This window comes from Camelina sativa, chromosome 11, assembly GCF_030686135.1.
Source record: "Camelina sativa cultivar CO46 ecotype springtype chromosome 11, ASM3068613v1".
Taxonomy (NCBI): domain Eukaryota; kingdom Viridiplantae; phylum Streptophyta; class Magnoliopsida; order Brassicales; family Brassicaceae; genus Camelina; species Camelina sativa.
Genome location: NC_141890.1, coordinates 33472874 through 33587582, shown reverse-complemented (window position 1 = coordinate 33587582; position 114709 = coordinate 33472874). Strand labels below are relative to the sequence as shown.

The 114709-nt window shown below is 35.6% G+C and overlaps 8 protein-coding genes, 6 long non-coding RNA genes and 8 pseudogenes across 25 annotated transcripts; 9 read left to right on the top strand and 13 right to left on the bottom strand.

Moving 5' to 3' along the window:
- Positions 1-1219: 1219 nt before the first annotated feature.
- Positions 1220-3337, top strand: LOC104724817 (CBL-interacting serine/threonine-protein kinase 19 pseudogene; annotated as a pseudogene). The gene has a single exon (XR_015572284.1). The product of XR_015572284.1 is annotated as a CBL-interacting serine/threonine-protein kinase 19 pseudogene (transcript).
- Positions 3338-3784: 447 nt separating this feature from the next.
- LOC104724816 (CBL-interacting serine/threonine-protein kinase 20) lies at positions 3785-5367 on the bottom strand. The gene has a single exon (XM_010443363.2). The coding sequence runs from the start codon at positions 5195-5197 to the stop codon at positions 3884-3886; it is 1314 nt and encodes a 437-aa protein (XP_010441665.1). The 5' UTR covers positions 5198-5367; the 3' UTR covers positions 3785-3883.
- A 5806-nt stretch (positions 5368-11173) lies between these two features.
- On the bottom strand, positions 11174-12813 carry LOC104724815 (protein DELAY OF GERMINATION 1-like; annotated as a pseudogene). The gene is made up of 2 exons (XR_015571084.1): positions 12315-12813; positions 11174-11879 (listed from the first exon to the last, which is right to left on the bottom strand). The product of XR_015571084.1 is annotated as a protein DELAY OF GERMINATION 1-like (transcript).
- A 2194-nt stretch (positions 12814-15007) lies between these two features.
- Positions 15008-18743, bottom strand: LOC104724814 (protein MALE DISCOVERER 1-like; annotated as a pseudogene). Its single transcript, XR_015570957.1, has 13 exons — positions 18344-18743; positions 18130-18265; positions 17981-18052; positions 17760-17903; positions 17518-17667; positions 17357-17437; positions 17221-17270; positions 16715-17143; positions 16444-16646; positions 16233-16365; positions 15987-16141; positions 15661-15852; positions 15008-15568 (listed from the first exon to the last, which is right to left on the bottom strand). The product of XR_015570957.1 is annotated as a protein MALE DISCOVERER 1-like (transcript).
- Positions 18744-19750: 1007 nt separating this feature from the next.
- Positions 19751-20322, top strand: LOC147934749 (uncharacterized; annotated as a pseudogene).
- A 1563-nt stretch (positions 20323-21885) lies between these two features.
- Positions 21886-23686, bottom strand: LOC104724813 (uncharacterized). The gene is made up of 2 exons (XM_010443361.3): positions 22229-23686; positions 21886-22148 (listed from the first exon to the last, which is right to left on the bottom strand). The coding sequence occupies exons 1-2, from the start codon at positions 23489-23491 to the stop codon at positions 22119-22121; spliced, it is 1293 nt and encodes a 430-aa protein (XP_010441663.1). The 5' UTR covers positions 23492-23686; the 3' UTR covers positions 21886-22118.
- A 3893-nt stretch (positions 23687-27579) lies between these two features.
- On the bottom strand, positions 27580-28392 carry LOC104724812 (abscisic acid receptor PYL11). Its single transcript, XM_010443360.3, has one exon. It carries the CDS (start codon positions 28335-28337, stop codon positions 27849-27851), a length of 489 nt encoding a protein of 162 aa, XP_010441662.1. The 5' UTR covers positions 28338-28392; the 3' UTR covers positions 27580-27848.
- A 2262-nt stretch (positions 28393-30654) lies between these two features.
- On the bottom strand, positions 30655-31422 carry LOC104724811 (abscisic acid receptor PYL12 pseudogene; annotated as a pseudogene).
- Positions 31423-35780: 4358 nt separating this feature from the next.
- Positions 35781-37714, top strand: LOC109127507 (uncharacterized). Its single transcript, XM_087474083.1, has 2 exons — positions 35781-37207; positions 37444-37714. Exon 1 carries the CDS (start codon positions 36161-36163, stop codon positions 37100-37102), a length of 942 nt encoding a protein of 313 aa, XP_087330209.1. The 5' UTR covers positions 35781-36160; the 3' UTR covers positions 37103-37207; positions 37444-37714.
- A 4883-nt stretch (positions 37715-42597) lies between these two features.
- On the bottom strand, positions 42598-43874 carry LOC104724810 (pollen-specific protein-like At4g18596). The gene is made up of 2 exons (XM_010443358.2): positions 43489-43874; positions 42598-43175 (listed from the first exon to the last, which is right to left on the bottom strand). Exons 1-2 carry the CDS (start codon positions 43664-43666, stop codon positions 42829-42831), a joined length of 525 nt encoding a protein of 174 aa, XP_010441660.2. The 5' UTR covers positions 43667-43874; the 3' UTR covers positions 42598-42828.
- Positions 43875-48540: 4666 nt separating this feature from the next.
- LOC104724809 (uncharacterized) lies at positions 48541-49495 on the bottom strand. Its single transcript, XR_015571857.1, has 3 exons — positions 49237-49495; positions 48674-49088; positions 48541-48570 (listed from the first exon to the last, which is right to left on the bottom strand). It is a non-coding gene; the product is annotated as an uncharacterized LOC104724809 (long non-coding RNA).
- A 3061-nt stretch (positions 49496-52556) lies between these two features.
- LOC109127585 (pectinesterase inhibitor 12 pseudogene) lies at positions 52557-53205 on the bottom strand (annotated as a pseudogene).
- A 14241-nt stretch (positions 53206-67446) lies between these two features.
- Positions 67447-69067, top strand: LOC109127473 (uncharacterized). Its single transcript, XR_015570682.1, has 2 exons — positions 67447-67821; positions 68614-69067. It is a non-coding gene; the product is annotated as an uncharacterized LOC109127473 (long non-coding RNA).
- On the bottom strand, positions 68632-69748 carry LOC147934748 (uncharacterized). The gene is made up of 3 exons (XR_015570683.1): positions 69615-69748; positions 69261-69492; positions 68632-68921 (listed from the first exon to the last, which is right to left on the bottom strand). It is a non-coding gene; the product is annotated as an uncharacterized LOC147934748 (long non-coding RNA).
- Positions 69749-80323: 10575 nt separating this feature from the next.
- LOC147934747 (uncharacterized) lies at positions 80324-81154 on the top strand. The gene is made up of 2 exons (XR_015570586.1): positions 80324-80445; positions 81031-81154. It is a non-coding gene; the product is annotated as an uncharacterized LOC147934747 (long non-coding RNA).
- Positions 81155-84580: 3426 nt separating this feature from the next.
- LOC104724808 (senescence-specific cysteine protease SAG12) lies at positions 84581-86373 on the top strand. The gene is made up of 3 exons (XM_010443356.3): positions 84581-85174; positions 85345-85605; positions 85857-86373. Exons 1-3 carry the CDS (start codon positions 84721-84723, stop codon positions 86180-86182), a joined length of 1041 nt encoding a protein of 346 aa, XP_010441658.2. The 5' UTR covers positions 84581-84720; the 3' UTR covers positions 86183-86373.
- Positions 86374-86974: 601 nt separating this feature from the next.
- LOC104724806 (ubiquitin-like modifier-activating enzyme atg7) lies at positions 86975-90263 on the top strand. Its single transcript, XM_010443355.3, has 11 exons — positions 86975-87217; positions 87449-87660; positions 87747-87993; positions 88083-88177; positions 88259-88551; positions 88635-88779; positions 88867-89211; positions 89308-89469; positions 89573-89688; positions 89763-89925; positions 90022-90263. The coding sequence occupies exons 1-11, from the start codon at positions 87079-87081 to the stop codon at positions 90193-90195; spliced, it is 2091 nt and encodes a 696-aa protein (XP_010441657.1). The 5' UTR covers positions 86975-87078; the 3' UTR covers positions 90196-90263.
- A 125-nt stretch (positions 90264-90388) lies between these two features.
- LOC104724805 (protein RALF-like 18 pseudogene) lies at positions 90389-90715 on the bottom strand (annotated as a pseudogene).
- Positions 90716-101175: 10460 nt separating this feature from the next.
- Positions 101176-102661, bottom strand: LOC104724804 (adenosine kinase 2-like; annotated as a pseudogene). The gene is made up of 8 exons (XR_015571376.1): positions 102652-102661; positions 102438-102539; positions 102243-102275; positions 102111-102142; positions 101923-102021; positions 101756-101823; positions 101581-101657; positions 101176-101466 (listed from the first exon to the last, which is right to left on the bottom strand). The product of XR_015571376.1 is annotated as an adenosine kinase 2-like (transcript).
- A 3365-nt stretch (positions 102662-106026) lies between these two features.
- On the bottom strand, positions 106027-108194 carry LOC104728539 (GDSL esterase/lipase At5g45910-like). Its single transcript, XM_010447500.2, has 5 exons — positions 107561-108194; positions 107167-107397; positions 106873-107021; positions 106491-106767; positions 106027-106325 (listed from the first exon to the last, which is right to left on the bottom strand). Exons 1-5 carry the CDS (start codon positions 107805-107807, stop codon positions 106093-106095), a joined length of 1137 nt encoding a protein of 378 aa, XP_010445802.1. The 5' UTR covers positions 107808-108194; the 3' UTR covers positions 106027-106092.
- Positions 108195-108823: 629 nt separating this feature from the next.
- LOC104724803 (uncharacterized) lies at positions 108824-112216 on the top strand. 8 transcript variants are annotated; one of them, XR_015572589.1, is made up of 9 exons: positions 108824-109084; positions 109643-109719; positions 109826-109872; positions 110047-110077; positions 110372-110440; positions 110532-110599; positions 110749-110823; positions 111002-111209; positions 111291-112216. It is a non-coding gene; the product is annotated as an uncharacterized LOC104724803 (long non-coding RNA). The 8 variants fall into 8 exon arrangements; XR_015572592.1 differs by having other exon boundaries at positions 110011-110077; positions 110749-110784; positions 111296-112216; XR_015572588.1 differs by having other exon boundaries at positions 110011-110077; positions 111296-112216.
- Positions 112217-112287: 71 nt separating this feature from the next.
- LOC147934746 (uncharacterized) lies at positions 112288-112785 on the top strand. The gene is made up of 2 exons (XR_015572596.1): positions 112288-112411; positions 112496-112785. It is a non-coding gene; the product is annotated as an uncharacterized LOC147934746 (long non-coding RNA).
- The last annotated feature ends 1924 nt before the right edge of the window (positions 112786-114709 follow it).

The window sequence follows — 114709 nt, the reverse complement described above, 5'->3', positions numbered from 1 at the left end:
AAAAAGTTAACATGATAATTTGTCAAAAAAAGAAACGAATGGATTAGTTTGACAAAAAAAAAAAAAAAAATTGATCTATAAATCTCAACGAAACACACCTGTCGAATAAGGTTAATTCACCAACAAGTGTGGCCTGATACGTGCGCGTTATTATCAAAATGTACGGTCCAACAAACCTTTGATTTAATTCTTTATAGTACTCTTAATTATAACTTTTTTAGATGAGTTGGGTAATCTATCAAATCCAGCAATTAGTTCAATTTCACGACAAGTGTAAACTTTTCATTGTTGTCACTTTGCTTATATTTAAATCTTGACCGACCATTTATGTTATGTTGACTTACACATCCCCACCGAACTTGCCTTAATAATCTCATGCCTTTGACTTACATTTTGGTTTTCTAATAAAAAAATCAATTAATATAAATTCTAAATTGAGCTGACTAATTACATTATTTGTTATTTTTCAAATTTTATCATTCTATGCAAAATATATTGTGAATGTGTATGGTATGTAACCAGGGGAATCATATTTTTTTTGACAATCCAGGGAAATCATATTTTTTTAAAACATACATACCATCTATTATCAATGTTGAGTTTTCTAATTGGCTTTTTTTTTTTAGGTGATATTTAGTCATGTGTTAGAACTTAGAACTAAGCCATTAAGTACCTGTCTACTGATAATTACCAAAATAATTAGCCACTTCATTATTTGAGGTGCTTCATATTGCTAAAATATAATAGAATATTATCAACGAATCTTCGCCGTACAATTATCACATCTAATGGTTACATTTATTCACAGCTGTTGTTGATTCGTTTTGAGAAAATGAGTAGGCAAAACACACGTAGAAGGTAGAAACACAAGTAACCCGTTAAAATGATAATGACATCTACGATTTGTAATTGACTGAATATTCTATAACGCCAAGATGTGATCATTTTCGTTTTTTACTCTTTTATAAAATTCTTTTTGGAAAAATGCTCAGTGGTAGTTGCAATGCATCTAGGTGTTTTAAAGACCTTTCAAAGAGACTGCGTTTTTAAGTTCTTAGATTCGAGTCTTGATGCTTGGAAATGCTCTAGTCCTCGATTCAAAATGATTACGTTACGATTCGAGAACTCAAAACCTCTTTCGAATTTTTTTCTTTTCATTTTCATACAAACCAAGAAAATATAAATTCTTGTCATATTTACTAAATCCAAAGTTATGATTAAAAAAAGAAAAAAATCTTCTATCCAATCATCGGTCCTAGTGATTTTTCTAACATGGTAGAGTATTAGCAGCAATTAAAGCAAAAAACTAAGACAGTTGCCAGAAGCCAATAGGCTATATATAAGCGTCGGTGTACATCACCAAAAGTGAGATTTATTTTGTATACTAATTCTTTGATCAGAAATTTTTGTATACCATTTCTGAAACAAATTCCAAATTTACACAAAATACAAATCCTATTTCTGGAAAGCAAAAAAAAAAAACCCTAAAAACAGAACAGATACAGAGAGAGAGGAAGAAGAGAAGAGAGAAAGAGAAAGAGAGATAGAGATATCGTCTTCTCTTACAACCTCACAAGAATCAAACCAAACAAAAGGTGACTTACGATACTGATCTCAAAATCCGAATATTTTTCGCCATTTCACGAAGATCTATCCGTTTCAATGGCGGATTTGCTTAGAAAAGTGAAATCGATGAAGAAGAAGCAGGATCAGAGCAGTCAACAAGCTATGATCCTTGGCAAATACGAAATGGGTAGGCTTCTTGGCCATGGAACCTTCGCTAAAGTTTATCTCGCAAGAAACGCTCAAACTGGAGAAAGCGTAGCGATCAAGGTAATCAACAAAGAGAAAGTTCTCAAATCCGGTTTAATCGCTCACATCAAACGCGAGATCTCGATCTTGCGTCGTGTTCGTCATCCAAACATCGTTCAGCTATTCGAAGTCATGGCGACCAAATCCAAGATCTATTTCGTGATGGAGTATGTCAGAGGAGGTGAATTGTTCAACAAGGTAGCTAAAGGAAGGTTAAAAGAAGACATCGCACGTAGATATTTCCAGCAGTTGATCTCAGCCGTATCGTTTTGTCACTTCCGTGGTGTTTATCATCGAGATTTGAAGCCGGAGAATCTTCTTTTAGACGAAAACGGAAACCTAAAAGTCTCTGATTTTGGCCTTAGTGCTGTTTCTGACCAGATTCGTCAAGACGGGCTTTTCCATACGTTTTGTGGTACGCCTGCTTACGTGGCACCGGAGGTTCTTGCTCGGAAAGGCTACGACGGAGCTAAGGTTGATATTTGGTCTTGTGGAGTGATCTTGTTTGTGTTGATGGCAGGGTTTCTCCCTTTCCATGATCGGAATGTTATGGCTATGTATAAGAAGATTTATAGAGGAGACTTTAGGTGTCCGAGATGGTTTCCGGTTGAGATTAACCGGTTATTGATTCGAATGTTGGAGACTAAACCGGATAGACGGTTTACAATGCCGGAGATTATGGAGACTAGTTGGTTCAAGAAAGGGTTTAAGCATATTAAGTTTTATGTTGAAGATGATCATAAGCTCTGTAATGTTGATGATGATGATGATGATATTGAATCAATTGAATCGGTTTCGGGGAGGTCTTCTACGGTTTCTGAACCGGAAGACTTGGAGTCTTTTGATGGGAGGAGGAGAGGGGTTTCAATGCCTAGACCGGCTAGTTTGAATGCTTTTGATATCATTTCGTTTTCTCCCGGTTTTGATCTTTCCGGTTTGTTTGAAGATGATGGTGAAAGCTCTAGGTTTGTCTCTGGAGCTCCTGTGGCTACGATCATATCGAAGTTGGAGGAAATTGCAAAGATTGTGAGTTTTACGGTGAGAAAGAAGGATTGTAAAGTGAGTCTTGAAGGTTCAAGAGAAGGAAGTACGAAAGGTCCATTGTCAATTGCTGCTGAGATATTTGAACTGACTCCAGCTTTGGTTGTTGTTGAAGTTAAGAAGAAAGGAGGAGACAAAATGGAGTATGATGAGTTTTGTAATAAGGAACTCAAACCGAAATTGCAGAATTTATCTTCGGAAAATGGCGAATCGGTTTCTTGTTCGCGTTCTTTGCCAGATTTTTTACTTTCTGATACTGAGTAGGAAGGTGAAAAATGAAAATTTGTTTTTGATTTAGATTTGTGAATTATATGAGTTAAAGGAATTGTAATGTTCTTGTTCTTTGAATGGTGTGTGAGAGGGCATTAGAATTTAGACCTAAAGACAGTGGTGAGAGATCGATGAATCATCATTTATCATTTTATTGATATGTAGAAAGGGAGAGGAAATACATAGATTGAATAAACAAGTTTGTTATTTTGTGTTTGATCTTGTTACATTTTTTTGGTTGTTGTTGGCTGTAATCTGTTTCCGCGTTCCGCATAAGTTTGATCCCAGTCTGTACTATATATTGATATAAATTCAAAAAATGACAGATTATGAGCTCAAACTGAACATGTAGGAGTGAGTTTACAAAAAAAACAAAACCTTGAGACTCTAAACAACTGTGTCGCAAAAGCTGGCCATACAAAGAGGATGCTGTAAAATTCACCAACTCTAAACAGAAAGAGGTTAGTGGCTAATATCTGGCTCCTAGGATAGATGCCACACCACTAGCTAATTCAAAATTGTGTTGTTCTTTCAAATATATGTTAAATTATAGTGGAGCACCTTTAACAATACATTTTGTTGTTTTTCTGTCACTTTCCTCTAGTCTTCTTAAAAAATCTTTGTGTAAATATTGCCCCAAAAAAAAGAACCCAATCTAAGATGTGTGAAATGTGATGATGATGATTACAAATCTCACAGTTTGACATAAAAGAAATTAATAACAATAAAATCAAGAAAATAGTAAGATGAAAAAACACTTTCAAACAATCTGCTCATTGGTGATGGGGTTGTTGTTGTTTCCTTGCCATTTCCAAACAATATCTTTCAAAGAAGGTTTAAGCTCACGATCACAAAACTCATTATACTCCATCGTATCACCTCCACTTTTCTTAAACTCAACCATATGAAAACTCTTTGTCACTTCAAATATCTCAACATCAATCGCAAGTTGTCCTTTTCTGCCTTCTTTCTTATCTTCCATCTTCACTCCTACATTGTTCTTCGTCAAATTGAATCTCTCACTACTTGTTGCTATCTCCTCGAATTTTGACACTATTTCTTTTGCTTCTTTCTTTGTTGTAAACTTTGATTGTGATCTTTCCTCTTTCTCAAACAAACCCGAGAGATCAAATCCTTGAGACAACGAAGAGATTATGTCAAATGCGTTGTAACACATTGGTTGTACCGAGAACGCCGCATGGACATCGCTGATCAGCGAGTCGATCTGATGACTATCAGGAGATTTAGGCGTTTCGATCTTTTTGAAACCCTTTTGAAACCAAGAATTCTCCATGATTTTGTCGATCTTGATTCTTGAATTAGGGTTAGGATCAAGAATCCGAGACAACAACTTCTTTACTTCGGGAGGAAACCAATTCGGACATTTGAATTCACCTTTTGTGATTTTGCGGTACATTTCCACAAGATTTTTCTCGTGAAATGGAAGAAATCCAGCTAATAACACATACAACACAACACCACAAGACCAAACATCAGCTTTAGCTCCATCATAAGCTTTCTTGCCGATCACTTCAGGTGCCACGTAAGCAGGTGTTCCACATGTCGTGTGAAGCAAGCCATCTTGTTGCTTCGACTCTCTCAACGCGCTAAGCCCAAAATCAGATATTTTCAAATCGCCATGTTCGTCTAGAAGAAGATTCTCTGGTTTCAGATCACGGTGGTAAACTCCGCGGCTATGGCAATAATCGATTGCTCCTATCAATTGCTGGAAATATTTTCGAGCAATGTCTTCTTTAAGCTTTCCTTTAGAGACTTTATCGAAAAGCTCACCTCCTTTAACATACTCCATAGCGAAATATATCTTGGTTTTGCTCGCCATGACTTCGTGGAGGAAGACAACGTTTGGGTGACGAACGAGACGCATCACTGAGATTTCTCGTTTGATTTGATCGATTAATCCAACTTTCACAATTTCATGTTTGTCGATGACCTTGATCGCCACGCTTTCTCCTGTTTTCATGTTGCGTGCGTGGTACACTTTTGCGAATGTACCTTGACCTAGAAGACGACCTAATTCATATTTTCGCATCAAGACGATACCGTTTTTATCCATTGTCTGACCGCTTTTTGGTGAACAAAGGAACTTGATGAAAATTATAGCAGAGGATGAGCTATTGAATAACTTCGTCTTGGAATGTTTTTTCCATGGCTTAGAAGAGAAAGATCTCAAATTGTGGAAGTGTTCATGAGAGGAGAAGAATACTAAATTTTGAATTGTTTGTTTTCCGTTTTTCTTGGGTCTAAATCTTGCGTATATTAAAATAGTAATGCTAAAAACAAATACAGAAGGAAAAGATCTTAGATTCTTGTGGCAGTCGTGATGCTTCGAGTAGGCTTTCCTAAATATAGTGGATGCTATTTGTTGATATGGAATATCCCAGATTTTAATTTATTTTTGTATATTATAGATTTTTTTATTAATAATATATATGAACTTTAATGGTTGTCCATAAATCCAGGCCGGGCTCAAACTTTTGGTTGACCCGGTGCTATCATGTGGAAAGGACCCTTAAATATAATTTCAAAAAAGTTACATTTCTTAGTTCTGTTCAAAAAGCTTCTAACATCGACTATAAAGAAAAACAGAGCACAACAAAAAAAACAGGGGATTTTCATTCATCGTAATAGATGGTCATTGCATAACTTTTCAAGTAAACAAGGCCTTCCTTTGTACATGATCTGCACCAAAATCGTCAATCAACGTTTCAACATCTAGTTCTTCTAAGAAATTGTTCTCGATCGCCATTAAAGCTAGTCTATTCAATCTGTCTTGTGACATAGATGCTCTTAGATATGATTTCAAAAGCTTCAATTTTGAGAAACTCCGTTCTGCAGAAGCAACTGTAATTGGAATAGTTAGCAAAATTCTCAATGCAATTGTAGTGTAAGGAAAACAATCAAACTGAACAAGAAAATTCAATATTTCACATGCTCCCATCTTTCCATTTGGTAAAAGTTCCACAAGAAACTTTAACTCAAGAAAAAGTTCATCTCCAATTATATCTACCAAATCTCCATTTTTCAGACTATGTTCTAAACAACTACAATGAGACTTTAAACTCACATCATCACACATTTTCAATTTAGTAGAATCAAAAAGGAACCCAAATATATTTTCATATAAGCGGTATTGTTCAAACCTCTTATCAAGTGAACAAATAGCATGATGTACAATATACAAAAAGTATTATATCCTAAATGTTTCTTCTACCGATAATATAGTTTCATTACCACTAACTTCATCATACTGTTTTTTTCTACGAATCACTCGTCTTTGAATAAATGTAGGTTCAATACCAATTTCAATAGCAATTTCCTTTGCTTTTGTCATAGCATCAACAAAACCTGTTTCTCTATAACATTTTAAATAAGAAATCAACCCACTTACCTCAGTCATTGCAACATCAATTTGCATATCTTTTGAATATAATTTTTTGCTAACCATATTCACCACATGCAATATATCAAACCAAATAATAGTAGATAATAAAATTCAAAACTACTAAGCTCATTCATTGCTAGAGATTTAGCTTCACTTTGAATCATTGAATCATTATCAGTTTCAGCTACTTCAAATAAAGCTTCTCGTATATCAAAAATTTGAAATCTAATGGCTTTAATACTTTCAACACGACTTTCCCATCGTGTCGTTGACTATTGCTTAAGAGTTAAACTTTTCACATTTTGTTTCAAAATTTCCCACCTCTTTATAGAATTAGCAAACAAAGTATATAAACGTTGTACTACTCCAAAAAAATCCTTAACTTTCACTGAATTATTAAGACTATGGCAAGCACATGGAGTATAAAAAGTTCTAGGATTAACATCCAAAAATCTTTTTTGTACACCTTGTTTGTTTCCTTTCATATTCGATCCATTATCATATCCTTGGCCTCTAACATTATCTATATCAAGATCTAGAGATTTTAAAACATCTTTTAACACTTCAAAAAGACCATAGCCGGTTGTATCATCTACTTTCAAGGATCCAACAAAATACTCTTCTACTTTAAAAGAGTTTGAGGAAAAAGGAACGCACCTTAGAATTAAAGACATTTGTTCCTGATGGCTAGCATCAGGCGTGCAATCCAAAATTACAGAAAAATATTTTGCTTCTTTTACTCTTGCAATGATTTTTGATTTAATTTTTGAACCAATAAAAAGAATTAATTCATTTTGAATATTATGACCAAGATAATGATGATGAATGGTGCCACTAGTAATCCGATTAACATGCTCTTTCATCACCAAATCGAATTCTGCTAATGTCTCTACTAATCCTAAAAATTTACCATTACTACTTTGATATAATTTTTCATTTGTTCCACGAAATGCCAAATTATGTTTTGCAAGATATTTCACAATTGCAATAATTCGTATTAATACATTTTTCCAATACTCTTTTTCTTTCCTAAACTGTTCTTGAGCAACTTTATCAATAGTTTCATTTTTTTTTAATCTATGTCGTAATTCAATCCAAGCTTTCATATTAAGCATATGTTCCTTACTTTTTTCATGCTCAGCTAATCTAACAAGTATATGACTCCAATCCGAAATACCACTATTTGCTAATTGACTTTTCCTAATACCTTTCCTAAAAATTTTACAACAAAAACAAAAAACTTTATCTAATTCTTTAGAATAAACTAGTCATTTTCTGTCACTTGTTTCACCATTAGATAATACTTAAGTGTAGCAAGATGACATAAATCTTCTAGAAGATTTCTTTTTAGGACCTTTTACAATAGATAAATCTCTTTTTGGTCCATTTATTGCTAAAGTTTCTATCATTTTCAAATCAAGCGTATCCCAATTTTTTGGATCATAGATATCAAAAACAGTAGCACCAACATCATCAACCTCATCAAGAACTACATGAGCATCTAGGACTTCTATATTATTTATATCATTGACATCCTCATTAGCACTAGAAACACAATGATTCTCTTTCACAATAAATTTATCCAAAGCTCCTTTTTGTGATTGTATGAATTTTTCTATATGTTCTTTTTTTTTGTCGTTTAGTATGACCACATGGAGGCATATCTAATTGAACAATCAAAATTCAAACAATACAATACAAGAATTAAAAGTTCAAGAAGCGATAGAACCTGGATTGTAGCAAAGAAGATGGTACTTGTTTGAAAAATGAAACTGAATAATTGTAGTCTTGTTCTTGTAAAACTTTGTTGTAGATGTCCCAAACTTGCTGGAATTTTGAGATAGAAGGAACAATACAAACACACGACACTTAGAGAAAAATAAAATTCAGAACAGAAAATTACAGATTTATGAGGAAAAAGTAGAAATTTCTAACGGCTAGATCAAAATTAAACGTTCTATCTGATGGATTTATCGATTTACCTGCAATTTTCTGCAGCTCCTCTTGTGATTATCCATCGGATCGTCTCGTGATCTCCGACAAAAAAAGAGTAAACAACGATATAACAGATTAGGTTTCCTTTACTTTTTAATTAACAAATAAATAAATAATATACAATATGGGCTTACAGAAGGAATTTTTTTTTTGGGCCTTTGGACCCAGTGCTGCTGCACCGCTCGCACATGTCCAGATCCGGGGCTGCATAAATCTTAAAGATGATCAAGTTGAGAGTTGAGTTGTCACATAAAAATGTCATGATTTGAAATAAGTGGAGGAGGATTCTTGGAGTTGCAAATACATATTGAATCTTATTTTAAGGTTTAGAGCTTGGGTAGGTTTTAATGATTTAAGGTTTAGAGTTTGATATAAGTTTACAGTTGAATTTTCAAAACTAAAATTCTTTATTGGGTTTTTGTTAAAGAACTATCACACAGTCATGTAAGTTTTTGTGTTGCTAAAGAGGATGCATGCAGCAAAAAATCAATTTTTTTTTCATAATGGAAGGCAATTAAAAGTAGGATTTCAATTAAAAGTAAAAAAATTTCATAAAGTAGGATTTCCATTTTAATTTCTCTAAAATTTCCTTTTATATAAAACAAAAGTGCATACTAAACATAAAGAAAGTTCGCCCTAGCCGCCAGCTATTCCCGAGTCGTCAAGAGAGCTTCCGATCTCCGGCGTCGATGTAGCTATGGCTCGCCGGCGTCGGACCATGCCTCCGTGTTGTTACTCTGTCTTCCTCCCGTCAAATTCAAGCTCGTCTCGTTCCAAGCACTCTCTTAAACCGCAATTTTGGTTTCCGTTCAGGCGCTACTTCCGCTGTAGTCTGTCTTCTCTGTCCGCTCTCGACGTTTGTCTCACCGGGCCCTCCGGAGTCACTTTTTGTACCGGATTCTTCTCTGGTTTTTGCCCAGATTTTGCCGTGTCTCTTCCCGGATCTGGGTCGGGTTCTCTCTCAATGTTGTTTGGGCGACCCGTTCTTTCAGACTCTGCTGATAGTCTCCGTCAGGCGATGTCACAACCGGCTCCCCCTCCCCTCGTTTCCTCCATCTGTCTCGTTTTCGCCTTGGTTGCCAAACCGAAGTACCAGCTTCTGATGGTGTCCTTTGGTCCGTCCGTTGCTCTTCCCCTTTTGTTCTGACGCCGTGTTGGTTTCTCGGTTATGCTAGTTCTTGTGCGGAGACCCAGGCCCGACCCTTCACCCATTCTTATGACACATGGGTGTTGGACCTCCATATTTTTTGAGATTTTTAGTAACAAAAATAGGTCTCAAAAAATATTTTTACTGCAAAAATAGGCTTCAATTTTATGAAAGTTATAGATTTAGCCTTAAATTTTAAATTTATCTACTTTTTTATTGCAAAAATAGGCCTCATTTTCCGAAATTTTAAGATTTAGTTTCAGTTTTATTTTTTTATCTATAAAATTCATTAAAAAGTAATTGTTTTGTATTGGGCCACAAATTTGACTGAGCCGGCCCTGCGGAGACCCTAAGGTTGAATTCTTGGTTGGCTTGGTCCAATACTCCTTGGATATGGTCTGCTCCTTTCTCCTTCGTGGGTTTGTGTTTCTGGTCCCCTAAAAGAGTCTGAAACACAGATAGACTTTGTTTTCACAGATAGACTTTGTTTCTTTCGAAGAGTTTGGTTTCAGTCTGGAGAAGGAGCTATGATTGGTTTTGAATATGAAAAACTCAGAAAAATCTGCAACAACTGTAGTCGTATAAACCATCACGCCAAATATTGTCCCTATCTTGTTCTTCCAATTATTCTTGCAGATGACTATGATGCAGTGGTGGTTTCTGTGTGGGAGCAAAGACAAAGTTCCAATAACTTCAGTCGTAAAGCAGAGGAACAGCGTTTATAAACTTCTGATATTTCTTCTTACTTGCCTATCTCTTAACTACCTAGACCTCATACTCTTTTGCCCAACAGTGTAGAATTTGCTGCAGTGAATCATCTACACAACTTTTCTTCTGTAAATTCTGAGTGTCCATAGGATCCAATTCAGGAAAAAAATTTCAAATTAAATCCAGAATTGAATTTGAAGAGAGCTCTAAAAAAAAAAGGCAAACAGATCGATATAGAGCATGAGAAAAATATATACTCTCCTTTGTAGAAAAAATATTGGAGTTTAAGTTTTACTGGGTACCTCTCCCAATCATTTTTTTTTTTTTTGGTGAACGCAATGAAAATCCTACTATTTTCAATAAGTACTATATGAAATGTGTTTTGTTTCAACAAAAAAATGAATGTTCACATAATGAGGCAAATATTCACACCAAAAAAATTAAGAATAAAATATAAAGATCCAATGCAATCTTGGATAAAAATCTCCTAGCTGACTTGTCGAGACGAGAACATGTTGCTTCCACGTAAACACACAAATCTCAGTTCATCTGACTATTTGTCGTCGGTGCGGCCCATTTCATCACAAGTTGTACATGCATCGAATATATATTATTGTATCTTTTATCCTCACGTGAATTAATTCTAGAATTAAATTAATTACTCATATATTGTACTAAAATATATATACTATAAAACATCAAAATGATCTTATACATTTAACTTTTTTTCCTTAAAAGCTACAATCTTATAACAAAAATAATCGTTACTATATATATAAGATTATATTAAAAATATATTTCTGCATTTAAAAGACATCTATTTAAATCTTATACAAAACAAAACTTAAGTACATATACAATAAACCAACGTAACGCATTGCACATTGCTATACGTTAAGACTTCAGAAATAAAAACGAGCATATATATAAGGGTTATATATCCTTAAAATACGTAATGACATATACTTTATAGTATCAAGATTATATAACTCTTGTTATTATGCAATTCTTATATTTGACACGAACGTACCTATAATAGCATGCATCTCTAATATAATAAAGACTACTTCACTTCCTCTCCCCGCGCATCACCTTCGGAGTCAACCACACGATCATGACGGCGACGGTCTCTCATAGTTCCCCACTCATGCATTGAAAGATGAAGTTTTTTCCCGGCGAGTAAGAAATCCGCTGCTTGTACCGGCGATAGAATCTCGACGATCTTCGCTAAAGTATCTACCCTCAGCGTATCGGCTTCGGCTAATAAAGCGGCCATAGCTTCTTCTTGCTTATCGAGAGCTTGATCGACAACCATGTTAGGCTCTCCCACGTGCTCCATCTCGTAAGCCACGGTGGCGATGGGAATATCTGCCGCATCTTCTTGTAGACTTGAGATTTTCTTGGTCATCTTCTCTTCTTCATCTATAATTTTTACATGCAACACATTGATCTTTGCTAGCTGCTCCGCACTAAGATCGCTAAGTGATGCGCCGCCACCACCACCTGTCAATCCAAACCAAATTTCACCAAACTCGAACGAAACCAAACGTATATTAATATAAAACCTCAAAACAAAACAAAACCAAATATTTGGTATAATATAGATCCGAGACAAATTACTTTTAACTTCAAATCGAACCAATTTTATATAAAATCCCTAGTTACAATCTAGCATTCTTGTCTCAAACAATATGAACCTAATATTACTAAATTCTTCAACTCGGTCCAGAAATCAGATTGAACCAAACCAATCTAAACCGAACCAAAAACTTATTTTTCATTCTCGAAATTCTCAAACTCTTTATGTTGAAAAACGAAAAATCGGATCAAAACCAAACCAAACTTTGTTAAACCGGACTAAAAAAATAGTTTTTGATCTTTTGTTGTTGTTGTTGTATATTGTATAGTTCTCAAAAACGAAAACGTCCAAACCCTTACCTGAAGAATCGTAGCCGTCGATATTGCGGAGGAACTGAGTCACACGGATCTCAGTTTGGGAGCCACACAAAGCATAAACGAGCCTAAAGAAAGAAGATGGTAGGCAACCACCCATCCAAATTAGAGCGTTCTCTAAAGGAGTGTTCCACGACGGTGCATAGTAGTTCGAGCTACACCTGTGGCGGTGAGCAAGATTAGCTCTTTTTCCGGCGTAATCTTTGAAATCTCCGATGATCATTTCCGTTAATTCACGGAGCTTTTTATCATTATCTTTATCGCCGTGAGATTGTCGTTTCTTTATCGCCGTGAGATTGTCGTTTAGCTAAGAGTTGTTTGAGCTCAGGGATGCGTTGAGATTGCAAACCCATCCACTGGAGATAACAAATTTCTTGAACTTGTTCGATGTTCTTCGATGAAGATCCCATTTCTTTTTTTTTTTTTTTTTTTTTTTTTTTTTTTTTTTTTATATTTATTTGTTTTATATCTTTTGATGTTTGTGTTTCTTGGTTCCATTTCGTTGGGTTTATATACAGTCAAATGTTTCGTGGACCATCCTTTGTTCTCTGATTAATGATTATCTGTGTATATAATATTGATGGGTAAAAAATATGTCGAATCCGGTTTTAGTTATATAATTAACCGAAAATATGTCCAAATTACATATAACCAAAATAAACTAAAAATTACTGAAGATTAATATTTTCTACTTCTAATAATGTAGATATATTTAGCTAAAAGCTCAATTCAAATTGAAACACAAGTAAACTACTTGACCTTACGAACCTGAATAATTATTCTTTTACCCTGCATTGTAACATAAATATAAAAAACATTGACAACACAAAAGTCGAAAATGAACTTGGACAAGTAACGTTTAATTGGACACCTTTTATTAACGGGTATTAGTATTATTGAAAGTTAGAAGATTATACGTGCTTTGCGGGGAATCGAGAAGAAGTAATGCATGCATGCATTACGTGGAAGACTGGTAGAGAGTGCAACTTGTCGTTCCAAAATTAGTTAATTTACCATTAATTTTGTGCATATATATATATATATATATATATATATATATATATTCTTGTTCTTCATTATCGGGAAAAGAAAAGTGAAAAACCTTCCATCTAAGTAACGGAAGCCGACACCCCAGCTCACTCTATTTTTAGAAAAAGTCATACAAAGCATATATATGCACACCCCAGACAAAACAAAAAGAAAAACAATTTTTTTTTTCTTTTTTTTGAATGAACGTTAAATTATACTCAAACCAAAAAAAACCTTTGTACATTAGATGGGTCCTTATTTTGAAAGAAATTCTCAAGATTTTGCATGAATATATATATAGATATTATCAATTAGTTATATAATAGACAATAAGTTAGGTTCTTCTAATAAGCTGTAAATCTAATACTTACATGAGAAGATTATGATGCAAAATTCAGGAATCAGAATATCAAAATGATGTCTTAGTAAATATGATTTTTATTTTTGTATAAATAAATATTCATATTTTTCTTTGTGTCCTTTTTATTAACTGAAGGAAATGTATTCATATGTTTGGGGATTAGAGACTTGAAAAGAGGTCGAGTCCTCTCCAACTTTTGGATTTTCTTCTCATAGTATAACTTATGATTTAACTTTGTCTTTTACTACGGGGGGAAGTTATACTAAAAAAAACTCGTTATGATCATTGATCGATGCCCAGGTTCATATATAGTTGATAGTTCTATAAGTGAATATAATAAATTTCACATGCATCAAATGAAAGCTGCAGAAAAAGTTAAAATGTTGGAAAGGTAGATTTTATGTTCGAAATGAAATATGAAATGTATCTAGTAAAACTAGAAAAAAAAAACATTGTATACCTATTTACTAATACTAGGAAAGCTTTTTTTTTTTTTTTCAAAGAGAGAATGCACCTCAAAATCACGAGTCAAGTCTTGCATGCACAGTTGCTATAAAGAAAATTGAATAATCTACCTGTTAGAAAATAGGAAATTTTGGACAAGCGGTCCAACACAATTATCTTATCTAAAAAAAACAAGATCGTTACACACCACTTCCCAGCGATATAATTGGTTCTATTTATAGCAGTGAATTTAGACACGTATAAGGATAGTTTGACACATGGCAGGCGAGTCTCTTCGTGTAACGTGCTTAATAAAAAAGTTCGTCATAGTTGTCGTTTTCCAGATGTTTCTGTATGCTCAGGTTATTGAACTATATGACTCATATCTTTTATTATTCTATTATTGGGTATTTGCATTAACGTCAATGACAAAAATAAACATCAAATGAGTTTTTAAATCTTGTAAGGAGGTGTAAACAGTAAACCTTTGTCTAACCCGGACACATGTAATGAGGAGACAAACATAAACAGTTCATTCTAGAAAAACTTCTAGTGCATCTAGTATTGTTTCTTCTCTCGCCTAAAAGAGTTAGAAATCTCCCACTTAAATGTAATTATACGTTCGTTTTAAGATGAAGATTGAAGCATGTACACAAACAATTTTGTCTCAGACGATGTAAATGTAAAATCTGATTCAAGGTAATATTTTTGTTAATTTTTTGGTCTTCCGTTGTTATTGATCACAAATTAGTCTCTTAAGTTGTTACTAATAAAAGATCATTTGCTATATATAGAAGACAAAATTAAAAAAAAAATATAGTAAAAAAACTCATATACAACAACATTTCACCACAAAAGACGTAAAATTATATATACGTAATAGGTATATGTATGATAGTATACAACAATTATACAAGCACATCGTTATATTATCTGGATTTCAAATACACTATCAAAAACCAACCAGGAAAAAAAATTTAATAGAAAGAATTACAAAAAAACTTTTTTTTTTTTTTTTTGTAACATTAGACGACGACGTTTACAATAAACAGAGAGAGAGAGAGAAGAGCTTGTGAACCTCTGACATGTGTGACGACGACTCGAAGAGAGAGGAGGAGGAGAGAGATCGTTCTTCTTCATAGTGTATCTATGTAGCTTCAGAGGATAAGATCTCAAGCTCTGCCCACCAAAGAGGAGAGAGTCTTGGTGTTGCTTGTTCTTGAGAAATCTTTATTACTTCTTTCAATTGTTCAACCACATCTTTCATTTTTGGCCTTTGGCTTTCATCAATTCTTAGACAATGTCGTACCACGTCGCATATAGCTTCAAGTTCTTCTTCTTTAAATGTTGTCAATGTAGGATCAATCATATCTCTCAAGTTATCATTCTCCAGATACTTTGATGCCTGAAGAAGAAAAATAAAATAAAAGTGTTACATTCGTAATGTGAATTTGAGATATATTGAGATTTGGTTTTGGCTTTTGAGTCTGCTTTTACCCAATTTGTAATTGATCCTTCTTCTTCTGAATCTGAGAGCTTTCCAGAGATAATCTCAAGCATTAATACTCCAAAGCTATACACATTAGTCTCCGGTTCAGATAATAATGGCAACGACGATTGGTCTAAATCACCACTCATCGGTTTTCTCGGTTTACTCCCGGTTTGTCCACTGAAAGGAACCTCTCCGACCTGCAAAAATGAAGTACATTACTTTACCACTGGGTTTGATTAAGCATCAATAACACCATTGAAACAGTTTTCTTGTTTAGCAAGAATGAAAAATCACTTAAAACAGTTTTCTTGTTAAGCAAGAAAGCAAGAACCTTTGCTGCGTAATCATCGGTTAAGTAGATTGCTGATGAGACAATTTTAGTGTGTGCGATCGGGGGATTAAGCTCATGCATATATTGCAGACAATAAGCAGTTCCCATTATAATCCTCATCCTTGCGCCCCAATCAAGATGCTCCATTTCCTTATCTGAACAGGAAGATAAAGATTGGTTAGTGATAAATCATATTAAGCAAAACAAGATCGTGATGATATGGAGACAGATTTAGATGTGTATTACCGTGCAAACGTTCGTAAAGAGTTCCATTTGGAGCATATTCGAAAACCATCATCCTATTAAACGGTTCATCTTCTTCGCAATATCCAATTAGATTCACAAAGTTCTTATGGTTGACTCTTGACATTGTATCAATCTGCAAATTTAAGCTCTCAGTCATAATTCCCAGTAACAAAAAAAGCTGAGAAAAATACTCTGTTTATCTTAAAATTACCCTTCTGCGGTAAGTCATTTCCATAGCTCTTGTCCATTCTTTAGTTTCCAAAATCGCGGTTGAAGCAACCGCAATCTCAACACCACTTGACAAAGTTCCTTTATAGACAGTGTAACCATCAAATGCTTCAATGATATTACTGAAATCTTCACAAGCTGTTTCTAGTTCAGACCGGTTTAGCTTAGGTACACCCGAAAACATTTCTCACATTTAAGTTAAACCGAAAAAACAGAGCAAATATTGAGTTTGCTTTAACAACTTTTTTTTTTACCGGTAACAAAAGCTTTTTGCAACTGTCCACTCAAACCAGTCTTCCATGGACCTATACTCTTCACAACTCTTTTACGACAGAAGAATATAGCAGCTACTATTATCATCATCGCTACGAAAGCAGCAACACCAATGATAACATACAACCAAACGTCCTTAAACCCTTTCGATTTCTCTTCAAAGTTCCTCGGTAGATCAGTAGAGAAGGTGTTGTTGGTGGCAGGAGGAGAAGAAGGAGGAGGGACCAACGGAGGTATTCTCTTCTTTGCATTAGCTAATGCGGGAAAAGACCCACTGCTTTGAGGAAACACTATGGTTACAACCTCAGGAGAAGGACTAGGAGCATCAGGCGCTGGCATTGCCGCTAAATTACTTGTTACTTCGAGTAACTCGCGTCTTTTGAAGGTACTAGTTTCGTTCTCGGAATAACCTGCAACAAGATTAAAAAAATTTAGTTACATTGTGATGTTTCCATATGCAGAAGTTTCAGTCATCCTTTAGCCTTACTTGGGCGATTATTCGATACATAGTTGTTCCCATGAGATTCTCTACGCACCCTGAAGAGACATAAACATAGACAATTAGTAACATTTGAGGAACAGAACATACAAAGCAAACCAAAAGGATTGAAGGAAATGCTTACATATAATGCCTTGAAGTTGCTTTGATCCGCAATATGATAGCCTTTGCCTTGTTTGGTCTTATGAGACTTCTCCTTGAAACACTGTTAAAGTTTTAGTCAATTGAAAGTAAATATTTATATCTCCATATCAACAAGCAATATGACTATAAAAGTTTGGTTACCAGTATCCAAGTTTTCTATTTACACAGTCGAGGACATCAGGGGAAAGCGAAGACAGCTCTCGATTCTTGTTCAACTGGACTTTATATAGCGACTGAAGTCTCAGGAACTTTATGGTCATATAACCCGCAAATTTGTTACCAGAAAGCAACCTGAAGAATCCACCAAGAAACAGAACATTTTTGTTTACCAACACATTGATTTGGTTTTTAAATCAAAAACATTACAAGCCTTTTATACTTACAAGTTTTCCGGTGTCAACTATTTGTTTAGCTCGGATGGAACTACTCCGCTTAACTTGTTATCTCTCAAATCCAAGACCTCCAGTTTTGCAAAGGTTGCAAACTCCTTTGGAATATCACCAGAGAGATTGTTCTTGGATAGTATCCTACAATCTCTAGTAAGTTCTTGAATATTCAAGAAACAGAGCAAAAGATCAGAGGTTAGTAAAAAAATAATCCTTACAGAGATCTTAATTCACTCAATTGACTTAGCTCAGGAGCTAAAGTTCCTCCCAAAGAACAACCAGTAAGGTTCCTACATAACAAAAATAAAATCTCATCAGACATTTCAACAAGAATCACAAAGAAAATGAATATAAGAAAAATACTTACAGCATTTGCACTTTATTGTCGACACAAGTTACACCAAACCAAGAACAGAAATGATCAAGGTCAGAAACATTCCAATTCGCAAGAGTTCCATGAGGATCAGAATCAACTCTTGCCCGAAATTTCAACAATACAAACCCTACAATGAAACACAAAAATAACTCAAAAACATTTAATTCAAAAAGAACACAAATGATATATAAAACTTTGTATATACCTTCAGATTCGAGGGACAAGGAGGGACGAGATTGAAGGGTAATGATCAAGAACATGAAGCAAGAGAATTGGAACCCAATTGGATTCCATCGACAACCCATTTTAGGTGTATACACCAATGCTATACAAAATCGCCAGATTTTTTTTTTCCTAAAATGAAAGAATGAAAACAAAAAAAAAGAGACAAATTTTACAGAATCCTTGGTAGGAGAAGCACGACGAGGTTGATGATTGAATACTCACGGTCTCTCATTGTTTTTCCAGTTTTGCAAAATCACAAAACCCTAAAAAATGTTGATGACCTAAAGAGTCAACAACTCTCGTTTATTCTCTTCTTCTTATTAATCCTGGCAAAAAAAAACACCAACAAGAAACAAACAAAACTTTAACAACAAATATAAAACAATTTATTTTTCAAAGAAAGAAAAGAGAGAATACGAATAACCCTCTTGAAGAAGCAATGTGAAGAATACATAACATGGAACCCAACCCAAAATATAAAATTAAGAACATTTAGTTATAAAGAGAAAAAAAAAAATTACCTTAAAGGAAGAAACTTCTTCACCAAGAATTGGGTAGGGTTTGAGAAATGAAAATTAAAAAATAATTCTAAATTAAAGTTGACTTAGAGACTACAAGCCAACTCTGCTCATAGGACTGTTGGATAGTACTTAGTGTTGATAATCAACGGTCCAGTGTTTAGTGACGTGGCGAATATAATAAGTGAAGTTACATGGGATGACAAATTATCAACTCATGTGCTATATATATAATACATGTTACCCACTACTTTATATTTTAATTAATTTTTAATTTCGGTAGTCAAACCTTAATTATTTTTTCTCGATGTTATTCAATTTTCATTTGAAATTTACTATTCCCCTTTGCTCCGATAGTTTGATGTTTAGGATTTTGCAAATATAATAAAACAATGAATGTATATAACTAATTTATTATTTACTTTTTTCTTTGTGATTTATTATTATTATTTTTGGTCATCACATATGCATGAGATGATTTATTTTTCTGATATTTTTTTCTATTTTTCTACTTTTTTATTTATTTTAGTATTAAAAATATTTAGAACATCAATTTTTTAGACAATAAATTTTTTATAAAACATCAATTTATCATGAACATAAGATACATAGTATGAGTTATTATTAGTTGGAAATTGGAATCCCAAATGAGTTTGCTTCATTTAATATAATAATTAAATTTATTTCTCTGAAATTGTTGGTAGTAGGTGGGATTTTTTAATTAAGTATCATAACGTGAATCTGATATGATATACTCCTAGTTGGGCCTTAACCTCAACGAAATCATTCACTTTTTTTTTTTTTTTGACAAACTCCTACATCATTTACCTAAGTTCTAACCCAACCAATTAGCCATCATTGGCCCAAGAATGAAGTGGCATTTTCGGCAGTTATCTTTTTCCCCGGCCAATGGTACAGAGATGTCATTTGGATTTTTGATCCTGGTATCATATTGTCTTGGATTGACAACAAAAGCGAATGGAAGAGAAGCTTAATGCAAACATCGGTTCATAGCCCCGGTTCGAGACAATGCCTAATGATATGGTGGCGAGAGATCATATTATCTTTGGTTTTACAAATAGTCTTTGGCAAATTTTTGGCTTGGTTTTCATTATCGATCACAGAATTTGAACAGCCATTAGTTATTAATTTCAAGGGGGGGGGGGGGGGGGGGGGGGGGTTGAACGAGAGTTAGAAGATGGTACTTATCATTTCAGCATTTATGGGCATTAGCTATAACACGGAATGATATCATTTCCTATTGCTCGAGTTGTGTTGTTGGGAAGCGATGTAACAAATGGATCGCAACCATTGATAGTTTCAAAGTTTATTGGAAATGATAGCCAAACAAGACGATCATGTAAGGAAGAAGACAAATAAGAAAAATAATAAATTTAATAATCTATTAGCGTGTAAGACTTACGAGAAAAAGCAACATTGAATTCACTTGTTTGATTTTATTTTCTTTTTCTTAGCGTTTAATCATTTCCTGGTAGATGTGTATGTTATAAACTGACCGTGTGTTAGATGTGTATGTCATAAACTGATTGTGTAAACTCTGTTTCAATTTTAATAAAGTAAAGCAAGATGTTATTTTTTAAAAAAAAAGGTCCTAACCCAATACAATATGTACATACGACCCGACTTACCATACAATTTCACCTTTTTGGTTAGAGATATCAAATACACTCCTTGTTCTCAAAATCTCCCCTTAGCTTCCATTACTTCCCGACTAACCCGCTATGTTCACCCTATGTCCCTATCCATCTCCATTAATAACTAATCATTTGACAAAAAATCAATCATATGATTAATTTTCGTCTAATCTAATTACTCCTAGCCTAATCTTACATATTCCGATTATTTCAAGATTACAAGTATGAAAGACTTTTTTTAACTTCATACATTTATTTTGTTGAAAATGCATTATTTATAAAATGAAATAAACTTTTAAAATAATTTAGTTTGGAACATTTAATAATAGTTTAACTTGATACTTTTAAAGAATGTGATAAATATTTAACTGATAAAAAAATGTAAATACTCAAATTTGATTTTTAAACAAATAAATTAAAATATTTCTAGTAGGCGATGGTTTAAATAGTACAAGTCCTCATATAGTAGTAAATTAAAAATAGTTTTTCTTTATATATCTAATATTGTTTGAATTAATGTGTAATACATTATGTATTATACATAATACAGAATAATTATGTATTATACATAATACAGAATTACAATATGGTAAATTAATATTTAGATTTTTTTATTAGGTTTGGGTTCTCTATTTTACATTTAGGATATAATTTTGAATGATTAGGATTTAGTATTTGAAGTTTATGGCTTAAAATTTAGTTGTTTTATATATAGAAAAAGGGGTATTTTTGAAAATGGACAACACGAAATGGTATTTTTAATAAATATATAAAATAATAGGTCTGGGCATAAAAACCGTACCCAAATACCCAACCCAGAACCCGACCCGAAAAACTGGGTTCGGGTTAGTACGGGTTTGCCTATAAAACCCTATTGGGTTCTATTTTCTAATACCTGTGGATTTGGGTTAGGATCGGCTAATACTCGGTACCCATTTGGGTACCCATTAAACCCGAACATATAAACATATTTATAATATTTATCATTAATATTATAGAATTACCCCAAAATTATGATTATAATTTTGAATATTTTATTTAGTTTATACCTAAATATCAAAAATAATCAAAATATCTAAAATATTTTGTCACATAAGTCAAAATTTAACTAAATTTATTTAAATTTAATTAATTTTAATTATATTTTTTCGGGTACTCGGTAGTTCGGGTACTAATCGGGTTCTAAAATTTGTATTCCAAACCGACCCAAACTCACTAGTACCCAAATCGAACCGAACTCAAATATCTAAAAATTCTCAATGGGTTCTATATTTCTAAACCCGTTTACTCGAACCCGAATGAGTAATACCCGAACCCGAACGGGTTACCCGAATGCCCAGTCCTAAATATAATTTCAAAGAAATTCATTCCAAATGTTTGAACCAATACAATTTTTTCATACCAGATGTTTGCATGAATACAAGTTTCCATTCCAAATGTACAAATTCGACAATACCATAATCATAATAATAACAAAGGCAGAACAAAAACTATACATAGTATACAATAATACAATAAAAATTTATTGTACCCGGAAACGAATCTTAGCATACAAAAGAAGATTCCGGTTTTAGGATTTGTCTTAACGAGAGGGATGAACGATAATGAGGTCCTGCACATTTGCACATATTTCAAAACTAAAAACAAAGATTCTTAGGAAATTTCTTATAATTACGTCCGAGTAATACATACCTCTGAGTAACGAACATGATCATGGTGTTTATACGATCTTTTCACAATCGTTTCCCATTTTATAGACTGAGAATTAGTCTTTTCCTCCATCTTCTTCCTGAAACGGGCGGCTTGACCGGATACGACGTAGGAGGCGGCAGAGCTTCTTGGAACTGCCCGGCAAAGCCATGACTCCGAAGGAGTTTTAGGCAATGGAGGTTGAGGAATAGAGATATTTTGTGCCCTGCTTTTGTTTATGTTGCTCCTTCTCTTTACTTCTTCCACAAGAAACCTAATTTCTTGTCTCTGATTCTGATCGGTTGATCTTTGCAACCTCGAAAGATTCCCCTGAATCCGGAGTGTTTCGCCATCTTTCGGTAGAGAAATTTTGGAAATTTCTTTCGAAAATCTAGGTTTTGCATAGAGTTCTTGAGACTCACTCATAACCTTGTTTGATTTCAAGATTCTTGGTGAAGCTGATTTGGTTTTGTAAACAGGATCTAGTGGTTTCGGGTTTATGATATTCGCCGATTTTACCCGAATATCCTGACATGTCTTGATCCGAGAGAGAACCGGGTTAAGAACTTCCATTGAGTTCTTGGAACAGAGCCACGGCGAGAACCCTAACTGAGCTTTCTTGGGATCTTTTGAGTAAACTGTTGCATCAGCATCTTCATTATGATCATCATCATCGTTGTCGTTGTTCAAATCTTGATTAATTGCCATGGAGACTCTCTGGAGAGCAATGTTCTGTTTCTTCTTCCTCTCCTCTTTAACTCGAGCAGCTTCTTTCTTCTCTTTCATGGCGATTGCTTCCGCAGCTGGTAAAAATCTCGACATGATGAGATCACGGTACTCAAGAATGACGTCATCATCTCTTGATACATTACTCGATCTGTCTCCATCTCCATTATTCTCGAACTCACTGACTCCATTTGAACTGCAATTAGCAGAGAAACTTGCGGTTGAAGAAACCATCTCCAAGGATTTGATTAGGTCTAATTCTTCGGTTATTGTATGCTGATCTTTTGGCTTTCCAGGTGTTTGTTCCCATGTAAAAGGAACTGAAGATGGTTCCATTACATGATCGAAACTTCGGTCTTGTAATAACCGAATCAGAGTTTCATGCTCTGTTTCATGACACGAATCTTTGACTTTTATCCTTCTCGCCGTCGTCTTCGTCGTCTTCTCGGTGTTTTCTGATTCGCTTGGATCTTCTGGTTTAGTCGGAATCCGCCTCATGGATAGGAATGGAGCATCAAAATCTAGTTTTTTCTCCTCCATTGTTGATTCGGAATACCTCTTTAACGAAAAAACAGCCCTTTAAAGAACGTGTCAAGAATCAAGAATGTGTAAAAAAATAAAGAAAACAATCATGAGAGTTAGTGATGTGTCTGCTCTGCTAGATACTATTATTAGAGAAACAAAACTATTTAATAGTAGAAAGAAAAGGCAAATTTTTTTAAAATGTATTGTATCGGCCTATAGAGAGGACTGAAAAATAAATAAATGTGGGGGAACTAAAGATTAGTCAATAAATTAAAGTGTCTCTATGGTTATACAAATTCAATACTCCATCCGTATTACAAAAATTTGTAAATCTAGAGTTTTATATTTCTTTTGTAGAGAATATATAATTTCAATCTAATATTCTATTTAATTTTCTAATTTACCTTTAAAACAAAATTATTTTGATTGAATTTAAGTAATTAACCATTTATTAATATATATATATATATATATATATAATTTGTGCAAAATGTATCAAAATAATGTAGTTTACTAAAAACAGAAGAAGTAAAATTTATGAAAATAAGATATAATGATAAGAGTGTGATATATCGAATGTTTGGGGATGATGGTTTAATTCTAATTTTGATTGATAAAAAATGGTTCTATTAAAAATTAATAGTATAAAGATAATATATAGTATTTGAACTAAAAAGTAAAAAAGAAGATTATAAATAAGAAAACTATAAACTAATTTAGTTATATATTTGATAAACATCTTCGTTCTTGAAATAAGATAACTTTCGGTAAGATCAATCCAACGTTTGTTGTTGGACTATTATATATGGTCTTGTGATTCTCGTGAACAACTCCATTAACAAATACTATTAATTAAGAAATTGTTGGTTGAAATTTGAAACATATTGGAAATGACAATTCGTTTTATAGTAAACGACATTCTTGATCATATTCCAAAACAAATGTATGTTTTGCTAAGATGTTCTAAATAAAATAACAGAACAATGGTTCTGATTTGTAACACTCCGTATAATTACGGCATAACAAAGGGTATATTTAAATTCGTATGCGATAAAATATAAAAACATTTGTTCAGAATAAAATTATTTGTACTTCTTTATTTCATATTATCACCAATCATGTAACTTTCATTTGTGATTACTAAATTGAAGAACAAAACAAAAAACTTTGTGAAACTTTGCACAAATAACATATTTACTTTTATGTCTAAAATTCCAGTTCTAGATAATTTGTGCTACTATGCACAAAATTGCCCTAACGTTTTTTTCATTTTGAGTTTATGGATCGAACGACAAGTAATAATGAAAAAAAATAAACACAACAATTTAGTCGGTCACAGGGGACTGTATTAATTTTGTCGGATCCAGAAATAACATTGCGTAATGTTTGGGAACCGGCTGAAAATGCTAATAAATGATACTTCAGTTTCACCCCCCCCCCCCCCCCCCCCCCCCTTTTTTTTTTCCCCAGCCATAGTAATCAAATTTCTTTATCCAAAATTTCATAAAATATTATAGTCCAACTTTATTACTTTATAGAAGTTAATTACTGTACTTACATTTGATCATATTATGTATATCAGACCAATATAATAATAGCCTAAAATTTCAGAATATGAAAGTCATTTTCATTCTTGATTAGATAGATAGACCAACTCATAATAAGTAATGTAAACACATGTTTCGTCATTTTCTGGGCCACGCAACGTTTTTGATAGTTCTTTTAGCTCCCTTGATTAATGTCACGCCATGCTCTATCTTTATTCATCTCAAATCATGTCCAATCATTGTTGATTTCATTTACTTTCCGTTTTCATTTTCTTTTGCTGACATAATATTTCTTCCTGTTTATTAAAACAACATTATATGCATGCAGTTTTCATAGTTTAGATAAATCATTTTATTTTGTTATATGTTGTTTCGTTCTTGGGCATAGAAAATCAAAACAGTAACTTATAATCTATCTTAACATCATGAAAATATATTGGCAAAGAAAAAGATCATCAATACTTTTTGCTTTCTTAAAACAATTCGTATGTCAAGAAAAAAGAAAAATACCAAAAAAGATGCAATGCGTACCTTCGTGTAATGAATAATGTGGACCTTGGCTGCATCGAAACAAGGTGAAGAGGATAACCATTATTTTTACTTTTTTGCTACTAGATACCCATACTAACAAATTATTAGCATTGTCATTTATTCGAATTTATTAACTAGTACCAAACTCTTCAAAGTGTAAGTAAATGTTCATTAAATTCACCATCGGCAATTTTGTTTCTTATGAAGAAAAAGGACTAACGCTTTAATGGAGTATTTTAAATGAATATATATAAAGTATATACTAAAATGGAAAAGAAAGATATAACAAGCTTCTTTTTCGATTACATCATGTTTTAACATTATAAAATAATCAATAAACGATTTTTAATGGTTTCAACTTCTAAGGGATAAACAACTTGCTCACCGTTATAAAAAAATGTGATAAATAATAACTGATAATGTTTAGAAACAGTCGATATAATATGCATACAGTAAATTTTTTATAAATTAATATTTTTTAAATTAATATTAGTTATAATGTAATAATTTTTTTTGGTTTCGAGTTAAATCGGTGTAAAAAATAACACAATTCGATAAAATAATAAAATAATAATTTTTTTAGAAATTCTATGTAAAAATATAGTCCCATCAATATAATAAAATAATAATGATATAAACTATATATATCTAAGAAAATTTAGTGAACTATAAAAATATGAAGCTCATCTTAACTTTTTTCATTGTATCATTTTTAGTGTTGTCTTTTTAAATCGTATCAAAAAATTTGGAGAGTTCAAGATGCGATAATTGATTTTTTACATGTAACTGGTTCTAAAAACACCATAATATCTTCATCAACTTTATCATTACATGAAAGATAGTACCAGCAATTTTTTCTAAACTCTAAACTTCTAACATTTATTATTTTCACCTTGATAATTTAGTAAATTATTAGCATTAATCCTATTATGATAGGCAAAATTATAAATTAATTTTTTTTTATAAAAATGTAAATGATAACAAGTATCTTATTTTGTAATAGAAAATTTTCAAAATTATGAAAATGAAAAACATCTTCATAAGTTAATATATGATTATTAATAATTTTTAATCCTTCGATTAATTAAAACTTCTGTAAACTAATAAAATTTCATTGTCTATGCCTTATTAATTTATAGAAGTTTACTGTACATGAAATCATGAGATTTTTTTGTTTATATATATCTAACTATAAGGAAGCACATGATTTGCTAGAAATTAAACCTCTCCCAAATTGGAAGGGTATTGTTGTGATTCGTTTTTTTTTTTCCTGAAATTATTGCTGTGATTTTTTAATGTATTAAATTCTCAAGTTAATCTTTTTCACAAATTTGCGGCAAATGATTTCTTCACAAATTTTCTTCATAAAAGGTCAAAAAATTACGAGAAGATAACAATAAACCCATATCAATTATGCAATGAAAAGGGACTTTCGAATTGGTAAATACACGCGTTTAATATAAAAATATTTTTTAATCTATAATCTAACTTTTCACAGTACGTGGTAAAATTTATCACAAATATTTTTTTTCTACCAGTTCTCTCATTATAACAAATCTGCGATGAAAATAAATTTGTTAGAATAAATTTATAAGAAATCTACTAAGATTTTTTCACTAGTAAATCTTGTGTTTTCTTAACATTCAAAATTTCATTAAAAAGGAAAAAAAAACAATAATAATAATAATAATAATAATAATAATAATAATAATAATAATAATATGACTATATGGATCTAATCTTAAATGTAATCTCTTGCACAAGCAGAGGCATAATATATACAAAAGAGAACTCTTGTGGACCAAAAGAAGAAGAAAGAAAAAGCCAAATTGTTCTTGACTTTCAAAGTTTGGACAACCGGAAAACAAAAACCCTAAATCTGCGGAGGTGAAAAGGACAAGGTAAAAATAGAGATACTCTTCTCATAGATATCTATTGTGCAAGATCCGATCCATTGTCATTCATACGAAAGCTCTGAGCCCACCAAAGAATCTATTTCTACCATACCAAAATTGCATACTAACGTTATTATAGTATTTGTACCTTTTGTTTTCAAATCCCTTTAAATATTACAAAAGTTTGCGTGCAACAGAATAAAGAAGTTGAAATAAAAGAACAAACGTAACATACTAGGTAAACTAACATATATACTCGATACATAAATATAATAAACATATTAGACAATATACGTACTTATTTCCCATCGAACATGACTATTGCTTGCTAGTTGCTAAATTAACTTGCTATCTTAAACCTGATTTTAATACTTAAATACTAACACTATATTCTAAAAATTACAACTTTAGATGAGCCACCGTCTTTTCCGAGAGCTTAGCCAATGACTTAAGATTAAACCCAACGATGGTATCAGCAAAAGACGTCGTTTCCTCCTTACTATTTCCGTCCGGCACATCCACCACATAACTCTCCACCACCACCGTCTTCTCCTTTTCCTCTGCCGCCACAAAGGCCATCGTTTTGGACCGGTAATTAACCAACCGATGATCACCACCTATAATGCTAATCACCATCACATGAGACTCATCGTCAAGTTCGTCTAATCTTTCTTGGCTGAACCCAGCCGGAAGCCCGGAAACCAACGTCACTTCACGGACGGAGCCTTCTCCTCCATCGCCGGAGCTTAGATTGCACGTTTTTACGAATTGTTTGTAGGCTTGAGGGTTATCAAACCGACGTAGTATTGACCAAACTAAGGATAATGGAGCATCTATAGTTTGGACAAGTGTTGAACCGCACTTGTGATATTCTTGAGAAGGTCCCATTTGTGTTTTCTGGTTATGAAACGAAAGTGTACTTTTTTTTCGACCGTTGTCTTGTATGATAATATCTTCAAATCTTAATGAAGCTTCCATTGTTGTTTGAGTATTTATATGAGAAATATCTAGTACAATACCGACAATAATAATATGAGCTGTCCTTTTTTGGTGAACCGGGAAATCATGAAGTAATACCAAGTAATTTTTTATTTTATTGATATGTATAAAATAAAATGTGAAAAAAGAAAATTCTAGTTATCAAAAAAAAAAAAAAGAAAATTCAGTTTAAGGGTTTGGTCTAATTAAGTACATTGTAATATGCACATAAAAACAAAAAAATTATAGATAAAAAGACTAATTAACTATCAAACAGTGTAATATGTGACTATATCTAGATCTATATTTGTCCATAAATTATATTTATATAACAAGAAATTGTAGACATGATGACCCTTTGTTTTGTAACGTCATTGTAATGAAAAATGGATTGCGGTTAAATTTGGAGGGTTATGGCATGGACTGTGATAGAACTAGTGGCTTACGATGGATCCACGTAGTCGATTTCGTTCATACGAACCACACTTGTTTATCACACATTTAAATTGTTAATAAATAAATAGTTTGACAAAAAGGATAAACAAAAATAAATAAATATGAAATAGGCCAAATGAACCTACAATTTTAAGATCCTTACCCAAAATAGCATCACGCTTTTGTCTTTTCTTAGGACGGTAACGATAATTGAACCGGAAACAGATAAGCTAAACGAAATTGTATTTCAGGTTTCCTTTCCAACACCTAAAATTTTGATAAGGACCATTTTTTCTTTCTGATGTTGAACTTTTGATTTAGACTTGTTGAAAGAATCTCAGAATCGCAATCTCACATTTTCAAATCTCTCACGATTTTGAGTCAATAAATTAGAGTCTAAGGATTCAACTTGGAGCAGTTTGAAGAACCACATCTAATTTTCTATATGACTATATACACTGTGCTAGTGCTACGAACCCATATCTAAAACAAATATTGTTTATGATGGAAAAATAAAACAATAACCAGTTAGTTTTGACTTAAAAACCTTATATAATCTTCTGCATGCATTTTTCATCCAATAGATTTCAAATTATTATTTTTAATTATTAATGTGAGGTGCATCTAATAAATTATAGGTTAATAACAATTCAAACAACAAGATTTGACCAAGTTGTCGGATGAAGAAAAAAAAATAAAGTTAGATAAATATATCCAAGTAGATTGTTTGCATATAAAATATGAAAGATTTAGAATTGCCCAACACATAATATTAAGAATCAGTAATCGAATATGCTCTGTAGTATTTTACTTTCAGGTGCCTAGAAACCATAACAAGACCAGTAATGCCTTTTTGGAAACGGAAGATATATATGCAATCTTCTTGGCGTCGCACTTAGTCAAGCTGCTAAACTCAACTCAAGCATCCGACCACTTAGTCAAGCCGGGACATTGTCAAAAATCGTTTCTATTCATTTCAATATTTGAAAATTCAATATTTCTATTTTTTATTCAAAAATCCAATTATTTCACAAGACGTATAAACACATAGACTTGATACTTGAACATACAATCAAATACACGGTTATAGCCAGGGCCGGCCCGAAGGTCTACGACGCCTAAAGCAGAACCGGAAAATGATGCCCTTAATCCCAATTAATTTTTTCTTAATCCCAACTAATTTTTTTTTTAAACTTTAAAAATGAAATTTCAGTATAAAATAATACACCAAAAATACAAGCAATCCACGAAACAACATATCATCAAGTAGACAAATCGTTAGTGTAGTGAGCAATCTACGGAGATTATATAGAAAATTTAGTATAATGACTTTGATCTTTGAATTACATTTAAGTTTTAAATTATAGCAAATTAGAATATTTCAAGTAAGAATTGTTTGAGAATATGTGAATCCACCATATGCTAAGTTTAACTGACGTTTTGCTTACAAAGTTTTTTTCTTTTTGAAGAAGAAAGAAAAAAACTTAAGACAACAGAGAAAACGTAGGATTGTAGAAAAAAAAGAAAACATACATGGGGGAGAAAGCAGAGATTGACAATAATATTGGAAGAAGAAAAGGAACGGCCAAAAAGAAAGACGAGGATTTTTTATTCACTAGTTCAATTGCTATTTTAATTATTATTTAGTTTATTAGTATAATTAATATAAGGAAATGTAGATAAAAAGAATATTTTGGATTAGATAAAATAGGGAAAAAGATCGGTTGTATTTAACGCGGGGTTGGTTTGAATCCAGTACAAGTGACTGAAAATCAAACAAAAAAAACCACTATATTAAAAAAACATTTAAAATTTCATGCCTCTAAAATACTTAAAATATTTGGCGCTTAAAGCCTTTTGCTTCATACTTAAAATATTTGGCGCTTAAAGCCCTTTGCTTCATGAGCTTTAGGTGAGGGCCGGTACTGGTTATAGCAATACCTACATTATTCCCCGTCTAGTAAGGCTAATTTCTATGTAAAACTTCATGAAAATAAGAGTTTTGAAAATTCTTTAAAGTTCAAACTCTAAAAGTGAGCCATCATCTTCTCCGATAATTTAGCCAATGACCTAAGGTTACACCGAACGATAGTATCAGCAAACAACGTCGTTTTCTCCTCTGTTTCCTTCCGGCACATCCACCACATAACTCTCCACCACCACCGTCTTGTCTTCCTCCTCCTTCGCCACAAACGCCGTCGATTTCGACCGATAATTAACCAAACGATATGATCACCACCAATAATGCTTATCACCATCACATGAGACTCATCGTCAAGTTCATCTAGCCTTTCTAGGCTGAAACTTGCCGGTAGATCGGAAACCAGCGTGACTTCACGGACAGAGCCTTCTCCTCCATCGCCGGAACGTAGTGCGCACGTTTTCACAAATTGTTTATATGTTTTCGGGTTATCAAAACGACGTAGGACTGACCATACAAGAAGTAATGGAGCATTGATAGTTTGTACTAGTGTCGAACCGCATACATGCTGTTCTTGAGACGATGTTTTCATTATTTTTTGTTTGGTGTTTTACAATTTTCCTATTCTACGGACCGTTGTGGTTGTTGTCTTCATATATTTCTAAAGTGGCAAGTTTTTTTATATGAGAAATATCTATAGGTCGACAAAAAGAGAAATATCTTTAGAACAAGGCCGACTGAAAGAAATATTAAATTTATGACTTGACATCGATACCAAAAAAAAAAAAAGAAAACTATGAAAACCTTTAAATAAGAAAATTTATTTATTCAAACACTATGACATTTAACATTCGAGTAAAATACTTGGTTTACGTACATTGTGTAATACATGCACATAAAACAAAGTACTTTTTTTGTATCTTTAAACAAAAACAGCGTATGAAATTGACAGTCAGTGTATGTTTTTATATATATGACAAGCAATTGTAATAGTTGTATCCAAAAATTATAAGGAACAATTTGCTCTGTTATAACGTCATTGTAATGAAGAATATATTGCGGTTAAGTTTGGAAGGTTATGACATGGACTGTGGTAAAAGTAATGGCAAATAATTGTTCCACGTTGGTTCACACGAATCACACTTATTAATCACACATTTATATTCGCAGTATAAGAAACAAACATATAGATTGAAAGATGTTAAAAAGGAAGAAAAAAAAGTTGACAGATGTTTGTGTTGTGTCGTAATTTTGTTGTTTTCTTTTCTGCTTTCGGGTTTATTTTACTTATATTTTTAAAATTTGTTATTAAAAATATGCGAAAATAATAAATATTAATTGTTGATAACAGAAAAAAAAATGAAAAATTCTCGAAAATAACACTAATTTAAATTTCTCTTCCAAACTTAGCATACATTTTCTTGAATTCCAAAACTAGCACATATATTCTAATTAAATATTAAAATAATATTTTTTTTAATTTCTTTTATATATTATTATTCTTTTACGCGTTTTTCTGGACAAAATACAATCATGCATCTTTCTTCCACTAGTTATCATCATCTTATTGTTGATTGTTTACAGGAGATCAAAGTTTCGACAAAATCGCCAGTGATCTACAAGAGATCGATAACATCTGCAGAAGATCAGTGACACCCGCTAGAGATAAAAAATTGCCACCGCTTTCACCTCTTTCTCTCTCCTCCATCGCCATCTGGTTAATTGAAACGTTTTGTGTTTGAATCTGTCTTCTTATTCTAAAACCTAGCTTATAAAATTGGACGTTTTTAATTCAGTTGGGGGTTTTAGGTATTTTATTTGTTTGCTAATTTGATGAAGTTTAATGGAGTAAAGGTGATTTTTATTGTAAATTGAGCAAGGTTAAGATGTGATTGGTACAAATGATTCATGTAGCAAAGTGATTGTTGACGGTTGTGTGAATTTTTGCATTAGAGTTTGATTTGTACAGTGTGTAACAAAGTGTGTTATTTGTTGACTGGTACAAATGATTTGTGTAGCAAAGTGTGTTGTTTGTTGCTCGTGTAATTTTGTGTTTTTTTGTCACATTTGAAGATTAAGGAAGCATTGTTGATAATTTATGATGACGTTCCTGAAACTTATTCCCTGATTTCAATTATTATCGCAGGAAATGATGTTTTTCTCTAAGCTACATGATGTATCTGCAGATGACACAAGATGCAAGTATGCTTTGGATATCTGCAGATGAGACTGTGTTCCTTTATCCAATTTTACTCTATCTGATGTTTAGACATATGATGCTTGAGAAACTTTTTTAGTTTTTTTTGGTACTTGTCTAATGTATAACATTCTCACATGTTTATGTTAGCACTTTGCTTTAACTGTGACTGAACTTCATGAAAGATTATATGAAATTCAGAAAATATTGTATTAAATTCAGGAAATATTGTATGAAATTCAGAAAGGATCCATAGATATTTAGGAAGACTTTATCAAATTTCATGAAGACCTTCATAGAAAAATAAATTCATGAAAGATTTCATAAAAATTCATGTACTTTCATGAACATATTTACTGTTTACAGATTCTCTTTAATTTCAAGAAAATTCAAGAAGTGTGATGATCATAATACATTCAAGTAAAAAATTGTTAAATGATCATAAAACATTCATGAAGGATTCCCAGATATTTAGGAAGTTTTTATCGAATTTCAGGAAGACCTTCATAGAAAAATAAATTCATGAAGAATTCATAATAATTAATGAAGACTTTCATGACCATATTTATTGTTAGAGGCTCTCTTTTATTTCAATAAAATTAAGAAGTAGGATGATCATAGTACATTAAAGTACAAACTCTTGACGAATATAAGCATTATACAGATTTTACAAACGTTCCATCGCTACGACTCGCTTCACCGTTGTGTTCAAATTTGGCTATGTAATATGCTTCTTGTCCACCATTTCTCCATGAAGTTGTCATATTCAATGGCCTTGTCCGACAGTTAAAGAGGAAATAACCAGCGTCGTCCGTGTAATAGAAAAAACATTGACGATATTCCTGCCCCTAAGTATGAATCTTTTGAGTTTTGCATCTTAGGCAAATAATGAAATGAAGAGATTAGAGAAATCATGCAAATCACATCCTGAGTGTCTTGGCTTAAAGAAAGTAAGTATCATATAAAAGAACAAACCTTGGTATCTAGAGGATCTGCTCCTCCCAAATCAATGATACAATCCTTAATGTTTTCTACTAAATCTTGTCTACCAATGAAACTCTCGAGCAAGGCACCATATCTGTCAAAATTTAAAAAGCTCACCTACCTTAAAATTAATCATCTAGTTCAAATCAATACTTAAGTTCATAATCATCATTAGTAATAAGGAGATCAAAATCACAATCATAATTTACTAAATTCATGAAGGATTTGGCTTCCATCAACTTACACAAGCCAAAAGTATAGTAGAACTGCAAAATTCTACTATACTCTCACTCTAACTCTTTCACTCACCAAATCTTTCAGGACATGGATTTCACAGAAAAAGATGGGACATTACTACCTTCAAGCATGGCTATTCTCGGTTGCATTCGGTTTGACAGGAATGAACAAGTGCCCATGACAATTGCATTAAGCACTCTTGCTTAAGATCCTCAGTGAACCTCTCGAACCTTTCACATTGAGCACTCTTGCTTAAGATCCTCTCGAACCTCTCTTTCAAATCCCTACACATCAATCAAAACCATGGATTTTTAGCTGGTGAAGCCTGTAAAAAACTTCTAAAGCTCGATTTCAAAGTTCTCTCCAATCCAAAAATCAAAGGATGGGGCTAATCTTGGAGAAAGCAAATCTGATTTCAGAAATTGGCAAACAAAAACAGTTATAAATTTCCCCTAATAGTTCGTGATTCCATTTACCTACAAGAGATGGTTCTTCGTCTTTGGAAACGTAAGGTGGAAAGAAAAAGCAAACACATGAGAAGGATTAGAGAAAAACTTACAGCGATGACATCTCCATCGCACCAAGGAATCTTATCGCTGCCGGTGAAGAAGGAATCGACAGAGTCAAAGAATTGTCCGATCTTAGCATCCATTGAAGGCGATTCTGAGCTTTGATTAATGTGAGACTTCGTTCTCGTTTCTCTCTCACGAGAGATCGAAGATTGTAATATATATATTTTTTTTTAAATTAAAGTATTTAATTATATTAAATTTGTGTTAAATGTGGAATATTTAAGAGTGGATGTTAATTTTGGAAAAAAAAACAGAAATTAGTGATATCGAGGAGTGTTTCTCAAAAAAAATTGACGAGAAAAAAAAACAAAAAAAATATAGGCGTAATCTAAATCTGTAAGTTTAGAAACAGGCAAAATGAGCCTAAAATTTGATCCATTTATGCCAAACTATAAGCCCAAACTAAGCATTACTCTTTAACTCTTTACCTTGAGGATAGCAGATAATGAACCGAAACCGATATAAAACCTAAACCAGAATGTAATTCCGGTTATTGTAGTTTTTTTTCTACCACCTAAGGTTTGCCAACGACCAGTTATTTTTGTTGTCAACTTAAAATTTTATTTTGAAGTCATTGAGACTGAAACTTCGATATAGACTGACAAGAGAACCTAAGACTCAATCACAATCCCACATTCTCAAATATCTGACGATTTTGATTTTTGAATCGAAAAAATAAAACAAAATCATTATCCAAAAACTGAATAAGGATCCGTTTATGAGTTCACTTAATAGCGATTAGAACAAGAAATTAATTTGGTTTCGAGAAGACTTTTTCAAATTTAAATTTTATTACCGGTTTTGCTTATTTTATTAGCGATTGCGATTTACAGATTATATATGGGATAAAGAGTTCAACCCATATATATTTGGTCTTACATTAATAGTTCATTACATATATAATAAATATAGAACTAGACTCAAAATAAAATTATTTTGATCGAGTTGGAGGAGGTGTCCAAAATTTTGGAGGATGTGTCCCAGTTCTGATCGAGTTCATCTTCTCCTCTTAATACTCTCTTTATATATCTTCAAAAACAAAACACAAAATATTACAAAAACATTAGAAGTGATAACTAACGCATACTATCCGCAGAAACATGACCAAACTCTTCTACTAAAGTTTTCAAAATCCTATCTAGGATTGATTGATAGAATATAGGTTTATTCTGTCACAACTACTTAGATATTATTATCCTAGATTATAGGCACAGTTCTGTAACATCCTAGGTTTTATAAGACCATGTAAATCAATGAACAGGGCAAGAGAGATTTCACAACTTTCATGGTATCAGAGCTAGATCGCTCTTGATATTTTTTCTCCGCTTCCTCTTCTACTTCTTCCTCTCTTCTCTTCTCTCTCTTCCTTTTCTCTTTTTGTTTCAAAATGGCCACTCCTCCGACAAATTTTGAGCGAGCCTTTGATGTTACATACATCAAATCTCACATACCTCTCATCCTTGATCTCGATGATCATAATTATGAAGCCTGGCGTGAGTTGTTTCTCACTCACTGCCTCACATTTGATGTTCTTGGACATCTCGATGGCACTCTCCTACCAGCCAATGTCACCGATGCCGCGTGGTACAAACGAGATGGTTTAGTGAAGCTTTGGATCTATGGAACTCTTGCTCCAGACCTGTTTCGATCTTCTTTTCAAACTGGCGGCACTTCAAGAGATGTATGGAAACGGGTTGAGAATCAATTTTCCAACAACAAAGAGGCAAGAGTCATTCAGCTTGATAATGAGCTGCGTACTCAGGAAATCGGCGATCGTTCAAAAGCTGCGTACTGTCAGAAAATCAAATCTATCGCCGACTTGCTAGCTAATGTTGATGCTCTGGTGAATGAACGTAACCTGGTAATGTATTTGTTGAACGGTCTAAATGAGAAGTTTGATAACATTATCAATGTCATCAAACACAAAGAGCCATTCCCAACCTTTGAAATAGCAAAGTCGATGCTTGAACTTGAAGAAACACGCCTCAAAAAATCTCAAAGGCTCACCTCGACACATATGGATCACTCATCATCCACAACCGCTCTCACCGTCGCTGCATCACCAACAGAGCCACGTCAATCTCAACAGTTGGGTCACCATCCTCAATTCAGCAACAACTATAGTGGGAATCAGAGAAACAACAATCGATCACGAGGCGGCGGACGTCACAATTACCAATCGCGGCTTCAGTACCCTAATTGGGCCTCCCCTCCATTTTGGCAAGGCCCATTTACGTCTTGTCCCAATTACTATGGGCAGTGGCCACAAAACCACACCGGCCTTCCTTCCCTCCGCCTCAATCTACGACATATCCGCAAGCTCATCTAATGGAGATACCGACTGCAACTCCGATGACGGAAACTTTGACTGATCCTACAACATATCCTTGGATAATGGACTCGGGCTTGACCGCACACCTATCCACCACATCAGGTAACCTCCACTCTAATTTTAATCATCGCTTCACTCAATCGGTCGTGGTGGGTAATTGTTCCAAGATTCTGGTAGTTAGTGTAGGATCCACCTCCCTAAATAGCCTTTCTCGTCCCCTATCACTAAACAGTGTTCTTGTTACACCACAAATTGTCAAAAATCTTATATCGGTTCGCAAATTTACAATCGATAATTGGTGTACTGTTGAATTTGACTCATTTGGTTTTTCTGTGAAGGACCTTGCAACTCGGAAAATTCTTTTCCGATGTGATAGCAAGGGTGATATTTGCTCTCTTCCAGCTTCATTCAATAAAACACATCCTCAATCCACCGCTCTCCTTGATTCAACACCTTCACTATGGCACAAACGTCTAGCACACACTAATAATGCTAGCCTTGATTCAATTTTATCTAAATCTTTGGGTTTTTGTAATAACAATAAGCTCTCGCAGCCTTGTGAACCTTGCTATTTGAGAAAACAAATGAAGTTGCCTTTTGATGATTCCATTTCATCTGTTTCCAAAGCTTTCGAACTCATTCATTCTGATCTTTGGACATCACTGGTTCAAAACATTAGTGGAATCAAATACTATGTGTTATTCCTTGATGCATATACCCATTATCTTTGGGTTTATTCACTTTGCAAAAAGAGTGATGTGTTCACTAAATTTCTTCAGTTCACAACAATGATCAAAACACAATTCAATGATCATATTCAAGCCTTCTAATGTGACAATGGTGGAGAATATAACAACTCTCAATTTCATGATTACTTTGATAAACATGGAATAAAAGTTAGATTCTCCTGTCCGCATACCTCCCAACAGAATGGAAAATCTGAGCGGATGATCAGAACCATAAACAATGCTATTCGAGCCCTTCTCTTTCAAACATGTTTATCACCAAGTTATTGGGTTGAGGCATTGAACGTTGCTGTTCATACTTTGAACCTTCTTCCATCCTCTGCTATCCAAAACAAAATTTCTTTTACCTTGCTTTTCAACAAGCCCCTTACATACAACCATCTTAGAGTTTTCGGCTGCCTTTGCTTTCCAAACCTCAATCATTCCAATCTCTCAAAGTTATCACCACGAACTACACCCTATTTATTTCTTGGTTATCCTCTCCAACACAAGGGCTATCACTGTTTGGATTTGAAAACCAACAAAATCATTATATCTCGACATGTTAACTTTGTCGAAGATACTTGATAGGTGGATTTTCACCCAGGGTATCAATTCCCCAATTGTAGTACAAAGGGTTATCAATCCAAATGGTTGTTATGCTAGCAGATAAGATATGATCAGAACAAAAAAGTCAAGCTAAGCAATAGTTGGGGTTTGATCTAACAATCCTAAAATAATTAAAAGAAAATAAATAAACAAGAACCACACGACCTAGTACACGATGCAAGTATTCGAGTACAGGATCGGGTGGAGTGATCGGGTAAAGAAGAAAAGTAAGAACAGCTCGAAGGTGTACACGAAGCTGGTGATCGAGTACCAGTTCGGGTATAGGATCGAGTTATGAATAAAAATGTAAACAATCAAAATGCGAAAGCTCCTAAGGATGGGGTAACCGACTCCTAAGTGTTCCTCACCAGTACGGATGTCCTACATGCGTCAAGCAAATATTCCCTTGACAATGAATCTCTAAAATCTTGTTAAAACACTCTCGTGATAGAAACAATCAACCTTAATCACTCCCCTACCCAACTCTCATTGGATAAACATAACCAAGCAGGTAATACAAACAGATTCATTATTGTTAATAAACTCCTTATATCTAATCTCTTAGTCTAAGTGAGTAAATCTCTATCATTGATTGATTCAAGCATTTCAACTACATCTTTCGATGGCAAAACACCCTAGATCTAATATCAACCTCACGGTCTATTGACAGCATTAAGAACACCAATCTAGAAGGGAACTTATATAAAATAAACAACCAAGCTAAGACATCCTAACCGATCAAGAACACAAAGTTGTCTATCCCATCCCTAGAAATTTTGTTTCACTACTCAGATCTCATTGCAGAAAACATAAAAACAAAGATAAACGAAAATTGCATTGTATTGAAAAACAAGATAGAAGTAAGAGTACAGAGTAGAAATCTAAAAGGATAGCAAAGAAATGTAAAATAAATACTAACAAAGTGGAAAAAGAGTTTGAGTCGCTCAAGATCTCTCTCAGAAGCTCTCGCTCTCTGTGTTGAGTGTCTGCGGCGTACTATGGCGAAAGGAAGAAGAGGGGGGTATATATATGGAAACCCATTAAACCTAGCTGCCCAGTCCTGCCCGAGGGTCTGCTCGAGGCGGTGCTCGAGGATGTGGTCGGGTTACTCCTCGGATAGGTCTTCGGGTAGTTCTTCCTGCCCTTGGATCCTCTTCGATCGGGTTGGTATTCGGACTGTTCTTCCTGCTCCATAGCTCCTTCGGGTACATCCTCGGATTTGACCTTGTTTTTCCCCATTTTAGGCCCTAAAGCACCTGTTTTCATCCAAAATGTGCAAATGCAATAATGCAACACCCTAAATGGCCTAAATGTGGATTCCTACAGTTAATGACCTAAAAATGCTAAGGTTAGGGTATATATAATGCAAAATATGGACAAAAAAGGATGCCTAAAACATGTAAATTAGAGAGTTATCAGACCCCCAAACTTAAATCTTGCTAGTCCTCTAGCAAGGAAGTAGGAGGATGAGGGTTAAAAATGGCACTCATAACCTTTTGAGCTAAGCAAAGGATTCAAGCTATAGTCCTTAAAGATAATTTAATGGTGCTAAGATCAATCAACATACTTACAAATATTTTTCTATGCTTATTACCATGCATCAATCTAGTTCAACCTCCAACTATTAGTAAAGACTTGCAATTCCAAAGAACATCTCTTTCACATTCATTAAAGTGTTTGGCAAATTCTTGCAAATGGAAAGTGAATCAAGCTCAATCGGTTTCAAGGGTAAGGCTTTTTGGTGGGGTGGTTTCAAACAATATCTTTGGGTGGTTTTCTCTCAAAAGATGGAATGCTAGACAGCTGTGAAAACTATCTAAGATTGAGAAAAATTTGGGCATACAAAGCTTAACTGAATGATAATTCACCCTTTTCTCATTCACTTTTTTTTTTTTTTTTTTTATCAAACCCCCTAGAATAGAACTACCCACATCTTTGATTTTAACTTTTTTTTTATAATCCCTAAGGTCTAAACAATAAACATCTAGCTCTCTTTCTCTCTCTCTCTCTTCTTCTTTTTTTTTTTTTTTTTTTTTTTTTTTCCTTTTTTTATCTTTTTTTTTTTATTTCTTTGCTAAACTCCTAATAAAATTCCCATATTATTTTTTTCTTTTTCTAGGAGACGATAGCAAGATCTTTTTCTTTTTTTTACTTAGAGACTTAGAGCTAAATGAACAGAACTTTAGGGACCTTCTTCTTTAATTTCCTTTTTATTCCTCAACCCAACCCCAAATAATCATGCTAACCACCTATCTTTTAAAACTGATTCTAATAGCTAGTTTTAATGATTCTAACTTAGCTAAATCAAGAGCTAGTTCTTTGTCGTTCTCAATACTCTCAAGGTTTCACAACCTATAGCACAATGAAAAGGCCTCACTCAACAATTCAATACAAGGTTAGAAAGAAAGATTTGGGTTCAAGGGTAGGGAAAAACAAATCGGGTTAAACGAAAAGATTGGTAAAAATGGAGTGTTAACCCAAGATAGCATTGGTGGGTGGTTTCTTCTCCGGCAATAGAGGTGTGGTATTTTCTCCCATCCGATGTGACGGTGGCTTCGCTCTTTGGTTGGTGAGAAGCTTCTGGTCAAGTCGCGTTTGTTCGCGGTGGAGCTTTCTCGGTGCTCATCCACCAATCAAAAATGTGGTTTGCGGCGGAAGTCGGTGGGGGATAGGAGGTTAAGTTGCATAGTCACGGTGGTTAACCAAGGAGGTTGGCATCTTCTAGACTCTCGTGGATTCCGAGGTATAAAGGTTGGACTGAGCAACCATCCTCTGTGCACCGCCGCGATTCTTGCCTCCACTGGACCGGATTGAAGATTCCTTACTTGAAGGAAGCGGTGGTCGCCAGTGTTTGAAGAGGGGTGTTAGATCTGTGTGAACATGTTGCTAGGAACGGGACATGACTTCGCAGAGCCTGGGATCGGACGCTTTTGAACTTGCCGGAAAACTTGTAAAGACAATTAAATCGACGAAGTATATATAAGCTTCCTCGGATATAATCATAGGCACATCATACGTAAAGTATATATAAAGAAACATATTTTCTTCTTGTTTCTCAATATGATTGATTATTTAAGCATATAGTAGTCTAAACTCTCTAAAGTGGACGACGCACAATGTGACTTACGAATTTCTATTGGCCGCTCCAAAAAACAGGGAAAATAATAAAATAAAATATATGTGGTCCGGGATCTTGTAAGGGCATCGAACCATAGTCACGTATGCTTGACAAGTCTGATTGCGTGATCGGAAAATCAGAATCCGATGAATAGAACCCCTTGAACAAGATACGTAAACAAAGATCATAAGTGGGGGCAATATCTATTTTCTCTACATGCTTTTAGGCTGCAACATCAAATATCACCATCCAGTATATATACCAACAGTTCAAAAGATAGAAATAGTCCACTCATGTGGGACATGGGTCCATATGTTGCACCTGGGATCCCTTATTATGCACCCGTTTCTACTTTAAAACTTCAGTATATGATTAGGTGAATCGTATTCTTGTTTTTATACTATCCTCTCCATTATAAATTTGTGGAAACGACTTTAACTATTGACTGATAAAAAGAGGTTATAATTAGTTATATATACTTCTACTTCTGTTACAAAATTTGTTATATATACTTATACTTCTGTTACAATCTTCTAATAAAATGCTACTGTAATCGAAGATATAAAATACAAAACTTGGAATTCTTCAGTGTTGTAAGAGAGTGGCAAACCAAAAACCAGAAACGAGGGCCCGGGTCACCAATAATGAAAACCAAATTACGAATAACAGTAAACATACCATGAAAAACAGACAAAACGGTTTAATTATATACAAAAGTGAAAGAATTCTGTCGAAAAGCTTATACGAGGTGTCTAACAATAATTTTTTTTCTTCTGAACTTTAGTTAGAAACATTTGTGAAAAACAATATCGGTGAAAACAAGTATTCCATCGCAATCTTAATCCTAAAAAATGTATCACTCATATATAACATTAAACACAGTAAAAATCAAATTAGCAAAAAAAAAGGCAGTAAACTCATGGTGACATCAATTCATATTAGTGATAATAAACAACGTGATCGATTGATACCCAATCATTTATGTTTTAGATTTTCGTTCTTCTAAATTTGGTTTCTGATCTAAAAATCTAATAATATTCTTTTGTTATAAACTAATAATAGAAAATTTCCTATACCGCATGTAACCAAAGTACATTCTTTTTACTACAGAACAACAAAATATCACTGACATATCAAATTAAACAAAACCAAAACGCGGAAAAATGTAATTAATGATGATATTATATATTCATTGTAATATTGATAAAATTTAAGCAAATAGTAAATCTCTCATGTCATATTTTTTTTTTTCTTTCTTTCTCTCTTGTCGCTTAGAATGTGACGTCAGGGACAATACCGATCTCCTTGAAAGCAGCGGCACAGTCAGCTGAAGGAGTCTTGACCATGAAACCAAGAGGGTTAACGATACGTGTCTCGTGGGAGACGATTCCGTCATTGGCTGTCAAACTGATCTTAGCGGCGTTACGTAAGTAAGCCTCTTTGCTGACGTCGCTGCAACCACTGTCTGGTGATTCGACCAAGACGAGCTCGCAAACTTCTTCCTCGTGGTCACCGGTTACTTCCATCTTGTAGCTTCCTGATTTGTCGGTAACGGCTTCTTTGGTCAATGTTACGGTTCCGTTTGTTCTGCTCCTGCACTCCAACTTCACTTTCGCACCTTCACAAACACAAAAATGTAAAAATATAATAAAAATAATTTTAGATTTTATCCGAAGAATTACGTATAATATATATATATATATATATATAAATAACCCTTGAATGCATCCTCTAACATGCAAGATAGTGCGCGTGCGCATACATGCTAACATGCATATTCATCTCGAACAATATTAAAAGTGACATGATATATATTCTTTATTAAGCGTAAAATATTGTTCTTTTCAAATATTGCAACGGTTGCACGTGGTAGAAAAGCCATGCACACATGTATATAATAAACATGGTGTTCGTAATGTGTTTATGTATACCTTCGAGGAATTTGCTGAGACGGGTAACGAATTGGACACGGCAAGTGTCACAGTAAACTGATCCCTGGATCTGGAAACGATCGAAGTCATCAGCATCAGCGGCGGCGAAGCCGGCGAGAGAGGACAAGCAGACGGCGGAGACAATAAAGAAAGAGAAGAATATAGCTTTCGAAGCCATTTTTTTTGGTTTTGTTTTTGGTCTTCTCTTCTTTCTGATATCTCTTTTTATATTCAAACAATAAGTTGAGATATGTTTGAGAAGAGGACAACTATTCTCGTGGAGCACCGAGTTTGGTTTTTATATTAGAAACCCGATTGTTATTTTTAGACTGAAACCAGAAAAGTAAAATCGTTGATTGTTGAATTTTAAAATTAGTTTCTTCTATACGTTTAGAATAAAAGAATGATTACTTTATTATAGCTTAATTATAGCATTGATTTCTAAATTTGTTGTTTGACCACCCTTTTTTACCTCTCTTTAGTGTTTTTTTCTTAAAATTGGAAGAACTCATAACTACTAAATATACGGTCAAATCTCTGGACAGTAATAAAAAGTATAACATACACTATAATTTTAAGTTTTGATTAGAGAACGGGGGAGAAAGATTAGACCTTGCTTAAAGAGCGAGCAATATATCTTAATTTGGGGTTGGCATATGTTCTGAATTTTCTAACCTCGAGTTGCAAAATAAACAATAACTATATTAGGACCATGCTATAGCACGGGCTAAAATTCATTTTGTTTATATTATAATTTTAAAATAAAATATAATTTATATGATTATTTAAAAAAAAAATAGACAAAATATTATGCAATAAAATCATATGCTAAATATGGTGACTTGAAAAAAATAACTATTTTGTATATTTTATATTGTTAATTTTGTAATTTTATGTATGAAAAATGGTTATGTTTGTTGTTTGTTTTTATTTTAATTTTTGAACTTGTTTGGTGAAAGTTTTTTAATATGACTCGTGCTTAGGTAAGATTTTATTTTCAGTTGCACAATAAGATCTCGGAAATCACGATTAATTGTGAAAAATTGCCAAGATTTTCTTCTTTTTTGACGCCTAAGAATATATTATTATGCCAAACAATATCTATTTTGTAACAATACATGGAATACTAAAGATTTTATTTAGGAAATTGTATAAATCATTGGAATATTCTCTTTAACAAAATATTTTTGTGAATCCGTGTGTATTCATATAGTCCACGGATTGACCAATTAATCTATAATGTTTTTTTGTAACCAACCAATATTTAATGTATAACCTATTTTGTAATCAACTTATAAAAATTATATAATCTAAAAAAAAGTTGTGTACTTCCGTTTTATTATATAGGGGATTCAGACGAACGATAAATCTCCGTGAGTGAATAGACTCTCGACTTAGAAGAAGAAGAAGAAGAAGAAGAAGAAGAAGAGGGATTCAGACGAACGATAAATCTCCGTGAGTGAATAGACTCTCGACTTAGAAGAAGAAGAAGAAGAAGAAGAAGAACAATGCCATATTTCGTTCCTAGGACATTCATAAAATTTCCACAATGGTACCTGATTTACCTCATGGCTCGCTCTGTGGAACCCAAGAATAAGATTTGGAAACCGCGGATTCTACCAAAGATTAAACACTTTTTCTGGCGTATTGTCTCAAGAGCTCTACCGACAATAACTAGACTACACATAAGGGGTATGATCATTGATTATATTTGTCACAGATGTCACAAAGTCTCAAGAGCTCTACCGACAATAACTAGACTACACATAAGGGGTATGATCATTGATTATATTTGTCACAGATGTCACAAAACAGATGAAACAATACAACATACTCTCTTTACATGTCCTTTCGCTCATATGGTATGGAGGTTATCAAACACAACTCTATTAAATTTAAACCAACTATCCTCTGATGCTGAGGAAATCATAACCCTTTCCACACAACACACAAATACCTTTCATTCCCTCTTACCCTTTTGGTTGTTATGACGAGTTTGGAAGGCCAGAAACAACCTGATTTTTAATAATTTTCGTGAAAGTGCAACAAAGACTGTTTTAATGGCAAATTCTGAAACTAAATAATGGATCACTACTTTGACACCTAAATGACCAATTCTGAATCTCATCTCAAACATGAATGCAAACTCTTGGTCTGCCCAACCCCAATACATCCGACTCTGAAGTGCAACTTTGATGCAGGTTATGACAATCATACTCAACAAGCAACATGCGGATGGATCTTTAGAAACCATCAAGGTGATCCACTTGTGTAGGGAGCGTGTAGATTAAATTATGCAGGATCCCCACTAGAGACGGAAACTAAAGGACTCTTGGTAGCTATACAACAGGCTTGGATAAGAGGATATACTCTATTGTTTTTGAGGGTCATTGTGAGACTTTAATCAAAATGGCTAATGGCTTACACTTGAACGCCTCACTAACAAATCTTCTACAAGATAGATTTTGGGCATCAAAATTGCATCATGCAACCTTTACTTTTACAAAGAAATAATGTAACAGTGTTGCACATGCTTTAGCTAAATTTAGATGTAATGACAAATTGTATTATTCTGATTCTGTGTTAAAGCCAATTTGGCTCCTTGATACTCATTGTAATGATTTTCCTTAAAGCCAATATATTTTCAATTTGTGGAAAAAAAAATCTAATATCTTATTGAGTTGTTATACACGATTTGAGAAAGGTGTTACTTTAGGATCTTTTCTTTGAGAAAAATGTCAAAAAAAACCCGAAGTTATTTTTATTTGGACATTTAGTACCCAATGATTTTGGATTGGAATAAAAATACACCAATAATAAAAACATGTCATTTAAAACCCAAAAAAATTAATGTTGTTATTTTCATACCCACGATTTTTCAACAAAATCAAAATTCCAATTTTACCTCGGTTATCTAATTAATTATTAATTTTTAATATAAAAATTTTCGGTTTTCTGTTAACCATATCAAACCGAGAATTAACCCTGGTTTACTTCTTTCTCTCTTCTTCCTCCTCCTCTCTCTAATCGTCGTCGCTCCTCCACGATATTAGATGAGAGAGATTACTCAGATCAGAAGATTCCCTTTGTTCCTTCACTTCTCATGCTTCTGATTGAAAATCTCTGGATTTGGTTTTGTAGTTTTCTCGATCGGATTTAACTATCTTCTCTTTGTTTCTTTTACTCATTCAGTGAGAAGGAATCGTCTTTCATGTATTCTTCTGTGTAATGGCGAGGTATTCTGTTTATTTGTCAGGAATCAGGATTGACTCTTCATATTGACAGCATCTCTTGCATTGAGTATCTGAAGTTATCCTTCTGTGCCTTAACTTTGTACCTGCTGGTAATGCCCATGAGAGCATTCGCCATAAAAAATGTCTTAGTTTTGGAGCTATACCCATTTTCCAAATGGCTGTTTTGAAGCTTGGAAGGCCTGGAGGTGGACGTACTGCCTCATCTTCATGCATATGTGTAGCAAACCAGTAACTAGATTTTACTATATACAGGCCTGAATCATTGTAGTGCCAACCAAGAAGATCTGGAGAAGGTAAAGGGCTCAAATGAACTCTATGTATAAGTGCTACATCTTCATCAACGATAATGCTTCGTATTAGATCCATGTTCCAGGTTCTCCGCTCCAGCGTGATAAGGTCTTTAACCTGCAAATAACCAGGGATCTACCCAAACATTAGTAGTAGCACCATCTCCAATCAAAAAACGCATACCTTGTTGAATCATATTTCGACCCTCTAGCAAAGATTTCCAAATAAACGATGGGTGATTACCAGATCCAGCAATAAAAATATTACCATTCTGATAATATCTTGCTTTAAGGAATCAAGTAAGAAGACTTGTTGGAGCCTGTAGTATTCGCCATATTTGTTTTCCAAGAAGAGCTAGATTAAAATTTTCTAGATCTCGAAATCCTAATCCTCCTTCCTTCTTTGGTAATCCCAATCTCTCCCAAAAAACCTAATGCATCGATCGTTTGCCTGGAGTTTTACTCCACCAATAGTTTTCCAAAATACTATTTATCTCTTCACAAATGCCGTTAGGGAGTTTAAAGCAATTCATTGTATAGACCGGGAGAGTCATTGCCACTGTTTTTAGGAGAATTTCTTTACCTGCTTCTGATAGATAACGATGTGACCATCCTTGAGTTCTTTGTTTGACCTTGTCTACATATTGGAAGATTACTTTCTTTTCCTGCCTATATGTTCTGGCAAACCCAAATATTTACCACAACCCCCATCATTATGTATATTTAAAATTCTTTGTAATCTCGTTTTGATGTGAGGCTGAACTCGAGCTCCAAAAGTGATAGTTGATTTTGAGAGATTGACAGCTTGCCCCAAAGTTATTTTTTTTTGGACTTTTAATACTCAATTATTTTGGATTGAAAAAAAATACACCAAAATAATAAAAATGTGTCATTTTTTTTGTCAAACCATACTTGTATTCATTCAATCAACCCAAAGAGGGGAAGCAAAGGTTACACAAAGGTACATGATTTGGGAGCACAAGCTCACAACAAAGATAGCATAGATAAAATAAGCAACAAATTTAGAGAATAGGTCCATAAGAACTCGGAAAACAGAGGCTGGCTAGCAACATGCCACAAGCGAGATCATGGTGTGTACGAGACACTTCCGCGAACAGTTCGGGAATTTTAAAGATAGTCACTATCAATAGACTTCGTGACGTTGATAAAAGGTACTTAGTCCCATGTGTCTCTGGCGCGAACCACAAAGGAGCAGCTAAGTGTTTTGTAAGGTTTCTCTCCATAGAGGAGGAAGGCGGAGCCGATCTCTCCGTAACGGAAAAACTTGGACGCCAGAGACCCTCAAGGTCAGATAAGAGTGAAATTCTAGATCAGGATCTTGGAAAAATTTTCAGGGTTCGAGAGAGTTGAAGCAAAAAACACGGGAATCACAACTTCTGGTTGTGGCCGCTGGATTGAGTTGGTTTCAAGCTGCTTCAAGGGATAGTTGATGAAGATAATAACCGGCATGTATATGTATGAAAGGATAGACCGGGATAAATGGACATGGATAGAGGAACCAGATGCGCTAGTGAAAGAGCCTTCAAAAACAAATGTTCATCGATGGTTTCCCCACTTAAAGTTTCATAGACTTAAGTCAAAGGGCAGTTTAACAACAGGTTTTGAAAAGAATGCTCAAAGCACCTTGTATTGTTTGTCGCTTCAGGGCATGAACAAAGTCTTCGGTTGATCAAGCCGTGAAAACAGAACAAAGTAATAAATGGGCTTGGAGATGAAATGAAGTCATCAAACCTGGCCCTGTAGTGAAATGTAGGTGGGCTGCGATTTTTGGCAATGGACTGAGACAAAGGTAGTGGGCCGCAGCATAAAGAAAGGCCCAACAAGTGAAACCCTAGAGTTGCTTCAGTTGGGGAGGTGCTGAGAGTGCCGGTGCGGTTGTATGGAGAGGGGGCGGTGGGACGGAAACTTGGCAAGGTAAGGGATAATCCTTCCGCCGTAAAAATCATCACCGGCTCCGGTGTCAAGGCAGAGCTCCAAACCAAGGGAGATGACATATTTGACTTCGAGGGGATCCGGTAGAGATAAGAAGCGACGAGAACTGCGAAAGATTTAAAATCTTTAGATCTATAGAACTTTGAGAGACAAATCTTAGATATAACAGTTAAAGAGTGAGAAGACAGGAGACAATCCTCCTTCATCGATAACGCTGGCCAGAAAAAGTTCCAGACGAGGTATAAGAAGTTCACCGGAAGACTCTTTATCGTCTCGTCATGCAATGGAGCTTTGTGGAAGCAAGGTGCAGGGAAGGAGGAGTTCCAAGGTAACAGAAGAACTAGGAGGAAGAAAGCTCGTTGAGAATTGTAAAGGAGTCGAGAAAAGCTAAAGATATCCCGACGCCGGCGAGCCAAAGCTCCACCGGCGTTGGAAAGTATGGTGAAAAGAGCTATCTCGATTATCGTGCCTGGGAGTATTCCTAATATTTTATTTTTTAGATAGTTAAACAATACTTGAATATAAAAATATGTCATTTAAAATCCAAAACAATTAAACACTAATATTTTATTTTTTAGTATTGTTATTTTCATATTCATGATTTTTAACAAAATAAAAATTCTAATTTTATCCCGATTATCCAATTAATTATTAATTTTTAATATAAATTTTCGGTTTTCTATTAACTATATCAAATCGAGAATTAACCCTCGTTTACTTCTTTCTCTCTTCTTCCTCCTCCTCTCTCTAATCGTCGTCGCTCCTCCACGATATTAGATGAGAGAGATTACTCAGATCAGGATACTGCACCACAAGCAGGTTGGATAATTAGAGACTCGGAAGGATTCTATGCAACATCTGGACACAACAAAGGCAAGTTATGTGATAGTGCTTTGGAAACAGAAATTCAGGTCCTGATCATTGCAATGCAACAAGCTTGGATATGCGGATATAAAAGAGTAACATTCGAAGGAGATAATGCAATAATTACAAAATTAGTTACTGGAGGCCAGCACAATTTTCGTTTTCATAATTGGGTTCGTGAGGTCAAATATTGGGAACATAAATTTAAGGAAGTAACATTTGCCTAGACACGAAGACACAACAACAAAGCTGCAGATCGTTTAGCTAAAAAACCTTTACTGAATAATATAGCTTTTACCATCTACTTTTACATCCATGCTTTTCTTGTAAATGTCCTCAATGAGGAACTCTCTTTCAGACACTAAAAAGCTTATCTGATGTTATATATAAAAAAAATAATAACTTCGGATTTTTTTTGACATTTTTCCCTCATTTCTTTTTGTAATTGTGTTGTGCTGCAGCAGCAATCGGTGACAAAAAATTATACTGTAACTTATTTGCGTTGCGTGTCAAGTATATGAAAAGTAACTCAGCGTTTTCATAAAAATAGCCGTAGAAACTACTATAATTGTCACTGTTCTTTTTTTTCCAGCGACACTGGCAGCATCGACAATTTACTTCTTTAAAGTATCTTTTGTTGTTGTTAAGTTTTCAGTCACTAAATGTAGTTGTAGCAATGCAGCTCTCCTATGTTGAATTTCGTCTCTCACCTTATTGGTGCATTAGAAATTTGTTTTTATTTTTAATCATTATAGATATGTATATAAAACAATCCGATCTATTTTTTTATAATATATAATTAAGCATCTCATACTACTTATTAAACCAACAACATGAACATCACTAACCACCCATAATACCAATAACATTCACAGTGTAATAAATATAACCATACTCATCTCCAATATATATCATCAACACAATATCATTCCTAACCATTCTATCCAACAACCTAACATGCTTTTATGCGAGGTTCCAATATTAATAACATAATCAAGACTAACAACACATAACCAAGACCCTAGATCATCCTCCTCCTCATCGCCATGATTCCACGACACATACCTGTAAACCACAAACAACAGCTGAGATGCGTGAGTATTATCACATATACTTAGTGAGACGATCCTCCCATCTATAAGGATATACATACAAGCGAAAAGACAAACACAAGCAACACAAAAACAAGCACTCCTTCCATCGATCGATGCAACCTCTAAATCCCTAGCTGCGTCGACCGATGCAACGCCCCTGTGTCGACCGATGCACTCCTTGCATCCACTGATGCAACGTCCATCGTCTATGGAAAATTTCGATCGGACGTGACGGTGCCGGAAACTTTCGATCAAAGCCGATAGCTTCATCAAGAGAACCCTGAACTTCAGGAGATATGACTGTGCGGAAGGGAGGACCTTGCAAAAAGCGTGAGCAGGGAGATCTGCAACGACACATGCAAAACACATGCCGAGAAGGAAGACCGAGGTGACGAGCCTTCTAAACTGGGGCGCATCAAGAAAATCCCCGACGATGAACATCAGATCGATAAAAATACAATCTTTGGCGGGGTGAAATGGAGGAGGTGAAGAAATTCAAATTCACCGAGAGACTCCAAAATTCTGGATGGACTCACCGCGATCCCACACAGATCTATTAGAAACAATGACGAAACTTTTGAGGAAGAGATACCAGAAGTTGCTCGATAAATGATAGCCACAACAACGGAGGCTGAGAGCCAAATCCAAAATTGATAGAAGAAACTTCCAGGAAGTGCCGAAAGAGGCTCTGCAGCAAGGCCGATCAAGGAGACCCTAGAAATTAACCCGGTGAACCCTCTCTTGCAACGCTAAGCCAAAATGGAAACAAAAAGGAGGTTCGGTTCTTTAAACAAGCCGGAACTAACGAAAAAAAAAACAAATGAGCAAAACACAGGAGAGCATGTCTGACGCCGGCGATCCATGGCTACACCGGCGTCGGAGAAAGAATAGATTTTGGGAGTCATAGGAATAACCTGTGAGAGAGATTTCAAAATAGGCAAATATATATATATATATAATGTTTGTTCTTATTATACATAAAATCATTGTAAACCTTTAACTGTATTCTTTTGTTTAATTAGCTTTTTTTTGAACCATTTCTATCAAAAAAAAATTGGACTAAGATATTTGATGATTATTTCAAATCCACAATTGTATATAACCTCTTCAAATCCTAATACTTTGGTATTTATCTTTCCATTAAAAATAAGAATTAATATATAACTTTTAATAGTATAATTGATATAAAACAAAATTAAAGAATTAATTGAGAGATACTGATATGTCATCCTGGATATATTTATTTCGTCTTATATATATAATATTATTATTATTATTTTTGAAAATATTATAAGAAAAATATTAGTAAAGAATGTCTTTTTTAACTAAAACTGGTTTATAAATGAACAGATCAATAAAGCAGTTTCACTTGTTAATTGAAATTAATAATGCCTTAAAAATTAATGAATTGAATGACATATAAATTTGCAGCCTTCAATATATTAACTAAGATTATATAATATATTTGAAAATTTTCTTACATAATTAAAATCGCGTATTAAATTTAAATTTCAAGAAAATAGCTTTTTTTTACGTTTCCAAATCAGTATGTCAACGTGTTACCAAAAACAAAAATCAATATGTCAATGTTGCCGGCAAAAAAAAACCCAGACATATAAAGCGAAATTTTATTTCCATTAAGATAAAGTCTCTTTGCTCTCAACTTTACATGGTAATCATTAATCGATGTTTAATTGGTAAAGCACTTTGACAAATTCATATTAGCATATAATTAAAAACAAGAGGAATCAAAATCTTCTGCACCAAAATATAGTTCTCGTAACTAACGGGAGAATGCTGTTTATTTCTTTCCTTGATACCATCCTCGCAATTGCCTGGTACATCCAAAGCAATACTAAAATTTTCATTAGCGGTTTTATAATCGTGCGATCGAACGCTCGCCAAAGCAGTGTTTAACGAATCATTAGCATCGTCATAAAACTCAACGCAATCGCGTAGCTCTGCTTCAATACTTTCATATTTCTTGCCCTTGAGGATATGTTCAATGATTCCTTTAACGATCATAGCTTTTGCTTCAGCGTTCTTCGTCGACGGTAGGATCAAACCTTCGAGGGTGGTTGCGGTTTTGCTTTGTGGATCTTGTGTAAGAGAATCGACGGAGAAATTGTATATCAAGGACGGTTCTATCACGACTGCTTTCTTGCAAGAATCTTGAATGATTTTAAGCAAATGTGAAACCGTTCAAGAGAAGAGAGAACATAACCAATGAAACCAAGAACTTCATCTCTTTTTATTTTTTTTTCTTTGGAGGAAGTAGAGAAAATAAGAATTGATTGATGAAGAATATGTTCACTTTGTGTTACAATTTATAGTAAAAGTGAACATAGATGTTTATGGTAAGACTCTTTTGACCAAAAAAAAAAAAGATGTTTATGGCAAGACTCTTTAACTATGTACAATAGAGGTGTTGAATCATTAATTCAATTGCTAAACTCATAAATGAAGTGAAAAATGAAAAATGAAAAAAAGTTGGGACTAAACTGTTTTGAATAAACAAATGTTGGGACCACTAGAACACATCCCTTATATATTAATAGAGAAGCATTATCAAGATAATGCTGATGTGTCGTCGTTAGAGAGCTCAGAACACCAATGAATTTATTGCCCTCATTTTTGTGGATATTTACACATAATTACTTTTGAATGATTAAGGAATATTCCTTTACAATTAATTTAAAAAATTTAAACATTTCAATTTTAAAACGCTTTTGATTTGAAATGTTTTGAAACCATTTCTATCCAAGCTTTGTAAACTGTTTATTTTTTTTTAATATAATTTAGCATTAGATTCAAAAAAAATATTCCTCTTTTCAAAGTTTAAAGAAATGTAAATAAAAGATATGTATATATATATAATATAACTAAAAAATAGCTAATAAAAATAAAAATATGAAAATTTAACCAAAGACATTTTATCTTGAAAGATAAACAAATTATTTGGAAAATGAAATTTATAATAATTATTGGATAGGATTTACATTTGAGCTAAATGTAGAATTACAAATGACATTAAATGTGAGTTAATTAGAAATAAATTTTTTAATTTGTTTTGTTTTTTTATAAAAGGAATACCAAGTGGTCCAATGAAATTTTAAACTTACACATGATTTGTTTTTTTTTTGATATAAAGTCATACAAATTCAAATTCATATTATTTTGTAAGTGACAAACTAAATTAGTTTTCGTATAACATCATATGAACTTCAATCTAGATATTTTTAAAAATTTCCTAGGAAAACTTCTCTCTTTTTGGTTTCTTTTTTTAAATTTTCACTCATCAATTTAATTTCTAGTGCTAGATTTCATACTAATGGTCTCATCTTTAGAGGATTTAATTAGATGGTATATTTTAAAAATTATATTCCTTTTCTATATATTACTCCATTTAAATTTGAGTGCTAGAAGTGAATAGAGAATTAGACATGGACATTTTCAACCTCATGACCTTGTGGGGTGAATATAGTAGAAGAATATTAAAAAGAATTATTATTTATAAGATGATAATCTAAAATAGACAATGGAGATAAACCTTTAAAAACATCAAAAAAATGTAATATATATATATATACACCTTACAAACTCCAAAAATATAATTTAGAATTAAGCTTTTACAATAATATTTGAATTGATTTTTTAACCCATACAACAACAACAACAATAACAAAAAACACAAAACAAAACAAAAAGATTTGAGGTATAGTAAAAGAGGATTAGAGAATGAATGAATGAGAGAATAAGAGAATGAGTATTTATAGTAATAGAAGTGATGTAGAATTATATGTAGAAAAATAGGAGTTACAATTCTAAGTTATTATGTGTTTTAATTATATTCTTTTTCTATATTTTACTCCATTTAAATTTCAGTGTTAGAAGAGAATAAGAATTAGACATTGATCTTTTAAACCCCGTGACCTTGAGGGGTGAATATAGTAAAAGAGTATAAAAAATGATTACTTACAAGATGATAATCTAAAATAGATAATGAAGATAAACCTTTTAAAAAATATCAAAACTATGAAGATAAACCTTTTAAAACATCAAAAACTATGTATTAACAACAACAACAGCAAAATTTGATATATAGTTGAAGAGGATGAGAAAATAAGATAATGAGTATTTTTAGGAATAGAAGTGATGTAAAATTCTAATTTAATATGTGTTTTAAGAACAATACTGATTCTCTCATTCTCTAAAATAAGAACAATACAGATTCTCTCCTTCTCTAAAATAAGTTCTTTTATAAACTCAAACCGATATATAATTTCATTCTAATTATAAAATTGAGACCCTAAACATCTTATTTGTAAACCCAAATCGACATATAATTTCGTTCTAATTGTAAAATCTAAACCCTAACCATCTCATTTGTAAACTCAAACCGACATATAATTTCGTTCTAATTGTAAAATCTAAACCTAATATCTCATTTTTAAACCCAAACCGACATATAGTTTCGTTCTAATTGTAAAATCTAAACTCTAACCACCTCATTTGTAAACCCAAACCGACATATAATTTTGCTCTAATTGTAAAATCTAAACCCTAACCACCTCATTTGTAAATCCAAACCGACATATAGTTTTGTTTTAATTTTAAAATCTAGACCATAATTCTCATTTATAAACCCAAACCGATATATAACCTCGTTTAATTATAAAATTTAAACCAAACCAAGATTAAATTTTCCTTAAATAAAAGTATACATAATTTGTTTAGTTAATTTGTTTTGCTTTTAAAATTAATTTTGATTTGTTTTTTAAATGAAATATTAGGTAGAACATTCTAATTGGTTAAGAGGGAAGGGGGTGGATACAAAGGTTCTAATCGTGTTTTAATACAATTAAGTAGAGAAATATAGATAGGAGTTACAATTATAATTTATTATGTGTTTTAATACAATTGAGTGGAGAAATATAGTTAATGCATAATTTATATAATTTCAATTTTATATGAAAATGTGAGTTAAATGTCATGATTAAATATATTTTTATTTGTGGATTAAAATAAATATTTTTCTTAATTGCATTGCCAAGTGAACCAATAAGGAGAGAGTGAAACCTTACTTTTATTTATGTATATAATTTGACATCAATTATTTGATAGTAATCAAAGTTTTATTTTATTTTTGCTTTACATAAAAATTATTGTTTCATTTCATTTGAACATATAAATGTTTTTTCTTTTACTATTATTTTCTATTAACCTCCAATTTTATTTATTTAGTAATGAATATTATTAGTCTAAGACAGATTTGTTAATTTGATTTCAATTAATAATTCTTATTTATATGTAATTATAAAAACATAATAAAAATAAAAATATAGAATAAAAGTAATAGAGCAAGGTGTTGAATTTTATTAAACAAAACCATTATAGATGATAAAGATTGTATGAATGTTGAATTATTAGATAGAGGAAAATAATATGATGTGGAGTGGTAAAAAGTGAAAAAAGATGGTGTTGAAAAAAAAACTAATGTATATATATCCTCATTAGACAACCCTTAATGGGTATTTTAACTTTAGATTAATATTAGTTTAATTTAAAACTCCACTAACTATGTATATATTAATATTTCTCACTCCACGGGTGAACCTTAAAATGAGTGTCTTAAAAATTAAAAATTAATTATTTATAGAAAATGTGTTTTTTTAGTATAACTTATAATGTGACAAATGTTGATTAAGATTTATGTAACAAGAAAATAAAACTATAAATTATAATTTTAGTACATTTTATAAAAACATAATGTATTACATGATAAATGGGAGACTCAAAATCTGAAGGCTTGCCAAAGCTTTAATGGCAAAACTCACAATCTTGGATTGGATTTCTTTGCTCATGTGGCATGTACCATGATGCATCCAAAACCTGACCAAAAGAAACAAACAAGTTACATAAGAATCACGGCAGAAAAAGTCTTGACGAAGTCTACAGTCACAACAAGTGCTTGGTCACAGTTCAATAAAGTGAAATACACAAGTGAAGGAAAAACACTGGAATCATTTAATTGAGATAACCACACCTCGGCTAGGCAGCTGTGGAGTCTTGGATGCAGGATGGCTCCACTCTGACAGATGTGGCACACAGATATCATCGGATAATCTATACAATTAACTACAACTTCCTATGTGAATGTAGTTACATGTTCTCCGACAACAAACTTCAATGATCCAAGGCAAACCACAATAAACAGCAATGCCAATGAAACACAAAACATTGCTTTTAGCCAAAATTCACATCACATAAAACAATATATTTGCATCACAATCACTGAAGCTAAACCAATATACATGTTGATTTCGTTCTCTATTTGTCCTAGCTCCAAGTAAGCTTATTGTTACAACAATATCAAGTAAGTAATCCAGATAAGAATCTTGACTAGTGATATTGATCGCATCCATGCTTAATAGCCTGCCCAAGAAAAATTCCAAAATTTACCAGAGGTGATAGGCAAGTGTATTTCTAAGACAATGTATTGAAGAAGGCTCAAGAACACATCTGCAATTTTAAGTTTTTAACAGTAAGTGTAACAGGCATCTTCAACGCGAATGAAGTAATTACTAAAAAAAGCTCCTAGGCCCGACTCCCAATGAATCCTAGAAGAAGAAGTCAACTTTCAAAAAACCGGATCTCACCTACTAGTTTTTACTAAAAATAGCAATATCCACCGGTTTTTTACGCGCTTATGACTTTAACCACTGGATAAGAGCAGTGCACCGGCGAAAAATCCCCACCGGAGCTCTCAATTTCTCCCCTGCCTCGCCCTGGTACCTTCGCTTCTTTGAGGAAAGTACGACATCAAGGTATGATCCTCTCTCCCTCAAACTGTTAAACTTGTGTAACCTTACTTCAGAAATGGGAACTGGTCATCTCTGACACCTACCCTTCCATCCTTCCCTTCTGGATAGTAGCTCAAGGTCTCCCTAAACACTACTGGCAGGAGGAAATGCTCAAGACTATTGGAGACGAGTTAAGTAAACTTGAAGAAATGGAAATAACTAACGAAGCGGCAAAAATACGAGTCTCTGTTGATGGCTCAAACCACTCATCAAGGATACTATCGTGGAATTCCCATATGGCAGTGAAGCTCTGATAACCCTCGAATACAAGAACCTAAAGAACACTTGTTCGTTCTGCTTCCGCCTAACTCATGAGAGGAAGAGCTGTCTGGGTCTGCAGCCTACAAAAGAAGAACCTCTGGTTAATCCACCGTCACAGAATTCTCATTCCAATGTATATTTGCACCTTTCCACCATACAAGTAGGATATCCAAATCTTTAGTGCAAACGCCACATCCGCCATCTCCAAATCATGTGTTGGGTAGTTTGCTTCATGCTTCCTTAACTGTCGAAAAGCATAAGCAATCACTCTCCCACCTTGCATCAGTACACACCCTAATCCCTGTCCAGATGCGTCCCTGTTCACCACGTATGGTTTGTCCGGTTCTGGTACGGCATTCACCCCCACTAATGCCCCTATTTACAAGTGGTATCAGAGCCAAACCCAGACGAGTGTGGAGTCTAGTGGACTCACCTTATCGGGGGTGACAGTCTTGGTGGGGGTATAATTGTGACACCCCGATTTCAGAGACTTGCAGAGAGGTTTAAAAGAATTGATTTGGCTATCTATGTCACCAAAGTGCACTTATCTTTTCGGTCAAGGGTCCTGAGAGAACTCCAGAGTTAAGCGTGCTTGAGCTGGAGTAGTCTCAGGATGGGTGACCTTCCGGGAAGTGACTGTCGGAACTGTACGAGTGAGGACAAAACACAGGAAAAGATCATGTGGTGATTTGTAGGGACGGTAACAAGTCTTTAAAGCCTCCCGTATGTAGCAAACCGGCCGTCAAATATGGATGGGCTAACGGGCCTAGTGAGAGGACATGAGGCCCATTAAGGAAAGTGGGCCCATGGACTGGGATTGGACATGGGGCCACTGAGAGGTGGCGCTCGGGGCGTTACAAGTGGTATCAGAGCCGAACCCAGACGAGTGTGGAGTTGAGTGGGCTTACACCGTCGGGGGTGACGGTCTAGGTACGCAGCAAGGATGTTGCGATCTGTTAGTGGGGGTGAAATGTGACACCCCGGTTTCAGAGACTTGCGGAGAGGTTTAAAAGAATTGATTTGGCCACCTATGTCACCAAAATGCACTTATCTTTTCGGTCAAGGGTCCTGAGAGAACTCTAGAGTTAAGCATGTTTAAGCTGGAGTAGTCTCACGATGGGTGACCTTCCGGGAAGTGACTATCGGAACTATGCGAGTGAGGACAAAACACAGGAAAAGATCATGTGGTTATTTGTAGGAACGGTAACAAGTCTTTAAAGCCTCCCGGACGTAGTAAATCGGCCGTCAAATATGGATGGGCTCACGAGCCTAGTGAGAGGACATGAGGCCCATTAAGAAAAGTGGGACCATAGACTAGGATTGGACATAGGGCCCACTGAGAGGTGGCGGTCGGGGCGTTACAAGTTTATACCCCTTAGGACAACTTTAGATCCCCAAAAGAAAACGTTAGCTATTCAGAATCTAGAGGTGTTTCACCTACCATCTCTCAGCCGTATAGGAGTCAGGACTATGAAGTCAATAGAAGGATCCCTGAAAGAAACCACCCATATAAAGGTCGATCCTCAAGCCGAGAGCTCTACCCGCAAACTCACCAATCCCGAGAATCTACGGGACAACCTAAGAAGAACTTTCAATGGCGGGAGAAAAATCCCTCGCTCGTGGAACCTTACCATGAAAGATGAAACTCATCACGACCACAACGCCCTCCCCTGGAGAGGGATCAAAGGATTCAGGATCCCAATACTCCTCCCCCTCCTTCACCAACCATGGGCGGTATGTCTCGGGTTCCCGTAGAGGAGCATCTGCAACAGCCTGCACCATCAAAAGACCATGTGATGAGTGAACTAAGGGAAGTCATTGTTCAATACATAACATGTGCTGACGCTACCGAGAGTGCGGCTCGTAAACAAAGAGTTATCCAGGCTGAAGCAAGAAACCTGATGTCAGATACCGCAGATAAAATTATCCAAGCAGCCACCTCTTCATCTCCGGTCCAATCTCCACTCCCACTGGAGACTTCGACCTCGATCCATGTTAGGCTCTCTGTAGGTGACCTTAATCCTATTCCAGAGGATGGAGCTAGAACCAGTTCCAAGAGAGGTATAGGTAGACCTCCCCTTGCAAAGCCTCCTACAAAACAAGCAATGAAGTTAGTAGGGGGCAAAAGTCAGAAGAGGAACTTGGCCAATGGCTCCCCAAAGTAATTCTCTCACCAGCGAGGCTCCACCTCGAAAAGTGCTTCTCCAGGGAATCCAAACATCCATAGACCTACAAAACCAAAGGGATCCCAAAACAAGGATATGAATCAGGGTGGCAAGCCCAAAGGATCACTAATACCATCCTTGGTGAAGAAGAAGGTGGATTTTCACAATCCACCAATTCCTCTTCCTTAAAGCTTCTGAGCTAGAATTGTTGTGGGTTGGGGAATCCCATAACAAGCAAACTGATACATGAGATACATTCCACTATCTCACCAGATATTTTATTCCTCATGGAAACCAAAAATCCAGATGAGTTTGTGGAAAAAACCTTACACTGGATGAACTTTTCTTCACACCATATTGTTCCACCTCATAGTCCAGGAGAAGGCGGCCTTGCTTTATATTGGAAAGTGATGTTGAGATAACGATTCTAGCTACCTGCACTAACTTCATTGATACTCAGATAGCAACAGCCGGGAAGAAGTTTTCTGCCACTTTCTTTTATAGAGAACTAGAAAGATCAAAGAGGAAAGCTCTTTGGGATCAACTTACGCTCTTGGGATCCACGCGTGAGGACCCTTGGTTCCTTACGGGGATTTTAATGATATAATCGACGCATCTGAGAAGCAAGGAGGTCCTGTGCGACGAGAATTTACCTTTGTAGACATCCGCTCCTTCATATCCGAATGTGACCTTTATGACTTACGTCACTCTGGGAATTTTCTGTCATGGAGAGGTATGAGACATGATCATCTAGTTCATTGCAGACTAGATAGGGCGATGTCAAATAGCGCATGGGCAGAAATGTTTACTTTTAGTCATAGTACTTATCTGCGTTTTGAGTGATTCGATCATCGACCACTTCTCACCTGTCTCGATCTCACCAAAAAGAAGAAAAAGGCATTTTCAGATATGATTGGAGATTAAAATGGAATGATGAAATTTACTCTTTGATTCAAGCTGCATGGATTCATGATTGTTTTGAAACTGTTGAAGAAAAGATAAACCGATGCCGCAGAGAAATCATTACTTGGACAAAGCGGAAGCATCAAAACAGTCAACAGCTCATAGAGGAGTATAGACAAAATCTGGATGAATTGATGGCTGATCCGGCTTCAGAACCCTCCTCTATATCCAATATCAACCTCGCCCTCCTCAAGGCCTACAAAGCTGAGGAAGAATTCTAGAAACAGAGAAGTAGAAACCTCTGGTTAGCCCTTGGTGATCAAAACTCCAGTTATTTTCATGTGGTGACCAGAGGGAGAACAACAGTGAACAAATTCTCCCTGATAGAGGACGAGGAGGGTTTACCTCATTACGAAGAAGAGAAGATCCTCTCTGTTATCTTTAAGTATTTTAAAAAAACTATTCACATCTCAGGAAGGTGATCACTCCTCCCTAGCGCACGAGGCTATCCAACCCTGTATTTCATCAGAAACAAATGAAGGTTTACATATCCCATCACCCGAAGAAGTAAAAAAGCCTGTTTTGCAATACATGTTGATAAAGCACCTAGTCCGGATGGCTTCTCAGATAGCTTTTTCCAATCCCACTGGAATACAATCGGTCCACAAGTCGTGTATGAGGTCCAAGATTTCTTCCTCAATAATGCCTCCATCACAAGCATGAATCATACGTATATAAGACTGATTCTGAAATTTCAAAGCCCGAAAGTAATGGTGGATTACAGACCTATCGCTCTATGCTCTGTCTTCTATAAGATAATATCCAAGCTCTTATCCAGGCGACTCCAACCTGTTCTACATGCAATAATCTCATAAAATCAGTCAGCCTTTGTACCGCAGAAAGCCATTAATGATAATATACTAATCACACACGAAAGTCTACACTATCTCAAAACCTCATGAGCCAAATAGCGATGCTATATGGCTGTTAAAACGGTGTTGAGTAAAGCTTACGACAGGCTAGAATGGGAGTTTATCACATCAGTCATGGAAAGGATGGGATTCCACCAGAAATGGATCCAATGGATCAGGTAGTGTGTTGCTACAGTTTCCTATTCCTTCCTTCTCAACGGAGCAGCCCAGGGTCAACTCACCCCCTCAAAAGGACTTATACAAGGGGACCCTTTATCCCCTATCTTTTTATCCTTTGCAGTGAAGTTCTCTCTGGCTTGTATCACATGCCTCAACAAAAAGGAACCCATGAGTGAATCATCTTCTCTTTGTTTACGACATGATGTTCTTCTGCCGGTCAGATCAAAAAAGTTCCAGGATGTTAATGATTATCATTCAGAAATATGAACATGCCTCAGGACAACTTATAAACAAAAGTAAATCAGCAATTACCTTCTCTGCTAAAACACCAGAAGAGGTTAAAGAGAAAGCTCAGCACATCCTACGAATCCAAAGGGTAGGAGGGTTAGGCAAATATTTAGGACTCCCTGAGTTTTTTTAGAAAGAAAAAGAGAGATATGTTTAACCTGATCACAGACCGTATCCGCCAAAGATCTCGGAGCTAGGCCTCGAGACCATTATCTACTGCCGGAAAAACAACCATGTTAAAATCTGTGCTTTCTGTTATGCCAACGTACACAATGTCTTGCTTCAAAATCCCAGGATCTCTCTCTAAAAGAATTCAATCCATGCTTATGAGGTTTCGGTGGGATTCCTCTGAAGAAAACAAGAAGATTAGCTGGGTGGCATGGTCAAATCTAACAAACGTAAAAAAGGAGGGAGGGTTAGGTTTTAGAGACATACCAAAATTTAATGATGTCCTCCTTGCGAAGATCAGCTGGCGAATCTTTACTCGACCAAACAGTTTGTTAGCAAGAGTGCTTATGGGAAAATATTGCAGTTCTACCTCCTTCTTAGATTGCTGCGTTCCAAACTCAGCTTCACACGGTTGGAGAGGAATATGTATTGACCGGGACCTGCTGAAGCCCCATCTTGGAAAAGTAATGGGAACTGGACAAGAGACTCTGTTGTGGTACGAACCATGGATTTCTCTCTCACAGAGAATCATTCCCATGGGACCACCTACAAAGTCGTCTGCTGACCTTCGGGTAAGTAGCCTTATCTGTCCTAACACAAAAACATGGGATCATGAGAAATTCAAGGCACTGCTACCGGCTTATGAAAAATAGATACTTGTTCTACGACCAAGCAAAAAAGGAGCCAAAGATGGCCACCTCTGGCTACTTACCAACTCAAGAATTTATACTGCAAAGTCAGGATACTTGGCCGCATCCCAAAAGGAGAAAGATCTAACATCCAATCGACCTGCAACCACCCCTTTTAATTGGTACAAAGGAATCTGGAATATCAAATGTCTTCAAAATCTTAAGTTTTTCTTAAGGAAAGCTATGCACGAAGCATTACCAGTAGGGGAAAACCTGAAGATCCAGGGAGTGAACCCTTCTGTGACGTGTCCCCACTGCCTCCAAGCGGAATCAACCCTACACCTCTTTTTCCATTGCCCTTTTGCCCTCCAGGTTTGGGAGAAAACACCGTTCAAGGTTACAATTGATCCCAACCGAATCACCAACCTACAAATGGGACTTGAGTTAGTAAATTCAGGAATCAACTTGCCACCAGTGGGTATTGGTTTGGACACTTTGCCCCCTTGGATACTCTGGAATATTTGGACAACTCGAAACAAAAATATATTTGAACAAAAGCAAACCTCACTGTAGGAGATCGTATCTCAGGAAATCATCAGTGCCCGCAAGTGGATCGCTGCTCAATTACTGCAATCCCCGACTAATGAACCCCGACGAGAACCCCAACTGCCAGATCTCGGACTGGACACTATCTCTTGTTTCATAGATGCGGCATGGAGAACTGAGTCTCAGGATGCAGGTTTTGGATGGGTCTTTACTGATTATTTCCGATCTTTGGAGATTCCGAACCAAGCATCAGCGCCAAATGTAGCCTCTCCGATTTTAGCAGAAACGATTGCAATATCCCTGGCTCTACAGCAAGCCCTAGATCTTGGCTTCAAAAAACTTTCTCTGGCTTCAGATTCACATATGCTGATCAAAGCCATCACTTCAGAGTCTCCATCGAAGGAGCTCTATGAAATTCTCCACGATATCTTAGTTCTATCCTTTTCTTTTGTTGAAATTTATTTTTGTATGTTAATCGTAAACTCAACTGTCGGGCTGATGAACTTGCTAAGTTAGCTATTTATCCGGTTTGTAACTTAACAATTATGATTCCAGTTTAATTAAAATTCCCTCTAATGGGTTTGACAAAAAAAAAAGGCTCAAGAACAGAATCTGAATCTCCAAAGCTTTTTAACTTTACTTGACCAATGAGGTTATCAAACAGTGCTTCTGAATCATCAAAAAATCGATTAAATCAAGTTTACCCTTTTCAATAACCTGATGTTGAATTATTACATGCATTATGGTGATAGCACTTGAGAGATTACAGACTGGACTCCTGCAATCTCTACCCGCGCTTATCAATTTCACATCTTGCACCGTATTTGGCCTGTTCTCCTTATCAGCTCACAATCATACAACCGAGCAAAACTATCCTTTCACCAAAGCAAAGGATAATAACACAAGCTTAAAAATAAATCATATTAATGAAAAAAAACAAATTTAACTAGTGATCGATCTTTATGTTAGATGTTTAAGAGCATGTCCAGTGGCAATTATTAATGGGCTGCTCAATGAATTTCTAGACCAAAAATAAATCGAAAAACATAAAAGAAAAGGTCCAGATTGTTGTGAATCTTTGCTCAAGTAAGATCATCTTTATTCATAGTTGCTTTTCCAAATTTCTTTAATAAAAGAATATAAAAAGAAGAGAAAAAGGAAAAATCGATGCTGAAGTTACCCAGGATAGCAACGTTTCTCGTACATTTTAAACATCTGTCAGTTTTTAATTAGTTAAATATTAAAATATTATTATTATTATTTTTTTGAGCAATGGTTAATCCGTTCTCCTCTAAGAACATCTTTACTAGAAATTACTCTCATGGTTGCTCAACCATTTGAGACCCAAAAACTGAATAAAAATTATATTTACCGATCCATTTAGGCCATAATGGATTCTCTGGGAAGCATCTGAAGCAATCCTATGAGCAACGCTACGTGGCGTATTCTCATTCGTAGATACATAAATATAAAAAGAATTTTTTTTTTCCATTTTCTTTTTCTTTCTTCCCCGATTCTCTCTCGATACAAACGGCGATTGGAAGTTCTCACGACCAACGACCAACGATGACGGAGGGTTGTCGGGTTAACCCTAAGATTTGACGCTTCAGTTCTCACCACCAACGACGGCGTAGGTTTCTTATGCTGTGACAACGACGGCAGCTCGATCCCGGAGGTCTTCGTATCAAATCCCCGCCACAACGCAACCGCCTCCGTCGGTGGTGGCTGAGACGGAGAAGGTTACAGTCGAGCGTCACTGTCCTGCGAAAGGTAAAGGCTTGAATTGCTTGGTTCCGCCTCCTAAAGGTTACCGTCAGCCGGTTCCATGGCCTAAAAGCCATGACGAGGTAGCTCCTTTGTTTGCAATCTCTTGTTAGAGTTTATGGCTAACTAAAGCTCAATAGCAGTATTGCATTTTGGTTGGAAAATTCTGATCTTGGGATTAGCTTAAGTAGATTAAGTGATGTCGAATTTGGATTTGCAGATTTCTTAAAATAGTTACAATTACAAGTATCTTCAGTTAGAGGTGCCAAGGTTGTTACTGGGCGATCAAAAGGTTATGGATTTGTTAAATTGGCAGAGGAAAGTGAAAGGAACCGGGCCATGGCTGAAATGAATGGTTTGTATTGCTCAACAAGGTCATGTGAATGTAGTAACATTAGTGATAATCAAATATGACAAAAGTTGGTATCCTTTACGCTGGCTTTCATGTTGGAATCTCCGTATTTGTTTACGTCTTGTGCTATGATGGAGTTTATGGGTATGGTTGTGCCACTTGCATCAGCATTGGAGTTATAGGCTTCTATGCTGAGAGTTCAGTTCTTGGGGATGATTTCTTTGTTTGATCCGATGCTATTTTCTAAGGAGACTCAGATCTATCTTGTTTTCCGTTTGCTTGCGCTGCATTGGTTAATGGGTTTGTTGAATAAGCTTATGTTGAGTGGGGAGCTTGAGAAGAGGAAATCTGTTCTTGAGATGGGTCAGAAGTTTCATCCTGTGGTTTTTGATCCACTTGCTTTGAAAGCGTTGAAGCTTGATCTTCTGGTACAATGCTCTGTTAATTCCAACGCTTTGAGTGGAGGTGATAACAGCAAATCTGCTGGGATTTGTTGCAGGAATGCTTGGTATAGGTTTCGGATTTTAAATGGTTGCCTCCATGGAGCTCAGAAACTGAACTAGCATTCCGCACTTTACACAAGTTTCTGATATGCTCATCTACACATTCCGACACTGACCCTTCCACCACTAGAAGTCTTATGGAGTCTAGCCTCTTCCAAAACGTGCAGGTCTGTAACTATCTTTGCTTGCTTCTTGGTCTTACTTGAGGATAGTTCCTTTTGCTAGTTTTAAGAAGGAACGGAACTCTGTGGGCCTTTTTAGTTCTATATAACGTTTAGTTCAAGAACCAAATATGACAAAAGTTGGTATCCTTTACATTGTAGATGTTTGTTTTGTAGTTTAGGTTGAAATTTGTAGGGGTTTTTTTGTCCTTGTATTGATCCGAAACTCTTTTTTTGTCCTTGTAGTTTACGTGAATCTATGCTATATACTATGCAAGTTTTGATGGGAAACTCTTCTTTACTCTTTTGTTAGAATTATGACCATCAAGCTATCGCTGCAATCAACAAAATAAACTTTAGTTACAATTCGACTTCTCTATTATGAATGTTCTTGATTGTGTTCTGTTAATCCATCCATCATGCAATGCAATGTTTGTTTTAATTCACCATTCATCAAGAAACTTGGCAAAAAGGAAAGACCAATTATATATTATGAGTGTCCCTTCTTCATTTCACACTCTTATACATAGATAGAGTATATACTTTGATTGATTATCTTAAAAATTAAAGTTTGATAATTAATAAACAGAAATTAAAAAATTATTATTTAAATGATTGAGCAACCTTCTTTAGAGTTCTTTAGTGGAAAGATAATTTTGCTTAAATTCTCCTAGATATACTTTAATTAATTTAGTATTAATTATATAATTAATTAATATGTGAGTAATTTAGGAGGGTTGTTCATCTAAGCATCTGAAAAACTCTTAAAAAAACTCTTCAAGAACAGTAGATGGCAGCTTATAATTGGATGTATCTTAAAATAAAAATACAAAAAAAATAAAAAAAATTCTCATTTTCTTCTTTTCTTTTCCCGACTCTCTCTCCCATCTCGACGAACCGATGAATCTCTTTCTTTCTCTCTCTCTCAATTGGCGATGCGATTAACCAGTTCTTCTACTTTGATCCCTTCTTTGAAATTCGGAGAGAATAAACGATTAGTGACTAAGGGTTTGGAGAAAAATCACTCCTTTGTGCTTGTGTGCCGTCTTCAGCAGATACCCAACGTTGCTGTCTATTACACCTCCGGCGAACCGTCTTCCGTCGCTGCCAATTACATTCCCGGTGAACCAGCCTCTTCTCCTTCTTTACATTGTGAGAATCCTTGTTGTGCTTTTCAATAAATCCAGGTTCGTTTTTGATTTATCTGGATTTCGAACAATACCCATCTGTGTGTAAAACAATTTGATGAATTTGGGTTTTGAAATCGTCGATTCATATAGAAATATGTGTGTGTTTTTTTTTTTTAATTTTAGTAAAGTATGTTAGGTTGGTTTGATGAACGTTTTGTGATATGGTCTCAGTGTCTGGCTTTTGTAGTGTGTTAAGGAACCTATTTGTCCTGTTTGTTGTGGTCTTTGTCTAGGTTTACTCTTTTTTGTTTGTACCTCCTTGGTTTTGAGTTTGCTGCAAAACCCATTGGTTTGTTGCTGCATTGGTGAAACAGATATCTGCGATTGGTGAAACAGAACCCATTGGTTTTGAGTTTGCTGCAATTTCTTATACCTGGAAAAGATAATTTCTTTTTATGCCTCATTGTTAAACATTGTGTTTGAAAAATACTACCCTCGTGATTAGACTATGTTCCTGAGATCGGCAGCTTCAGCTGTCTTACTTTTGTTTTTCTTATGTTTGTTTTGGTGATGCAAAGGGATTTATAGCTGGAGTTGTAGTCGAAACAACTTTATACCCAATTGATACAATTAAGACAAGACTTCAGGCAGGTCAAGAAACTATTAAGCTTGTGTTATTATCCTTTGCTTTGGTGAAACTGTTTAGTTTTTTTTTTTTTTTAAGTTTCTTTGTTAGACTTGCTTTTATCTGTATGCTACGAGCTCATGTTGTCCTTATGGTCTAAACGGGGAAACCAAAAAAAAAAAAATTGAACTTTAGTTCCTAATTGTTTTGGTCTTTTGATGTAGGCAGCTAGCTCGTGGAGGTGGGAAAATTGTTTTGAAGGGTCTTTATTCAGGATTATCCAAGAAACATAACTATTGAGAGACCAACAAAAGCAACAAAGGAAGCAGACCAAACAGTTTCAGTTACATCCTCTAAGAAGAAGAAGAAGAAGAAGAGAGAAACTCACAAGCAAAGGAAATCGGTTCTTAAACTCACAGCCAAACAAAGAAACTGTCTCTCTTCTACACCAACAGAATACTCCATAAGCTCCACCGCTTACAGATCCTCTAATCACACATTCTCATCTATTGCTTCTGTCAAACCATAGAACCTGTTACTGTGATTAGACACCTCTGCAAATCTGATTCTCTTGTATACCTCCTGATTCTACAAGTGGCTATTCAAGAACTGTTATAGGTGTTCATCTCCTTGAGAATCTATCAAACTTGATTCATAATAAGATGATTAATGATCTAATTACTGACTCAACAAACAAAACTCACCAGTAGTGATAGTCCAGTTATCCAATTCTCAAGAAACATCTGATTCAGATACATACTCTAGTCTAACCAATTCGCAAAAAACTACTTACAAAACACACCAGTAGTGACAGTCCGATTAACCAATTCTCAAAAATCTCACGAGCAAATACCAAATCAACATCACCCACCTTCTTCTTCTTCTTAGATTTGTTCAGCCTCTCATCTAACTCATGAGGCCTCCCCTTACCAACACGATCAGCAAAGGACTTAGGATCAATCCTTCCCCTGAGAGACTCTCCGGTTCTCCAGAAGGTTCCTCCACGCCACCGCCTCCGAAACTCGCCATCACCAAATCGAAAACAGAAACTCCAAAATTCAAAAAAGTCCTCTTGTTTAAGCCAGAAAAATCAATCGATTCACCTTGAATCGATAGAAATCAACGAAAATTAGTGAGATTAATCGATTCACTCGTCAAGAGAGGAAAGAGAGAGATTCGGGGAAAGGAAAAGAAGAAAATGAGAAGAAAAATAACTGACACGTACCTCAGAGCAATGGTTGCTTCCGCTTCTCCTCAGAGCAACGGTCAATTTTTTTTGTTTTTCTTTTTTTTTTTCCTAGAAATTGTATGAGCAACTGTTAAAGAACACCACTGCTCTAAGTGATTGTAACCTCATCCCTAGTTACTTTTGTTATTTTCACTATCTCTCTCTGGTAAGATGAATTTTCACATTAGTGATGTGTTGGCCTTGGTCTCTATGTAAGATGAATTTTAATCTCTGTTTCTTATAAAGCAAAGAATCAAATTGTGTAATATGGCATTTTGGTTTTAATGATTAAGCAACTTGATAGGGTTTTTCTAGTAGAGAGTGATTTTGTTTAAAGTTTCTAGTGGAGGTGCTCCGCTGTTTTAGCTGAGTTGTGGGGGTGTATTATGGACTATATACGGCTTGGGAGAGAAGGATCATGAGATTGGAGTTAGAAGTTGATTCGGAGATGGTGGTTGGTTTCTTAACACAAGGAATAGTTGATTCTCATCCTTTGTCTTTCCTGGTACAGTTGTGCCATGGCTTCATTACAAGGGACTGGTTAGTCCGTATTACTCACGTGTATAGGGAAGCTAATCGCCTGGCGGATGGATTAGCAAACTATGCGTCTTCTTTACCTCTTGGTTTTCATGCTTTGAATGTGGCTCCACTTGTTCTTGAGCCTGTTTTGCGGGATGATGTTAATGGTGTTAAGAGCCATCGACAAACTCGAGTGTAATTTGCTATTTTCTTTCTTTTCTAATAAATCCTAGGGGTTAATCCCCTGGTCATTCACCAAAAAAAAATTATGAGCAACTTACATAGATTACACTACTGAACATGGTCTAAGGATCACTAAGAATCAAGGTTGTGTCGACACCTGATTGGCTGGAGAAAAATGTTTTTTTTTTGCCTCTTCGTGTCTGGTCTCTTTCTCACTTTCGCGATTCGACGGAAACATCTAAATTGCCGACGAAAAACCCTCATCTCCCCCTCAATTCATCTCATACAACACTTTTCCCTCATCCATCTCTCTCTTTCTTCTGTCTCTCCTCCTCTTCTGTTAGGAGTGGATTCCCATCCCTACACAAGGCCCAATCCAGAAGGAATCTCCCAAGGCCCAAATAATCACTTAAAAGGAAGGAGGGGTATTTCGGTCCTTTTAACTGACAAACCAAAACGACTTTCTATAAAAACGGACATACGACGTTCAAGAAAGAGGACACAAAAAATATAGAGCTAAGCACTACGGAAACTACGAGTGATTAGCTAACGTCTCGTCCAGAACACAAGTCGACGAGCTCCAAACTCGTCTTCCTTCTTTTCCTTTGCTTGTCTAAATTCATATCGTCTACCGTTGTAGTCCGAATTATTGTGCCTCGAAACCGAGTGACATCCTTTTTACCGAGCTATAAATCTTTAATTGTGACCGATATCAACATCAACAATTTGGCGCGCCAGGTAGGGGGAGCCAAGTCGAAATTTTCTGTAAGACTTAGAGACGCCCCGAGGAAAGCTACGATCACAGATAGCCCGGGTGAATTCGTCATAGCTACGAACCTAACAAGCTCAGCGACCACTGAAGTGACACAAACCCCCGAACAGCTTGCCCTCTTCGTCGATCGACCCATCGCCAGTATTGACAAGCTATTTCGCGGGATACTGACACGCCTTGACCAACAAGAGCAGCGGATAAACACTCGCCTGGACGCACTGACCACAACGCAAGCCAGATCACAAGAGGAAATCAACTATCTCCACACAGCTCGACACAATCCAGAAGGACCTAACACCATCGGAACGACCATGAGGCCATAGATACAGGTCGACAACCTAGGACTCCGCTCCACTGCAACGGTTGAAGAACCAAATAATGTCAAAGACGCCGAGCTAAAGGAAATTAAGGACAAAATGCAGGAAATGGCGACGACATTTCACAAAGCGATGAGCAAAGCACCAAAACTGGACCTCATGCTTGAAGCGATGCGACGAACCCCCTTTTCCCAAAGGCTCGCTACCACATCGGTGCGACGAACAATCAAGCCTCCAAACAACTTGATGATCAGAGTGGAGACGAGTTGGAAATGTCGGACGACATCATTCACGAGAAGCGATCACATACGGATCAGCAGCTCGAACAACACCCCCAACGCCGAGACGACAGATAAACATGATCATGGACGGACTAGCAGGGTGTAACGACTCGGTCAGGTCAATAAGGAACTATAAGAAGAAAGCCGAGATGAAGAAATCTTGGCCATCGAAAATCAACTCCCCGAACACGCCAATATCTTTTGACAACAGCGACCTAGAAGGGTTAGACCTTGCGCATAATGTCCCATTGGTCGTCGAACTCCTAATCTGCGAAAGCCAAGTCACAAGAATCTTGGTCGACACCGGAAACTCGGTAAACGTAATCTTCAAGAACGTTTTGGCACAAATGAAAGTCAGCGAGAGCGATATCAAGCCAGAGTGCCACTCTTTGACCTGCTTCGACGGAGATTTTATCATGTCGGTCGGCACCATCGACCTACCGATCTTTGTTGAGGGAACAGCACAGTACGCCCGATTCGCTGTCATAGACAAGCCTACCATCTATAACGTCATCTTAGGGACCCGTGGCTCCACAAGTTGAACGCGGTACCATCGAAGTACCACCAGTGCGTCAAGTTCCCAACCCCAAAAGGAGTGTACGCGTTGCGCGGTAACCAATAGAGCGCGAGGGCATGTTTTCTGTTTGAATATAAGATTCGCACGGCAAAAAAATTATAGAAACCAAAGCGCCAGATCGGCGTTGATAGCCCATCGCCGATCGATGGAAGGCCGACTCCTATCCAGCAAGTAAATATCGACGAGTCCGATGTTAAGAAGTGCGTGATTAAAGGTACGGAGATAACCCCAGCTATTCGTAACGAGCTAATCCTCTTTCTAAGAACTAACGCTGCAACCTTCGCGTGGTGGGTTACAACACATGAGCTCAACGCCGACCCGACGCATCAACCCGTCAAGCAAAAAAGGCGAAAGTTAGGGCCAGAACGCTCCAGGAAGTTAATGACGAAGTGGAAAAACTGCTCAGCGCTGGCTCAATTTTCGAAGTAAAGTACCCAGAATTGCTAGCTAACCCAGTGGTCATCAAAAAGAATAATGGCAAGTGACCTAAACAAAGCTTGTCCAAAGGACAGTTTCCCGCTGCCAAGAATTGACCAGCTCGTCGAAGCCACCGCCAGTAACGAACTTCTGACGTTTATGGATGCATTATCAGGGTACAATCAGATCTTAATGCATAAGGACGATCGGGAAAAGACCTCGTTCATTACTGATCGAGGGATCTATTGTTATACGGTCATGCCATTCGGCTTGAAGAATGCCGGAGCCACCTACCAACGATTGGTTAATAAGATGTTCGCAGAGCAGCTCGGCAGAACCATGTAGGTGTACATTGAAGACATGTTTGTCAAGTCAAGGAGAGCCAACGAACACATCACACATCTCCGACATTGTTTCGACACCTTGAACAAGTATGGCATGAAACTGAATCCGGCGAAGTGTACCTTCGCAGTCAAGTCCGGCGAATTCCGTGGCTACCTGGTGACTCAACGAGGCATTGAAGCAAATCCGAAGCAAATCAAAGCTATAATTGACTTACCCGCACCAAAAAAATGCCAAGGAAGTGCAACGACTAACTGGTCGAATAGCCGCCCTGAACGGCTTCATTTCAAGATTGACTGATAAATGTCTCCCGTTCTACCAACTTCTCAAAACTAAAGGAAAGTTCGAGTGGAATGAAGCCTGTCACAACGCATTTGCCAAGCTGAAAGAATATCTATCGATTCCGCCGGTCCTGGCTAAGCTAAAGCACGGTTAGACCTTATTCCTCTATATCGTCGTATCAACATCCGCTATCAGCAGGGAACTAGTCAAAGACGATCGAGGAGAACAACGACCTATTTTCTATATCAGTAAGTCGCTTGACGAGGCCGAGACACGCTACCCAACAGTCGAAAAGGTCGCCTTGGCGGTTGTCACCTCGGCAAGAAAGCTTTGCCCGTACTTTCAGTCACAGACCATTGACGTATTGACCAACCAGCCTCTGCGAACAATCTTGCACAGTCCGAACCAGTCCGGACGACTAACCAAATGGGTAATAGAGCTCAGCGAGTACGATATCGAGTGCCGCACCCGCCCGGCCGCCAAGTCTTAGGTTCTGGCAGACTTCTTGATCGAACTACCTTTAGGTCACACAGAGCTATCCCACACTGAAACTTCAAATGAGAGATGGACTTTGCACGTTAATGGAGCCTCTTCGCACCTCGGCTCTGAGATCAGGATCCATCTGACATCCCCGACTGGAGAGATTCTGGAGAAATCATTCCGACTCTGATTCCAGGCGATGAACAACGTCGCCGAATACGAAGCACTAATAACCGGTTTAAAGCTCGCTGATGGAATGGGAGTCAAGCGAATTTGAGCCTTCTGCGACTCTCAGCTTATCGCCAACCAGTTCAGCAACGAGTATGATACTAAAAGTGAACCAATGGCGGCTTACCTTGATGTCGTCAGAATCCTCTCCAAGCGTTTCGACGAGTTCGAACTGATCAAAATTCCAAGAGGCAATAATGTTCCAGCTGAGGCACTGGCAAAGCTTGCCTCGACTTCAGACCCGATCTCTGACGCATTATCCTAGTGAAAGCATCGATATGCCGGCGACCTGCCTCCCACTTCGTCAGCCGAACAAAATCCGAACAACATGGAAAACTTCAACGTCGAGATTCATGCTTACCTGGCAGACGGGCATGTAGCAACGGATAAATGGGCAAAGCGACGACTAAAAACGAAGGCTGCCCATTACACATTAATGAAAGAACATCTACTCTGGTGGACCACGTTAGGAGCATTACGCATATGTCTGCACGGCGACAATACAGAACGCGTCATGATGGAAACACACGAAGGAGCTGGAGGTAACCATTCGGGTGGTCGAGCTTTGGCACTGCGAATCAAGAAGCACGACCATTACAAGCCGACAATGATATCCGATTGCGAGAAGTTCGTCGCCAAGTGCGAGAAGTTCGTCGCCAAGTGCAAGAAGTGCCTGGGCCGACGAACTCGATGGGGTGCTCTGGTCCTACCGAACGACCCCACGGCAAGCCACACAACAAACCTTGTTCTCCCTGGCCTACGGGATAGAAGCAATGGCCCCCACCAAGGTCGTTAGCTCTAGTCTTCGACGAACAATGCTCATCAACGACACCAACCTCAATAACCATATGCTCATGGATCGACTCGACGAACTCGAAGAAAAGCGCAACAAAGCACTTCTACGAATTCAGAATTATCAGCTCGCCGCAGCAAAAAATTACAACAAGAAAGTCCACAACCGGCACTTCGATGAGGGAGATCTTGTCCTCCGGAAGGTCTTTGAGAACACTGCCGAACCCAATGCAGGAAAAATGGGAGTCCACTATGAAGTACCGTACCAAGTATCAAAGGTCGTCCACCTAGGCGTCTACGAGCTACCTACGATGAGTGGCGAGTCAGTCCCTCGATCTTGGAACTTGATGCACACAAAGCATTTCTATTAACTCGAAGGGTACGTAGGCAGTCCCGTTCACCGGACGCAACCGCCAATAATAAAATTCACCTTTTCAATTCATGTGTTCGTATTTAAGATTGCCACCCTAGCTCGGTGACAATCCGGCGTTCCAACATTATATCTTAGCCGATTCGTAACTCGCAGATTCAGGATAAGCCAATCATCACGAGTCGCACCTGAATAATAATAAAAAATTAGTCGAGTCGCAACTTGTAGCCCAGGATAAGACGATCATCACGAGTCGCACCTGGATAATCAAAGAAAATAGCTAAGTCGCAACTCGCAGTTAGAAGATAAGCCGACTATCATATGTCGCAGCCCAAATTAAAGGAAAAATAAAGAAAACCGAGTTAAAATTTAATGTGTGCCGACCCCTACTCCGACAATAATCTGTCACGGGAACCGACCCTAGTAGGGTACAAAAGAAAGAAGGGAAACTAATAAAAACAGGCGAGCACCACCAGAAGAACGAATTCAGCCCTCGATTCCCAGGTCGGCATTCGAGGGTTCGCCGAACTCAAGCTCGCCAAACTTTACCTGCCAAAATCGGCATTCTCCCCTCAACTCCTCTATCTTGTCTACTTGGACGTCCGAACCCCTGGCAACCATCTTCTCGGGATACGAGCAGATCCCTTCAGCTCGACTAATTGATGTAACAACGCAACACGTTGACCCAATCTCAGCAAGCATCGAGTTCCGCATGATCTTCGAAGGGCCTTCTGCCGATGGGCTCGAGATCGCCCTCTTCGAGGTCAGGAACCACCACTTCAGCTAGTAACGTTTCGCGGCGAGAACACTCCTCTAGCAATCAGTCCCATCTCTATTTCGAAATGAAGAATTCATCGTCGACCAAATGCTCGAGATACTCCACGGTCCCATCCACAAGGCAGAACTGGAAGTGACGCTCTAACATACGATTTGTAGCCTTGATATAAGCTCCCAGCCTCTGGATCCGAGCATGATAAAATTCGATCTCCGAACGAATTACGTCGTCTGATCTCACAGCAAGCTGCTCTCGCACCCTCCTCAGCCACCCCGACCTCGTTTTCATAGGCATAACGACGACCAAACATGTCTGAAAGAAGAACTAACAAAGAAAAACGAAAGGAAAAAGGAAGAGGAGAAACAAACGGTGGAGAATAAAGAAACTTGAAGGGTTAATTTATAGGAAGAAACACGTGAGCTCCCGAGGGAAAGCGACCAATCAATGGGCCTCGAAAGCCATACCCGTTGAATGATCGACACATGTTGTAAAGTCAAAGTATCTGATAGCTGGAAATTTAAAGAGATCCGGTAAATAATGCAAGGTCCAAGACAAAATCAAAATACAAAGGAAAGATACAGGGAGCCGACCCCAAAACACGGCGAACTAACACAACGAAAAAATCAAGATACAAGGCCAGTAACCAGGGAGTACCATCGTCCCGACAGCCGTTCTGCGGGACATCTATTCCCAGGTATCAATTTGGATGTCCTCGCTCTCCGATCCCTCAACTTCAACCTCGTCGTCTCGCCTTCCGGTATCCCCACTCTCTGGAGACCTTACCCATTTAGGGATCGCGGGAAGAGGCTCGGTAAAAACCAAGGAGATGCTGAAACGTCACAGCAACGACCTTCTCCTGGACTCCATCCGCGAGAAGAGAAATCTGACCATCAGCAAGAAGCGTCTCAAGCATTTGCACATTACCGACGGCTTGATTGTATTCCAGAAACTTCTCCCTGGACACCTTAACTGCCTCGGCGTATTCTTTGTACTTCGACAATAGCCTTTATGCGCGACCAGACAGTTGATGGTAGGCGTCGATCATTTCGAAGATGTCAAACTCCTCGTAACGGTCTCTAAGCCTTTTGGTCTCCGAGCTAAGGGTAAGTCGAAGCCCATTACAGGAAGAATCAGACGCCTTTAGCTTCGAGAGAAGATCGTCTCTTTGCACGATTACCCCACGACGGTGGTGTTCGAGCTTCGACACCTCGTCACTCAGCCTCTGGTTGGAACGAACGGCTTCCCCGAGCTGAGCTTCAAGACGCTCAATCCTCTTTGAAGGGTTCAGAGGATTCGAGCGGGAGTTCTCCAAGTCACGAATGCAACGTTCATAGCGCGAAGTCATACGATTCGTGTGCGCAATAAGCTGTGAGACACGCGATAGTTAGCTAAACAAAAGAAAAAGGAATAAACCACAGAGGGAATGGGCGAACCTCGTAGACAGTTTGGGCAACGTCGGTAACCGCATCCTCTTCTTTCATCCGTTCAACAGGCAGCAAGCGACCAGAGCCAAAGTGGATCTTACGAAACAGCTCGGCATATGATTGGGAATCATCTAGGAAGGACCGAGCAGCGGAGGAGTGGGCGAACTCCAAACGGTAATCCGTCGTCTTCTGCTTCTTTGAAGGATCAGGCCGCTCCTGACCCAAACCGTCCTTCCTCTTCTGAGGACTTTTGGTCACCTCGACTTGACGACTGGAAGTCTTGTTGACCTTCTTTCGAGAGGGGAGCATCTCGGTGGGCCCAACATGGCGATTCGAAGGAAGAGGATTGGTTTTGGCGAGCTCTTTTCCCTCGCGAATCTCCGCCGAACGACGACCTTGAGGAGCATGATCACTACGAGACAAGCCAACATCGACGGTACGGGTCTCTGGACGAGAGTCCAAACGGTTATCTGGACGAGGCGGTGGAGTCATCTTGGATGTTTGACGATAACGAGCAGACGCATCAGGAACGGTCATGTTCAGTTTTCCCATTGTCTCGGCTAAAAACTAATCGACAAGCAAGTTTTTACGGAAATGAAGATATGTCAAAAAGATACCAGCATTAGTCTAGACCAACAGGGTTACCTGTTTTCTTTTTCGACGGAGCTCGAGCTTTCCTTGGACGATCCTTTTTAAGTTCGGTACCCAACCAAACGTAAGGGCAGAAAAGCTTGATCACGTCTATCTCGGCTTGGAACGAGGCGAAACACGGCAGGAGACACCGAGGAATGACAACTGAAAAACAAAAGAAAAAACACATAGGAATTGAGTCAGCAAACGGGAACGAAGAAAACGACGCAAGAAGGATCGGTCGGCTACCGGGTGAAGGATTTTACCCAGAGACCAAGGGGATAGAAGGATCCTCAAGGACCCCCGGGACGATATCCAGGCAGAAGTAGTAGAGCCCCCAATTTTAGGTTTTGCCCTTCGCACCTTCAACGAGGGTTAGTTTCTTCGCGAAGGCTAAGTAGTGAATTTCGGGAGACATGGATCGATTCGCCGAATTAAGGGTCGTCAATTCCTCAAGATGGTCACATGTAAGCTTGACGCCTGCCGCCTCGGCCATAATAGAAAGGCCCACCGTGTTGCAGAAGGTCACGGGGGAAAATTGTGAAATGGCCGCCTTACACCTGGCGAAGTATGTCATCAAGAAGGCGGGGAGAGGAAAGGTAAGCCCGCACTCGGTGAAGAATTTCTCTGAGAGGCAAATGAAACCAGGGGGAACATCCCAAGGACGCTGATTTTTAGACGGGATTCGAATGTTTGGCCGAGCGTTCAACTTCCCAAGTTGAACAGCCTTGGTGGCCGCCTCTAGCTTTAACGTGGAGTAACGGACAAAAGAGAACATGTTCGAGCTCATGGGGGGAGCCCCGTCCAAACCTAGAGAAAATCCCTCGTCGAAAGAAGACTCGTCGACCAGAGAGGGTACTTTGCAAGGAAGATTGGACGAACTGGGAACCGCTGAACTGGGGAATAAGCGGCGCTGAAGGACGGCGAGCTTTGCCTCTTCGGAATCCGTAGAGTCAGAAGAAGATCGCTCGGGAGAAGGAGATCGAACCCTGCGGCAAGTGGATTTTCCCGAATCTTCGGAATTGGAAGGAATAACCTCCCGGAGGTGGCTCGCGGCAGAGGGATCGACCGATACGGAAGAAGGCATAAAGAATGGAAACAAAAACAAGGAAATAAAGAGAGGAGGGCAGTCGTACCTTACGGCGGAGGAGCAGCAGAAATGAGAAATCATGAAGGGAAAAGAAGTATTTATAGGCGAAGGAAGGGTTTTGGCAATCATGATTGCGGATGTGAAGTGATTAGCGACGTTTTGGGTTCCGAATTTCACGCGCTAGCAAATCTCACGCGCGCGATTGGACAGGTTGTCTCGGAAAATGGGAAAACCCACTCGCGACCTTCCAGTTTCCAGATCTTTGTCCCCAGAAAACTTTTCGGATTCCCAATTTTTGTCCAGATCAGCCTTTGGACGAAAGGATTGTAGGATAACTGAGCTCGTCGCAAAAGCAACGCACAAAGTTCTTTGCCTAAGCAACTACAAACTGAAGGTGGGGGGGAATACTGTTAGGGGTGGATTCCCCTCCCTACACAAGGCCCAATCCATAAGGAATCTCCCAAGACCCAAATAATCACTTAAAAGGAAGGAGAGGTATTTCGGTCCTTTTAAGTGACAAACCGATACGACTTTCTATAAATATGGACATACGACATTCAAGAAAGTGGACACAAAAAAAAAGAGCTAAACACTACGGAAAGTACGAGTGATTAGCTAACGTCTCGTCCAGAACACAAGTCGACGAGCTCCAAACTCGTCTTCTTTCTTTTCCTTTGCTTGTCTAAATTCATATCATCTACCGTTGTAGTCCGAATTATTGTACCTCGGCACCGAGTTATAAAGAGAGATTCGACATTCTTTTTACCGAACTATAAATCTTTAATTGTGACCGATATCAACATCAACATCTTCTACCTTCCAGAAGATTCTATTTCAAATCCACCAGAAATTGGAGATTAGGAAGACTATCGCTGCTTTTGATCAATTGAAAAACTTTCCCTCTTGAGAAGACGTTGAGCATGGTGATATCCCTTCTCTTCTGGATCTCGGCATTAGCCCCACTGCTTGAACGAGCCAGGTTTCAGTTTCCTTCATCTCTTCTTGGATTAGCTTGGTTTAGTTTTTATAGAAAAACGTGGATACTTGTTGGATTTGGCACAGGTTAGAAATTTAGCCAATTGGTTCCAATTCTATTAGAGAAGATATAGGCTGGTATGTAAAATTACCATCAAGTGTAAAATTACTATTAGGTGAGCTTTTGCTATCTTAACTTGCCCTTAAGTAGAATTTGTCATTTGTCTGAATCTCTCTTTGATGTGTTTCAAACTTGGAACAGGTTTTTTGCCAAAAAAAAAAAAAAAAAACTTGGAACAGGTTTATAACCAAGAAATACAGCTTACTGAAGACGCAGGTTGAGGCTGGTCCGATTGAGTATGGAGAATGAATTAGTAAGCCTTTTTTATGACTGAGTTGGTACTGCTTTGATTTTGTGGAAACGAGTGGAGAAATTGATTCTTTTACGGATTAGAGAAGTTGTCCTATTGTTTTTTTATTGTTTTTTAAAAGAATTGATTTTTTTTTTTGAAAATTTATGGGTTTTCTCAAGTTAAAGAGCTTAAATTTCATCAATGGTCTTTCCTCTATGTGTTGCTCTAGTTTATCACTGCTCTGATTTGGCCTTACAAGTTCTAGTGACATATTAAGCATCTCTTTTAATTAAGATCAAGAAATTTAATTAAAATTTCAAGTTTAGCAACTTCAATGGACCCATGAAATTTTACTGTTTCTTGAAAAGTTCTTAATTTAACTTTTTTAAAAAATTTATAACAAAATATTTTTTAAGCAACTTTGCTAATGACCATTGATGGAGATGCCCTAATTCTTTTATTTAGGAGGCGCCTCTTAAAAAGACAAAGACATATATCATATTCTTATTAGCTACAATCAATAAAGATAATAGAAATATATATATATATATATATATATATATATGATTAAGATAATAATTCTTTTCTTTTTTTTAAACCTTTCAGCGGTTATGCCGTTGGCGTTGGCCAAACAAGGTCTGGTTATTAGAAGGTTTGTTTGTCTCGCGAATGAGTTGGGGCCATATTATAGTTATAAGTTATAACTGGGCTTTTAAGTGTTTCTGCAAAGCGAGGAAGAAGAAAGATTACGGCAAGTCAACAAAACAGTGACACACTCGTGTTAGTCAAAACTCGGATGAGACATAACTTTGGTTCATGGAAAAATCGATTGTGATTTAATTTGAGGATTCGACAAGGGTGATTCTTTCACAATAACAAAGTGTTATTGAAAATGTCTGAGCATTTTATGCCATTGTGAAAAGTTAAGTATTCATTTGCATTTTTCCTTTACAGTTACTATTTATTATATTGCTGTTTACAGTTATTCTTTTTTAAGTACCGTGTGAAAAATCTGTAATACTTATTTGTATGCTAATAACGTTTTTTGGGGTTTGGTGTTAAAAAATTACAATAAAACATTTTTCTAATCATTATATTTGTAAAAATGCAGTTATTTGTCAATTTCAATTTAGTCTTTTTCATTTTTAAACAACAATTTCAATTTAGTCTTTTAGACGTTATCACTTCAGCCAAATATATGGTTTGGATTTAAGTCCAAAAATGCAATTTCGTACGTATCCCTCTTTTATTATTCAATACATATATACTAGATTAGGACCAACCCAATATGTGGGTTTAGAGTTTTTAAAATAAAATAAAATTTAATGATGAATATAAAGTAAATATTTTTAGTAAGTAAAAACTATCTATAAAAGTAAATAGATACACCAAGGTGTCCAATGTGATATTTGGTGTAAAAGGTGTGACTATGTGGTTGAGATTATTAATCATGTTTTTTTAATGCCCTCGCCATGTGAAATTTGGGATTTATCTTCGATTCCGGTCTTGTCAGAGGGTTTTCCATGAGTCAGTGTACTCGAATTTAGATTTTTTTTTGGAGGGGTGCCTCTAAGTCACAACAGGCTGATCCTGATCAACTTCTTCAATTACCATGGATTTTATAGGCAATCTGGAAGGTCATAAATAAAAAAAAAATCAAAGTTTAAAGATCGAGGCGAATGATATAATTGCTCAGGCTTTGGGCGATTAGTTAGCCTGGGAAGAGGCGCTCTCTTTTACGGCAGTCATGTCAGCTCCATGCCTGGTTGTCAGATTGATGGAGCCCCCCTCTACATTCGAAGTTAAAAGCGTTCTTGTGGGGCATTGAGTGGATACGCGCTGCAGAGATCGCTTGTAAATATTTCGAGACTGATTGTGTTGAGTTAATCACTATGGTGCAGTCCCCTGAAGATTAGTCGTCCTTCTCCAACCTGCTCGATGAGTTTAACTCGCTAGAGTCCTTCCCACTATTCTCTATCTCTTGGATCCCGCGTGCATTAAATACAAAGGCAGATTGTCTTGTCCGTGCTTCGCGTTCTCTTATCTCTGAAGATTTGTTTGTAAACCCATTCCCTCTGGCTTGGGAAACTAACCGAAGTATTTATGTTTAATTTATTGTTTGGTTGAAAAAGAAAAAAAAAGTAATTAGATACACTTTTAGTTAAAGAAAATAGTCGTAGACGAGGTCAAAATTATTAAAATTAAATTAAATTTAATAAAGAATATATATTTAATTCTTTTTGTAAGTAAAAACAATGTATAAAAGTAAAGAGATAAACTTTTAGTTATAGAAAATAGTTTTTTTTGCTATAATATATTATCTATATTACCACTAAAAGTGTATTTGTGCACATAAATATTTTTTACTGTTAAAATATATTCTTTAGTCTTTACTACTACCAACAAATTGTCTTTATGAAATAACCTATTATATGTTTCTTCACTTTAACATTTTTATTGTTACAAAAACGTATACGTTAATTTTACATACTTCCTTCTTATATATTACAATTGTAGTCTTTTTGAATAAATTATTTGATTGGTGGAAATAATATGAGACGATTTATTTTTATTTTTTATTTTTTATTTTTTTAGTTCAACAATTTTTTTCTTTATGTAAAGGTGAGTATTTACATTTTTTAGAAACAGTAATAGTTGTATAATTTTCACAATCCTTTTTTTTGTCATCATTGAATCATTTTTTATCTTATATAAAAAGTAATCTTTTTTTCTTGTAAAATTAGCAACTTAAAATTAAAATAAGTAAACAATATTAAAATTTCAAGTATTATGATAAATATATATATATATATATATAATTTCTTTATAATGATCTTTTCTAAATTTTAAAGCTGTTTAAATTTTATAATTTTTTTATAATTCCGTATTAATATTTTTAAAATTGTTAAGAACAAAACTTTTGTTTTACATTTGAAAGTTTACAAAGGTTTTTTTTATAAAGATTTTAATTAAAATTATGTTTTCTTTTCTCTATTTTACTTTTATATAAAATATGTTTATAGTAGATTTTGAATTTTTACATCTCAATAATGCAATTGACACGTGTCACAATTTTGTTAATATGTAACTTTGATATCAAACTTTATATAATAAAATATATACAATTATTATTTTTTTCTTTTTCTATTATCCCTAATAATATCTATATTTAGAGAGATTAAAATATATGAAATTAGTGGAAAACATCATTGAAAAGGAAACTTTTAGCAAATCATATCGTTTATCTACAAAAGAATACTTAACGTAATGAAGTTTACTTGTGTGACTATGAATGATTCGATGATTTGATGGAAATTAGTTGATTTTTGTCGACTCATTTTTCTTCTTCTTTTTTTACTTTGATTAATTAAGCTTTTAACTTGCACGAATGGTTCTCTTGTAAGAACGGAATCCTTGAATTCAAATTAGTTAATTATAAGAAGACAAAAAAAAAGATTCCATGTTTTTGATGAGATTAGTGATTTTGACCCTTGAAAGGTACCTACGTTTAAGAAATATGATTATTAAGTTCTGTTATAGGCCTGGATAAAAAAACCGGAACAAAAAATTAGAACTGAAACCGATTCAAGAAAATAGACCTAAATCCAAACACAAAATTTTAGATTTATCATATTGAGTTCTACACTCCTCTATCCGAAAATCCGTACCTGAATTCAAACCTGAAAATACCAAAAATAAAAATACATATTATTAATTTAGAATATGAATACGAGATATTTTTAATCGAGTATCCGAAGTTATACCCAAAATTTCAAAATTTTATATGAAATTCCGTAAATAAAACTTATATATTCGTTTTAAATATTAGTCACGATAAATAATACGGGGTTTTAAATATTAATTTAAAATTCTTTGTAAAATTAATTAAAATTAAATGCGTCAAATAAGTTTTTATATATGGGCCCGTTTGTTTCGTGTACTACGTCTAGATACACAAACTAACATAGTCTTTACGCAAAACTTCAACATATATCTCTGAACACGGCAATGAACATAGTGCAACTAAAAATATAAATCCAAGCATAGTGAAGTGAACAAATTAAAACTTGACTTCAGTTAGAAAAAATAAACTACGTAATAAACATCAACCATCAGTTAGTTATGTATAAATGTATGAGATCATTACTTGTAAACCAAAAATGCTTTGATTTGGATCGGTCACTTCATGTGAAGATTACCAATTACATCCAATCTTTTTTTCACTATAAAACCCATCTCAATACCCTTTTGGAATAATCAAACTAGTACCAAGAATCATTTAACTTTCCTAAAGCAATGGCTTTTAAACTGATGCAAATATGTTTCTTGGTCTCTCTAATTCTATCAATATGTTTTTCCATCGCTCTTTCTCGTCCACTCGACAATGAACTCATCATGCAAAAGAGGCACATCGAGTGGATGACTAAACACGGCCGCGTTTACGCGGATATGAAGGAGAAAAACAATCGCTACGCTGTGTTCAAAAGCAACGTTGAACGTATTGAACTCTTGAACAGCATGCCTGCCGGTAGAACGTTCAAACTTGCGGTAAATCAGTTTGCTGATTTAACCAATGACGAGTTCCGTTCAATGTACACTGGTTATAAAGGAGTCTCGACTTTGCCTAGCCTAGGCCAAACTAAAACGAGGGCGTTTAGGTACCAAAACGTTTCTTCTGGTAGTTTGCCCATCTCTGTTGATTGGAGGACGAAAGGAGCTGTGACCCCTATCAAGGATCAGCGCAGTTGCGGTATAAATTAGATCTTTATTCATAAATTTTTTACATCTTTATGATATTTTGCTATGTTTTCATTTTGTTTCATACCATTTTATTGAGATGGTATATGTTGTTACGGGTTATCCAATAGTATATATACATGAAAATATTTATGATGACTATTGAAGTCATATTTTGTGTAGGATGTTGTTGGGCGTTTTCAGCGGTTGCGGCTATTGAAGGAGCAGCTCAGATAAAGAAAGGCAAACTTATCTCTTTGTCTGAACAACAACTTGTGGACTGCGACACAAACGATTTTGGCTGCGACGGCGGTTTAATGGACACCGCGTTCGAGCATATAAAGGCGACCGGCGGTTTAACAACCGAATCAAATTATCCTTACAAAGGAGAAGATGGTACTTGCAATTCCAAAAAGACCAACCCGAAAGCAACTTCTATCACAGGTTTCACTTTTAGCCGAACAGAACCAAAATCTGCCTATAAACAAAATTGGTTTTTTCATTTTAACAGCCACAATCAGAAAAACCAAATTAAAAAGTAAAAAATACATTTATATTAATTAAGTCAATGTAAAATAATTTCTTAAAACATAAAAATAATTAAGTTATTTTAATCAAAAAACAAGCCCGGAATTCATTAGCCAAATATGTTGAACTTATTAATCTTGACATGGTTACACATCGTACATACATAGGTTATGAGGATGTTCCGGCTAACGACGAAAACGCACTGATGAAGGCAGTGGCACACCAACCAGTTAGCGTTGGAATCGAAGGAGGTGGTTTTGATTTCCAATTCTACTCGTCTGGTGTGTTCACTGGAGAGTGCACTACGTATCTTGATCACGCAGTGACTGCTATCGGATACGGTGAATCTACGAACGGATCAAAGTATTGGATCATCAAGAATTCTTGGGGAACAAAGTGGGGAGAGAGTGGATACATGAGGATTCAAAAAGATGTCAAGGATAAAGAAGGACTATGTGGTCTTGCCATGAAAGCTTCTTACCCTACCATATGATATCAAATCCGGTTCAGTACCCGGTTATGCTTTTAATTGTGTATTTGCGTGTGCGATATGATTTATGTCTATAAATAATGTGAATAGTTTGTGTAAGAAAAAATTATATTCAGAATTTCAGATGGTTGGTTGTATGCATTTTGTGAAATTGTAATTACGTTTATCATGTGATGCAGAAAGATTTGATAATATCGAAACATTTCTTTTACATATAAGTCGATAAATTTGGACGGTATTAGCTAGGGGTAATTTGAAGCATATACGTAATAAAATTCCACTGAGTGAAATTGAAAAATTGATAAGAAATGAAAGTTTAGATTTTTTCTAATAAACAAAAATTTCAGATATCCAATGGTAAAAATAATATCAGTTATCAGTTTATTTTGTTTTTTTTGGCAAGTATAAAATACATGCCAGAAAAATAAAATAATGTTTTTATGTTTTTGGGATCCAACAATATGAAATTTTGGTAAACATAATTAGGATCTGTATTTTTTACACCCTTTCCCATAAAAAAGGATTGTGAAGGGTTTACTTCAATCAAACAACTAACAAATAAAACTGAGAAGACAGTACAAAACGAAAAGAGAGAGGGATGCATAGATTTGGTTCGGTTTGGTTTAGTTGGTAAAATCGATGATTTTATTACATAAACACAAAAAAAAGACAGTACAAAACCGAATTTGGTTCGGTTTGGTTTAGTTGGTAAAATCTAAACCGTTCGATTTGTGTTTTTTTTAAATTAAACCGGTTTTGGTTTGCTTCAACTTAAAGGTGACCCGACCCAGATTGACCCTGTTCCTGGCACGACTCCTCTTTCTCTCTTCTCTCCGTCATCGTCTTCTTCTTTGCCTTACTCATTGACCCTTCTCATCAGCAAAATTGCAATCTCAGCCATGTCTGAGAAAGAAACTTCACCAACCATACTTCAATTCGCTCCATTGAACAGTTCCGTCGACGAAGGTTTCTGGCACAGCTTCTCCTCTTTGAAACTCGATAAACTCGGAATCGACGATTCTCCGATTCCAATCACCGGTAAACACACAAAACACAAATACCCAATTCATCGATTTTGTTACATAAATTTTGATGTATTAACTTCTGGGCAAGTTCTTAGGATCCGTTTAGGTTTAGAGAATCAGAAAAAAGTTGAAAACTTTAAAATCCTCTGTTTTATGATCCTTAATAAATTCAGATTTAGGTTTCCTCTGTTTTTGGTTCGTTATATCGTGTTAATGTGATGGGAATTAATGTGGAAAATTTCAGGTTTTTATGGACCATGTTCACATCCACAAGTCTCAAATCATCTGACTCTTTTATCAGAGTCATTGCCTTTAGATGAACAATCATCGGTTGCTAGTACTAGCCATGGAAATAGGAATAAGTGTCCTGTTCCTGGAATTTTGTATAACACCAATACCCTCGAAAGCTTCGATAAACTTGACAAACAAAGTCTTCTCAAAGCAGAAGCAAACAAGGTTAATACAAAAACTTGTCTCTGACTTGGTTCTCATCAGTTCTTGTGTTGTGTAAGTCTAATCTTATTTTGTTGGTGAGATTATAGATTTGGGATGATATTCAATCAGGAAAAGCACTTGAGGACCCTGCTGTGTTATCAAGATTCCTTGTTATCTCCTTTGCAGACCTTAAGAAATGGAGTTTCCGGTATTGGTTTGCGTTTCCTGCGCTTGTACTTGATCCTCCTGCAAGTTTGGTAGAATTAAAGCCAGCTTCAGAGTATTTTAGTTCTGAAGAGGCGGAGTCAGTATCCGCTGCTTGTAACGAGTGGCGCAACTCAGATTTAACTACTGGTACTCAACATTCTTGTTCTGGTATTATTCAGTTTCAACGAGTAGCAACTGAATATATGTTATGAATCGTTGTGTTTTTGCTGCTGTAGATGTTCCATTCTTTTTGGTTTCGGTTTCTTCTGATTCAAAAGCTAGTATCAGACATCTTAAAGACTGGGAAGCGTGCCAAGGTGATCATCATAAGGTAATGTGTAACAACTAACTCTTTAGTATACGTAAAAAACCAGAAAGAAAAATTCACCTTTATCTATCTTTCTTCCTGCAGTTGCTTTTCGGTTTCTATGATCCATGTCACCTTCCTAATAATCCTGGCTGGCCACTTCGAAATTACTTGGCACTTATACGTGCAAGATGGAGCCTCGAGACAGTTTGGTTCTTTTGCTACAGAGAGAGTCGTGGTTTCGCTGACTTGAACCTTTCCCTTGTTGGTCAAGCCTCAGTTACACTTGCATCAGGTGAATCAGCTGAGACTGTGCCTAACTCAGTGGGATGGGAGCTTAACAAAGGGAAACGAGTACCCCGATCCATTAGCCTTGCTAATTCTATGGATCCAACAAGGTGATTTTCTGTTCCATGTCAAAGATTATAACAAATAAATAGGTATAGTCTGATTAAAGAAACGGATTCTCGTCTTTTCGCAGGTTGGCTGTTTCTGCTGTTGATTTAAACTTAAAGTTAATGAGATGGCGTGCATTACCGTCTCTTGACTTAAACGTTTTGTCCTCTGTCAAATGCCTTCTTCTTGGAGCTGGTACATTGGGCTGCCAAGTTGCTCGTACCCTTATGGTATGTAACGAAGAGAGTTCAAGATCAACAATTTGACAAACTCATCCGATTAATTAAAAATCTTCTTTTATCTTTCTCTTTCTTTAGGGTTGGGGAATCCGCAATATCACCTTTGTTGACTATGGCAAAGTAGCTATGTCTAATCCAGTCAGGCAATCTCTCTACACATTTGAAGATTGTGTAGGAGGCGAGTTCAAAGCGGTTGCTGCTGTTAAAAGCCTCAAACAGATATTTCCAGCAATGGAATCTAGTGGAGTTGTTATGGCTATACCGATGCCTGGACATCCGATTTCTAGCCAAGAAGAGGATTCTGTTCTCGCAGATTGTAAACGTCTTAGCGAATTGATTGAATCTCATGATGCCGTGTTCTTGTTAACTGATACAAGAGAAAGCCGGTGGTTACCTTCTCTTCTTTGTGCTAATGCCAATAAGGTAACTCAACTCTGTTTCTTTCTTTCTATCTTGCTGGTTTAAGTATAAGTATAATAACAATCTGCTTGATATGTTGGTGTTTGAATTGAAATTCAGATCGCTATAAACGCGGCTTTAGGTTTCGACAGCTACATGGTAATGCGCCATGGCGCTGGCCCGACATCCCTGTCTGATGATATGCAGAATCTTGACATGAACAAGACAAACAAACAGAGACTTGGATGTTACTTTTGCAACGATGTGGTTGCACCTCAGGATGTAATTCCCTGGCTTCTTTGGTTTTGTTATTTTGTTGTTGTTTTGTGATACCTCTGTTCAGTTCTGATTCGTCCTAACCCCGCTCTTTTCTTGTATCTTGCAGTCAATGACTGATCGAACTCTAGACCAGCAATGCACTGTTACACGCCCAGGTCTAGCTCCTATTGCAGGAGCCCTTGCCGTTGAACTCTTAGTCGGAGTCCTACAACACCCACTTGGGTAAGTCTTTCGTAAAACCGAATACATTGAGAATTCAATCCTCAGGCTTATCGTCTTACATATGTTTAATACAGTATCAATGCAAAAGGCGACAATTCGAGCTCGAGTAATGGAGGAAACAATGATGATTCGCCTCTCGGGATATTACCTCATCAGATTCGAAGCTCAGTTTCTCAGTTCTCACAGATCACGCTGCTTGGGCAAGCCTCCAACAGCTGCACCGCTTGCTCTGAAACCGTAAGTTTTTCCACATGAAAACTTTTCTAACAGAACAGAACCGTAAGCTCTCGCGAAGCTTGATCATAACGTTTTTTAAACTTTTATTATATTCAGGTGATATCGGAGTATCGAGAGAGAGGTAACAGTTTCTTACTTGAAGCTATTAACCATCCTACATACCTGGAAGATCTCACCGGTTTAACCGAGCTTAAGAAAGCTGCTAATTCATTTAACCTCGACTGGGAAGATGATGATACTGATGATGAAGATGTAGCTGTACATATGTAAATGTCCATAGACTAATATTGACAAGATGGTTTTCATATGATTCACTTAATAATCATTTTTTTACTACAGTGCAAATTCTAATCATAATTATTAGGTCTCATTTTATCACAATGAGAATTGTGAAATGCGATTGGGAAAAAAAACTAACGAAAAATAAAATAAAACACAACAAACTATTCGAATTGTGAATTGTTTAATTCGTAAAGCGGTGGCATTCTGTAGCGGCAGTGCAACCTCGTCGGTAAGTGTTATCCGGTTGATCAGGTTTACCATCTGGTTTAGCTGGTTTATTTTGCTTCATTGCATCGTAGTTTATATATCTTGAAGCTTGAAGAATCCTACGGCTCAAATCCAAACTTGATCTCATCTTCTTCATCATGGTGATCTTTTCTTCTCCACTGTCAATGCAATTGTCACACTTCACCGGACGAGATCCGAACACCAACGCTGGAAACAAAGACGCCGAGATGATGACGGCGATGATCATCAAGAACTTCATATCATTCATCATCGAGACTTTCAAAGAGTGTGTAAAATAGAGAGTAGTGTGCTGATTCGTTTACGAGTTAGTGGTACTGGTTTGTGATTAAAACACTTGGTTAGTCTACATTTTTATTATAATTCTTTTTTGTAGGTTCATCGAATATTTAACAAGATTTTACTCATTATTATCGTAAAAGCAAGTCCAGTGTATCATTATTTAATCAAAATTACAACGTCAAATTCATGGAATAAGAAGTTAATACGTCGACATAAAAGATGAACCTATACAAACAAATAATGATACACTGGACAGCTTGCTTTTACTCAATAATAATAATGAGTATATGATAGCGTTTGATACTTTAGTTAAATAAACTACTTTGGGGAGTGTTTATAGCAAAACTGAGATTTGCGAAGATGCATTGAAACATGATTAAATTATTTGGAGGGACTTCGAATTTGGTGCAACTTTGAACCAAATTTTTTGGTGATCCAAGATTTTCTATTAATTCATAGGGTGTTTTTTTTTTTTTTTTTTAATTTGGTGACAGAAAAACTTACTGCTGTTGTAACGTTTCTTTAGTCTTAAGATATTAACGCAAGTTACTGAAACGAAAATTATATTGCTAATTCCAAATTGAGAATGGCGTATCCTTAATTTAATTGGAAGAAGAACTAGAAACTACTCTCTACGTTTTTTTTAGAATAATGGGGCGAGAGAGGGCTCGACCAATCGTACTCATGATCAGTCACTAGCTATGGATAGCCCTGGGCATTCAGGGTTTCGGGTTTTCAGGTTTAGATATATAGAACCCGTTCGGGTATTTTATACTATTGGATCGGGTTCGGGTAATTTGGGTATACCCGAACTCAAACAAACCATGAACAAAAAAATAAAATAAACAAAATTTAAAACACTTATATATATAGAAATATTTAACGTTTTACATTAGGACATAGAAACTAAGATTGTAAAATGGTTAAAGATGCACTCTTAAATACTTAAGGTTCTAGGTTCAAATTCCTTTAAATAGATATTTTTACATTTAGTTCGGGTGGACATTCGGGTTTTGGGTTCAAAGGTAATATGCCGGGGGCTAGCTATGGGACAAACGGAATATGTGGTGCGCAGCAAATGAAAGTTTTTCTTAAAAAATGAAAACCATGATCAACGTGGAGTGGACTAAATCACACCCGACGGCACCGGAGAGCATTTACCGGCAGTCAAAGAAGCCGCCTCTAACAACAATCCCCGAGCATGAAGTTGTATCCCTAATAGTTACACGAACCCATCTCCCACGGGTTAGAAAATCCACGTACAGCAAACCACCACCACTTTAACACTGTACAACCAAAAGTAAAGGAGAAGACTGCACCTCGAAGGTTTATAAAAAAATATATATATATAGTAAAAAATAATGAATTTAAATATTTTACATATTAGATTAACAAAAATTTCGAGTTTGCGTTGACCAGATCAATACAAATAAACGGAGTTTGCGTTAATCTAGAGCCCGTCAAATCACAATTTAAGGAGATACATAGCCAAAAATAGATTTGTTTAAAAGTGAAATAGACATAACTTCTTAGTTATAACACATTATGTTCTTTCTTTTTATCATTTGAAAAACAACATCAATCCATTTCTATCGTCTACGATGACTAAACACATTCAACTTTTGTTCACCGTTTTAGCCATCTTCAACATTTTCGTGCTTGGTATGTATCTATATATTTAATATTGACTAAATATATTACAAATAATCGATCTTTTTTTTTTTATGAATGCCATGTTATTGTTTTGTATCAAAACAAATTTCTTTTAATGAAAAACTATATTTTCTTATAAATTTTGGTGTAATAAACAGGAGTGGTCGGAAATGTGAATTCAGCACCATTTAGTTGTGAGGAAATTCTGTTTAAAAAGAGTAAGTGTGATTCCCAAGAGTGTGGGTTGATATATGTGTTGAAGAGGCAAGGGCTGGCGAGTTGTTCTCTGGCCAAAGACAGGATAAACTTCATATGTCGTTGCAATTATCAGTGCCCTAAGTAAAAAAAATATATATTTACTATGAATTCTTATAAAAGTACTAATTTCCTGAATATTTTGGCTTTAGTTCTATTTATATTATATATATATTAAAGTAATAATTTCTTAAATATTTGGGCTTTCAAAAATCCAAAATATGGAATTAACAAAAAAAAATATGATAAACTCATTTCATTGTAGATTTCAACTTTTTTGAATGGACTTTAATTGTTACATAAAGAGTGATTTTCTGTAACATGTTATCTTTCTATTGTGGACATTTAGTTTACCAAACAGACTTTTTTAGGATTTTCTTTTTCTTTTTCAAAGAGAATATATTTGTATTTTTTCTGTAAATTCAAAAATATTTTCTTATGTGGACATCCAGTTTATCAAATGTCTTGTACACATTTCCCTCCAAGTCGGCCTCTAGCTCGGGTATCAAATCAGTAATCCTCCCTTAACATCCTTCTCCGAGCTGAGAGTCTTGATGGGCCGGGCCTTGCTTTGTTCCTTAAATCCTGTATGTGATGGTTTACTCCGGGCTAACCGGGTAGTGCTAAATCACCCTCCTACAATGAGTCCCCCAAGTTCGTTGAGGGAGGGTGCAACTCGGAGCTCAACGAAGTGAACTAATCTATTAGCTCGGTGTAAACAATCACAAACTTAATTCTTGAAAGGCTTCCTGAGGAAGCTGCCGTATCTTCGCACATGTTGTTTCCTTGAAGTGACCAATTAGTCATTTGAAGAGAATTTTACTTTTCCGCGTCGCACAAACCGTCTTTCGCCGTTCTTCGATCTCGGGTACTTAAGCTGAAGGTAACCTCGTCCCCTTTTTTCTTTATTTTTAGTCTCAGATAGATTCCGAACTTGGAATAATCCGCCTGGAATTGCAACATGGTCCGTTCCTCTGGTAATCTTGTTTCCGATGAGACTACTACGCCAACAGAGAGCGACAATGTTCCGTTAATCTGCTACTCAGCGACGAATTAGACGTGCTAAGAGTGTTACGACTTCTGGAACTGCGCCTAGGTCCAAAAAGTACTGTCCTATTGTTCCGTGAACGCAATCCCCAAAACCAAACCCAGATGGCTATCAATCAAGATGATAGTTCAGATAGAAGCTTGACTTGAAACCCAAGTCTTAGTGTAATACCGGCTTCTTCACCAATTGAAAACCCCTGGTCCTCGGTAGTTCCGTGATGGTCGAAGATGTCTTTGCTGCTCCAGATTTTGAAAGCCCTGCAATTCCATCCACACTCTGACGAGAAATCTCTGTGCGGTCTGTTTAAAGACTACGAGTTTTATGATCTTGGAGTTTAGTATTTGGTTCCAAGTTAAGACCAGCGTCCCTGGAACCCGCCGAGAGTATATATCTGCCTCTATGAAGCGTACTTCCAAAATTTCCACCTTTGGTTTCCCTTTCCTCAATTATTATTGAGATACGGTAGTCGCTGAGGTATTGCGGTATGTCTACTTGCTCATGCTTTGGTTTGCAATATTGTTGGAATAGTCAAAATGGGGGTCAAACTTGGACTTGAAATTCTTCCTTTGTTCATTTAAGAGGTTACTCAGTTCAAAATTTTGAAGACCACTCCCGGGCGCTTCCAAATAACAATGCACCCCAAGTGGAATATCGTTCCAGGTCCCAAAGTGAGTAAATTTTATGCCTGGGAAAAACATTACTTCGACGTCCGAGTAGATAAAAACTCTTTCGGATCCTTTTTTGTTGGGAAGAGGAGAAAGGGCCAAGAAACTGTTGGTAGTGTTCCGGGACTTCTTCTTTGCTGCTTTAAACATAATCTGTTACTGATAACATTCCTTTATTTTCCTCAGATTTTCCTTCGTTCTCCAAAGTCCTGCCCAGTGACGTTGAAAGCATCCTTGGAAGACTTCAGGCTATTTCGAACACAAAGTGGTCTAACTTTAATCGTTCTCGAGTTAAGGCCGCCGTTAAGAAAATGGTTGGAGTTGAACCCCAAGCCTTTCAGCAGAGAAATCATTACTCCTGAGGTCTACAATCTGCCCGAGCTAGACTTGATTTTATCTAATGAAGCTCTGTCTCCTGCTTTAGGTCCTTCCGGCCAGGGAAGTAGCTGATCAAACCCCAAGCCTTTCAGCAGAGCCTAGCGTTGTTCTGTCTATGATTGTGGGTCGAGGATCTGAACTTGACTCTAAGCTGATTTCTGAGATGGATGCAAAGAAAGTAATCCTGACGCGGGAAAAATCTGCTCTAGGGAAGAAGAGATCGACATCTTCTTCATGCCCAAAATTAGAGTCCCCTTCTCTTAAATAAATCCTTGTCTACAAAGAAACGCTTCCCGAATCCTTCTCATTTTAGTACCCCAAGGATGACCCTTTTGTTTCCAACCGGATTGAATGCGCCAAGATTGCTTGTTGTGTGAAAATGACTCCAAACCGTTGTCGTAGGCGTACGAAAAGTATGCTCAATCATCGATGCAGGTAAACCGAAATATCAGGTCTTGCTTTTAACTTAGATGCAAATCCTCTATATGCGCATTGTCCATTGCAGACTTTGGCGTATCACAACCTTGGTAATGCAATACAAAATGGAGCTCAACCGAGGGGATTGAAGTCGTCATCATAAAGGACTCGCTCAGGTGGAAAATTTGGCCAAGCAGGCGATAGATTCCCTTAATGCCAAAGAGAAAGAGATTGACGAGTTGCACAAACAGAATGCCGATCTGGCTCAGAGAGCCTCTAATGCCAAACTGAAGCGTGAATCTCTGGCAACAAGTTTAGGAAAGGCACTCTAGTCGCTAGAGAGCAAAGACTTGCTCTTTTCTGAGAAGTCCGTCCTCTTAGAGCAGGCCATCAGGGATAAAAATGCTCTTGAGTCATGAGGTGTTGATCTTGAAAGGAAGCTGAAATCAGAGCAAGGTAGGCTTTGATCCTCTCGGGACAAGGTAGCAAAGGCGATTCGGAACAAAGCTCAAAATCGTCTGGACAATATTCGGTTCTACAGAGATGAGTTTAAATGGCTCGCTGAAAGAAAGGTCCTGAAGCACAACCAAACAAAAACAATAAGAAACAGCTACGATAGATTAGAAAAGGAAGATCAGGAAATATTTCTTTACATTGTGTGTAATTTAATGGCCATACACTAGGTTACATCAAAGACTTGCTTGGAGATACTGTTAACAATGGTATTAGAATACTAGCTGAAAAGTCTTTCATACTTATAACATCCTCGTATAAAATTGTGCAATGGACAGTTTGCTTCACACTACAGTTTTTGGGTTGTATATTTACGGATAATACTAGCTGAAAAGTTTTTGTAACAAAAATTGGTTTGCTACAAATTTGTTACAAAAATTTATTTGCGCCTATAAGATAGTAGTTAAATACCCGTTGTGAGAAATCGTAGCAAATTAGTTACAAATTTGCTACAGTTATTATTATGTCAATTTGCTTCAATTTAGTCTCAGATATATTGTAACGGGTTGTTACAACTTCTCACAAACTAAGTTCTCGCTGATAGTTACGAATACCACAATTTTGTTGTAACAAATTTGCTACAATTTGGGATTAATAAAACAGTGGTCATTTGCTACAATTTTGTTTCAATATTTTTGTGACTATTTGTTATTAAAACCCATACGCTAATAGTTACGAACAACTACGTTTGTCTTGTAACGTACGAGCTACAGAAAGATATTGTAACGAATCTCCACAATATCAAGAAACAAGCATTCATACAAAAAGTTTCAAAAGTAGAACACAAACATGTAGATCATACATCACGGCCTACAAAAAACAAGCATTCATAAACAGAGTTTCAAAAGTAGAAAAACAATAGGGAGAGCTAGCATATGAAAAACTTGATAAGCATAATGTCTTAATTAAGATGAGAAAAGAGATAGAGGTCTAACATCACCATTCACTTCACCAACTTGCGCAACCATTGTCCTCATCAGCATTGTCATCTTCTTGGTTTGCCTCATCGGGAACTTGGTTAGGATATGAAACTATGGGAGTAACTTCAGCATGTTCCTTTGTTGGATTACCAGGTTCAGCATCATGATTGTTGTTGAAGCGAGATGGGCCAGCGCCGGTGCTTTGTGTGGGCTGAGCAGAAGGGAAGTTGATGGTCGCTCATTCAGGCATGTACTTCTTCATGTACTCAACCACATCAGCCAGCTGCTGTTGCAAGGTGGAGACTTGACGTTCAAGTGAAATTCTGGCTATTGCACCAGCAGAGCTTTCCCCACGCTCAAGAGTAGAAAACTGTTCTCCACGACCAAATATCTTCCCATTATGAGATGGTACATACTGAAAAAAAAAGAAGTTAGATAACACTTTCATAAACTTCCAAAGATAGAAGAACAGAACCACAAACCAAAAATCAATAAAACAGTTGAAAACGTAACATCGCTTTTGGTCCCTGATGATGCTATATTTTTTTCAACCATGAGATTGAACAATTACAACCTATTTTAATCAATTAAATGAACGAAAGCAAATGGATTGTGTTTTCTACAATTTTTTTATAACTACTGTGTCTAACAATGTAATTATGTTTTATATGTTTTTAGTATAAGAATCTAGCTAGTTCATTCCAAAGTATAAAAGAAATAGAAGTAATTAAATGTTTAAAACATGAGGATTGGAGTAAGAATTGAATCTGTTACCTTCATGTACAATTCATCTTCATCAAGTTGTGTGATCTCTGAGCCGTCGTTGGTTGGGCCAACGGAAGCCTTGAGAGATGGCTTCCATTTGTCTTTGAAGTTCTTCGTCAATTGACTGTGCCCGTCCACATAAGTCCCGTCACATCTTCCATGAGTCTCTCTCAATACACGCAACATGGAAGACTCAATGCCTTCTCTTTGTCTCTACAAAATAAACAAAACAACATAGTTTTGAAACAATGATAACTTGAAAGACTTATACTGATGGTAAAGTGAATCACATGGGAAACAGAGTAAACTTCCAATAGTAAATTCTAGTTTTGGCTTCTTAATAATTAATTTTGTGTACAAGTGTTTTGAATTTAAACTTGACACACACTCTTGAAAGTGATTCAACAATGGAAAACTAGAATGTAGACAAGAAAAGCTGCAGTTTTTGAAAACCAAAACCAGAACCTGCATTTTAAACTAGAACCTGCAGTTTTTGAAAAACCAGAACCTGCATTTTAAACTAGAACCTACAATTTTTGAAAAACCAGAACCTGCAGTTTTTGAAAACCAAAACCAGAACCTGCAGTTTTTGAAAACCAAAACCAGAACCTACAGTTTTTAAAAACCAAAACCAGAACCTGCATTTTAAACTAGAACCAACAGCCATAATAGCACCCTAGAGATTTGAGAACAACAAGATAAGTAGATATAGCTTGTAACCACTGATCATATAGAGGAAAATTCAATTTTATTTTACATATCTGTCCTGGCGGAATAAGATATATCCTTAATCACAATCCTTAAACACACTTCATATGTGTATCATCTAAAAAGTAAAGAAGAGTGCCATAGTTTTGTATTCATGGGGTTGCAGTTGCTTGCTTCTAGCTTTCCCTACCATTTGGCATAGCAAGTATAAATCCAACTACAAAACAGCCTAAGATTGTATCTCTGTTCAGTCACAACCTAGCCATACATGCTAGATGGTTTAGAAAGCAACAAGATGAAAGCAAAATTAGAAACTTGTAAATTTATACTTTTAAAATATTACAATATGCTAAAAATCACATATCTATTTTTAGTGTTATTTTCACATTAAAAAAAAATGATGTTAAAAATTTTAACAAAAAAAAATGATGTTAAGATTTTGAGTCAAGTACTGAAGTTCACGTCATTATAAATGATCTACACCTTTAATTTATGAGAATTATTGGAACAATATACTACAAATTTTGTTATTATACAAAGTAGTGAGTATATTTGTTACACCTATATTGTTACTTCTTTGTAGCTATTTACCACAAAAATAATTAGTAACTAGTAACTACAAATTAAGTTACTAATTACAATAGTGGGTACATTTGTTACAACAATGTCGTTACTTAAGTGTAACTAATTATCTCAAAATTAATTACTAAAATATGTTTAGAATTTTCACAAAACTATGGTTGCTTATCCGTCGCTATTTCTCACAAACTATTTTTTGTATCTAGTGGTATCACTAATTATTACAAATTACTACAAATTTGCTACTAAACTTATAATTTAATTTTTTGTAACTAATTAGTACCTAATCGTCGCAATATTTTGCTACAAAAATATATCGTAACAAATGCCAAAGCTATATCGTCCGAAGCATGATCAGAAGTTTGGTATAGAAATTGTTCGCGTAGAGTTAAACCCTGGAAAACGCCGATTATTGGTGGATGCTAAAGAGATTTCTGATGTCGTAAGCGACAATACCGTAAGTTCATGTGTTCGTTTCATGGCAGAATTTATAAAATGTTTTTGATTATTAAGATAATGACTTACTTATGTTTGGTAATTTCTTACAGGGAACAGAAAATGTTCTAGCGATATGTTGTTACACATCAGAAATCAATGAATCATTGGTTATTGATAAAATGTCGTTTAAAAGAATGTATAATCTCGAATATCTAAAATTTGGCAAGGAATGGTCGCAGAAGGCTAGAGAAGGCAAATTGTATTTACCTCAAGGCCTCACTTATTTGCCACTTAAACTCAAATTGCTATATTGGAATGAATATCCTCTGAAGAGTGTGCCTTCTCGCTTTAGGGCAGAGTGTCTGGTTGAACTCAGAATGCAATATAGTAAGCTTGAGAATCTGTGGGAAGAACTTAGGTACTATATATTCTTGTAAGTTTTATCTTTAGCCCTTAATTAATGGTGTTACTTATGAGTCCGTTTTAATATTTTAGAACAGAAAGATTGTTGTCTTAATTATCTTGCATTATCTTGAAAATTTATGTTTCAATTCAAATTCGATTAATGAATTGTAGATATAATATTTTTTTGGGAGCGTGTATGTTATCTTATCTCATGTTTTGTTTTCAGCCACTTCAAAGTCTCAAGAAGATGATGTTGTGTGGGTCTACAAACTTGAAAGAGATTCCAGATCTTTATAAAGCCACAGATCTCAGGGAACTGTATCTGTGCGCGCGAGTGCACATCTTTTGGTGACACTTTGTTCTTCAATTTGAAATCTGCATAAACTATAGGTGTTAAGGTTGGACGAATGCACAAAACTCGAGGTTCTTCTATCCGATGTCAATTTGGAATCTCTAGGATTCCTCAATCTCCAAGGATTCTCGCGGTTGAAAAGTTTTCTACATATTTCAAAAATCATTTCAAAGCTTCGGCTAGATGAAGGAAATACACTAGAAGATGAAGAGTATTTTTTTCTGGATTAAGAATCTCACTTTGCTCCTTGCAGTCTCATGGAGTAATTGTCCCATGAGATGTATTCCTTTTAACTTTCAACCAGACCATCTCATTGAACTCCATATGCCATGTAGCAAGCTTGATAAGTTACGAGGAGTTAATGTAACAATATTACTCTATATCAATTTATTAACCTTTTTATAGGTTATAACTTATACTAGGTACTAACCCGTGCTACAGCACGGGACAAAATATTTTTATAAGCGTTATTTTCATGTAAATTAAAAAAAAAAAACCTAGTCGTGTTTACTTTAGAATGGAAAATACGTCCTATCCTGTCTTGTCCCCTCACGTCCCAATCCATCTCCTTTCGTTCTGTCTCATTTGTTTCATCTCGTCTCGTCTCGTTCCGTATCCATCAGAATTTTTTGTCTGATATTCTTTCTCTTTTAAATAATTACTCGTTAGACAATTTTACTAAACAATTTGGGTAAGAAATTTAGACGGGATAGCAGAGTTCTCCGTTGAATATTTTTTTATTTAGTTAGTTGAAATTATCCAAAATTATAATTTTCAAAAATATAATTGTTTTCAAAATTAGCAAAATTTTCAAAGTGCCCATTCCAAAGTGGTTAATTACCTGTCACATAGTCAATCCTTACCTAAATTAGTGAAAACTTGACAATTGAATTTATCTACCTATATTTTCTGATTTGTACTTTTATCTAAAATTTATGTCTCTCTTTTTCTAAAAAGATTGATCAAAATATTGTTTTTCATTATTCGATTACCCGTTTCAGTTTACTTATACTATTTCAGTGTTTACTTATAGAAAACATAATTGTAAAAAAGAAACCAAATTAATCGAATCAAAACTTGTTGCAGATTGTCAAATCCTTTTTCTTGGTTTGAAAACAAAAAATTTAGTTAATCCAAAAATGTGCATTGTCGATTTGTTCAACAGAGAACATTACAATATACCCAACAAAAACATGTCACACAAATTGATTTTTTACACAAAATTAAAAACAAAGAACGTAAGAAGAAACAACATGGATGTTATCTACCAAACTGACGATTCTATAAGATTCCATCTGGTTGCTAAAACTAAACAAACCTCAACTTATCCAATAACTAAGATTCTTAATAAAAAAATTCTTAATAGAAAAAATCATGTACTAACTGAGAGTAGATAGATATTTCAGATGTCAGTAAACCTTGATTCTTGCTACTGTTAGAAAGAAACAGTAGAGAAATGTGTTGAAATCTGATCAAAGAGAAGACATTATAAAATATGACATGTCTGGTTCTCATAAAGGATCATGTCTTCTTAGCTTGTTGTTAGCAGCTGCATGTTCACATACCAACTGAATGGATTATGGTGATATATTGTGACGAAGAATCCATCAATGTAGTAGAACTTAGCATTCCCAACTACCAAAAAAGAAACATGTTTCACAAAATCTCAGCAGATTCCAACATATGAAAGTATCAAATCTCATAAAGTAAACTCTATAAAAAAAGGCAGTAGATGAGATTTCTTTTGACCTAGAGCCCAGTACTCATGCTTATGCAAGTGTTCAACCTTGTAGCAGCTTGCAGCAGAAAGATTTGCAATGAGCGACCTACAAAAAAGGGAGACACGCCTCAATACAACTCAACATAAGAACATCTTATTAAGAAAATAATCAAAAGCAAATATAAAGATTGATTGTAACCTAACCTTTCTCCACCAAGAACACATACACGGCAAGTTCTGGTAGGTTTTGACTCATCTCCAAAAGAGTGGACCTGGATATAGAACAATAGGTAATAAACAGTTTATAGCACCCGTTGATATGGACTTAAATCAGAACCAAACACCAATAACTAAACCTAAAGAAGACTCACATTGACACCAGCTGTGGTAGCAACCTTCATTGCCTCTCCCTATTTGTCCTTTCCAATGGATCCCATGTAACTGGTTGCCTAAAGAGTTTGAAGCATCCACTGCAGTAATCAAATAAATTGTAAGGTTAAGCAACAAAGGTACTAACATGTAAAAATAGTTATGAGGATAAGGTTTAACAGTCTTTTACCTGGGCCAGTTTGATTGAGTTATGGGTAGCACCTGAAAAATGAAACCGAATCAAGAAGATATCACAAGTTCTTCTAATAATGCATATAAACACCAAATATAGAATAACAGCGCAAGACGATGATGAATTTACCTCCAGCAATGTATTCGATTGAACTTCTGCCTCATTTCATCGTACCTTAACAATACCAATTATGATGTGAATTAACAAAAGAGAATGTGAAAGGTAGCCATCTTAAAATCATGATGATGACCATCAAACTATTCCGATGGTTTAATATTCTTGTTTCTCATATAGTTACTCTGATCACGAAAGTCATATAATTACCAGCTCGATCAGGTGAAACCTTTCCTTCAATCATAAACGATTTTGCAGTATTATGAAGTTTTTTCTTCACCAAATGATCATACGTATATATAAACGTCAATCCTACCAAACCCAAAAACATGAAACTAAGAAGAAATAAAAATCTGGGAAATGAACAAAATATGGTCTCATTAAAATACAAAAACAACTTACATCTTGTAAGCTTCCCAATTACTTTGTGCCATAGCTTCAGCCGAAGATCAAACTATAAAAAAAGAGTATATCAATTGACTGAAATCTTCATGTTTAAATAAGCAAAAATGATATAAGCTCAGAGTTTTTTTATTCTTTCAATAAACAAACAAACCTTAATGGTAAAATATGGTTTTGGGTTTTTGTTTCTTTTTTCTTTTAACTAAGTTTAGACTGAGTTTTATCATCTTATAATCGTGCTGATAACCAGAGAAGAATCCAAAACCATTCTACATCAAGATTCAGAAACAAAATTCTAATTACACTTGGTTTTAATCATCAAACATAGATTTAAAATCTAAACTTAACTAAAAGATAAAAGAAACAAAATACCTTAGCATATACACGATGCTTGAACAAAATTCTTTGCCTTCTTCTCTTCCTCTTATCATCTCTTCGACTTTGTCGACAAAAAAGAAAAAAAATCTTTAACTCTCCATTTGGGAGAGACGGCGAGAGAGAGAGAGCATAGGCGTAAGAAAAATAAAATTTAGGTTTAGTACACTCAGTCAATTGAACGGTTCAGATTTATTCTCAAAAATATAATAAACGGCTGAGATTAAATGCTAAAATCGGGTCAGATTAATGGGTAAAAAGGATCCGCATATTTATCCGATTTCAGAACCAATCTAATTACGCTTTTATCCTTATCGCAAATAAATTATTTGGTCATAATTCCAATGACATTTGATTGTAATTTCTTACAAAACTAAAGTTACTTGGTTAAAATGTTTTACGATTAATAGTAGGGATATATATAACCATTTTATAGGTTATAACTTATATATATACTTATAACTTTTATATATATCTTATTATATAAATTTTGATAACAAAATTACTCATTAACAAGATCATGACATGTGTCAATTATATTATTCAGATGTTGATACATGTCAATTCATTATTAAAACTTTAAAAAATAAAAATGTAAAAATTCTAAACCTAATCTAAAAAGGTTTTATATAAAAGTAAATAGATAAAATAAAACCTAATTTTATTTAAAATCTAATTATAAGATAAATATATATATATATATATATATTCCATAAAATTCAAAGTATAACATTTTTTACTTAAAATTACTCATTAACAAGATCGTGACATGTGTCAATTATATTATTCAGATGTTGACACATGTCAATTCATTATTAAAATTTTAAAAAATAAAAATGTAAAAATTCTAAACGTAATCTAAAAAGGTTTTCTATAAAAGTAAATAGATAAAATAAAACCTAATTTTATTTAAATCTAATTATAAGATATATATATATATACCATAAAATTCAAAATTATAATATTTTTTTACTTACTTTAATTGTTAGTTGCTATATTACAAGAAAAAAAGATTCTTGAAGTAAAAAAAAAAAAAAGATCGTCTCATATTTTTTCACCAATCAAATAATTTATTCAAAAGACTGCTATTGTAATATATATGATAGGAGTATGTAAGATTAACGTATGCACTTTTATAACTATAAAAATGTTAAAGTGAAGAGACATATAACATGTTATTTAACGTCTTCATAAAGACAATTTGTTGGTAGTAGTTAAGACTAAAGAGTATATTTTAACAATAAAATATATGTGTGTGTACAAATAAACTTTTAGTGGTAATATAGATAGTAGATTTGTAAATGGATATACATTAGTGTCTTATAGCAAAAAAAAAAAACAACTATTTTCTATAACTAAAAGCTTATCTCTTTACTTTTATACATTGTTTTTACTTACAAAAAGAATTAAATATATATTCTTTGTTAAATTAAATTAAATTTTAATATTTTTGAACTCATCTACAACTATTTTCTTTAACTAAAAGTGTATCTATTTTTTTTTCAACCAAACAATAAATTAAAAGGAATTTCCTCGGTTAGTTTCCCAAGCCAAAGGAAAGGGGTTTACAAAAGAAACTTCAGAGATAAGAGAATGCGAAGCACGGACAAGACAATCCGCCTTCAAATTTGTCGCATGTGGGATCCAAGAGATGGAGAATAGTGAAAAAAAACTCCAATGAATTAAACTTATCGAGCAAGTTGAAGAAGGATAGCCAATATTCAGGGGAATGCACCATAGTGAGTAACTCAGCACGTATCTGCTCCATGGCTCACAACAACGTTTCTAACTCTGAATGCAGGGGGGAGGGGCTCCGTCTTAGACACTTGGTCCCCAACAACAAGGTTCTCTCCTCACCAACGCAACATCACCAGCCCAATCATGAATGTTCATTAGTTGCTTTCCAAGAACCATCAATTTGACAACAAGGTGAAGAAACCTGGACATTCGAGGACGAAGATGGAGCCGATATGACCGCCGTAAAAGATAGCGCCTCTTCCCAGGCAAATTTATCACCCAAAGCCTGAGCAATTATATCATTCATCTCGATCTCTAAACCTTAATTTTTTTTTTATGGCTTTGCAGATTGTCCATAAAAATCATGGTAATTGAAGAAGTTGATCAAGATCACCCTGTTGAAAGACATCCCTCCAGAAAACAAAATCCAAATTTGAGTACACCAACTCATATGGAAAACTTTATGATGAGACCAGAGTTAGAGATAAATCCTAAACCTCCCACGAGTGAGGCCATTCAAAGAAAAATGTGATTAATAGTCTCAACTGGAGAGTCGCACCTTTTAAACAAGATATTTACATTGGACACCTCGGTGTATCTATTTATTTTTATAGATAGTTTTTACTTACTAAAAATATTTACTTTATATTCTTTGTTAAATTTTATTTTATTTTAAAAACTCTAAATCCACACATCGGACGGGTCCTAATCTAGTATATATATTTTTTTTATAGGTTAGAACATCTGTAAGAGCCTTTGGCTATATTGTAGCAAATAGTCTAAAGTCTTCTAGAGTAAAGGTATCCTTCACCAATCAGTGTGGGTTTATGACAGAAAATATTCTCAAATCATACACATACACCTTTGTGTTTGTGTGTGTGTTTTTTTTGTCCCATTATAATGGAACGTCTAATACATGGGCACAGATAATATGTGATAGGTTGTGGAACATTAGATCTGCTTCCCTTAATTTGAAAGCATCCAAGATAAGTTAAGCGAGGTCTGTCACTGAGTGTTTTTTTATGGGTTCAAAATTTCAAATCCATGTGTCGCAACCTGTTTGCTTATTAGTTATTTATTACCTAACGAAACCTCCGCTAGTCTATAACTTTTTGTGTGAAGTACTAATGTTTTCGAATGTAATGTGTAATATAAAGTTATACATTTTGAATGTTTTTTGGTAATGAAATTTATTCTTAGTTTTTTTCTCTTCCCAAAATTGTCGTTAATAATGTTAAACCCGAAAATATGATTTGCTTATGCTCCAGATCGAGCCTCATGTGAATATAATCGAATTTATAGGTTTTCAATTATAAATTAAATGTAATATTTTTCTTTAAAAAATTACGACTTATAAATGTGAGTTAGAGTTATTATAAACAGATCTGGTAAAACGGCCGGAGATGAGACCAGTTGCAATGTGGCGGTAAGCTGCCTCAGTTAGGTGCATTCCATCCCAATTTGCGTACGTTGATGGATTTTTGCAAGTGATCGAACCCGTTTCTCCGCACCGCACGTTTGGTTTCGCGTTGTATTTTCCATCTCTTCCTCCACAACATGCCTTTAGGACACTTCCAGTGAAACCTATTATAAATAAAAAATACCATATCGAATAAAGTATCAAAATTGATTGTACCAATATTTAAATACTCTTTTTTCTTTTCTTTCAAAACTGTTAAAACACTTTTTTTTTGTTAACCCGCTAGACATGTCCTCTAACTAGGAAAACATATCGAATTCTCGGATTACCGTATTTAGCAGGTGAGTTGAAGAATTGCATGGCGGAACTGTAATAATCAGCATACATTATTTTGGCATGAGGGTATTTTAGCCTTAGAGCCTGAAGGCCTTTATTGAGCTTATCGTTGTGAAGCTTAGCCAAACTGTTCAATGGCTTGTGGCATTGGTTCCTCGAATCATAGAGCCATCCATTATTATCATTAAACCGCTCTAATAGACCCGCCATACAACCGATCGGAAAGTTTCCTGGAACCATCAGTGTCACCGCACCTTCGTCTATCAAGGCCTTAAAATTAAAATAAACCAAAATCGTTAGCTAATGAACAAATATTTGGACTAGTTAATGTTTTTAAAAGAATATGAAAATTTAATGTAAATATTTCCTACTTACACTTGTGACGTTGATGATTTTGTCAATGACGAATGGTACCAAATCCATTGCATTTTTAAAACTTCGAAATGCTAAAAGAGGGTAATTATAATCGTTTCCACCAATTTCTCCGACGAAAAACAGAGATTTTCTAAAATATTTTTCACATTCTGCAAAAACAAAATAATGAAGATTATCCAAAAATAACAGTAATTAATTTGTTCGTATTTGAAACTTTTGAAGTTTCAAAATAAATAAATAAATATAGTTATGGTATTTAAAAATAATTATGGTATTTAAAAAAAAAATTAATACCTGGTTTGGTTTTGCACAAAGAAGGTTTCAAGTTCTTGAACCAATCAAGTTGCACATCCAGTGTCTTGTTCGTCAACAACGTTACTGAAAGACCTCTTGTTTTAAAGAAGTTAAACTCGTTCGCCGTTGCTCCAACCACCGCAAAATTTGCTCCCCTCTTGAAATCTACCGAATTGTTTGTCCGTGCACTTTGGAGATACGGTGGAAGGTATGGTAGTCCACTTGCCTCAGCTGCATGAAAATCATATACTTTGTGCTCATAAGTTTCATTTTTCGCCAATATCCAAAAATTATCATATTACATCGAAGTAGATATATACAACAGATATTATACTTATAGTTTTACTTATAGAGGTCATAGTAAAAAAAATTTTGAGAGAGATGAGAAGTGAACCGATGAAATCGATGATGAGACGTCCATTGGAGCAACGACCGGTGGAACGGTTAAAAAAAGTTTGTCCGTACGGTGGTCTTCCAATGTTCGGAATGTAACCACCCAAGGATATCAAAAAGTTTCCGGTATCGCTTAAAGAATCACCGAAATTAAAGATTGACTCGTATTTTAGAGTTGGTTTCTTCGGTAATGACCGAACGGAGACTAAAAAAGACAATGCCACGATGAACAACATATTGATTCTCATTTTATGATATTTCGAATATAATTTCTGTTTTAGTTATTTTCATTCATGAACATTTCGAATAAGACTTTATATATACTGATTTTGCAAAAGAAAGGATCATTAATATAATTATAACGGTGACGAGTGTAGAGAGTAATGTTATAAAAACATATAGACATTTTTGTTTTGTAACATTTGCGACTGTTTAACTGTTTCTTTTTGTAATAAATAAGATTTAGTTTTTTTTTTTTTTTTTGTAACATCTGATATTATTAACTATTAAGTAAGCTTTAGTTATTAATCAGAAACAGTCAGCATATGGTTAATTGATACACGAAAACAAAAGTAAACAAATACTCCCTACTAAAACAAAGTGTCCATACAAATACAATACATGAACAATCACTCGCAATGTTACAAAACAAGTGTTCAAACAATATCAATTCATAATAATAAATGCATCATTTTCCCTACCGCAAACTATAATCTATCTTAACATAACATGTGAAGCTATTAAATGTTACACAATTTAAAATTTTATTTAAAGTTTTCTCTAGATCACTGACATTTATATTAAAATTTACTTTATGTAACCCATAAACGGTGCGGTTAGACGATTAATATAAATGTGGCGATAATTATAAAGTTTGATGATAAAAGACTGGTGGTACGACGTCATCAATCATTTGATAAATATTAAATATATAATGGCATTTTTTAATTTAGTTTATAAAATTACTACTGTAGATTATAGTGCAAGTGGTTAAATAACTTTATTTTTCACATTTTTGTATTTTTCTTTCAATCAGTGATGTACTGATGTTATACCAAATTCTTATCACACACATCTGTCATATGTGACTAATATCTCTAGTTATCTTAGACCATTATCTCCAACAGAGCGATTTTGGTCGGTTCTTATGTGAAAATAGGAGAAAAATAAATAAAAAATAGAGAAAAGAATAATAGGCAACTCTAGTTTCGAATCAATAAATGATGTCTCTTATTGAGACGTGTCATCGTCTCGTTGGAAAAACGTTTAATACATTAAAAAAAAATTCTTTTTTTTTTGTTTTTCTTCTTTTCTTTTTTTTTTCGCGAAAATGAAACTAAAGAACGAAAATCGTTGACAATTAGAACGACATTCAAATCGTTATCTGAGATTATCGGGCATATATCATCATTTTCACCATGGCCGAGTCTCAACAGCGATTGTGGTTCAGATAATCGCGAGTCTGTTCATTGAAAACGCTAAATCTCATTTACCAAATTGAAGATTTTCTTGGACCAATTCAGAGGTTTTATTCTACAATTGTCTTTCTCATTGCACGTTTCTATTTCTGATTGTATGAATTAGTTTTTAGTTAAGGTTTAGAGATTAGGGTTCTTTAATTTTGGAAATTAGGGTTCTTCGAAATCAGTGTATTTCTTTGTTCGTAGGCATGATTAAATTTAGGATTAAGAAAATTAACCGTGATTGAAGATGAGTTTAGGCATATATTGTTTGTTTTCATCGGTCTTGTCCATTGTTTGAGAGTGTGGCTATTAGATATCATGTTTTTTAGATATGAGTTTAACCTTGAACTGATCTTCTTGTATCTGGTTCAAAAGATGGATGACCCTATGTACGTCCTCTAAACTTGGATGTGAAGATCTTTTCGGTTCTTTTGTTATTTAAAGCCATCTTGACAGTTGTCTGGTATTTATACAGCTCTACTGTCATGGTTAAAGGAGCTCATTTATCTCCTCTTTCAAAACCAATCAGACGTCGCAAAATTTTATTTTTGCTCATTTGTGACTCTTCCCTTCTAAGTTATTTCTCCTATCTTCTCTCCTTATTGGCTACATGTTTTTAGGCTGCTTCATTAAGCATTACCTGTGTGCTTTATCTCAAGGACGAGATCACAATTGCCACAGCTGGAGCACCTGATAAGTACTTGCACAACATTTAGTGGGTTCATATAAAGCTAGTGATACTCTTTAAAGCATATAAGATTCTTGTTTACATCTTTTGTTTTTTTTTCTGCCATTCTTTTAAGTTCTTTTTGCTCAAGCGTTTCCACAGTCAGATCCAACAAATGCTAAGGTAAGCTAAACTCCTTTTTCCTAGACTGAGATAACATCACATGTTTGTTCGGAATGGGCTTAAACCCTCAATCTGACTGAAAGGATGAATTAGGCTACTCTTTATCTTGTTTTTTTTAATAAAAAAATATTTGTTCAGGAAAAAAGATTACATGGTATAATATCTTTGTCTCAGGACTCAAGTGGAACTCTTCTCACAGCGTCATGTAAGGACAATGGGTTTGATTTTTATGACTATAACCTCTCTTAGTGAGACAGTTTTTGTCAAACCTGATTCCAGATTTAATATAACAATTTCTCTCTATTTCAACAATCTGTTGCTGAATCTATTTATACAACACGCTGCAGCTTGACAAAGAATCTGAACAATCTTTCTCTGGCTGCCGAATAGATTTTTTTTTCATAAAATGCGTTATCCACAACTTTTACTTTAATCACATAACTGATTTGCTTATACAACATATTTCACCTGCTCACTCACTATCCAAATTCCTCTGCAGACAATGATTACTCCTGATGGTGAATATGTTTTGAGCGGTTCAAACGATGGAAACGCTTACAGATGACAGGTTTGAATCCTTTGTTACAGTGTATGACATTTTCTAACAAATGAATTGTTTCAAGACTTATCTATGCTTAAATAACCATTACTAATTTCAGGTCAATAAGCCTCACGTAGATCCTACACTCTTAAAAGGCCACGACTTTGAAGTTACTACAGTAGATTGGTAAATCCACTTTACCTACCTTCTTCTATTTTTCTTGAATCAATCATTTCAACAATAAGAAACAATAAAAACTTAATTCTTTATTCACTGCTTCCAACTAGCTAATAACTAAACTGGTGCGATATCTCTTGTGTTGGTCACCGTAACAGATTGGGAAAGTTGCAACAACTTCAGATGATTTTATGGTAACAAAAAATTTCATATATGTTGATACAAGCAAAAAGGTTAGGATCTTTAGCCTTCTTTACTGACTTCATGTCTGTTCATAATTAGGTACAACTGTGGAACATAGAGAAAAACCGTTGTTCGAATGCAAACTCAACAACATTATTTGCTCTCGAATTTTGGACTTTCTTTTTTACTCATAGGCCTAACCTTGAATTTTTCTTGGCTTCTCTTCAGGCCTTAGCCTGCATGCCATAATATTAGCTCCTCATGGAGTCTAAGCCCGCATGCCATAATATATAAGGGAAGTCGATCGACACACATCCGTAATCCATCCAGTTTGGTTCGCGGATGTTATAATAGTCAACAAGAAACCTACAGTCCAGACGCCAATCCGTATGACAGTTTATAGTCAACAAGAAACCTACAGTCCAGACGCCAATCCGTATGACAGTTTTTCATCAAGTATTAAAGTTAGTGCATCCCAAGTCCCTGTTTTTAGTAGCTAATATGTCGATGCTTCAAGTGAAGGTGGAAACACACATGTAGACCGTAGATCAATAAATACATGGACACCAAATGATGTTGTGCTCATCAGTGCATTGCTAAACACGAGCAAGGATCCAATATTTTCAAATCAGTAAAAAGGTGAAACCTTCTAGACACGGATTGCAAAGTATTTTGCAGCAAGTTCGAAGGTTGCAGGTCGAGCACATAGAGAGGCAAGTCATTGTAAGCAGAGGTGGGGAAGATAAATGATATAGTCTTTAAATTTGTTGGATGCTATGAGGCTGCCACAAAAGAGAAATCAAGTGGCCAAAATGAGGATGATGTAATGAAGCTAGCAAACCAAATCTACTTCAATGATCACAAGGTGAAGTTCACCCTGGAGCATGCTTGGCGAGATCTTAGATATGATCATAAATGGCATGCTTCTTCATAAACTAAAGGGACTAGAACCACAAAAATAAGAAAATGCGAGGACGGGTCTGCATAGTCCTCAAGCTCGCTTCCACAAATCCATGGAGCGGATGAATCTATGAATCGTCCCCCTGGTGTTAAGGCTTCGAAGGGAAAATTAAAAAAGAATGTTAACAATACATGCACCGTTGAGGGAGAAGGGAAGACTTTCTCATAGTTTCAAATGATGGAGGTTCAGAGGCTGCTTGAGCTAAAGCAACAAGATTGTGCTTTGGAAGAGAAGAATTTTTCTTTAAAATAGAAGCACAATAACCATATCATACTTGAAAACCTACTTACAAAAATGGATCAACTTAGTGAAACAGAAATTGCTTTGAAAGACAAACTTATTAATGATTTGTTGTCAAGCAATTCAGTTTCAGAGTTTTTGTTCTTTGAGATTATGTTATATCAGTTTATGTAACATTTGAATGCTTTTTCTGTATGAGTAACATATGTTTCTTTTGTATAAGTAATATATCAGTTTATATATATCTTTTGTATTTTCATGTATTTTTGTGTAGAATGAGTTTGTGTTTGTGATATTTGATGTTTTTTTTGTTGTGTTCTTGTTTCCATTTGACAGGATATTTGATTGTATGTCTCATACATATATAGAAAATTTATGAACCACTTTGATAATGGATCCGAGTCTAAAGAGGACCAGCCGAGTATAAAGATGACCATGTAATAACAGTAGTATTGGTTCTGTAATACTGCAAAAGTTTGTTTCTCAGTAGAGTTTTGGTGGTTGATTTCTCTTGTTTGCAGGCTAAACTTCATCTGGAAGCTCTTGAAGTTCCCGTGGGGTCTCACCAACCATGTGTGCCGTGAGCGTCAGCACAAAACTGTATTCCCATGACAAACCCTTGTAGAATGAGTTTGAATTATTTGTATTTTTGGGGTATCACAAACCATGTGAGCCTTGTATTTGGACCACTAATTTTTGTACTCGTACTTTTACCCTCTTCCTCATGACAATTTTTTGAATATTGTACTTTTTCTCCTTTTGTTTTTTTTCCTAGCCACACCACTAATTTTTTACAAGTTTTGTTTTTTTTCTTTCTTATACCACAAATTTCCTTCTCATACTTGTTCTCCCGTGACAGTTGCAATGTTTCTAGACCACAAATTTGCAACGTTTATAGACCACAAACTTTTCTATAAAACTCACGTAGTTTGCTACAACAAATTTCACAACCATTTTGTTTTACAAATCAAACACTCTCAATATTTTCTTTCCCTTTTACAAATCAAACACTCTCCATATTTTTTTCACTTTTACAAATCAAACACTCTCCAAAAATGGCATAATCTTCCCGTAATAATTTTGATGATACCATTGATGAATGCATTGATAATTTTTGTAATCAAATTTACGATCAAGCGATGGTAAATCTTTTAAGTCAACATGGTGGTCATCAAGAAGCAACAAAGCCAAAGAAAAAGCGAGCACACGATAAAAGAAATCGTGAAGAAGGATACAACCGCTTGTGGAACAATCATTTTGTGAAAATGCAACATACCCTCCTCAATTATTTCGCTGTAGTTTTGGAATGAACAAGCTCTTGTTCATGTGTATTGTTGATCGACTCTCTAGTGAAATTCTATTCTTTCAACAAAGAAGAGATGTTACTGGAAGGTTCAGTCTCTCTGCAATACATAAGTCTACAGCAGCAATTCATATGATGGCATATGGTTGTGCAGCTGACGCGGTTGATGAATATTTCCGGGTTAGTCAAACCACTGCGATTTCATGCTTAAAATATTTTGTTCAAAGAATCATTAATTTATTTGGAGATGAGTACCTAAGGAGACCCAAACCAATGGATATTGAACGACTACTCGATATTGGAAAGATACGCGGATTTCCCGGGATGATAGGAATCATCAATTTTATGCATTGGGAGTGGAAGAATTTCCCAACCGCATGGAAAGATCAATATACACGTGGATCTAGAAATCCAACCATCGTTTTAGAGGTTGTAGCATCACAAGATCTATGGATATGGCACGCATTTTTTGGACCTCCAAGTACATTAGATGATATCAATGTTCCTGATCGCTCACCAGTTTTTGATGATAATTGCAAGATCTTGCTCCAAAGGTGAATTATATTGTCAATGTGTGCGAGTATAAATTGGCCTACTATCTCACCGATAGTATTTATCCAAAAAGGGCTATTTTTATCCAATATATTCAGCTTCCACAAGGTCCAAAGGCATCCTTATTTGTTCGTAAAAATGTCGAGCGTGCTTTTGGAGTCTTGCAAGCTCGATTCGCTTTAGTCAAAAATCCGACTCTTGTCCATGATAAAGAAAAAATTGGAAAGATAATTAGAGCGTGTATCATACTACACAATATGATAGTAGAAGACGAACACGATGAATATAAGCAGTTTGATACAACAGAATTCGAAAAAACACAATCAAACAGAACTTCACATGTGGACTTCACATATTCTATGGAGAGGCTTTAAGACCTCACCAATATGATGATCATCCAAAATGACATTTGTGATAGAAGAACACATCAACACTTGCAAGATGATTTGATTGAGCATATATGGCAAAAGTTTGACACAAATTATGATTACAATCAAGATTACAACTAATCTATTTTCTCATATGATTTGTATTTCTATTTTTACTATGATTTTATAATTTGTATGTTTAAAAATTTATGACATGCAGTAATTTCTTATTTTTATAATATCTTAATACTATTAAAAGAGAAATACAAAATAGAAAATGTCCAAAATGTTGTCAGTATTTATGAAATTTGCCACTCAATTTTGACAAAAGGAGTCATTTAATTGAAATCAAGAAGGTTAGTGTAGGAATATCAAATTTTCAATTAAATCAACCAGATAATTATAACTAGATCCGCGTGTTTTTGTGTCGGGTCTTTAATTGGATCTACGGTTATTCGGTTTAGTTTATAACATCATTCAGTTTAACTCAATTTGGTGGTGAAAGATTTGAT

Bases quoted from the DNA above. Each gene is read 5' to 3' on its own strand.
- LOC104724816 (XM_010443363.2), bottom strand. From the start codon at position 5,197: ATGGATAAAAACGGTATCGTCTTGATGCGAAAATATGAATTAGGTCGT.
- LOC104724808 (XM_010443356.3), top strand. From the start codon at position 84,721: ATGGCTTTTAAACTGATGCAAATATGTTTCTTGGTCTCTCTAATTCTA. The intron at 85,175-85,344 runs GTATAAATTAGA...TATTTTGTGTAG, and splicing joins CAAGGATCAGCGCAGTTGCG to GATGTTGTTGGGCGTTTTCA. The intron at 85,606-85,856 runs GTTTCACTTTTA...GTACATACATAG, and splicing joins GAAAGCAACTTCTATCACAG to GTTATGAGGATGTTCCGGCT.
- LOC104728539 (XM_010447500.2), bottom strand. From the start codon at position 107,807: ATGAGAATCAATATGTTGTTCATCGTGGCATTGTCTTTTTTAGTCTCC. The intron at 106,768-106,872 runs GTAAGTAGGAAA...TTTAATTTTAAG, and splicing joins AAATCATCAACGTCACAAGT to GCCTTGATAGACGAAGGTGC. The intron at 106,326-106,490 runs GTAATCCGAGAA...TATTTATAATAG, and splicing joins CAACTCACCTGCTAAATACG to GTTTCACTGGAAGTGTCCTA.
- LOC109127507 (XM_087474083.1), top strand. From the start codon at position 36,161: ATGGCCACTCCTCCGACAAATTTTGAGCGAGCCTTTGATGTTACATAC.
- LOC104724806 (XM_010443355.3), top strand. From the start codon at position 87,079: ATGTCTGAGAAAGAAACTTCACCAACCATACTTCAATTCGCTCCATTG. The intron at 88,780-88,866 runs GTATGTAACGAA...CTCTTTCTTTAG, and splicing joins AAGTTGCTCGTACCCTTATG to GGTTGGGGAATCCGCAATAT. The intron at 89,470-89,572 runs GTAATTCCCTGG...TGTATCTTGCAG, and splicing joins ATGTGGTTGCACCTCAGGAT to TCAATGACTGATCGAACTCT.
- LOC104724813 (XM_010443361.3), bottom strand. From the start codon at position 23,491: ATGGAGGAGAAAAAACTAGATTTTGATGCTCCATTCCTATCCATGAGG. The intron at 22,149-22,228 runs GTATGTATTACT...GCAAATGTGCAG, and splicing joins ATCATGTTCGTTACTCAGAG to GACCTCATTATCGTTCATCC.
- LOC104724812 (XM_010443360.3), bottom strand. From the start codon at position 28,337: ATGGGACCTTCTCAAGAATATCACAAGTGCGGTTCAACACTTGTCCAA.
- LOC104724810 (XM_010443358.2), bottom strand. From the start codon at position 43,666: ATGGCTTCGAAAGCTATATTCTTCTCTTTCTTTATTGTCTCCGCCGTC. The intron at 43,176-43,488 runs GTATACATAAAC...GTGTTTGTGAAG, and splicing joins TCTCAGCAAATTCCTCGAAG to GTGCGAAAGTGAAGTTGGAG.